Below are 121,896 nucleotides of genomic sequence, written 5' to 3' on the forward strand. Positions count from 1 at the left end.
TTCCTGTTCCGGGAGCTGTTCCTCCGTCAGCTGCCTAACCCGGTACGCCTCGCCCTGGCAAGCACGACGATCACAGATCCCCGGGCCCTTGCCAGAGAAGCCGACAAGATCTCCGCCGCAGGACAGCGCATCGCAGCGGCGACATGGGACCCACCGCCGTCCGACGCAACACCCATGGCGCCCGAGCACCCGGCACGGTCGACGGCCGAACTGCCGACGCAATTGGCGGCCGCTCTACCGAGCCGACCACCTCCAGCACGACGACCGAGGCCTCCACCTGACCAAGTGTGGTGTTACTATCATGCCAGGTTCGGACAGAAGGCCCGGACATGCCGACCCCCGTGCACCTTCGGCAGGCCGGGAAACGGCCGGGCCGGCGTTCATTACCAGCCATGAGCGCCGGCCACACGGGCAACTTACTGTTCATCACGGATAAAGCGTCCGGACGGCGCTTCCTGTGCGACACCGGTGCCCAACTGAGCGTCATACCCGCCTCCGACCAGGACAGGCAATCCGCGGTTTGCGGCCCCTCCTTGGTTGCGGCCAACGGATCGACTATCCGCACCTTCGGCCCGCGCAACGTCACCCTCTGCTTCGGCGGCCAACGCTTTGCTTGGACGTTTGTAACCGCCAACGTGCCCATGGCTCTGCTAGGCGCCGACTTCCTCTGCGCACACGGACTGCTGGTGGACGTCCAACGGCGTCGTTTAATCAACGCTGAAACCTTCAGCTCCCTGGTATGCACATTGAGCAGCTCCGCGCCGACCGAGCTGGCATGCACCGTCCCGGCGGCGAACGAGTTTGCTCGCCTGCTCACGGAGTTCCCGGCCCTCATGCGGCCGACGTTTTCGGCCGTCGCAGTACGGCATGGGATCGAGCACCACATACCAACCACGGGCCCGCCGGTCTACGCCAGGGCCCGCCGCCTCGACCCAGCCAAGCTCGCCGTAGCGAAGGCCGAATTCGACGCGTTGGAGCACCTCGGCATCGTGCGGCGCTCCGATAGCGCGTGGGCCTCGCCACTGCACATCGTGCCAAAGCCGGGGGGTGGATGGCGCCCGTGTGGCGACTACCGCCGTCTCAATGACGCTACCACCCCCGACAGGTACCCGATCCCGCATATCCAAGACTTCTCCGCCCGTCTGGCGGGACGGGTCATTTTTTCGAAAATTGATCTCATACGGGGATATCACCAGGTACCTGACAGGGCGGCCGACGTCCCTAAAACGGCAGTCATCACGCCGTTCGGCTTATTCGAATTCTTGCGGATGCCGTTTGGTCTCAAGAACGCGGCTCAGGCGTTCCAGCGCTTGATGGACGGCGTGCTGCGTGACCTGCCGTTCCTTTTCGTTTACCTGGACGACATCCTCGTCGCCAGCACGTCCCGGGCCGAGCACCTCCTCCACCTCCGAACACTGTTCGGGCGCCTCAGCGAGCACGGCCTCATCGTCAACCCGGCCAAATGCCACTTCGGCACGACGGCCGTTGATTTTTTGGGCCACCACATCACCAAGAACGGGGCCGTGCCGCTGCCAACCAAGGTCGAGGCCATCACCACGTTCCCGCGTCCCCGCACCATAAAGGCCCTGCAGGAATTCCTGGGAATGGTGAATTTTTATCACCGCTTCGTGCCCCGCGCTGCTCAACTCATGCGGCCCCTCTACGAAGCCCTCCGAGGCAAGCCGGCCAAGCACGACATCGCCTGGTCCGCAGCAATGGATGCGGCCTTCCAACGCTCAAAGCGGGCCCTCGCCGACGCAACACTGCTCGCTCACCCGGTGCTCAACGCTCCCATCGCCCTCACCACGGATGCCTCCGACTACGCGGTGGGCGCCGTACATGAGCAATGGGTGAACGGGGTTTGGCAGCCACTCGCTTTTTTCAGCCGGCAGCTCCGGCCGAACGAGCTCAAATACAGCACGTTTGACCGGGAGCTCCTCGGTCTACACCTGGCCGTCCGCCATTTCTGCCACCTCCTGGAGGGCCGACCTTTCACGGCGTTCGTCGACCACAAGCCGTTGGTTTACGCCATGGCCAAGGTCACGGAGCCATGGTCGGCCCGCCAACAGCGCCACCTCTCCGCCGTGTCGGAGTTTACCACGGACATCCGGCACGTCGCCGGCAAAAACAACGCCGTGGCCGACTGTCTTTCCCGGGCCAGCGCGAACGCGGTCCACCTGGGCGTGGATTTTGCGCTTATGGCGGCGGACCAAACCACCGACACCACGGTGCAAGCCCTCCGGGCGGCGGACACGGGCCTCCGCCTGGCCGACATCCCCTGCGCGGACACTGTCCTGCTCTGCGACGTCTCCCAAGGCCAGCCTCGCCCCATCGTGCCCGTCACCTGGCAACGCCGCATCTTCGCCTCCCTCCACGGCCTTTCCCACCCGGGCCGGAAAGCTTCCCAGAAGCTGGTGTCGGCGCGTTTCGTCTGGCACGGCCTTCGTCGGGACGTCCGCGATTGGACCAGCACCTGCACGGCCTGCCAACGGGCCAAGGTCCACCGACACACCCAGGCCCCGCTGGCACCTTTCACCGTGCCCGAACGACGTTTCGACCACGTCAACGTGGATCTGGTGGGCCCCCTCCCCCCGTCACGGGGGTTCACACACCTGCTCACCATGGTGGACAGGACCACCAGGTGGCCGGAGGCCATTCCCCTCGTCTCCACCACCACCGCCGACGTGGCGCAGGCTTTCATCGCCACCTGGGTCGCCCGCTTCGGCGCACCGGCGGACATCTCGTCAGACCGCGGACCACAGTTCACCTCCGAGCTGTGGGGCGCGGTCGCCCGCAACCTGGGGGTCAAGCTCCACCGTACTACGGCCTACCACCCCCAAGCAAACGGGTTGTGCGAGCGATTCCACCGCTCCATGAAGGCCGCGCTCATGGCCGGCCTTCAAGACGGCGGTTGGGCCGACCGGCTGCCGTGGGTCCTTTTGGGCCTTCGCACGGCCCCCAAGGAGGACCTCCAGGCATCCACCGCCGAGCTTGTCTATGGCCAGGCGCTACGCGTCCCGGGCGAATTCGTGCCCGACGCTACCAGTCCCTGGTCCGCAGCTCACCAGCGCTCGGACCTCCAGGAGGCCGCCCGACGGTTTGCCCCCGTGCCAACATCCCGCCACGGTGACCCCCAGTCCTACGTCCCCCCAGCACTCCGCACAGCGGAGTATGTTTTTGTGCGTCACGACGCACATCGGTGGCCACTCCAGCCGCCGTACGACGGGCCCTTCCGGGTGCTGCGACGGGACGACAAGTCGTTCGTCATCGACATCGGCGGCAGGTCGGACCGGATTGCGGTGGACCGCCTCAAGCCGGCGCACGTGGACGTCGACCACCCACCACGGGTGGCCCTTCCGCCGCGGCGAGGCCGCCCCCCGTCCACGGTGCCCCCCACTCGACCGCCCACCACCTCACCGGACCCCCTCCCACGACCCGCCAGGGGTCGCTTCGGCCGGGTCATCAGGACCCCCCTCAAATTGACCCTGCCGGTGCAAGTCGATTCTGGGGGGACGTGTGTAGCGGCTGCCGCTGGGTTTTCACAATCGCCTTGCACCTATCAAGGACGCGGAGCGATCACCATGCCGGGCTCGTCCAGGACGCCCGGGCAGGCTCGCCCTCAACTTGCCAGGCCGCAGCCAGGACGCTGGGCCACGCCCCCTGGCGCCGGGCCTGGGCAAACGCTCCGGGATAATTGGTATATATATTGCTGCCCGATAAACGGGTTTTCAGTGTGCCTGAGTGTTTGATTTCATTAAAGCAACTCGGATGAATTCTAGCTTTTTGTCGAGTCCATTCTTCCGATCGACGTGGGAGCCCCAGCTCCTTCAAGGTGGAATTTAAGGTTCTATACTCGTACATTGAAAGAAGCAAAAGGAATATAGATTGTTTTTGCATTCGGTAAAGTGAGATGGTCTTATTAATATATCAAGGTATTGACATATTATACCATATAAAACACAGTCAGTTTGTGTGTTTGTGCAGATGTCTGCCCCCTTAATAAGGGTAGGTTTTAAAGGCCAATCTTTTAACACGAATGTTTGTTCACGGCAGTCTATTTTTGAGGATAAAACAAACTTGAAAAACATTTTCCATAAAAACATTATGTCTCTTCTTTTAGAATTGTAGACGGTGGCTTGCAAAGCGAGCCTCTAGGGCGGTGCACAGAAGCATTTTTTAAAAATAATAATAAATACAAGGCTCAGGGAAGTGAAATTTGCTGCGCGTGATGCAAAACGGATGCAGAGTAAAACGAGTGTTCATTTACGTCCGTAGGATGTCTAATAAATAACGAAGATGCAAGCACACCTGACACTAGGCCGAGGCTTCAGACTTTGGCTTGCTCATGAGGCTGCACCGTCGAATAAACTGTTCCAATCCGACATTTTTGACGGGCTTTTTACTTGTTATTATATAACAACCATTCAGTTAAACACATGCACTTTGAACATTAAATTCTAAAACACCAAAATGACTATAATCACAATGACAAACCGTACATATATGACCAGCGTATTACACATCTCCTTAACGCTTCGGTATAACTAAAGTACCATTGTATCTCAATGTTAGAATGAACGTTTAAATACAACTGTGTGCACAGGATAGTCGTGAGAAATCCGACATTATTCAGTAATATAAAATACAACCATTCTGGAGACTAAAATATATCCAGATACAATATATGAACAGTTTGCAAATCCCCGCAGGTTGCAAAATGAGCATGAATGTGTCAAAAAAGGAAAAGCGAAGTCGTTTGCTAGTCATCTCTCATCAGTAAAAAGATCTTCCTCCCTGCAGACTTTCTCATTGTTCTCATTCCTCATGTTTTTACATTTCTGTCCAATCATTTAACAACATGGTGATCCGAGTTTGCTGACAACTTGTACCCTAAGCAAAAATAGACAATTTTTAGCATTTTGAGGAAATGACGTCTTTGTGACACTAAGCTGCCCTTCTCACATGTCTATCATACATTTTTGTCATCTAGGTGAGCTATTAAAAGTAAAACGTCATGTTAGAACTTGTCCCCCAAAGCCCCAAGTACCAAAAAGTTGTCCAGCTCATAGACTAATATATATATATATATGTTTACTTTCTTCCTCTTTGCCTTTTTCGAATATCTTATTTCTTGTCTTCTTAATTTTACTTTCTTCTGTTTCCTTTACCTCCTCCTCCTCTTTAATACCTCCTCTTCGTCCTGCTATTCCTATTCCACATCATTTTTTTTTTTCATATTCTTCCCTCTTCTTCCCTCTTTTTCTCTTCTTAATCCCTGCCATTCGTTCTCTTCGCAATGATATGTTTAGCATTCCCATCTCAACTTATGGTTCATAATTCTCAGAACACAGGTTCAAATACCCTATACTACATATATACGATACATATGTGGATATCTGCTATTGTCCTCACAATTAACATGAAAGTATCCTGTCAATTACTAATATCTGTCTTGCATGTGATATATATATTTCAATATATATATTTATTTTATATATATTTAATTTAAAGTAACCTTTAAATATTTTTCACAACTTGTTTATTGCATGTACGTGTGTAGCAACTGTTATTTTTCAACATAATCTCCATTGCGTTCAATGCATTTTTTCCAGCGCTTTACTAAGGCATAGATTCCTCGAGAAAAAAAAACCTTTTGGCTGCTTGTGTAGCCATTCGTGCACCACCTCTTGGACCTCTTCCTCAGATCGAAAAGTGGTTCCACCAAGCGCCTCTTTAAGTGGCCCAAATATGTCGCAATCCGAAGGGGCAAGGCCTGGCGAGTAGGGTGGATGAGGAAAACACTCAAAATGCAGGTCCTCGATTGTTGCAGGTGTAGTGTGGGCAGTATGGAGCCAAGCATTGTCATGCTGCAGCAAAACACCGGTGGTGAGTAGTCCACGACGTTTTGATCTGATTGCTGGTTTCAGATGATTTTTAAGGAGGTCGCAGTATGATGCATTGGTGACTGTGGTCCCTCTGGGCATGTAATGTCTACAAGTGGGCCTCGGCTATCCCAGAAGAGCGTCAGCATCACTTTTCCAGTGGACGGCTGTGTGTGGAATTTTTTGGGCTTTGGTGAAGTTGAATGGCGCCACTCTTTGCTTGCCCTCTTCGTTTCCGGCTGAAAGTAGTGGATCCAACTTTTATCCCCAGCTACAACGTGCTGTAAGAAAGCGTCGCCTTCTGTTTCATAACGTTGCGGAAGTTCTTCACATGCGTCCACTCACTGTTCTTTCAATTCGGATGTGAGTTGTCTAGGCGCCCACCTTGCAGACACTTTGCGGAACCTCAGCATGTTGTGAATGATATGGTGTGCTGAACCATGGCTAATGTTCAATTCGGAGACCACTTCATCCTGCATAATGCGTAACCATTTCTGGTGTGTAGGCTGTGTGAGGCCGGCCCGAGTGAGAAGCGTCTGCTACACTGGACACTCCACTTTTAAACTTCCTGTCCCAGTCGTACACCTGCTGCAGCAATAAACATGCGTCACACTATTGCATTTTCATTCTGCGATGGATTTCACTGGGATTCATACCCTCACTTCCCAACAAACAGATGACAGAACATTGCTCCTCCCTGTTGCATGCTTCTAAGGGAGCCGCCATCTTGGAACTGCTCTACTGATGTCATACGCTCAATGTTGCCAGAGCTAAAACAGGCAAAACATGACTTACCCATAGATATAACATATGTCGTCTACAACTACACACGTTACATTCTCGAATTTATATCGCCATTTTATGGTTACTTATTGACTGGCACTCGTTTATATATATATATATATATATATATCTATATATATATATATATATATATATATATATATATATATATATATATATATATATATATATATATATATATATATATATATATATATATATATACACACACACACAGACTTGGCATTTAATATGGAATATTTCTTTTTTTTCTTGACTTGGGTTTACTTTCTAAACTCAGTATATCAATCTGGTGAGTTTCTTTTACCCTTCGGTGATGTCTTTGTTGAAAGAACCATGTCACTGATTGTCTTTCGCAGCAAGAAGTCAACAACAGGATTATATCACAGGTGGCATGACAAAATGTAAGGACAGGTACATTTGACGATTGGCTTCACAATCGGGTATATAAGGGTTGTTGCGTTCTGTATTAGTGGAAAACAACTGCTGCACGTCTACAAAAGTTATTGACGCTTCCTCTGGAGATGGTCTGTCAACTTGACAATGCTGTTTGTCATGGAGTGGTGACTTTACGAAATTCTGGCATGAAACAGCGTGCTATTGCTCGGCAGTATAGCATCACTCAAGGTCAGGTGTCAAAGATCCTGAAACGAAATGCTCAGAGGGGTGTCTCTACTCCAATACTGAGGCCAGGACGTCCACGCAGAACCACAAGGAGAGATGATCGCCAGCTGCACCGGTTAGTCTGCAATGGCCGTACCAAGTCAGCTAATCGGCTTAGGGCTGAGTGGCAGCAACTGACAAATGTGCCTGTATCCAGAAGGCTAGTCAACCAACGACTGGTTCAAGCAGGCTATCGTGCCATGCGTCCCCTGAGAAAGCCACGCCTGACCAGACAACACAGCCAGCGCCGATTGCAGTGGGCCAGAGAGCACCGTCAATGGCAGCCAGGACACAGGAATCACATGACCTTCAGTGACGAGTCTAGATTTCTGGTCTATCGTCAAGATGGCCACGTCCGAGTGCGCAGACAAGTGCATGAAGCCCACATCGAAGATTGGATAGTGCCAAGAGTCCAAGCTGGAGGTGGTGGGGTGACCATTTGGGCTGCTTTTCATGCAGGGGGCAAAACTGACCTGGTTGTTCTGAATGGAAACCTGAACCATTTCAAGTATAGGGTCATTCTGGAAGAAACATTGCTTCCATTTGCTCGTGCAGCCTTTTGAGGAAACTTTGTCTTCAAAGATGACAATGCACGGCCTCATCGTGCTCGCATGATCCAACGCTTTCTTGCTGACCGTGGTGTGGACCATATGGGGTGGCCTGCCATGTCCCCGGATATGAATCCGATAGAGAACTTGTGGGCAGAATTAACGCGTCAAATCGACAACTTGGACCAGCAGCCTATCTCTGTGCGTGAATTGCAGCAGGCTATTGTCACTGCATGGCAAGCGATTCCTGTCCAAACCTTGGCAAATCTCGTGAACAGCATGCCTCGACGTGTACGTGCTCTCCTGAATGCTTGTGGGGGTTACACGAAGTACTGAACTGTAATTTTACTGTCTGTAATCCCAGCCATAATTTAGCTTTTGTTTTTCTTGAAAAAAAATTTGGCTAATGTGCAAAATAAAGAGATACTTCTGGAAAACGTACAGAAGTTTAACACAGTACTGTCCGTGAATTGAGTTCGATATCAGTTTACATCACTTTCAAGGATCAATTTATTTGCTTTGAAATGTCAAATGTGGTTTTTGTTTCTTTTAAAGGTCACATTAACAAAATCTAGAATAATTTCAACATAATTCCAATGAACTTTTGGTTCTAAGTCATCTTGAAAAGTAAGTTTCACCACTACCCCCGCTAATTACCCCCGCTAATTTCGGTCCCCTTGTGTTTTATACCTCTCCCCCCCTCCCCCCCCCCCCCCCCTTCCCATGCCTCCTCCCCCCAAGCCCTCTCCCTCCCACACTTCTCCCTGCTCTCAAATGTTGTGGTTGTGTGCTTCCCCTTCTCTCCCCATCTTGTCTTCCGCTCCCTCTTTTTGTATATTTTGTTTGTCTGGTTGATTTGTTTGTGAAATAAATGTTAGCTCTTTCACGAGCCTCGATTCAGTATACAAAAAAAAGAAAGAAAAAAAGTTCACCCCCACAAAAAAAATAATTCCATATTAAATGCCAAGTCTGTGTGTATGTATGTATGTATATATATATATATATATATATATATATATATATATATATATATATATACGTATATATATCAAGCAAAGGTACCCGACATTGCCGGGAAATGCGGAGTCGTTTCGTGACGGGAATATTAAGGGGAGAGAGAGAGAGACAGACTGACTGACTGACTGTATAAAATATAAAGGTGGTGGTAGACGACAGAGACCACCAATCTGTCTGTATTGGGAAAGTGATAGGCCACGACATCAAGCTGAGCAAGGTGTGAGGCAGGGGAACCAGCCCTGATGGGAGAGCAGTACTCTATCAAGCTGCAGATGAAGACCTTGTAGGTGGAATTGAGTTCCAATGTGCCAAGGAAGGACATTGCATGATGGAGGATGCCTAGTCGGTGGCTGGCTTTGGAGGCCAACTTAGAAGTGTTGTTTGCCCAAGAAAGATCATGGCTGATGGCGAGGCCCAAAAGTTTGAGCGACTGAACAACTGCAATAACATTGTTAAGAACGTAGATGGGTGGGTGTGCCAGATGGTCCTTTCAGAGAGTGAGAGTGTAAGATTTTCATGATTGATGGTGATATTCTGCTGTTTCATGAGTTCTAAACCATTTACTCTTCGACCATTGCTATGTGTAAGACCTGACCGATTGCATCCTCCAAATGATAAGTGATCTCACATTTTGAAACCAGTGGTAATATTCTGTAAACATTCCAGAGTAAAGATCACAGGATAACTGCCAATGAAATACATAATCAGTAGGATATCTTGGGTATACGCGGCATTAAATTCAATTTTGATGTCAATGATCTTACAGCGTCCAATCCACAACCACGTCAATTACCATTCCGTCATACGTACACAGCACCTGGCTGCCGGTTTGCATTATTTATTATGATGTGGTCCTGCTGCTGATTCAGTGCACCCTGTATGTGATAGTAGGAATTTAGAATTGGGCCAGGCCTATTCTTTGTGTGAAAATTGGAATGGGATTTTTCACTCACACAAGCAAATCCCCAAAGGGTGGCCTGATTAACGTCTCCTCCGCAGCACAACCTACAAATTCATGCAACACCCTGCTTGTGAAAGTCAACAACATGAAAAGATGTTCCTTGTGCAACCCTGCATTTTTTTTTTTTTTTTTTTTGCAACCTGATTTTTGAAAACCTGATTTTTGCATTTTGCAATGTTTGCAACATGCAACTCTGCATGCAAACCCTGCATTTTATGTGAAGAGCAAAGCACAACTAGATATCTGCAACCATAAAGCAATCGCCAAGGGTAATCATCTCCCAGTTTACCCTTTGCGATCGCCCATGACTTACCCCTGGCCAAAGAGCCAATTATGATGGGCATATTTTGTTTGGACCGCCAATCCGCCATGTGACCTTACATAGGGTGTAAATTTAGAAAATGTGTTTCCATCTACTATCTATGCATAAAACTCAACATCTTGAAAATTGGAGGAAAATTATTCAGGTTATGATCAAAAAGGTGTTTTTTGTTAATTAGGTCATAATCCAAAAAATGAGGTCAAGGACACTAATCAAATATCAGGTGCACAACTTCAGTGCAGGACCACTATTATGATGCAAGAACATTTTGGAAGGAAGGCCATGTGGTCTTTGAGGCTCCACATTGGCAAAATTGAGATGACAAAAAACAAGTAATTTTTTTCAGACCACTGTTTGAACTTGACCTTTAACTCGGAGGGGTATGATGTAAATGAAACGTAAATGCGCCATACTCTAGGCTATCTAGAGGAGGCAATTCCATTCCGATCAGCCGAGCCTTTGTGAAGTTATAGTGAAAAATATAAAAATGTCTATAATTGGGTCATTACCTTAAAAATAGGTCAAGATTTTAAAAAATGTCAAACCAGCATACTTTCTTTTCACATGGATACAAAATTTCATTCTGAAAATCTGAGCCGGCTCCGAAGTACAGCTCAGAAATTGGGAAGAAAAAATTCTAAATGGTGGTTTACTCGTCCGACCAGTCTTAGAAACTCTGTGGTACCATTAAAAATTGGCAGCACCAATTGTAGAAACAAACCCTTTCACATGTTTTTTGCCTCCCCCTATCATATAGGGGGAGGTATAATCTATATCTAAATAGCCTAACTGTGTTTTTTTGATTGGACGGACAGACTATGTACGTAAAGTATTAGTAAATTGGTGGGCGGACCATCGAAGAACTGCCTTACACTCATTGGCTGGACAGCTGGCCTCTGCCGCCATGGTCCTGCTCGGGTCGGCCCAAGCCATCTGCGGAAGCAACAACAAACAACAACAGGCATTTTAAGGCCATTTTCCCTGCTAGAGCGGGGGTTAGCCTTGCGGTCCCCATGACAATCTTCTCCATTTTGCCCTATTTTCTGCATCCCCCCCCCCCTTGTTAACCCCCTTGCCCGCATTTCTTCTTCCACCATCTTTAGCCAAGTCTTTCTCGGTCTTCCCCGTCCTCTACTTCCTTCTACATTCATTTCCATCACTCTTCTCAACCAGTCACTTTCATCCTTCCTCAACACGTGACCAAACCATATCAACCTGTTTCTATTCACAGCATCCATCACAGGCTCTATTCCCATCATCTTTCGCAATTCATCATTTGTCTTCCTCTCTCTCAACGATACTCCACACATACACCGAACCATTCGCATTTCCACCCTTTCCAGCCTTCGTTGCTGCTCTACGTTCATTACCCATGTCTCGCTCCCATAAATCATAACACTTCTCACACATGTAGCATACACCTTTCCCTTCAGCTTCAACGACACTCCCCTCCTCATCAGCACGCCACTCAGTTCCCGAAACGTCTTCCATGCACATCTCACTCTAGCAACAATCGCCGAGTCTGATCCACGCGTTATCTGCGGAAGCGTTATACAGTATTCACAATTGTTATGCCTTCCATTTCAGTTTTCCCTTGAGTGTAAAGCAAGGATGATCAAATATATATCGAAAGGTTGCAGCCAATAGCCATCACGAGCCTTGAGAAGGCCATAGCAGGTATGGACCTCAGTCTTTTGGCCTTCAAACCTCAAACGGATTCTTTCTCCAAAGCGGTCGTGTTGTTGTTGTTGCTGTTGTTGTTGTTGTGAAGGTAATATGTGAAGATCATATGTTGAATGCTGCCTAGGTGTTTTTATTCTTTCTTAGAAGCAATCGTGTTGTTCGGGAGCAATCGAGGATTTGCTTTTTGTGCATTTCGCATGAACGTCTGAAGCACATTAAAGAAATCCGCCGAACATTTTGACCAGTTCATGTTTAAAATCCCATCTCGACCCGTTCCCGTTTCCCATTCCCGTTTTGATCGTGGTAACAGTATGTATCTGGCTCGGCTCACTTTCCGCCTATCAACATCATTTATCTTAAATAACTTCTGCTTATAAAGCAACTGATCAAATCTGATCAAGTTGTGTCCTCAAGGAGATATTTTGGTAATGGAAGTTTATTTTCAAGTCATGCTTTATTGGTGGAGGGTGATGAAAACACTCATGTCATCCTTAGACGGAAAACTGCTCATCATGTATGCAGATTTTGGGACCCGTCTCATTGTTTTTCTCAGGGATTGTTGTGGGGATGTTTGATCCATGTGGCTCATAAGAAGGACTACCACTGTGTAAATTTACAAGGGTTCAATATCTGTTTTCTATCCCTATTAATCCTCCTCAAGCCCACCTCTTTGTGGGTTTCCCGTTTTTCCTTACACTTCTGTGATTAAGAGTTTGTGGCTGTATCCATCTTGTTCACCTCCTGTGTCCTCCCCTTGCCCTCATTCTTCCCCACTTCCGTTGTTTCTCCAAGACTCCCTCTAGTTTTACCTTCACCACCTAAGGTGGATGGAGGTTATGTTTTCATCCGTCTGTTTGTTTGTCTGTGAGCAGGATATCTCAAAACGTCGTGAACGGACTCGAACGAAATTTGGTGGACAGGTTTGGTGTGTGACAAGGACGAATTGTTTAGATGTTGGTGAAGATCGGGATCCAGATATGATAATTTTTAAGTGATTCTTCACCATTGAGGGAGAGGGCCAAAAACGTCGATAAATAGGACTATATCCCAAATAGTTATGGACGAGTTGTAACAAAACTTGGTGTCTTCAACAGGTATTTCAATAAGAACTGCTTGTAATCCACGTAGAGGGAAGTCCAAAAAATTCACTTCCGCTTTTAACCTTTCAATCACACCACCAGTTTAGACTGTTTTCGCTGCTCAATGTGAGAAATATCTCTTCTTTTTGACCGCGTACTGAAATACCGAGTGCAAGGTGTAAACTTCAAGGTGGTCTCCCTAGAGTCTAGACATATCAAACACTTTCTCTACACAGCTCTAACAATCTGTCTTATTTGGCTTCACGATGTCAATATGGCAACCTTTAGTGACTCTGGCTTTCTTGAGCCTCAATTTCTCCATCAGAAATATATAGAAACTGTTTGACATGAAAGTAATTTCTTTATACAGTCATCGAGAAATCTAGGATGAGAAATGTAGGATGAGAAATCTAGGATGCATAAAGACCTAAAAATACCAAAGGTTCCTCCATTGGCCTCTCGCGTCCAGCCTCCACTCCACCACTTCCTCCTCTACGTCCTCTTCCTCCTTCCAACCCACCAACAATAATGGAGATTGTACGTTATGGTCATTGCCAAACATGATGTTAGCAGTTCTATTGTTACTAATTATTTTACTTGAGTGTATTTTCTGCTGAAATCTTCCTAGAGTTCAAAAGGTCGTTGTGAAGACCTCTTTTAAACCACCTAAAATATTACGATGATCCCAACTTACTTCTTTTCAATCTACTTTCATTTTGGGCCATATATATTTTTAAAGCCCATAGCATTTTGGCATCTCCCACTATATGGCCGAAGTACATGGCCTGGTGCTCTTACATCGTACAAGAGTCTCGTGGCCTGTTTTTTAAAAATAACTTTTCCACTGGTTTAGCTCTATAAACCCTCAGACCCTTCCTGGATCTTCCAGGATGTATATGTTTTTCCAGTAACTCACTCCCACCCTGGTGAAAATCCAGTCTTTCCCCACACCTATGCATTTTTCCCCTTTTTTTTTTTTAACAGGATCTACTCATAGTGGATTCCTTTTTTTCTAGTTTGTGGAATTGTCTTGCAGAGACTGTTTAATCGTATTCTTCCCGCCAAGGCTTCAACCAGACAATGAACTACCATCTCGTGTCATCCGACCCCAGTCTTTTCTACCTCCGTTAACCCTACCTAACCAAACCCGCCCCTCTATTGCCCCCCCCCCCTTACCCCCTTCCATGCTTGAGATCCTACGTCTTCTCGTGACGGACGGACACATTTCCTTTTAGTAATCGTAACATCCGTTCCCTCTGGGAGCAAAAAAAGGTGTCGGTAAACCATTTTCTTCCGGTTAAACCATTTGCACTATTCTCCACAAATCGCAAGTTGTCTCCCCATTCTTACCGGAGGGGCAGATTATTTTGTACCCATGATCTGACCCTGTCTACCATGAGGACGTATGCAAAATTTGATGGAGATTGGCCGAGCCATTTTTGATTATATAACAATCATACATCCATACATACAGTGCATTCAAAAAGTATTCAGACCCCTTCACTTTTTTCACATTTTGTTATATTGCAGCCTTATGCTGAAATCGTTTAAATTCATTTTTTCCCTCATTAATCTCCACTCAATACCCCATAATGACAAAGAGAAAACAGGATTTTAGAAAGTTTTGCAAATTTATTAAAAAGAAAAAACTGAAATATCACATTGACATAAGTATTCATACCCTTTGCTATGGCACTTGAAATTTAGCTCAGGTGCCTCCCATTTATCTTGATCATCTTTGAGATGTTTCTACACCTTGATTGGAGTCCACCTGTGGTAAATTCAATTGATTGGACAGCCCGCGTGGAGTTTGCAAAAAAGCAGTGGCCATATGGAAGACAAACAGTTCAATCTTGGTTTCATCAGACCACAGAATCTTGTTTCTCACAGTCTGAGAGTCCTTTAGGTGCTTTTTGCAAACTCCAAGCAGGCTTTCATGTGTCTTTCACAGAGGAGAGGCTTCCGTCTGGCCACTCCGCCATAAAGCCCAGATCGGTGGAGTGTTGCAGTGATGGTTGTCCTTTTGGAAGTTTCTCCCATCTCCACACAGGATCTCTGCAGCTCAGCCAGAGTGGCCATCAGGTTCTTGGTCACCTCTCTTACCAAGGCCCTTCTCCCCCGATTGCTCAGTTTGGCTGGGCGGCCAGCTCTAAGAAGAGTCCTGGTTGTTCCAAACTTCTTCCATTTAAGAATTATGGAGGCCACTGTGCTCTTGGGAACCTTCAATGCAACAGAAATGTTTTTGTAGGCTTCCCCAGATCTGTGCCTCGACACAATCCTGTCTCTGAGCTCTGCAGGCAGTTCCTTCGACCTCATGGCTTGGTTTTTGCTCTGATATGCATTGTCAGCCGTGAGACCTTATATGGACAGGTGTGTGCCTTTCCAAATCATGTCCAATCAATTGAATTTACCACAGGTGGACTCCAATCAAGGTGTAGAAACATCTCAACGATGATCAAGAGACATGGGAGGCACCTGAGCTAAATTTCAAGTGTCATAGCAAAGGGTATGAATACTTATGTCAATGTGATATTTCAGTTTTTTCTTTTTAATAAATTTGCAAAACTTTCTAAAATCCTGTTTTCTCTTTGTCATTATGGGGTATTGAGTGGAGATTAATGAGGGAAAAAATGAATTTAAACGATTTCAGCATAAGGCTGCAACATAACAAAATGTGAAAAAAGTGAAGGGGTCTGAATACTTTCTGAATGCACTGTACATACTACATATGCACACATAACAGAGAATTGCTTTATTTTATAGAAGACTAGCTGAATGCACCTGGCGTTGCCCGGGTTCTTTTTTGAATGAATTTAATCTTCTGTACATAGGTCTGACGCGAGCCCCGTATCAGTTAGTGCTCAACGATTCCTTGTTCTTTCTTCTGTCGAGCCCCGCGAGAGAGAATTTTGAAAGCATCTGTTGCAATCAGTCAGATATTCCTATCAAGTGCATAAGTTGTACTTCAAGATAATTTTGAAAGAAGAAGAAGATTTATTGCGAAATGGGCCCAGCCCGGCCGAGGCCACCTAGCCTATAACCTTCCCGGGGCCCGTCCCGACATTTTTTGTTTCAGAGGTTTCCTCCTATCTTTCACCGTTCAGGAGATTAGAGCATACAGACAAACAAACAAACAAAAACTTTCTTTTATACATACTAGGGCATTGCCCGTACTATATCTATATCTAAAATTATATCCCCCCCCCTCTATTTACATGAAATGGTTTGGTCCAAAGCGAACGGCTTGCGAGTACGGTGACAATCCCCCCCCTCTATTTACATGCAATGGTTTGGTCCAAAGCGAACGGCTTCCGGAGTTTGGTAAAGAAATCGCCATCGCGTGCACAAACGCGCAGGAAAGCGAATGAATCGCAAATTCGGTTTTATTAGTTTTAAAACATAGTTTAACGCCAACATAGTTTGCAAACGTGAAATAAATGAATACGCTCTCAAATGTGCCATCCGAGGCAGAGTGTGTCCTCCACGTTCGGCACACGCGATCGTTCGCTGCTCTCTGATTGGTTGAATAGTTTTTTGGACATAGCTCGGTAAGTAATTGTCCGATTAATATGAAACCTTGAAAAGGCACATCCTCGGGTCCCCAGCAATATACCTGGCAAGTTAAAAGTATATCGGACCCGTGGTTGTCGAGAAACAGCGGTCACAGACAAACAAACGTACAGACGTACAAACGTACAGACAGAGATTACTGGAATTATAGATAGATAGAGAAGAGAAGATAGAACAATACTACATAGAATGCTCAAATTCAATTAATGTGCCCCTCTAATGTAAGGCTTGTTTTCCTGGAGAAATTGAAAGAAGCCATTGCCATTTGACAGATAAGTTTAACATACAGGGTGTCTCAGAAGTCTGGACTCGAAGGGTAAAATACACAATTTGCACCTAATTAATTGTTCAAATTTGTTGCCATTAACAGCCATACACACATCAATTATTGGACATTCATTCCCATCAATTATTGGACATTGGACTTTCCCCACAATCGTTGAGTTGGCTTTGGCTTCTCGGGGTGTTTTTCCTGAAATAACCCACATGCCTTCCTCTGGCTTGTTCCGGAAACACGTAACAAACACCTGTTCCACCTTCTCTCGGTATGGTGAGCCATCAGGGCATGTTAATTCCTAAAATAAGTAAAACCGACATTAGAAATGTGTTTGTTAAACGTTAAGAATATAAAGCCGATATTTCCCTGCGAGTCCAGACTTTTGAGACACCCTGCATACTGAGGCTCGAATACATCCCATTGCCTGGCAGCACAGGGCAAGTGCCCTTAGGTTGCCGGGTAATCTTACACCCACCGCCGACCGACTGCTCGCCGGACAACCATGAAACACGAATTACAAAATGGTCTTTTCATAAGAGCACGGAAACCTCTGTAGCACCGACTATTTGCTAAACCCTTTTGCCAGATTCCCATCGCCTGTCCGATTTCATGCCAGACATGCAACAAGAAAACTTTTAGTTCCTCTTGTCAGGTATAAACAAAACTGCAGTCCACAATCTACCTCTGATAAAGGTGAGACAAACACCTGTTTGCTATTTGGCACCCAGCATCTCTCACATTATATTTGACCAATATACTATGACGTTATAATAACAAGTTCAGGTGTCAGAAAAAAAATGTCAATAAAGATAACATAATTCGAATAACTTGGAAGAGGTGGGAGGAGATCACTAAATAATTGTTTACAAATGAACTCGATGATTCCTGAACAAAACCTGTGGGAAGAGAGAGGGTGATGGTGGTGACGGTAGGGAAGGCGTGGTGCTACTCTTCCAACTACTTGGCATTGTGCATAGGTCTGGGCTGTGATAAAGGCACCTGAACTTTTATACCGGACACAGCATTCGACGTGTAAGCTTCTCAAGACAACATTGAGACGAGTTCCGTGTCGGTTTTCAATTCAAATGGGATGCTGGGCCAGAGGAAATGTTTTCAATCACTCACTCTCGCTCTCACAATTCAATCACTCTCACTCATTCACCGCACGCAGGTTGGTGGTCTTTGTCTTCTACCGACTCCTCTCCAGCCTTGCTCCCCCAGCTCTCTCTGGGCTCTGTCCCCCAAATATTCATACAGGTCGCACAAGATCTGCCAGCAACTAGTCAGGTTCACTATGTTAACAAATATAATTTCTTTCAAAATTTTGGGATTAGCAAAACTATACATTTTTGGAATCTTCAGAGCATGGAGAATCTGAAAATCAATGTTGGCATTTGCACAGACACTGCATGGCCGCCATTTTGGATTTTGAAAATGGCCACCATAAAATACATATTTTGCGCGATCTCGGCTTCTAGTCAACCTAGAGACTTCATTAAATATGCTAATCCTATGTTTTCTGGGTCAAGGAATCCAATAAAGGCCTCAAAATAGTGCTCAGGATTATAGAAAAGCAACAAACAAAGGTAATTGAAAACCATCGTCTTTATATTTGTGATATAACTGTATTACATAATACATGATATTGCAAGTCCTTTGAAGTTATAGGTTGTTATAGGAAGTTATAGGTAGTATCAGATTGAACTATAAGTCCTATACACAGGATCTACGAGGTCTATACCGTTCAGGAATATGCTTTTACAGATCTTCATCACTGTCCTGAGTGTCATTTTCGCAAAGGTGTCTACGCAAATCCCAACATTAATTTTTGGATTCCTCGTGCTCTGAATATTCCAAAAATGTATAGTTTTGCTAATCTACCAAAATTTTGAACGAAAAAACATAGTGAACCTGACTAAACCCTCTGATGGTTAAACTGCCAAAATCAAGACTCTCTGCTCACCTTCACTCTTTCATTCCCCTTTTCTCCCGCCTGTGGAATAAACTCCCTCACTCTCTTCAATCCCACTCCTCCCTCCAGGTCTTTAAAACAGCTGTTCACCACCATCTCTTATCTTCCCCCTTCCAAAACCTTGATCTTTTCTACCCGCGTTAAATCACCACAGATCTACTTTTTTGAAATACCGACTTCATTTCTGGAAGTCCTAGCAGTGTCCATGTGTTTTATACCTCTCCCATCCCCCCCCCCTCTCCCACAGATCTCCCAATATACCTGCTCTCAAATGTTGTACTTGTGTGCTTCCCCCTCTCTCCCCATCTTGTGGGCTCCCTTTATTTCGTCTTATGTGTCCGTTTGTTTTTTTGACATTAATGTTAACTCTTACACGAGCCTCGATCTTGTATTTAAAAAAAAAAGAAGTCAAATTTTAGTAGCTATTTGGGGTTGTCCGTACCTCCGTAATTTCAGAGGGGGAACATGGTGGATTAACCAAAAAATTGAGAATTCATTTATCTTCCCGGTATTGGCTACACTACAATCCTACGGAGATATTGGGGGCTGAAGCTCTGTTAAAGTCATACCTAATAGGCGGAGCCGATGCAAAGGTTTAGCCAGAAGAGTCTTTTTACAATTTTAGTTGTTCCTGGCTGCTCCCAGAACTGTTTTGTGTGCACAGACAGGTTAACATGTGGCAGACATTTCCTGTTAGTCAGGATGTTTGCACAAATAGCTGGTGTGGCACTTGCTTCCTGGTACCCTTGACAGTGATGGGGTCTGAAATGAAACTGGGATGGGTAGATGCAGAACGGAAGTTTGGTATGATTTCGTAAAAGTTTGAGGGAGTAGTGAATGACATGACAGACACTGCATAGATGTACACTGTACTGTACTGTATATATAAAAAAATACCTCAGCGCCACGTAACGCCACTTAATTAAAATTGCCACACCACTGTACAATTCAAAATACCTCACCACACGTCGCTATAGAGATAGGCTTGTTTTAACTGAGGATAATTACGCGAGTTGGTGTTTTGTCATGATTTACACCAATCTTAATACAAGCATTTCCTATGCACAAATGTATTTGTAATAATTGTGATGTTACATTTTTATAAGCAATTTAAGCAAAAAATTGTTTTTTTGTTTTTTTTTAAACAACAACATACACATGGGAGAGGTCGGTGCAGACCGGAAGTTTGGTACGATTTCACAAAAGTTTGAGGGAGTAGTTCAGTGACAATAAAGGACAGACACTACACAGGTATATAAAGATACAAGCGTAGATCAGCTCGCTGCGCTCGCCTCACCGCATGTCGCTACAGAGGAATGAGCTTGTTATAACTGAGGATAATGACTGTACCTGAGTTGCTGTGTTGTCATGATTTACACCAATCATAAGGCAAACGTTTCTTTTGCACAAATTTGCTTATAATATTTGTGATATTACATTTTTATAAGCAATTTAAACTGAATAGTTAAATTTAAGAACGAAAAAAAAATTCAAAAAGGAACCCCATAGCAAATACACATGGGAGGGGTAGGTGCAGACTGGAAGTTTGAGACAATTTCACAAAAGTTTGTGCGAGCAGTTCAGTGAGGTGCGGACAGACACTGCACATTTTATTTAATATGTACCGTATAATAAATACTTGGCCTCACCACCATGCAATTCAAAACACTTCACCAACACGTACACGCCACGTTATCAAAAACACCTCACCACCACTTTATTAAAATTTCCTCTCCTCCACGTAATTACCAACTCCCGCTGTGCAATTCAAAACGCCTAATCACAAGTCACTATAGAGACAGGCTTCTTTTAACTGAGGATAATAAATGTATGTGAGTTGCTGCGTTGTTGTGATTTACACCAATATTATACTCCTTGTTTTTCCATATATCAATAGAGAAATGGTCTATAATTGGATGAATTCCAGATGCCAATCCATGCATTTACATTAGAGATGTGCTTCTCCTGTTACATGACCAGGATGGACTTCATTTAATAGATTTTTGATTGGTTGAGCTGTTATCATCCAACTTTGTCAGGGTGAAGTCCGTATGCTTGGTATTGGTTATAAGATCTGGGGAGGATGGCAGGTCAAACAGCCCATTCGAGTAGCTGGCCCTTATTAGCAAAACCATAACAATTCGGTGTTAATTAAATTTCACACTGTAATCTTAATTATGGGTAGATTACAGTGTGAAATTTAAATTAACACCGAAATCTTAATTAATCTTAATTATGGGTAGCCTGGTGTTGGCTTAGTGGTTAGGGTGCCGGCTTGGGATCCTAGAATCCTGGGTTCGAATCCCGGTCGATCGCTGAATTAACACCAGGGGGGTTGACTCAGCCTGTCATCCTTCCGAGGTCGGCAAATTGAGTACCAGCTTGCTGGGATGAATGATCACGGTGTGTACCCCGATTTAGAATAGGTACACCGTATCCCTGCGCATCAAAGAGCATGACCAAGGGTTGGCGTCAGGAAGGGCATCCGGCCATAAAAACATTGCCTCAAACAGGGAACCATGATTGTCATGGGGGCCCACAAGGCTAACCCCCGCTTTAGTGGGGAAAATGGCCTTAAAACGATCATTCATTCATTCATTCATTCAATCTTAATTATGGGTCTAGCCTCGATCACTGTTCACAATGTACTCTAAAAATATAGGTATTGCCTCAATCACTGACTGAATTTTCTTAATTGTCACCGTGGTAGGGTGGATGCATTAATTAACTTCTTAACTTGATCATTCTTGGTTTGTCTATTTACAGTGGCCTATAAAAGTATTCACCCCCCTCCAAAGTTTTCACATTTTGATGCCAACTGAGATTAGTTAATGATGGTTTCAAATTAAACTTAATATATAGAGTCTTCACAAACATCTCCAAACTGATAAAGCTTAAAAACGCAGATAAAACGTGAATACGTTCGATTAACAGAGAGAACAAGATGTTTCTCAGACCTTTTGCCTAATTAACCCTAAATCAATTCAGGAGAAATTTATTTGTTTGAAAGGTTACAAAATAAGTGCAATAGGTTTCACCTGTATGTAATTAGTGGTTTGACTTAAAAATTAAACTCCCCCCACTTATCTCAGGGGCTTTAAAGTGCAACTCACCAAACTCTCCTCCTATGGTATCCATGGAAATCTCCATGCATGGCTTGCGGACTTCCTCTCTGGTCGTAGTCAACGTGTGGCCCTGAATGGATTTCTCTCATCTCCCCTTCCCGTTCAGGCTGGAGTTCCCCAAGGCAGTGTGCTGGGCCCTGTGCTTTTTCTGGTCTTTATCAATGATCTCTCCGACTCTCTGGAAAATCCTCTGTATCTCTTTGCTGATGACTCCACTCTCTGCCGCTCCATTCCTCTTCCCTCAGATCGGCAGTCTGCAGCCTCCTCACTCTCTGAAGACCTGGACAAAATCACAGACTGGTCAAACATGTGGAACATGTCTTTCAATCCTGACAAATCTCACTCTCTTACTATGTCTCTCCGAAAAGATCGACTGGACAACCCTCCCATCTACTTTCTCAACAATCCTCTCCAAGAAGTTCTGTCGCTCAAGCTTTTGGGTCTCACCATCTGCCATGATCTTTCTTGGGAAAACCACATTTCCAAGCTGGCCTCCAAAGCCAGTCGCCGACTGGGCATCCTCCGTCGTGCGAAGTCCTTCCTAGGCACACCTGAGCTCCTCACCACATACAAGGCTTTCATCCGCAGCTCAATGGAATACTGTTCTCCCCTATGGGCTGGTGCTCCTGCCTCACACCTGGCTCGGCTTCACGCTGTTGAATCCAAAGCTTTCAGAATCATTGGAATCTCCCGCGATGAAGCTATCTCTGAGGGCCTTTCACTCACTCACCACAGGCAGGTAGGTGGTCTTTCTGTCTTCTACCGACTCCTCTCCGGCCTTGCTCCCCCAGCTCTCTCTGTGCTCTGTCCCCCAAATATTCCTACAGGTCGCACAAGATCTGCCAGCCACCCTCTGATGGTTAAACTGCCGAAATCTCGGCTCTCTGCTCACCTTCACTCTTTCATTCCTCTTTTCTCCCGCCTCTGGAACAAACTCCCACACTCACTTCAATCACACTCCTCCCTCCAGGTCTTCAAAACAGCTGTTCACCACCATCTCTTATCTTCCCCCATCCAAAACCTTGATCTTTTCTACCCCCACTAATTCACCCCAGATCCACCTTGTTTGAAATTCCAACTTCTTTCCTGGAAGTCTTGGCAGTGTCCATATGTTTTATACCTCTCCCACCCCCCCCCCCCCTTCCCATGCCTCCCCCCCAAAGCCCTCTCCCTCCCACAGTTCTCTCGATGTCTCCATGTCTCTCGGTCCCTGCTCTCAAATGTTGTGTTTGTGTCCTTCCCCCTCTCTCCCCATCTTGTCTACCGCTCCCGATGTTATTTGTTTTGTGTGTCTGTCTTTCTGTGTGATTAATGTTCGCTCTTTCACGAGCCTCGATGTTGTATACAAAAAAAAAAAAAATACAAAAAAAAAATAAACCTCATTTGGTCAACCAACAAGGCAAACATGAAGACCAAGGAGCTTTCCAAAGAAGTCAAACATAAAGTGGTGGAGAAGCACCATCCAGGAGAGGGTTATAAGAAGATTTCAAAGTCACTCATTAACCCTTTGAGTACAGTGAAATCCATTATTAAGAAGTGGAAGACGTATCATACCACCCAGACTGTACCAAGACAAGGTCCTCCATCCAAACTCAGCAGCCGGAAAAGCAGGAAACTGGTTCGGGATGTCACTAAATTCAACAATGACTTTGTAAGATCTGCATGGCTCTACGTCCGTGATGTGGGTCAGCATTCATCAATCAACCCATTCCCTTCACAAAGTCGAACTATATGGACAGGTATCAAGAAAGAAGTCATTACTAAAAAAGATGCATCTAAAAACTCGTATGGAGTTTGTGAAAAATCATTTTAATGATACTGCAATCTTGTGGAGTAACGTTTTAAGGTCAGATGAGACAAAAATTGAACGTTTTCGTCTAAATTCAAAGTGTTACATCTGGCACAAGCCTAACACTGCACATCACCAATCAACACCATTCCTACTGTCAAGCATGGTAGTGGCAGCATCATGTTATGGGGCTAATTTTCATCAGCAGGGACTGGCAAGCTTGTCGTGATAGAAGGGACAATGGATGGTGCAAAGTACAGGAAAATCATTGATGAAAATCTGCTTGAGTCAACCATGACAAACTGGGTAGGAGATTCACATCTCAGCGGGACAATGATCGAAGTACAAAGCTAAAGCCACATTGAAATGGCTGAATGAGAAGAAAATAAATATTCTTGAGTGGCCCAGTTTGTCCTGACCAGAACCCAACTAAACATCATTTATATATTTTATTTTTTTTGTATACAGAATCGAGGCTCGTGTATGAGTTAACACATTGAACATGAAAACATGCATAGGCACATAAAACATACAAGGAATGGAGCGGGAAACAAGAGGGGGAGAGAGGGAAGCACACAAGCACAAAAACAGTAGAGAACAGGGATGGCGGTAGATCTGTGGAAGGGGGAGGGATGCGTACACGGTATAAAGCAAATTAACACAACCAGGCATTTCACCACTAGGAATTTCAGGAAAGAAGTTGGGGATTGAAAGAGGCGGATTTGGGGTGTTTAAACAGGGGTAGAAAAGATCAAGGTTTTGGATGTGGGAAGATAGATGGTGGTGAACAGCCTGGAGGTCAGAGAGGGATTGAAGAGAGTGTGGGCGTTTGTTTCAGAGGCAGGAGAAAAGAGGAATGAAAGAGTAAAGGTGAGCAGGGAGTCTTGATTTTGGCAGTTTCACCAGAAGAGGCTTGCTGGCAGATCTTGTGCGTCCTGCAGGAATATTTGGGGGACATAGCACAGACAGAGCAGGGGGAGCAATGTCGGAGAGGAGTCGGTATAAGACAGAAAATGGCGAGAATGGCGAGATTTATGGCGAGACTTGAGGATTGTAATCCATCAACAATCCCCATTAAACTTGGCAGAACTGGAGCAATTTTCATATGAAGAATGGGCAAAAATTTCAGTCTCACTGTGCAAAATTGGTAGAGACCTACCCAAAAAGACTCATAGCAGTCATTCCTGCAAAAGGTGCTTCCACCAAGTACTGACCTAAGGGGCTGAATACTTTTGCAACCAGTGAATTTTAATTCATACATGTTTTTGCAGGTATTTGTGACATGTAACCTCCTTCAACTATAACGGTGTTTCGTTTTATCTCAGCAGCTATGAATACAAAAGTTAATTTGAAAAATTTGTTTCGACATAATTCATAATTCATCTAATTTGTGGCATTATTGGTAGGGGGTGAATACTTTTGCAGACCAGTGTACTTTGTCAGTAGAAGGTAGGCTCCACCCACATAGGTCATCATGACATGCTGCTCCTGTATGCCTGATCTCAAAGGTTGGTGCCCTAACTATTACAATTCACACTCCCAATTGCTTGGCATGTTGCACAATATGTTCTGCACTGTGAAGTGTATAATGCGTTCTATTACATCATTCCAACAAGCCTAAATCTAAAAGCAAAAAGGAGAATCTTTCATGGTTGTTTTCACAAGAATATTTGTATTTGATTAGAAGAGTTTACATAAACAAGTGTAAAAGGCCAGAGACTACACACTAAAGGGGAAAATAAAAACATTTTATATGAAAGGACAAGATGATCTGATGGATGTTTTAGGTTTTTGGATGCTTGGATGTTTTAGGTTTTTTTTTTTTTTTATATCAATATCTTTATCAACTTCGGGATAGCTTTGGAACGATTAAATAACACAACAACGTGTTTGGTTCTTCTTCATATTAATCACATATTTTCTAATTCTGCAAACGTTTCGTTAATCATTCTTTACCTTTTGTACCATCGCTCTCTGTAAAATGAACTACCACAGTATTCACAGCACTATTGCAGTTCTTTCACCTTCCTCCATGGCTTCTCTCCTTCCTAGGCTGTGTACAATCTTGCTGATGTGTCCTGCAAGTGCCACGGTGTGTCGGGGTCCTGTTCCCTCAAGACCTGCTGGCTTCAACTCGCGGACTTCCGCAAGGTTGGAGATCATCTGAAGGAATGCTACGACGGTGCAGTTGCCATGCGGCTTGGCCGGCGCCGGACTCTGGAACTGCGTAACTCGCGCCTCAATCCACCGTCGGCCGACGACCTGGTCTACCTTCAGGCGAGCCCAGACTACTGCACTCACAACGTGCGCACTGGCTCCCTGGGCACTGTGGGACGTGCATGCAACAAGACTTCGGCGGGAATGGACGGATGCGAACTGATGTGCTGTGGACGTGGATATGATCAGTTCAAGGCCACAGTGGTGGAGAGATGCCATTGCAAATTCCATTGGTGCTGCTACGTCAAGTGTAAGAAATGCTCCCAGGTGGTTGACCAATTCATTTGCAAGTAGATCCGGGTGCATATGTAGCCAGAGAGATAAGGGCCACAGAGAAAGACCTGGTCTTTGGTGGAGATCTGATAGTGTTGAAGAGCTCTTGGAAGTCACAAGGCAAATGCACTCGACCTGATTTTAAGATTCCGTCGCACTCTTCATTGCAATCACCTTCAGACTGACCAACAGCTGCACCCTTACATCGGCCCTGTTATTTCGAACCATCATTTGCAGCAAAGCGAGTTCATTACTCTATGACGAGTTTGGCGAATATCTTGCAAATAGTGTACGTTATATTTGTATGAGAATTTATTTTGCTAACTCTTGTTTGAGCATTTAGCCTATTTAAAAGCGTATCAAACCTGAAGGTGTATATTAACTTTTTGGAGTTTAGAAACGGAGGATTTAGCAAAGGGCTGCTAAGAAAATTTTCTTTTTAGAGGTAAGGCAGAGAAAACCTGCAGAGAAATGGTTCTTTTATTCACGTAGGCAATATTATTTAGGTGTTGGGTGTGTAAGCTCAGGGTTACGCCTTAATTCTGTGTATAATTATCTAAGGTTTGGTTATAAGTCTGAATCAAAGTTTATCCTATATCCATGATCAATAAATGATTATGAGATCTCTGAGCTGTGAGCCACACAGTAGGAAAGATTAATTAATGAAACTTAAGAAAATAAAACACTTTGCAGGAAACTTTCAGCAGCAGAGAATCTAGTCGTAAAAGGAGAAGCGTCCATCCTTCCGTGTCATGCTTCATTCTAAAGTGTAGCTGCTGTCGTAGATTAATTTTAAAAATTGATGCCGTTGGAAAGCTAAAAATCTATTTACTTGCAACTAAGATTTGTGCCCGTTTAATCACAAAGATGCCTGTTTTAAAAGCCCTCTTGTCCAGAATTGAAGAAGGGGGAATTAGAGTTTAATGCAGTGGCCCCAGGGTGAATTATAGCTTGAAGAAGGGGGAATGAGAGCTTAATGCAGTGGCCCCAGGGTGAATTATAGCTTGAAGAAGGGGGAATTAGAGCTTAATGCAGTGGCCCCAGGGTGAATTATAGCTTGAAGAAGGGGGAATTAGAGCTTAATGCAGTGGCCCCAGGGTGAATTATAGCTTGAAGAAGGGGGAATGAGAGCTTAATGCAGTGGTCCCAGGGTGAATTATAGCTTGAAGAAGGGGGAATTAGAGCTTAATGCAGTGGCCCCAGGGTGAATTATAGCTTGAAGAAGGGGGAATTAGAGCTTAATGCAGTGGCCCCAGGGTGAATTATAGCTTGAAGAAGGGGGAATGAGAGCTTAATGCAGTGGCCCCAGGGTGAATTATAGCTTGAAGAAGGGGGAATTAGAGCTTAATGCAGTGCCCCCAGGGTGAATTATAGCTTGAAGAAGGGGGAATGAGAGCTTAATGCAGTGGCCCCAGGGTGAATTATAGCTTGAAGAAGGGGGAATTAGAGCTTAATGCAGTGGCCCCAGGGTGAATTATAGCTTGAAGAAGGGGGAATTAGAGCTTAATGCAGTGGCCCCAGGGTGAATTATAGCTTGAAGAAGGGGGAATTAGAGCTTAATGCAGTGGCCCCAGGGTGAATTATAGCTTGAAGAAGGGGGAATGAGAGCTTAATGCAGTGGCCCCAGGGTGAATTATAGCTTGAAGAAGGGGGAATTAGAGCTTAATGCAGTGGCCCCAGGGTGAATTATAGCTTGAAGAAGGGGGAATGAGAGCTTAATGCAGTGGCCCCAGGGTGAATTATAGCTTGAAGAAGGGGGAATTAGAGCTTAATGCAGTGGCCCCAGGGTGAATTATAGCTTGAAGAAGGGGGAATTAGAGCTTAATGCAGTGGCCCCAGCACGAATTATAACTTGAAGAAGGGGGAATTAGAGCTTAATGCAGTGGCCCCAGGGTGAATTATAGCTTGAAGAAGGGGGAATTAGAGCTTAATGCAGTGGCCCCAGCACGAATTATAACTTGAAGAAGGGGGAATTAGAGCTTAATGCAGTGGCCCCAGGGTGAATTATAACTTGAAGAAGGGGAATTAGAGCTTAATGCAGTGGCCCCAGGGTGAATTATAACTTGAAGAAGGGGGAATTAGAGCTTAATGCAGTGGCCCCAGGGTGAATTATAGCTTGAAGAAGGGGGAATTAGAGCTTAATGCAGTGGCCCCAGGGTGAATTATAGCTTGAAGAAGGGGGGAATTAGAGCTTAATGCAGTGGCCCCAGCACGAATTATAACTTGAAGAAGGGGGAATTAGAGCTTAATGCAGTGGCCCCAGGGTGAATTATAACTTGAAGAAGGGGAATTAGAGCTTAATGCAGTGGCCCCATGGTGAATTATAGCTTGAAGAAGGGGGAATTAGAGCTTAATGCAGTGGCCCCAGCACGAATTATAACTTGAAGAAGGGGGAATTAGAGCTTAATGCAGTGGCCCCAGGGTGAATTATAACTTGAAGAAGGGGAATTAGAGCTTAATACAGTGGCCCCAGGGTGAATTATAGCTTGAAGAAGAAGGGGAATTAGAGCTTGATACAGTGGCCCCAGGGCGAATTATAGCTTGAAGAAGGGGGAATTAGAGCTCAATGCAGAGGCCCCAGGGCGAATTATAGCTTTTTTTTCTTTTTTTTCTTCTTCTTTTTTTTTTTTTTTTTTTTTTTTTTGTATACAAGATCGAGGCTCGTGAAAGAGCGAACATTAATCACACAGAAAGACAAACAGACACACAAAACAAATAACATCGGGAGCGGTAGACAAGATGGGGAGAGAGGGGGAAGGACACAAACACAACATTTGAGAGCAGGGACCGAGAGACATGGAGACATCGAGAGAACTGTGGGAGGGAGAGGGCTTTGGGGGGGAGGCATGGGAAGGGGGGGGGTGGGAGAGGTATAAAACATATGGACACTGCCAAGACTTCCAGGAAAGAATTTGGAATTTCAAACAAGGTGGATCTGGGGTGAATTAGTGGGGGTAGAAAAGATCAAGGTTTTGGATGGGGGAAGATAAGAGATGGTGGTGAACAGCTGTTTTGAAGACCTGGAGGGAGGAGTGTGATTGAAGTGAGTGTGGGAGTTTGTTCCAGAGGCGGGAGAAAAGAGGAATGAAAGAGTGAAGGTGAGCAGAGAGCCGAGATTTCGGCAGTTTAACCATCAGAGGGTGGCTGGCAGATCTTGTGCGACCTGTAGGAATATTTGGGGGACAGAGCACAGAGAGAGCTGGGGGAGCAAGGCCGGAGAGGAGTCGGTAGAAGACAGAAAGACCACCTACCTGCCTGCAGTGAGTGAGTGAAAGGCCCTCAGAGATAGCTTCATCGCGGGAGATTCCAATGATTCTGCTTGAAGCTTGAAGAAGAAGGGGAATTAGAGCTTAATGCAGTGGCCCCAGGGCAAATTATAGCTTGAAGAAGGGGAATTCGAGCTTAATGCAGTGGCCCCAGGGCAAATTATAGCTTGAAGAAGAAGGGGAATTAGAGCTTGATACAGTGGCCCCAGGGCGAATTATAGCTTGAAGAAGGGGGAATTAGAGCTTAATGCAGTGGCCCCAGGGTGAATTATAGCTTGAAGAAGAAGGGGAATTAGAGCTTGATACAGTGGCCCCAGGGCAAATTATAGCTTGAAGAAGGGGGAATTAGAGCTTAATGCAGGGGCCCCAGGGTGAATTATAGCTTGAAGAAGAAGGGAATTGGAGCTTGATACACTGGCCCCAGGGCAAATTATAACTTGAAGAAGGGGGAATTAGAGCTTAATGCAGTGGCCCAGGGTGAATTATAGCTTGAAGAAGGGAGAATTAGAGCTTGATACAGTGGCCCCAGGGCAAATTATAGCTTGAAGAAGGGGAATTAGAGCTTGATACAGTGGCCCCAGGGCGAATTATAACTTGAAGAAGGGGAATTAGAGCTTAATGCAGTGGCCCAGGGTGAATTATAGCTTGAAGAAGGGGAATTAGAGCTTGATACAGTGGCCCCAGGGCAAATTATAGCTTTAAGAAGGGGGAATTAGAGCTTGATACAGTGGCCCCAGGGTGAATTATAGCTTGAAGAAGGGGGAATTAGAGCTTGATACAGTGGCCCCAGGGCAAATTATAGCTTGAAGAAGGGGGAATTAGAGCTTAATGCAGTGGCCCCAGGGTGAATTATAGCTTGAAGAAGAAAGGGGAATTAGAGCTTAATGCAGTGGCCCCAGGGCGAATTATAACTTGAAGAAGGGGGAATGAGAGCTTAATGCAGTGGCCCCAGGGTGAATTATAGCTTGAAGAAGAAGGGGAATTAGAGCTTAATGCAGTGGCCCCAGGGCGAATTATAACTTAAAAAGGGGAATTAGAGCTTGATACAGTGGCCCCAGGGCGAATTATAGCTTGAAGAAGGGGAATTAGAGCTTAATGCAGTGGCCCCAGGGCGAATTATAACTTGAAGAAGAAGGGGAATTAGAGCTTAATGCAGTGGCCCCAGGGTGAAATATAACTTGAAGAAGGGGAATTAGAGCTTGATACAGTGGCCCCAGGGCGAATTATAGCTTGAAGAAGGGGAATTAGAGCTTAATGCAGTGGCCCCAGGGTGAAATATAGCTTGAAGAAGAAGGGGAATTAGAGCTTAATGCAGTGGCCCCAGGGCGAATTATAACTTGAAGAAGGGGAATTAGAGCTTGATACAGTGGCCCCAGGGTGAATTATAACTTGAAGAAGGGGAATTAGAGCTTAATGCAGTGGCCCCAGGGCGAATTATAACTTGAAGAAGGGGAATTAGAGCTTAATGCAGTGGCCCCAGGGCGAATTATAACTTGAAGAAGGGGAATTAGAGCTTAATGCACTGGCCCCAAGGCGAATTATAACTTGAAGAAGGGGAATTAGAGCTTGATACAGTGGCCCCAGGGCGAATTATAACTTGAAGAAGGGGAATTAGAGCTTAATGCAGTGGCCCCAGGGCGAATTATAACTTGAAGAAGGGGAATTAGAGCTTAATGCAGTGGCCCCAGGGCGAATTATAACTTGAAGAAGGGGAATTAGAGCTTAATGCAGTGGCCCCAGGGTGAATTATAACTTGAAGAAGGGGGAATTAGAGCTTAATGCAGTGGCCCCAGGGCGAATTATAACTTGAAGAAGAAGGGGGAATTAGAGCTTGATACAGTGGCCCCAGGGCGAATTATAACTTGAAGAAGAAGGGGGAATTAGAGCTTGATACAGTGGCCCCAGGGCGAATTATAACTTGAAGAAGGGGAATTAGAGCTTAATGCAGTGGCCCCAGGGTGAATTATAACTTGAAGAAGGGGGAATTAGAGCTTAATGCAGTGGCCCCAGGGCGAATTATAACTTGAAGAAGGGGAATTAGAGCTTAATGCAGTGGCCCCAGGGTGAATTATAACTTGAAGAAGGGGGAATTAGAGCTTAATGCAGTGGCCCCAGGGCGAATTATAACTTGAAGAAGAAGGGGGAATTAGAGCTTGATACAGTGGCCCCAGGGCGAATTATAACTTGAAGAAGAAGGGGAATTAGAGCTTGATACAGTGGCCCCAGGGCGAATTATAACTTGAAGAAGAAGGGGAATTAGAGCCTGATACAGTGGCCCCAGGGCGAATTATAACTTGAAGAAGAAGGGGAATTAGAGCTTGATACAGTGGCCCCAGGGCGAATTATAACTTGAAGAAGAAGGGGAATTAGAGCTTAATGCAGTGGCCCCAGGGCGAATTATAGCTTGAAGAAGAAGGGGAATTAGAGCTTAATGCAGTGGCCCCAGGGCGAATTATAACTTGAAGAAGAAGGGGGAATTAGAGCTTGATACAGTGGCCCCAGGGCGAATTATAACTTGAAGAAGAAGGGGAATTAGAGCTTGATACAGTGGCCCCAGGGCGAATTATAACTTGAAGAAGAAGGGGAATTAGAGCCTGATACAGTGGCCCCAGGGCGAATTATAACTTGAAGAAGAAGGGGAATTAGAGCTTGATACAGTGGCCCCAGGGCGAATTATAACTTGAAGAAGAAGGGGAATTAGAGCTTAATGCAGTGGCCCCAGCACGAATTATAACTTGAAGAAGAAGGGGAATTAGAGCTTAATGCAGTGGCCCCAGGGCGAATTATAGCTTGAAGAAGACGGGGAATTAGAGCTTAATGCAGTGGTCCCAACGGTAAAATTTACTATTCTACGACAGCACAAACCCTTTAGAAGGACATGGAAGGAGCACAAAATTGTATACAGTAATAGCAAAATATAAAAATGTACACCGTGGGAGAACACAAACAAAAACAACCGCAGCCACCATGGCAGCAGAAACATCAATAACAACAACAACAACAGCGTGTTATTAAATATAATTTTTTCCTTTATGTTTCACTTAATTTGACATCCTCATTGAGACTCACATGCAATATGTTTGTGCAGTACAACATGCTGTCCTTTGATTAAGCCCGTCAATGAAGCGAATGTCTAGGCACACCAAGTATAGACAAAGAGAAACAAAACAATTACCTTGTGGAAGCTGCAGGATCAGGATACGTTTTGATTGGGAAACATCATTTCGTGATGGTGGTGGCCTCGTGCATCAGGCGTCAACCCAATTGTATTTTGTGTTCGATTCATTGATTTCTCCACCACCCAACGCAATTAACCTCGGATCGACGACGGCGTCTCTGCTGGTACTCCATTGCGGATGTTGAAAATCCTACTGCCAGTATGGTTCAAGGACGAGGCCGGGCCTCTAAACCAGGTACCCTTACGCCCAAATTCCCTGTACCTTTGACGGCATCCATTGCGAGGGCCGCCGCGCTTCATGATGATGCAACCAGCAGGATGGAATGAAAACATATATGCATTTGCAAACTAATGATGACGGCGCTTAAAATTTTTTAACCTCTTCAACTTAAAAGATCGATATCATTTTCATCATTACAAGTCGTTTGTGATCCCATCTCCATGGGTGACCTCTTCAAGCTGAGACGTGCCACTGGGGCCGACCGCTCCTGTGATGATTTTGATGGCTCTTTATGATTTGATAACCACGGGTTTTTGGTACCTAAGCCACTTGACACAACGATGTGTGAGCAATGGAGGCGAACGAGTCGCCTCTGGGCCGGATGCTGCGCTCGCCTTAAACACTGCAGGAAAGCAATTGGTCACCGACGTGACCTTTAAACACCGGTGTGTGCAGTTTGCTCAAACTCATTACATTGTATGTCTGTATTTGTGAGAAAGAGAAAGAAAAAAAAAACTACTGACAGCCCTATATTAAGTGTGGGATCTGCAGTTCTACACTTCATTTCGTGATGTTGAGCACAGCAAACGTGAACTGGGAATAAAGAAATGTTCTTTCGAGGAGTTATAGTTCTCTTGCAACCTCTTTCCTCTGACTGTGACGGGCACGTCAGGTGACCTTTCCGCACTCCATGCCTCCCACAATTAGGTGGGTATTCCGCACGATTATCAACGGTTGATCTGCACTGCCTGTGATGTAATATCGACGGGATGTCACAATCGTGAGAACCTATTGAGGACTTTGAGGTTGCCGTTTAGTCTTCTGGGTCCAGCATGGCAGGCTCGGTCGGCAATGGATACTTTTTTTTTTTTGTATACAAGGTCGAGGCTCCTGTAAGAGCTAACATTAATCACACAGAAAGACAAACCGACACATAAAACATATAACATGGGGAGCGGTAGACGAGATGGGGCGAGAGGGGGAGGAAGACAAACACAACATCTGAGAGCAGGGACATCGAGAGATCTGTGGGAGGGAGAGGGCTTTGGGGGGGGAGGCATGGGAAGGGGCGGTGGGAGAGGTATAAAACATATGGACACTGCCAGGACTTCCAGGAAAGAAGTTGGAATTTCAAACAAGGTGGATCTGGGGTGAATTAGTTGCGGTAGAAAAGATCAAGGTTTTGGGTGGGGAAAGATAAGAGATGGTGGTGAACAGCTGTTTTAAAGACCTGGAAGGAGGAGGGGGATTAAAGGGAGTGGGGAAGTTTGTTCCTGACGCGGGAGAAAAGAGGAATGAAGGAGTGAAGGTGAGCAGAGAGCCGAGATTTAGGCAGTTTAACCATCAGAGGGTTGCTGGCAGATCTGGTGCGACCTGTAGGAATATTTGGGGGACAGAGCACAGAGAGAGCTGGGGGAGCAAGGCCGGAGAGGAGTCGGTAGAAGACGGAAAGACCATCTACCATTCTACCTGTCTGCGGTAAGTGAGTGAAAGGCCCTCGGAGATAGCTTCATCGCGGGAGATTCCAATGATTCTGAAATGCACTAACATTAATGCGCTAATGAGCTAACATTAATCACAAAAAAACAAACTGACACATAAAACATAAGATAAAGGGAGCGGGAGACAAGATGGTGAGAGAGAGGGAAGCACACAAGTACAACATTAGAGAGCAGGGACATCGGGAGATCCGTGGGAGGGAGAGGGCTAGGGGGGAGGAGGCGTGGGAAGGGGGGTGAGGTATAAAACACATGGACCTTAATACCTTAAGCATACCTTAAACCTAGCTTTGAGCTCCTGGTAAGACCTGTCCCATGGGGTCTTAATGTTATGTGGTCCAGCATGGTTAACTTGGCACATTTACCAAATTTAGGGCTCCCTCTGCTGTTGGATATTTGTCAAGCATTGAACTTAAAGTAAAACAAGTCAGGAGACGACGATGGTTCACGAGCGAGCGGTATTCAATGACAAAGGGCGGACTATAACCGAAACAGGCCCGGAAATGTCAAAACGAAGGTTACTGACCTTGAAATGAGATAGAAAATAATGTATAATCAGTTATGAGGTTAGTTAGCTACACAACACCGAAAATTCGGTGAAAAATGAAATGAAAAAAATGAAAAATCGAGCTCCGTGGGGCTAGACACGTGACATTGGCCTAGCCAAATATCGAAACCCCTGTCAGATTTCACCAACTCCCTCGGAGAAGATGTAGTTTGAACTCGATTACCCCCTAAAAAGACATCTTTTTCGGGCGTGGCTCCGCCCACAATGGGCGCGATACGCCCACTCTGGGCATGACACAACCAGATCATGATATCAACCTCCCACCCAAGTTTCATCAAGATCGGATGATATCATCGGGTAGTTATGCTGCGGACACACACACACACACACACACACACACACACACACACAGACAGACGCACACACATGACGAATATAGTGGTCACTTGATAACTCGTGAACCAATAAAGTTTTGATTCAATTAAAATCAATAACACCAACACTCTCCAGATCATACATCTACTTATGTAGCTTACCTTAGGAAGAGGAATTATGGGAGAGATGGGGATTGGGAAGAGTTTAAAACAAAAGGAGCACCCTTTTCACTCGCTGCCATTGCTGTTCATGATGACGTTTTCCTCCTTCATCCACCATCGTGGGCAAATAATGGTTCAGCTGTTGAGATAATTCGGACATTTCTGGTTAATAATGACGATAAGTTGGAGTTTGGTGTATCGTCAATGAGACAGGTGACGTTACATGCACATCGACCCGCCCAAAGCTTACACAAGACCATTTAGACGGTACGATATATCCAGGCCGACATAAGGTGACATCAATGTTCCAACATATTAAAATACGACAACGACGAGGACATTAACGACGGACCAAAAATACCCCCAAAACGTACGTCTCACTCAAACATGGTGTGTGCGACGCACACCATTTATCGAGATTACGCACACCATTTATCGAGATTACATGAGGATTAGCACAAAGGAAAAGCTTCCTTTTAAAGGTAAATGTACAAAACTGTAGTTTATACCAACGATTATATATTTGACACCGTTTTAACCGGATGGTACAGAAATAGCAAATTTACCTTTGATATGTCGAGCCTGGGTTCAATATTCCATCATGTCTATAAACCAGTGGATTGGTGCTTCGCATGCACGGCGTGTCGCATCAGTGAGTGTTTCCTGGTCCTTGTGATGGATATTAAGCCGGGTGTCCCATCTGCTAACATTAGCTCATTGACGTCGAAATCCTATGGTGTCTTTCGTAAATAGTAGGTGAGTTATCACCGGCACGCTGAACAAATTACTAATTTCTGCATGGACAACCGCTGGGAAGGAAAAGGCAAACTACCCAGTATAATTCCTGCGACTGACCCTGCCTTTGAGCACAACACCTGAGAGGAAAGAGACACCTCGTTGGTGCATTTCTGTATTACACACTATGTCTGTCAGCCATGTTCAATGCATTCACAGCATTCGTTGTCTTTTAGTAAAATTAACAATCAAGGTTGTGCCAGTGCAATGGCTCAGCATTTGAAAAAACATTCGTGTGTGTGTGTGTGTGTGTGTGTGTGTGTGTGTGTGTGTGTGTGTGTGTGTGTGTGAGATGTGTGTGTGTGTGTGAGATGTGTGTGTGTGTGTGTGTGTGTGTGTGTGTGTGTGTGTGTGTGTGTGTGTGTGTGTGTGTGTGTGTGTGTGTGTGTGTGTGTGTGTGTGTGTGTGTGTGTGTGTGTGTGTGTGTGTGTGTGTGTATATACACGAACAATAAGTTAGGGATATTGTGGGAGTGAGTTAATTTTTTTATGGGGGTTAGGGTTAGGGTATTGAAATCAAGAATGCTGTGTTTTTTCACACATTAATAACCATAGAATTAGGACCAACAACTTTTTTCAACATAATTAATACAAAAAATCAACCACACCGAAGAACCTCCCAACATCCATAACTTATTGTGAGTAGTGTGAATGAATGAATGAATGAATGATCGTTTTAAGGCCATTTTCCCCGCTCGAGCGGGGGTTAGCCTTGCGGTCCCCATGCCAATCATGGTTCCCTGTTTGAGGCAATGTTTTTATGGCCGGATGCCCTTCCTGACGCCAGCCCTTGGTCGCCTCTTACGATGCGCAGGGATACGGTGTACCTATTCTAAACCGGGGTACACACCGGGATCATTCATCCCAGCAAGCTGGTACTCAATTTGCCGACCTCGGAAGGATGACAGGCTGAGTCAACCCCCCTGGCGTTAATTTAGCGATCGACCGGAATTCGAACCCAGGATCCTCGGATCCCAAGCCGGCACCCTAATATATATATATATAACAGAGTAGTTTGATAAAACTCTGTAGAAGAACCAGGATTAAAACACGATGACCTCTCTTCAGTATTTCGTGCAATCTGGTTGTAAACGTAGAAGTGGGTATGCATCTGTTCAAAAACAAAACGTTTGGACACAAACGAGGCCAAAGGACCTCAAAACAGTCATTAACCTCGCCTCAAAGGGGTTATGAGACCATTGTTGTGTGTGTGTGTGTGTGTGTGTGTGTGTGTGTGTGTGTGTGTGTGTGTGTGTGTGTGTGTGTGTGTGTGTGTGTGTGTGTGTGTGTGTGTGTGTGTGTCTACGTCTACTGATGTGGATCTGTGACCGGGGTTGTGGACCCACGTTTGGAGAGCTTCTGGGTTGAAAATATCACAACCGAGTAAGAACGGTGCCCACCTGCTGATCCATGCAGTAGGGAAACCAGTCAATTGCTTGTAGGTTAAGGTTCTTTCTTACTTTAGGTAACATGTTTTGTTTTGAGGTTTACAATTTAAACAAGCATTCTGAGCATTGCGCTGCAATACATGTCCCCTACCGGCAGTCTGTCGTCCGGAAAACTGTTGGGGAAATTACCAAGGGTTATTTACCCACAGATTCCGAATCGTTCCCAATCGCTAATTACCTCAGGACTGGCTCACCTGTGATTCGCACTCGGGACTTCGATTTATACACCTTGCAGACAGGTCAGCAGAAGCACGACAAAATAAGTTGTTGATAAAGAACCTTTCGAGTCGCTAAATATCAGTAATTTATTATATTTTCCGGTTCACGATCAATGATCGATGTGTATATATATATGTTGCTCGGCTTGGCTCTGCCCCTCCGGAAAGCGCGCGCTATGTCACGCTGTTGACGTTCACGCGACGAGGCTGAGGGCGCACGGTGCGGCTTAAGGAGAACTCTAGAATAAACAAGATATCCATTAAAAAAAAAAAATTTTCATTTAATTAACGATATCTGCCAAACCACGTGCCCCATCGCAAATTCCAAAAGGACATAGTAGACGGACATGCTGAACAGATCTGTGAAGTTTCCCCTCGATTGGATCAAAAATGGAGGAGCTCGGTTTTAAAGGTTCATGCTTAAAAACGTCATAACTCTGAAACCATGTGATGCATGACGTCATGCTCACTGACTTTTTTTGTTCGTCATGGGTATGCGATTCTGCCTGCAAAGTTTGGCCTCGATCTGTTCAGCCGTTGCAGAGAAAAAGGGGTTTTCATGTTTTCACGAAAAGCAATATGGCGGCCGAACCACGTGACCTGTGACGTCATAATTTCCATTAAAATATTCTACAGACCGAGTCCATCATATGGTGAAAATTTGATCTCAATCGGTCCAATTATTGCAGAGAAAATCTTTTTTAAAGGAAATGAAAACTTAAAATGGCACTGAGTTAAGGATCATCAGAATTATCAGAATTACCAAAGTTCAAAGTGCCATAACTTTGTCAAAAATGATCGAAACGTCGTGAAGTTCGAACTTGACCTGTAACTTATCATGAGGAAACCATGTGCCAAGTTTGAAATCTTTAGCGTTAAGAGTTTAGAAAAGAAGTCCGGAAACTGTTCTTTGCGTGACGGACTGACGGACTGACAGACTGACGAACGGAGGGACGGGGTGCAAACCTGTAGTCCCCTCCGGTGTACACCGGTAGGGGACTAATAAAGGTGAATCTACGATGTTGTGAATTAACATACCGGTAATTCCTTTAAATTCTATCATATTTTAGGAATAGCTGACACTATACAATTAATTAAAAAGTGTGTGCACATGTGCGTGTGTTCACGTCGGATATACTTTATATTTTGCTTTAAAATTTGTTTTTCTCTGCAACCGCTTGTCCAATCGATGCAAAACTTTAAATATAGGAGGGAGTCCACATCGAGAATACTTCATTGATAACTTTGACGTCTAGGTCACATGGTATGGCAGCCATATTTACCCTGCGCTCGCGAACCGAAAAGCAGGGTTAGGCATTCGGTTGCGTATGTGTGGCATAAGTACGTGTGTATCTGCATTTTAAAAATCCATATTCTCAGCAACGGTTGGTCCGATCGACACGAAATTTTACCATATCAGCGCCTCCGCCTGTAAAAAAAATTTATTCATAATTATGACGTCATATGTCACGTACAGACGCTATCTTGGAAAAACGTTACACCTCTATATCTCCAAAAACGCTTCATGGAAAAAAATTGAAACAAGGCTCATTGTGAAGTACTCTCCATGGGGAATAAAATGTATTAATGATGGTCATCAGTGCCTTCATTATGACGTCATATTTCGACAAGTACTATGCTTGATCTGATCAGTATGAAAAAAAAAAATTCTCTGCAACTGTTAGTCCGATGGACACAAAATTTTGACCATAGGAGCGCCTCCTCCGGTAGAATTATAAATTATGACGTCATAGGTCACGTGGTACAGGCGCCATCTTGAAAAAAAAATCGAAAAACGTTGCACCTCTCTCTCCAAAGCTGCTCCTTGGAAAAAAATTGAAACGTGGCTCATTGTAAAGAACTCCGTATGGGGAATAAGTGTTGTTAACGATGACGTCATTGGTGCCTTAATTATGCCGTCATAATTTGACAGGGACAACGCTTTGTCTGATCAGTTTGAAATTTATTGAGCGTGATCTACACACCAATTATATTAGAGAATATAAATGTATGATGTCATCGCTCACGGTCTGGCAGCCATATTGGATCAAAGAAAAACAAAAAAAACCTTCAAAAACACAAGAGTTGGTTCGCACCAAGTTGACTGCCCAGGGTAAGTATTGCGTGAATACTATCTAGTGGATTAAAGGAAAAATTTTGAACATCTCTAAAACCTCAACGACAAAAAAAATTGAAACTTGCCATATGTCATCAACTCCCCATGAGGCATATTAGGGTGATAACCATGACATCAGTGAAGTGGTATTCCAGCCATAATTGGTCAAAATGAAAAATCTTAAACTTCATATATCTGATCTACGACCCGGTGTGTGAGTAATTAAATTTGACATCATTACCTCCGTCACCAAAGGTGGATGGAGGTTATGTTTTCACCCCTGTCTGTTTGTTTGTGAACAAAATATCTCAAAAAGTTGTGGACAGATTCGGACGAAATTTGGCAGAGATGTAGTGTGTCACAAGGACGAAATGATTAGATTTTGGTGAAGATCCAGATTCGGATCCGGCTCAGAGAATTTTTAAGTGATTCTTCACCATTGGGAGACGGGGCCAAAAACTATACATTGCAGGATATCTCCAAAAGTTATGGATGGATTTGGAGGAAACTTGTTGGTCAGGTTATGTGTGTGACAAGGAAGAATCGATTTGATTTTGGTGAAGATGGATTCAGATATGAGAATTATTTAATTTTTTTCAAGTGATTCTTCCCCATTGAGTGATATGGCCAACCAGGCAGAGGTATGCTCACTACTGAGTGCCGTTCTAGTTGGTCATGTAGTCTGGTGACCATATTGGATTATATATATATATATATATATTTTTTTTTTTAACGTAAAAAAAACCATCTTCTCCAGAACCGCATCACAGATCGATGCAACATTTCAAACCACGTGATCTACGAGCCATGGGAAATAGTTTTTATCTTCATTGAGGCAATTTAGCCTTATTGTGCACAAAATTGGTCGTTACATATCCTGATCAAATCAATAAAGCTATGGTTAATGGCAATGTATGTGACATAATAAGGTGCATGGACGATTTGGGTAAAAGGGCCATAATAACAGCAGTGTTCAGTCAACGATGGTATTTATGTTCACAATGAGCACGCGAGGTGAGACTATGTGCTCTGAGTGCAGTTCTACTTTGACGGTTGGCATCTATCTTGAATCAGTGCATTTTCACAGTCCTGAACTTTGGAAAGTTCTCTGCAACTGTTAGTCCGATGTGCTCTGACCTCTGCTCTGACCTCTGCCAGCAAGATTGTGTTGAAGGATTTTGGACCAACTTTTGCTGTAATGTATGCATTCTTACTTACAAAATTCCTTTTTATGCCTTTATTACTGACTTGAATGTAAACCGCAGCACCATAACACCTAACATTTTCTAATGAAAAAAAAGGATCACATTTTACCTACATCTCACACCAGGTAGGATCATAAAAAGGGGGGAGAAAAAAAAACCAAAAAAAAAAACCCTCTAAGAAGACATCCACATATTACATTCGCAACGGAGAATAAATTTGAGAAAACAATTGGATAGTGACGAGGGATATTTAGGAGAGGTGTTTATAAATATAGAGATGGTCTCCAAAATAAATATCATTTTAAAAAAACCACCTTTAGAGGCCATTTTTCCCCGCAAAGCGGGGGTTGGCCTTTTTCGGGAGCCGTGGTTGTTGTTGTTTTTCGGTCCCCTTTTTGAAGCAATGTTTTACGGCCGGATGCCCTTCCTGACGCCAACCCTTTTTGTCGCCTTTAACGACAAACAGGGAATTACCAGTGAGCTGGTACTCAATTAGCCGACCTCGGAAGGATGACAGGCTGAGTCAACCCCCCTGGCGTTAATTCAGCGATCGACCAAATCCAAAATCCAAAATAAATCGATCCAAAATAAATATCATTGATGAATGTAATTGAAAAAATATTGTTCAATCTCGAGTACATTAAACACAACTCGATATAATATTAGCTCTATCATAATTGTGTTGCAAGAACATTCAGCCGGAACTCCTGCTCTCAAAGCACGCACACATTAAATTGCATGAAACATCCTTCATTGCCAGTCTTGCGACCGATGTGAGCAAAGTAAACTCACTTATATCGTGAGCATGTTAACACAAAAAAAAATAAAGAGCAAAGCAACGACCATCCAGACTTCAAAACAGACGATTGTAAAACGTACCATAGTGCAAGGTAAAGTTCAAACCAATGGTAACTTAACACAAGTCTCCAAAAGTGGAAGGGGATGTCACAAATTGAAGGATTGAGCTATGAGGCTGAAGCCGGAAATAAAATGGCACATTTATTGAGGGAGTGAGCAGAAAGTGCAGAAATCCAGTGCCACGGCTACTGTCCCGTGCACTCCGTGTGCGTAGTGACCATGTTTCCAACCCGCCTGGTCACTGTCCGACACTCTTGGTGTGTCTCCCGCCTACTGTATGCGGTTCTTTGATGTGGATCTGAAAAACTCCAGAAATCATCGCCATCCGCCTCCATGAACATGTCGTCGAAAATTCCACTAAACAGGTTGCTGTCACCAAAAGAAAAGTCTCCAAAGTGACCATCGTGCCTGTGCTGTTCCCCATGATGATCAAAAGTTTTCCAAGGACTCTCAAAGGTCCGTTTGTGCTTTTGCTCTGACCTCTGCCAATTATTAAAACCGAAGTCTGGGAATCGCCCAAAATCTTCGTCAAAGTCGAAAGCCTGCGACTGGCTTCCATATTGATCGTAACTCGTCCAATGAGGATTGAGGCTAATCTGGTCATATTCCCAACGCTTCTTCTCATCCGAAAGCACCTCATATGCTTGAATAGGGAACAAATAAAGAAGAGTGGAAACAAAGTCAAAAAGCATGATTTACCAACAGTTGGTAAATAATCAAAATCATGAAATACCAAAAAGCATACTACCATCACGATCAAAAGCAAACCATATCAACAAGCAGGTCACCGTGTGCAATCTCTTGAAACTTGGCCTCAGCATCAGGGCTCTTGTTCCTGTCCGGGTGGAACTTCATGGCTAGGCGGTGGAAAGCTTTCTTCACCTGATGCTGGCCAGCGGAGCGTGTCACACCAAGTACTTCGTAGAGATCACGTGCCGCCAAGACACACTCTGTTAAGAAGAGTGTGTACATGGCTGCCAGGAGGACATACTGCATGCATGACATACCCACCCTAAGGTAGACAACGTGCGTCAGTCTACACAAGGGGTACATCTAATTCCTTCTAAAGCTGGGCCGAGGAGTTTACAGGTTATCGACTTATCTTGTTAAAACACACCATGCAGATTATCATCCACTATAAATGGCCAAGATGTGTGTGTGTGTGTGTGTGTGTGTGTGTGTGTGTGTGTGTGTGTGTGTGTGTGTGTGTGTGTGTGTGTGTGTGTGTGTGTGTGTGTGTGTTTCTACTGGAGCTCTGATGTGGAATGTGATACACCAAAATGATTGTCATGATCTGAGTTAATTAGGCTAATTAACTACAAAATATCCAGAAGAATTCCCATGTTTTAAACACATGACCATGTTAAGGTGTATAGAGCAGCTTAATAAGTCCTTCCACAGAATGGCATTCCAATTACAAAATAAATAACAAAAACAATGATAACATTGTAACAAAGCATATAGTAATCAATAATAATAATAATATCAACAACCAAAATAGCTCTGAGTGGGCCAATGGTCATCTCTTGAGATTGTAGGACAGAGCATTGCTGATTTGGGGGGGGGGGGGGGGGGGAACTCCCCTGATCGAAAATTGAAACATCTAAGGCCGGACGATCCTGCGGACCATCGAGTAGAATGTCTGTATTGGGTTTCAGAGCAATCGGCTGGTAAATAAGAAATAAATAGGCATCCAAATTTTTAGGACGGAACACTTCCCCCCCTCCGGGAGCCCCCCATGATCAGAATTGTGAAAAATGTGAAACCAGAGAATGCAAGACCAAGAGATCTTGTTGACTATCAACTGGAAGGGCTGTATCGGGTTTAATTGATTGGTAAATAAGGGACGAGTAGGAATCTGAAGTTTGGGGGTTGACCGCCCCCTCCCCCTCCCCTCTTCTCTTCTCCCCTCCTGGAGCCCCATGATACAAATTTGAAAAAATGCAAGACCGAACAATCCTGTGGACCATAGAGTAGAGGGGGAGGGTGGGGGGAGGTCAAGTTTCAGAGCAATCAGTTGGTAAATAAGGAAATAAGGGCTGAGTATGGATCCAAAATTTCAGGGGTTAAACCCCCACGGCAGCAGCATGGCAAAAAGTTAATGGACAGACGGACATCACGACGCATTTTATAAGTTCATCATCTCTTCGAGAATCGAGATGTCCTAATAATAATAATGGTAGTATAATTTGGCAATAATAATAATAATGTTCGTGCAATCCCTCTCCCCCTCCCCGTCCTTGTTCAAGCACATCTGGACATGGTGAAAGGTAGGTGAATGCTCAATCAGTACAGCAACACAGTGAAGAACAATGAAAATGTGGCCCAATGGTACAACTAGTATATATATCAACAAGAATGACCACTCTGGTCACAATCTGTGACAAATGATTGGGAAACATTTATTGTGCTATTAAATGATCAATTTGACACCTCTAATCCATGCCAGCCTCTCCACAGTTATAGCAGAACGAGCTGATTCATGACACAGTCACTTCACGGATTGGTTAACCCCAATATCAATACCAGGCCGTTCAAAAATTCTACGTTTTTTGTAATTTGCATGACGTAGCGGTTGATAACGCAACATAACGCTTGATTACCATGCGTTCTGACTTGCTTGATGAAACCTTATTATTTGGCATACGATTAGATTTTTCGGGGTTCTTCATCGTGAATAATATTCGCCCCAAACAAAGCCAATGGAAATCTGAAGCACCAAACCTGAGCAGTGTATTATGTGTATAATCAGCAAAGGCCTACAGGCCTGACATGTTCGGCCCACCAGAAAACCAAGATGGCGCCTACATAATTTCGTCTCGGTGTTATGGTGGGCGGAGTCAATCAGGAGATGTGGGTGTGGTCCGGCAGCTGTGCGATCGATGGCAACTTTGGATTTGTTCCACATAGTGAGTAACTAAAGTTCGATTCTACTTAATATGACGAACCGAACTGCCAAATTAAGCTTTTTCAATATCTGTAGAAAGTGTGTTAAAGATAATATCTGCTCAAACATATTAAACAGTTACAAGATTCCAACCTGGGGAAGAGACATGTTTAATAACGCACGACATCGAAGATTCGCAATTATACAATAATCGATTTACAATAACGCTGTCACTCATTGCGTGACGAAAGAGTTGGGGGGGGGGGGGGCTACCCGGGTAGTTGGGGGCTACTAACTTCAACACGACTACCCATAATTCCCTGCGATAGAACATTCGGTGAGTAATGATTGTCCGAGAAAAAAAAAAAACTTTTAAAATCGCAGATTAGCATCAATTAACATCGAAACGTCATAACAACAAGGACATATTCCTTACAACGCGGAATACCATGCGAAAACTCCAGATTCCTTACAACGAGGACATATTCCTTACAACGAGGACACAATCATACCTCTTGTTGTTGGACGTCATCCTCTCACGTCATTGGAACGTTGGGAAAGTCAGCCCGAAGTCCCGAAACCCGACGTGTCACTCGCTGACCGGCTGTGCTTGAAACGTTCCTCAAAGAGGCGGTTGAAACCTTCCTCAACGTGGTGCTCATCATTTAACCGGATGCTAATAATATTTAACGTCTAACGATCCTCCTCAACGCTAAATGAGCAAGTGTGACAATTTTAGCCACACTTTCCTTATTCGTTCCTTATTCATTGGTTAATTCTTTCAAAAAAATTTTTTTTCCCCCTCGAAATTCAGTTTTTTCCTCATCATTTGATCAGTTTACCATTTTCTTTTTCGTACTTTCTGCCCTTTCCATTAATCGTTTGCATCTATTCGTCAAACAACTCTCGTTTCCCTTTTTATTACCGTATTTCTTCATGATTTCAGTCCAGTCATTCACGCGTAGTTATTTATTCAACAATCAGTGCATTCCAGACATGTTATTTAAAATCTCTATGTTCTAAAGTGTTTAAACACGCGTATAAGTTTGTATGGGCAAGTAAACACCTAATTATATAAATACCATAGAGTGGTCAACATAGAGTCTCCATTGTGCCAACAGGTGATTTTAAATAAAATCGTTTTTCCCCATTGATTTTAAAGACACACTCAGGGGTGTGTTCCAATCACTAATCTTGCTATCGCTTGCCAAGCCAGCCGTTCGTAATCAACTGTTTCGTTGGAGTGCTTGACTGAGTGCTTAAGTCACTTGGCGAGCGCTCTACAACTACAAGCTGATTAGTAACGGAACTCACCCTTGATGTTTTTTGTCAAAATATAGTAAATAAATAATCTCTCCAGGATGTTTTTTAAAATCTCGTTATATATTTAGGTCTCCAATTTAAAATAAATAAAAATCTTACTGTACTGTATTCTTCTTCCTAATGACTAAAAAAAACAACAATAACAACAAACTCTCTGAGCTGCCTTGGGGGTATCTTTACAATGTAAAGTTACACGGCTAGTCCCTTTACAGTTCATTCCCAGCAATAAGAAAGATGCGTTTCGTGCGACGCAATGGCGGACCTGAATTGTTAAACTTTGAAGAATATTCATCAGACGGTGAATAAGGAAATTAAATCCGTGTGCTTTGGAAGGAAGGCAGGAAGCGGGAACGATTCCTGGGCTGACATGTCTGCTTCCGCGATCCTGAGAGACACATCGACGCTTGCCTCTTACAATGTGATACTGCAGGTAAAACTTAAACCCTTTTGTGCGTCTTTTCGTCAAAATTTTATACGGATATCAGTTTTTTCTGTTTCCTTATATATTTTCTTGTTTTTATTTGTAATACAATGCTCCAGGTTTTACTGTTTTGAGAAGCGAGTGTTTGACGGTCTACTCGTCATATTGAATCAGCTTGGCTGGTTTCCTTCGTTCAAAATAATAAACTTCAGCAAGCAGATTTAACGTCCCAGAATAAAACGAAGCAACCGCAACGTCACCGGTACCGGCTAAATATACACAACCAACTCAAAAGTAGGTTGTGTGTACTTAGCCGGTACCGGTGACGTTTACCATAATGCAATATTACCGGCAAATGTATTTAATTGGTTATTTCAGTGACGTCACTATTACTGGCAAAAATTACCTGAAACTTTCTCCTGAAAAATCTATTCAGCTTGTTCTTGTCACCGAACCAAGTAATCCACCACGTTTTGTCATAACTCGTCCACAACCTTTTAAGATAGATACCATGCTACATGTCTTTTTTATCCCCATCTCAATGGTGAAGAATCACGTAAAATAAATTCTAGTATTCGGATCTTCACCAAAATCTCATCATTTCGTCCTTGTCACACTCCCAACCTGTCCACTAAGTTTCGTCCGAATCCGGCCGTAACATTTTGAGATATTCTGTTCACAGACGGGTGTGGTGAAAACGGATTCCCTTTAACTACAGACTGATCAGCTTATTTCCAATCATCAGCAAGGTCTTGGAACCCATCATCACAGTTTATATAAAATATTTCCTTTTCTCAAACAGCCTCATTTCAGATCACCAATTCGGATTAATACCAGGCCACTCTACCCTGGACGTGCTGCTTCTACTCGCCCAACAATGGATGGAGGCCGTCAATGTAAGACATGAGATCAGGGCCATCTCTCGGGACATATCCTGTACTTTTGATAGTCTGGCATCCTGCCTTGCTCCACCAAACTCCATGCTTATGGCACCCAAAGCCAACTCCACACAAGGATTACTGACTTCCTCTACTCTCGTAACCACCGTGTGGCTCTCAGCAGAGTCCTTTCATCTCCTGTCCCTGTCGAAGCTGGTGTGCCCTAAGGTAGTGTTCTTGGCCCAGTCCTATTCCTGCTCTTCATCAATGATCTCTCTCACTCTCTGGAAAATGCTCTATGTATTTGCTGATTACTCTACCCTATGACATGACATCCCTGATCCTTCATACAGACAGGCTTTCCCTATCTTCAGACTTTAAAAAAATATATCACAAGATTGCCAAACACTTGGGAATATGCCTTTCATCAATCCTGACAAATCTCACACTCTCACTATCTCTCTCCGAAAGGACCGTCTGGCAAACCCTCCTATCTACTTTCTTAATAATCTTCTTGAAGTGCAGTCATTCAAACTCCTGGGTCTCACTATCACCTATGATCTTCTCTTGGGCAAACCACATTTCAGAGTTGGCCTCCAAAGCCAGCCGCCGACTGGGCATCTTCTGTCGTACAAATTCCTTCTTTGGCACACCTGAACTCCTCTTCACTTGCAAGGCCTTCATCCACAACTTGATAAGAGTTATGCTCTCCCTTCTGGATTGGCTCCCCTGTCTCGCAACTAGTCCAGCTTGACACCATGGAAACCAAACCAAGGCCTTTAAGATCATTGGAATCTCCCACGATGGAGCTGAATCTATGGGCCGAACACTTCTTCGCCGCAGACAAGTCGGTGATCTCTCTGTCTTCCATGCTTTGTCCCCCCCCCCCCCTCCCCCACCCTAACCTCCCCCCCCCCCCCCCCCCCCCATGTCTGCAAGGTGCACAGGTTCACCATCAACCCCCTTCTGGTGAAACTACCTAAATGCAGGATCACTGCTCACCACTCATTTGTTCCTCATTTTTCCTGCCTGTGAAATCATCTTCCACATTCTCTTCAATCTCATTCTTCCCTCCATGTCTTCAAGACAGATCCACACAGCCATCTCAGGTCATCCCTAATCCAAAACCATGAGCTTTTCTACCCTCGTTGACCCCACCCCAAATCCCTCCTGCTTCCAAATTTCCAGTCTTTCCTCCTGAGATTCCTTCTGTATCCATCCTGTACACCTTATGCATCCTCTTCTCCCCCTCCTCCCACCATTGCTTTCCACACCCATTGTTTGTCTAATTATCTGTCTATCTTCACCTTTAAATCTGTTGTTGGTGTTTGCCCCTTCTCTACTGCTCCTTTTGCGTGCATCACCTGCAAAAAGGTGGTGTAAATGACATTGTGCATTGTCGTCGGTAAACTTTGAGAAAATAATTATACAGCCTTTAAAACTTTCATTTTATTTAAACTTGATGATATACCTGAACACTGTAGAACACAAACGGCCTTGTTTACACTTCCTAAAACCCACAGTTTAGCAGTACTTGGGCAAATTTTTACATCATCTCAACCAATCAAATTTGCAACTTTCGCTCTCAGAATGGCGAAATATTGAGAATCAGACACAATGACAGCGCATGCTCAAAAACTCAAAGAACTTTGAAAAGACCCTTCCCATGTCTTTTTCTCAAGGCTGCATGGGGTAAGGTGTTCTATGAACTCTCTCATTCCGAAATGTCAATGAGGGAGTCACTCTCTTGTTCTGTCACTCCATGGTCCCCCAGTACTGTGGTAAAAGGGGCCTAGAGTTTTGATACATTGAGCAACATCCCATTCGTCATTAGCATTGCTACTGTATCGTGATTTGGTTCACTTTTTGGCAATCTTGCTGGGGCGCAATGGATGTTTTGATGTACCTGCAAAATAATAAAATAAAATAAAAAACATACACAAATACACTGAGAAGAGTGTCATATTGACTTCCCATTTCAACAAGTGCGTCTGAGAAGGGGATCATCACTTTTGGTTGTGTCATGGCTGTTGTGGCCAACGCCCTGTATGATTGCCATTTGACATGTACTCGTATATCTGTATCGGCAATCCCATAATTATACAACATTTGCCGTTTTGCATTTTGGGAATGATGCGAATGTGATTCGCTGTTTTTTTTTATTCTTTATTTTTTAAATTAATTTACAAAATGTAGGCTCATTGAATAGAGTGATTAAATTTAGTGTAAGAAAGGGATTAGTACATACTACATATTGTTACAGACGCGGTTTTAGATGTTAGTTTACCGAGCGGTTTGGTATTACCGTGTCCGCACAGTTACTCCCCGATTAGAACCCTATCCCGCCCGATTCCACTCGACGTTGACCAAGTCGCGCTATGCTAAATCAATGAAGGAAAGGACACAACGGCTGGGATAAATGCAACGACACAAGGGGTACAGTTCTCAAGACCTCCGGAGGAGGATATAATATTGGTGATGCAGAAACGGGTAGATTACACGGTAAGAGGTAAAGCACAGAAAGATGGGCACTTAGACACAGTCTTATCTTATCCCCGACAGACCACAGACAAACGGGACAAGACTGACTTACACAGGGATTGATGGCAAGGAAGGGCAGGCAGTCGATAGCACAAGGTGCACCTTGGCTCAGGGGCAGAATCGACCCGGTCCGGTCCAGAGATGCGGGGAGGTATTGTCGCGCTCGGAGGTGGCGTCCTTTTCTCTCCAAGCTGAGGCGCATCTGACGTCCCCTCCCTCTCCCTGCGCATGCCCAGCGGGGAGTGACACGCCCTCGGCCCGTTGTCTCCGCCCCAGATGGAATCGGTCCGCCACCTCCATTGGGTGCGGGGGGTTACCGGGCTCCGCCCTTGACGAGGAGCTGACAGCGAGCCCCTGCGTGGTAACCCCGTCGGAGCACATGTTCAATGGCGGCTCACCAAGCCGGAGTGAGGACGCACACTCCCCGCGCCGCCGCCGCTGTTGTTGTTGTTGTTGTTGTTGTTGTTGTTGTACCATGAGGAAGAGCTGCGGGGAGGTATTGGGAGGTCCTAAACTTTCTAACGGTGCCATACAATCACATTCTGGTGCAATGAAGAGTCAGAATTAATGGAAACGAGTCCTTAACTGACATAGACTAAGAATAACTAGCAAGATGTCCTATAGTTGTCTACGTGAGATGCGGTGAACCTGGATGCGACATTTAATGGGGGAAAAAGGGGGAGGTCGGGGCTACAGAGTGTTTACAGAAAATGGGACTAGGGAATGGGAGATTGGGGATAGTGGGGAAGTATTGGGGAAATAGGGGAATATTTACAAGCGGATATGGATGGAGGCCAAATCCCATATCCGCAACATTGCACCCTTCTCTACCTCGAGGTGTCCCGACCCGATAAATTTTTACTTACGTTAGTGTGGCACTCAGATGTAGTTCCCTCTACTATTAACTCTACCCTGAGTGCGACAGTTTTACAGATGTTCACAAATGAGTAAATATGTCCCCCTGCGACATTGCACCCTTCTCCTCACAGAAACACGCCCACAGGATAACCGAATCGCGGAAAGAATCCTCAAACTAAACATACAGCCGGTAGGGAGCATCATTTATACAAGACTACACTGATATTTACACTACGATCCAGGACCTGTTCTTTGAGGAACACATGCAGATGTTATGCATAGAGAGAGCACGCATGCCAGCATCGATACACCAACCCACGAGTGCTCTGTGGCCTTACGACCTTTAATAATGTGCAGAGCACCCCATCCAAGCACCAAAAGCACCACCCCAATATGTACAGTCAGCACCATCCGGTGCACCAATAAAGTGTTCAATAATCACCGGTGGTGTCGCAGCCGGCCGATGTTCTGCCGCTGGTCTTGCCTTGGAGCCCACTTGGTGTTCTGGCTTCCTTCGAAAATAAAGAAAGGCGCCAACCGTGTCCATTTCTGAATGGTGGCCGTCAGGGGGGCCAACTATAAGTGGTTCACCTGTATGGCATAGGTGCCACGTTGACCCAGAGGTCCATCAACGGGTGGTGCCTGGCCGCAAAAGAACTGCGGTCCATGGTGGGCGGCCACAAAAATTGTGGTCCATATGGTGTATCAATCCAGGCAGCAAGCAGCGAAAGTACAGGCCCACAACTGCGGAGCCAGCACCTCTCTCTCCTCTCTCTCTGCCCTAAAGCCAGATCCTCGGAGGTGGGAGACAAAAGAAGAAGACAAGTGAGTAAGGTGGCAAGGGCGCAACAGTGCACGCAATACAAGGTGATGCACACTGGGCCACATGGGAACCAGGTGAGACAGGTACATTCCTACCGTACGCCCCCCCCCCCCCCCCACCAGGTAACCTACATTGCCCCTCCCTTACCCCTTACTGTATCCACAAAACACAACACTACCCATAAACATCTACTTTACAAATCAACAAACGTCCCTACTGTCTTCCCCGTTCCTCCCATAAACCAAATTCGTCTTCTCTCCCTCCTAACCAATCAAATTTGCCATTTCCAACTCTCATCACAATTTGCCATCTCCAACTCAACAGCAAAATTTGCCATCACCAATTCATCATCAGTCCCTCCTAAGGAGGGAGAGATGGAATCACCCCAATGTCTCATCCCCGTCGTGATGCGTCTCACAAATCCACACAGCAATTCTCCTTCCTGCAACACAAAACAAAGAAACACAGGTGTGGAGTCATCATCACCACAGGTAAGTGGCTGCGTATGGTGCGACAGGTTCATCAATCCTAACTATTTCCTAAATGACTTTAACAACTTTACATTACCCGGGGTCTTTCCCTGCCAATCCATTGGCCAACTTACACTATGGGTTCTAAAAACCAATTCCCATTGACCAAACTGTGGTGCCTCTCAATTTGGGGTCTCACTCCCCCGATTCAACACTCGGTGCTCTCGCACAATTTCTGGGCTGTGACGTGTAGCTCTCCCAGCAGGTCTACCCACCTGCACACCTCCACCACTGTAGTTGCCACCCGAGCTTACCTGCTCCTCACCCTAACCTAACTAACTGGGGAAGGCCCTCTCCTGGCTCTGTCACCCCTCTCGGTGCCCTCTGGCACTGGGCTACCCGGGTCCGTCCTCCGGATCCTCGGGCCCCATCCACAACTACCGGCTCCCAGAGCCCACCTGCGGCCTCACCTGGCCGACATCCTCACAGTGGTGGAGTGCCCAACCAACTACACACACTAACAGGCTACACGCCCAGCCATTTCCACAACACTAATGCACCCATCCACAATACCATTCTGCAACCGCACCACAAATGCCAATATCCAGCCACAATTTACCTATACCCTCTACCTAACACTTACACTACCCGCCCCGGGTATCCGTGATGGGGGTCCACTCTTCCCCCATTCACACCTTCGCACCATGCACACCACTCCGTACCACTTACTCCAACTCTCTCCACACCACTCATTCTCTGCTCCATATATTCCACACACCTGTACTTGCACACCTGTGCTCTCACACCTGGTGCCACCTGCACCCTTCTCTCCCCAAGCGCATTCGCGCTGATCCACAACACTCACTACTCATACACTGCTCCACACACCTGTCCAGTTCTCACACAGCATCATCTCATCTAACTACTCCCCTCTGAAACTTGCGCTTCCCAGTCGTCCCTTTAAACTATTGCGCTCCCTCGTCATTATCATCCACACTAATCTACCTGCGGCCCCACTACAGGTATCCTTGTCACTAACTAATCTTAACGTCACCTAATGTCATCTTCGCTAGATCCCTACACACCATATCGTAACCCACCCGGGCTAGTTTTCACTGCCATACACCCCATAATCTATAGCGCATTTGCCCCCCCCATGAGAAGGGTGGCAGGGATGCCACCCTTACCCACCGTCATACGGCGCCAGTGGGACTTTGTGGGACCACCTCGGATGTGAGTCGCTGCCCGCCTGCCGGACCCCGTGCGTCGCCCCTTGCGGGGTCAGCGCGGGGCCGAACCGGCCGGGCCCCCACAGTACATTACCCCCAAGGGGCTCTCGTGCCTCCCCTGTCCCTCTAACAACTACCCCTGTTGGTGTCGATGCATGGGTCACACTTCCGCAACCCGCTACCCATTCCATACCACCACAACCTTGCTCACCCACACCTCGCACCTCTCGTTCCATACCCTCCAGACCAGCCATACACCTCACTCTTGGCCTCTCACGAACATCCGGGTCTATCTCGACCCCCAAGCTTATTAAATCACCTGGCGCATCATACGCACGACCATATTGGTCACCACTTACACCGGGTCCTCTTTCTCTTCGCTTCTCCTCCATCACCTGCGAATCCCTCATCCGGTTAATGAGCACATCATCACGATCCGAACACAGACTTTGGACCAATTCTTTTACTTCCTCCTTTATCTCTTTCTTATCCTCTCTCCGTCGCTTCTTAATTTCGCTCACCCCTTCTTCCACTTCTTCTAATTTCTGCTTCACCTCTTTTATTTCCCGGTACGTCTCCTCAAGCTTGTCCTCCAAAGCTACCTTGACCGCTTCTATGTGCGTCCTCACCTGCCGGTCCTTCGTCTCCATTACCTCTGTCACCTCGTCCAACCTCGTTGTCAGTCCCTCACGTACCATCTGACATTGCCTCTGTGTCGCTATCAAGTCATTTTTTATGTCGTTTTGTGTCGCTTTTAACCCTCCTAATACCGCAGTGTTCCTTTGAACCTGCTCCGTTAGTCCTTTTTGTCCCTCCGTCAGCTGTTCCACCTCCTGCGTCAGGTCCTCTATGCCCCCTTGTAACTTTACAGTCCCCTTTCTCACCTCCTTCTCCATGCGCTCCTTACAGTGCCTCACCTCCTCGCGCACTCCTCCGACCTCCTCACTCACACCTCTTCTGATCTCTTCTCCCATCACTTGCATCTCCTGCCCAGATGCCACCCTCATCTGCTCCATTTCCTCCCTGTGAGCATCCAATTTAGTTTCTACCCCCATTCTGACCCCCTCTATCTGCTGCCCCATTTTTTTAACTTCCCTTTCCGCTTGGTCCCTCATGTCCCTCAATTTGCCTTCCATACTGTTTTCTAACCCCTCTAACCCCTTTTGCATCCCTTCCATTTGATTCTCTTGAGCGGCCATTCTGTTTTCTACCCCCATTAACCCATTATTTACCTCTTTTATCCCATTGTCTAACGCCTCACCGGTACCCCTCGCTTCGTACCTCATTACCCCCAATTGCTCACTCTGAGCCCTCGCTTCGTCCCTCATTACCCCCATTTGGCCCTCCAATCGCTCACCCAATCGCTCCCTATCAGCCCTCATTTGCTCACTATTCTGGGCCATAAGGGCCTTCATTTGTATTAAAAAAAGGTCCAAATCTACCAGCGGCGCTACTACGGCCGCGGGCGCGGTCGCCGTGGCCATGTGCGAGGCGCCATTTTGCGCGCCCGTAACCTCGTGCGCGAGGACGCCATTTTGCGACCCTGCCACCCTCACTGCTTCGCTCTCCTCATGTCTCTCAATTTGGTCCTGGATCGACCCTGGCTCACTCTCCTCTACCGGAACCCAGCCGTCTTGATCCGCCATAGCGCGACTTTCAAAATTCGGGTTTTTATTTTTTTGTAAAACAAAATCAAATTTCGCCGTTAATAATTTCGAGCGCGTGAAGCGCGCTTCGGGTCCGATCTCACTCCTCGACACCAATTGTTACAGACGCGGTTTTAGATGTTAGTTTACCGAGCGGTTTGGTATTACCGCGTCCGCACAGTTACTCCCCGATTAGAACCCTATCCCGCCCGATTCCACTCGAGGTTGACCAAGTCGCGCTATGCTAAATCAATGAAGGAAAGGACACAACGGCTGGGATAAATGCAACGACACAAGGGGTACAGTTCTCAAGACCTCCGGAGGAGGATATAATATTGGTGATGCAGAAACGGGTAGATTACACGGTAAGAGGTAAAGCACAGAAAGATGGGCACTTAGACACAGTCTTATCTTATCCCCGACAGACCACAGACAAACGGGACAAGACTGACTTACACAGGGATTGATGGCAAGGAAGGGCAGGCAGTCGATAGCACAAGGTGCACCTTGGCTCAGGGGCAGAATCGACCCGGTCCGGTCCAGAGATGCGGGGAGGTATTGTCGCGCTCGGAGGTGGCGTCCTTTTCTCTCCAAGCTGAGGCGCATCTGACGTCACCTCCCTCTCCCTGCGCATGCCCAGCGGGGAGACACGCCCTCGGCCCGTTGTCTCCGCCCCAGATGGAATCGGTCCGCCGCCTCCATTGGGTGCGGGGGGTTACCGGGCTCCGCCCTTGACGAGGAGCTGACAGCGAGCCCCTGCGTGGTAACCCCGTCGGAGCACATGTTCAATGGCGGCTCACCAAGCCGGAGTGAGGACGCACACTCCCCGCGCCGCCGCCGCTGTTGTTGTTGTACCATGAGGAAGAGCTGCGGGGAGGTATTGGGAGGTCCTAAACTTTCTAACGCTGCCATACAATCACATTCTGGTGCAACGAAGAGTCAGAATTAATGGAAACGAGTCCTTAACTGACATAGACTAAGAATAACTAGCAAGATGTCCTATAGTTGTCTACGTGAGATGCGGTGAACCTGGATGCGACATTTAATGGGGGAAAAAGGGGGAGGTCGGGGCTACAGAGTGTTGTTTACAGAAAATGGGACTAGGGAATGGGGGATTGGGGATAGTGGGGAAGTATTGGGGAAATAGGGGAATATTTACAAGCGGATATGGATGGAGGCCAAATCCCATATCCGCAACAATATAATATAGTCAGTTTCAGGTCAGGTCAGTCTTTTGGGACTGCCACTAGTAACATACAACCCAGTGCTACCTGCCGCATGGTCAGGTTGTCGGAGACTAAACCGACACAACTCACTGGCTCAATACTGGGGAGGGTGACTGTGACATCCTGCCAGGACCAAAAACAACACCTGGCAAAGGGCAGATGAGCTCCCATAGGGAGCCAATAGCCATCCAGTAAGGAGATGGTGTCTCCTAAAAAACACCCATCCTGTTTGGACCGGTTCAAGTCATACCAAAGTCTTTTAAAATGGTACGTGCTGCTTCCTTGCTTGAAAAGGATAGAGCATGGACAATCCTCATCTGTTGGCATCCATTGGGAGGAGGAAATTCCTCTTGAGGAAATGCCCTGCTGAGTTCAGTGAGAAAAGCGGCGCCATTGTTATGACGGTGCTGGTACCCAGAGTATCCCAGGTAAAAAAAAAAAAGGTGAATTTAATTTTGACAATTTGTTGTGAAATCAGGTATCCAATCATATCTACCTTGAACATTTGTGTTCCCTCTCATGCCCCCCATTTCCATGATTGTTACGGTGAAACTCCAGGTGACCTTCCGTTTGCTCACTTTCTTCCTCAACGCTTTCATCCTTCGCCATGTCTCTCAAGAAATGTTGGGAATCGTGAACGTCAGGTTAGTTGGTGCACTTTGAGTCATTTCGGAAATGGTGATGTTTAACGCATACCATCTACACCTGTATTGAAAGGATTTATGAACTATGTTTTCCTTTATGTTTAAGATGGATGGAAGTTAGGTTTTCACCCCCTTGTCTGTTTGTCTGTGAGCAAGATATCTCAAAAAGTTATGGAAGGATTCAGACGAAACTTGGTGGACAGGTTGGGTGTGTGCCAAGGATTAATCGATAGGGCTAAAAACGATATATAGCACGACATCTCAAAACATTGTCGACAGATTTGATCGAAACTTCGTGGACATGTTGAGTGTGTGCCAAGGACGAATTGATTCGATTTTGATTAAGGTCCAGATGCAGATCCGACCTATCAGTGGGCTATATAACATACACTGCTCGGTCTGGTGGAGGCATGCGCTCCACTGAGTGCCATTTTTGTTTCAGTAAGTACGAGTAAGTGGCTTTCAAATCTCACATATAGTACCAATTCTTCTGAAACAAATTGTTTGTGAAACCCTTCAAGTAATGAACCATTTTCATTTGTTGTAAATAATTTGCAAAAAAAAGCTTGCTAAAAAGTATCCGTTTCCAGAGGAGGTAGGAAGAACCATGTTTCCATTGAGATGTTGTCAAACACCTGACTGTAGCTGTGCAAATGTCGTGTATGTGTGCATCGACCATGCTGGGCCCAGCTAAGACAACGTCAGCACACAAGGTGTCCAGAAAGTATGGATTCCTTTTCTTTATTGCATACTGAATTTTTTTTTCACATAACCAAAGCTAATAGAATAGAGCATAGAGATGTACATCACGATGCAGAGCTTCTATGACCTATGTGATTGGTTAAACCTGCAGCAAGTTGATGTCATTAAGCATGGCATGTAAACTATGTGATGCTGTTCTTATTGTTGGGTGCTTCTCTGACCAAATGGTACCTTAGACTTTCTTAGACCCCTACGAGTACTAAACCACCATTTATGTTTTATATTTTCTTCCTCCTTTTTTTGCCAATGTCCAAGCGGTATCTCAGACAAGTGGGACTTTCGGAATGATATTGTGCATGAATAATGGGAATACAAAGTATGCGGAGTTGACATAATTTTTTGACCTTCATTGAAATTTTAAGGCAACTAAATTTCTATATATAGTCCTTCATAATATATTCATCAGACCTAATTATAGTCATTAACATTTTTCACCATACTTTGACTAAGGTCTGTCCGATCATACTGAAATTACCCTCTCTACATAGCCAAGAGCAAGTGTTACGGATTCATCACTTCTGGTGTGGTGGTTTTCATCCACTGTAAACATTTTTGATTCCATGTACTATAATTGTTTTCAAAAGGTTTATTGTTTATGAACTGTTTTCAAAAGGTGAAAAAGTTAGAGTTAAAAGAAACCGGAAACAGGATCGGGAACCGGACGACGACGAAGAGGAAGAGGAGAGAAAGAAGGCGGAGCGAGTGAGTCGGAGAAGAAGCATAGTTGCTTTGCGGTCTGGAGCGAACGTTGGCGAGCAAGAGTCACGAGTGAACTTTGGGTTTCCCAGGAAAGGGATTCCTGCGACAGAGTTATTATCGCTGTGACAGATCAACCTGCGTGTCAGGTTTTTGGCGGTGGATTCCGAGGAGAATCATCGTCGGGCCGTTACGCCTCGAGAACGGGTCGTCGGCCATTTTGACTCGCGCGCTTTGCGCATCGCGCAAGGTCTTTGCTTCGCTTCAGCCGTTTTCACAGCATTCAGACGTTAATCTGGTGTGTGTTTGTGCAACGTGGCTTTTGAAGGTTAATTTTGCGGTTCGCCGACTGTGAGCTGTGAAACGTCCATACCCGAGGGTGAGATTTCCCAGTCGCCTGGAGGGCGCCTTGTGATTTCCCAGTCGCCTGGAGGGCGCCTTTGCGCAGCTTTGGCAGCAGGACTGTAACTGCCAACCCAACGGGATTCTGGTCTGATTGGACATTGATCTGACGATCGCTGGAGCGGATCGACTTTGGCTTGAAGCCGGAATCAACTTTGGCTTGAAGCCGGGATTAGAGACATTGGGAATCTTCTTTTCGCTCACTTGGAGCACAGTGAGTTATATTGTACGAACCTGATGGTACCATCATAGGATATATATTGATTGTACTTTTGATTACTATTATTGTTGTACTGTTATTCTTGTGTGATCTTAATACAATATTTGTTTGTTGGTAACAATTGGTGTGGCTTCACCATTGATCTTTGACATACAGAATAACACATTTTTCTGCCGTGACTCCTCTCGGGGCTCGGAGGTACACCATGACAAGGGGGTTGGGGAGGAGCACGTAACACAAGGCACATTTATGCTTAAATTACATCATACTCCTTCGAGTTAAGGGTCAAGGTCAAATGGCAGTCTGAAACAAAAAAAGAAACTAGTTTTTATGGCGTAGCCCGTGGGGCAATGCCGTCTAGAACAGCGTTTGTCTGTCCATATGTCCCCACAAAGTTACACCAAACAGAGCTGAGGATCTGGTCACATGACAGGGGGACGCAATTAGTAACCATAACAGTTGCACATTTTGCTAAAAACAAATATAACAACTTTCTGTGGAACGTTTTGGGGTCCAAGTGGGTGTTGTAAGCTTGGTAGGAGGTTTCAGAAATTCCTCAATACAATTATGATTTTGAAATACGATCGACGCGGACCTTGCTCCTGAATACGGAAGTGAACAGATGATGACGTTTTGCTGGTTTGATATTATGTCAATACAATCGTGATTAATACCAGTATTGATTTGTGATTGGAATGATGAATGATGCTGTCTGGAATGAGAATATGGAGAACCTGCTGTCAATGCCTCACGATTGACTGAAGGTGACGCAGGAATGTGGAATCTATTGGTTCATCGTTTGCCATTCGTCGGTTTTTTACCCAGGTCATTCACGAACTAGCTGTCAATGCCTGAAGTCAAAATAATTTAATATTTACATTATTTTCTAACTGCTAACTGGTATCCCCACCCAGGTCATACGATCCTCTTCAACTAAAGTATCAAACAAGCCCGGCTACGCCGTTGTTAGAATATCGGTCTTGGTTTTGCCATCGTTCAATTTTGCCAAGATGTGCAATCTCAAAGACAGCTTGGCCTTCGAAGATGTTCTTGCATCATAATGGTGGACCTGAATTTAGGTTGTGCATCTGATATTTGATTTTTGTCCTTGACATTTTTTCAGATTGTGACCTTATTAAGTAGAAACACCTTTTTAATCATAACTCTAATATTTTTCCTCCGATTTTCATGATATTGAGTTTTGTGCGTTGATTGAAGATTGGGACACATTTTCTTTATTTACACTCTATCCCTAAATGTTGAAGGTCAAGGTCGTATGGTGGTCTGAAAAAAGAAACATGGCCATCATTGCAGTCCATATTAAGTTTGTACAACTAAAATCTGGGGTACTTCTGTACCCTTCATCAGTTCTCTTAAGCTTACTGTTTTGTTTTCAAAGCTCTCTACCCTCCATTTTGCCTCCCATTCACCTTCCTTTTCTCTTTTATTCCCTCAGCCCTCGCGCTCCTTCAATCTAACGTTTTCCCTTCCTTTTCTACATGTGTAATATAACAATGATCCCTAAAATGATCTCTCCTACTTACTTTTCGTATGAAACCATTTAAGACTTGAACCCTGCAAAACCATTGCGTGGAATGATTGGAAATATTTCTGTAGTTTTCAAAAATAGCAACTGGCCTTCACTTGGAGCACTGATTTTGTTTGATCAACCTGCTCTCTAAAGATGTACTTTACCCACAATCTTTGAAATGCTTTTCTGTCTGATTTGCCTTTCAGACTCACGCTGCTGTACTCCACTGCTGTCTTCCTGGCTCGTGAAGCTTTTCGACGAGCGTGTTTGAGCATTGGTGGCACGCATGCCTGGCCACAGACCATCAATCTGCTCTGGATGACGTAAGGATTGCTTCCGAATGACTACATTCTGCAGATTTGCGAGCCCTGTTGTACACCGCACCTTTCCTATGCCATCTCCCCTCTCCTAGGCCTATGCCTCTCCCCTCTGGTCTGGTGCTCCTGCCTCACACCTAGCTCGTCTTCACGCTGTTGAAACCAAAGCGTTCAGAATCATTGGAATCTCCCGCGATGAAGCCAACTCCAAGGGCCTTTCACTCAGTCACCACAGGCAGGTTGGTGGTCTTTCCGTCTTCTACCGACTCCTCTCTGGCCTTGCCCCCCCAGCTCTCTCTGGGCTCTGTCCCCCAAATATTCCTACAGGTCGCACAAGATCTGCCTGCAACCCTCTTATGGTTAAACTGCCAAAATCAAGACTTTCTGCTCACCTTCACTCCTTCATTCCTCTTTTCTCCCGCCTCTGGAACAAACTCCCTCACTCTCTTCAATCCCACTCCACCCTCCAGGTCTTTAAAACAGCTGTTCACCACCATCTCTTATCCTCCCCCATCCAAAACCTTGATCTTTTCTACCCCCGCTAATTTCGGTCCCCTTGTGCTTTATACCTCTCCCCCCCCCCCCCCCTTCCCACGCCTCCTCCCCCCAAGCCCTCTCCCTCCCACACTTCTCCCTGCTCTCAAATGTTGTGGTTGTGTGCTTCCCCTTCTCTCCCCATCTTGTCTTCCGCTCCCTCTTTTTGTATATTTTGTTTGTCTGGTTGATTTGTTTGTGAAATAAATGTTAGCTCTTTAAACGAGCCTCGATTCAGTATACAAAAAAAACAACAAAAAAAAACTGTTTAGCCTGGTGTAGGTATATGCTCTACCGAGTGCTGTTCTAGTTTTGAAGTCTGTTATAAGTGTGGAAACAGCCATTCAACCTCCCTAGAAATTCCATCAGGTTAGGCTAATGTGTACAAATGGATGCTACGTTTGATCAAAAGACCACTTGTGTGGCCATCACAACAGAGCTCTTGGAATACCACCGGATGACGACAGATTATTTATTTGAAGATTGTGATGCGATGCGAGCTGGGTTTCTTTTTTTTCACACCAGAGTCTAAATGCTCAACTTCACATGACAGATGTGACCACCACTACTACTCTAGCAGAGATGTGTTAGTAGGTTCTATATCCCCTCCCCCCAGCTTCCACCCCCCCCCCCTCGGTTTCCCTTTTTAACCCTGTCCCCACCGCTATTCAATCCAGACTTGTCACCTTGTGATGCTTTTCACCTCTTTGGACCAATCAAAGACTATCTGGGTGGAATTGCGTTTCCAAATGATTGACTTCAAAGCATCTGTCCTGAAACCTCCATGCACCTGCGCCACATATTTCTCTGCAGATGGCATCAATAAGTGTGCTGCAGATGGCATCGTATAGCAGAGAAATAACTTGACAAATAAGTGATTTCCTCAACCTCCATGTGTTTTTTTTTATTATTCAGTTTATTTATTTAGTTTTTAAATAGTCCATGCCATGTTTGAACCATCCTTGTAAAAATCACAATGCGGATGTATAGTTGTGCTAAGTACATGTAATTTCACAGAAAATGTCCAAAACTATACTTTTTTAATGTTGAAGGCACGAGGCACGGACTATATAGCCCTCATCGAGGCCGGGCCTTAAAAAAAATAGAGAAGAAAGTGTATGATGAAAAGTGTATGATGTTTTTTTGCGAGAAAGAAAGATTAAAGCTAGCCTGGTAGCTGTATTTTGAGTGAGAGAAACCAAGACCAGCAATCCTGACACAGAGAGTGTAAGATGGTTCTGGGTACCACTTTAATGCCTCTAAGTCAGAACGGTAGTACTACCCTGGGTGGTTGCTGCCTACAGCCGACTACCTAAACTACAACCTACAGTTGTCTACAACCTTACTTCCACCTTATCGCAGCGAGAGATGGGGTTTTGCAATTGTTTGTGTGCATCTGCTTCTGTCTAGTTTGTGTGCATCTGCTTCTGTCTAGTTTGTGTGCATCTCAAATGGTAAAAAACGATAACCTTTTTTTACCATTTGAGATTTTGTCATCAAGTTTTCAACAAACTTTTATTATGAGAACATGGAGAAAATAATGAGTAATTTGTGTCGAAATCTGAAAGGCAAAGTCACGGTGACTATATAAGTGGCCCTTGCTAGCTAGCCCCGTCGCAACATGTCAAGCGTGAGACGCCCCGGTTTATTTATTTGTTTTTTAAATCGCTTCTGTGGTTCTTTATTTATTTACCATTGAGTTTCAGTATGTCTGTCCATGCCATAACTTTTTCACCATTTTAGCTTTTTAATCAAATCTTCAACAAACATTTATTATGACAACATATGGAGAACACAAATTAATACGTTGTACAATTTTTTTTACTGTTGTTTTTGTTATGTTTAGTTTGAGTACAAAGCGGACACAGGCAGGATTTCTATTTTGAAATGCTTTCTAATTTATCCATGTATTTGTTGTTCAATGCCAAACTTCCAAGTCGTTTTCCAGGTTCAGCAGTGGGCGGGATCAGGGGGATAATGTACAATTTGTTATTTGTGCTGATGCCTTCTCTTTTATCCTGTATTATTCAGCTTCCCCATAGGTTTGCTGAGCTCTGCAGGGTTGGCCTACATCTGGATATACTGCCTCCATGTTCCTGACTCCGCGGTGGTACCTGGCTACCGCGTTGCTGTCCTCCTCTTTGCATTTTCCGTATTGCTGGAACTGCTCTCAGAACCACTCTGGGTGGTAGCTCAAGCGCACCTGTTTATACGTCTGCGGGTGAATATTCATTATTACAACAATGGATTACTTTACCGTCGTGGGTAAATGTTGGTGTTAGAATTCAATTTTCATCTTTAACATTTGCTGTCAATTGTTTAATGCTTGGCAGGCATAGAAAAGTCTCTACCTTTTGTGTAGTCTAAACGTGCGAACTTTCTACAGTGCATTCAGAAAGTATTCAGACCCCCTTCACTTTTTTCACATTTTGTTATGTTGCAGCCTTATGCTGAAATCGTTTAAATTCATTTTTCCCCTCATCAATCTACACTCAATACCCCATAATGACAAAGAGAAAACAGCATTTTAGAAAGTTTTGCAAATTTATTAAAAAGAAAAAACTGAAATATCACATTGACATAAGTATTCAGACCTTTTGCTATGACACTTGAAATTTAGCTCAAGTGCCTCCCATTTCTCTTGATCATCTTTGAGATGTTTCTACACCTTGATTGGAGTCCACCTGTGGTAAATTCAATTGATTGGACATGATTTGGAAAGACACACACCTGTCTTTCTCAGGCCTCACAGCTGACGGTGCATATCAGAGCAAAAACCAAGCCATGAGGTCGAAGGAACTGCCTGCAGAGCTCAGACAGGATTGTGTCGAGGCACAGATCTGGGGAAGCCTACAAAAAAATCTCTGCTGCATTGAAGGTTCCCAAGAGCACAGTGGCCTCCATAATTCTTAAATGGAAGAAGTTTGGAACAACCAGGACTCTTCCTAGAGGTGGCCGCCCGGCCAAACTGAGCAATCGGGGGAGAAGGGCCTTGGTAAGAGAGGTGACCAAGAACCCGATGGTCAATCTGGCTGAGCTCCAGAGATCCTGTGTGGAGATGGGAGAAACTTCCAGAAGGACAACCATCACTGCAAAACCCCACCGATCTGGGCTTTATGGCAGAGTGGCCAGACGGAAGCCAAACAGTTCAATCTTGGTTTCATCAGACCACAGAATCTTGTTTCTCACAGTCTGAGAGTCCTTTAGGTGCTTTTTTGCAAACTCCAAGTGGGCTTTCATGTGTATTTCACTGAGGAAAGGCTTCCGCCTCTATTACCTCTCTTGGTCACCTCTTTTCAAGGCCCTTCTCCCCCGATTGCTCAGTTTGGCTGGGGGCCAGCTCTAGGAAGAGTCCTGGTTGTTCCAAACTTCTTCCATTTAAGAATTATGGAGGCCACTGTGCTCTGGGGAACCTTCAATGCAGCAGAGATTTTTTTGAGGGCTTCCCCAAATCTGTGCCTTGACACAATCCTGTCTCTGAGCTCTGCAGGCAGATCCTTCGACCTCATGGCTTGGCTTTTGCTGATATGCATTGTAAGCTGTGAGACCTTATATAGACAGGTGTGTTCCTTTCCAAATCATGTCCAATCAATTGAATTTACCACAGGTGGACTCCAATCAAGGTGTATAAACATCTTAAAGATGATCAAGAGAAATGGGAGGCACCTGAGCTAAATTTCAAGTGTCATAGCAAAGGGTATGAATACTTATGTCAATGTGATATTTCAGTTTAAAAAAAAAAAAAATTTGTAAAACTTTCTAAAATCCTGTTTTCTCTTTGTCATTATGGGGTATTGAGTGTAGATTGATGAGGTAAAAAATGAATTTAAACGATTTCAGCATAAGGCTGCAACATAACAAAATGTGAAAAAAGTGAAGGGGTCTGAATACTTTCTGAATGCACTGTAAATGGGAAATTAGTTCATTCATTTTTTAATTAATCTGCAGTGTATGGTCATGCAAGCAATTTTTGCTTTTGCTTTGGCTTGTTTGCAGGTTGTTGCTGATGGAGTCTCCGTGGCAGCAAAGTGTTTGCTGACAGCTGGCTTAGTTACTTTTGTCCCTCATTGGGGGCTTTGGATATTCTCCCTGGCCCAGGTGAAATTAATATCTGTATTCATTTTGCAGATAAAAGTACAGGAAGTTGTCGATTTATGTTGTCTTTTTTATGTTGAAGGCTATGTCGTCCTAATTGAGGCCAGGCCTTAAATAAAAGAGCTGCATTGATAGAAAAGTGAAGAAAGAGAGAATAGTCTAGGTTTTGAGGAAGTAAAAAATCTGCGTTTTGAAAAGGGAAAGGTCATAAGTATTTGGAAAGACATGAGAAGGTAAAGAGTTCCAAGAGTTTTGACAGTGGAGGGGAAGAAACGAACATCATAATGGCCCACCCTTGAGTTGCCAATGGTCACACAATAATCATGCGATGTAGTGACTTGTCGAGTATTCCGTGGTCTCGCTTATAGTGGGGGTACACAAACAGCAAGTTTTTTGGAGCAGAAACCGAAGTAATATCTGTAGAAAAGAGAAAGAGAGCCAACTTTACGGTCTAATTTGAGCGGGTTGAGTTTTGAGGTCGGATTGGGAGAGTTGATAAGTTGGATTACTGTGGATTCAATTCTGTCCAGTAAGTACGTGTAGCTAGAACATCCCCAGATGTGAGAGCGGTACTCTATACAAGGACGAATCAATCCTTTATATAGTTGAAGCAACTGTTGAGAGGAGAAGATTCTTCGACATCTGAACACGACTCCTAGTTTATTTGAAGCAGACTTAGCTATTTGTGTAATGTGTGGATTCCAAAATAAATTTGATGTTAGGGTAATACCTAGTAAGTTTATTGTATGAGAGAGAGAGAGAGAGACAGAGAGAGAGAGAGAGGGAGGGGGAGAGGGAGGGAGGAAGGAAGGAAGGACGGAGACGGAGAGTTTTAGAATTGAGCATATATTTGCATCATTTAGATAGAACATTGTTAACACATTATGGGACAATAGTCAATTTAAGTCATGGTAATCAGATATAACGTTTTATAAATTTAAGTACAGTACAGTAATGCTCCTTGTAAATTTTTTAAATACATTAGCCTGGTGTTGGCTTCGCGGTAAGGGTGCCGGCTTAGGATCCTATGTTCCTGGGTTCGAATCCCGGTCGATCGCTGAATTAACGCCAGGGGGGTTGACTCAGCCTGTCATCCTTCCGAGGTCGGCTAATTGAGTACCAGCTTGCTGGGATGAATGATCACGGTGTGTACCCTGGTTTAGAATAGGTACACCATATCCCTGCGCATCGTAAGAGGCGACCAAGGGTTGGCGTCAGGAAGGGCATCCGGCCATAAAAACATTGCCTCAAACAGGGAACCACGATTGTCAAGGGGCCCGCAAGCCTAACCCCCGCTCTAGCGGGGAAAATGGCCTTAAAACGATCATTCATTCATTCATTCATTAGCCCCATCTGCCAGAGTAGAAGCGACAACATTGCATCGCCCGCGTGTGGGGAAACAACAACATGGCAAGCGCTCAGTGGATGCTTTGCAGCTCTATCTCCCAGTCTCACGAGTTTCACCCTGTGGTGAAGTGTTCTTACGTATGTCTTATATGTACTTATGTGAAGGTAATATGTACTCTAAATGTACTCTGAAATTTAGGGTGACCAAATTTTTTTCCCTGGCAACGTAACCCCCCTCCTGCTCCAACACCCCATTATAACACCATGTATTTGGGAAAATCGTATACAAATATCATCATTTGCGGCGGTCACATGGTCACTCAAGACCCACCTGTTCAACACTGCATTCAACATTTAACCCACAGCATTTAACCCCTGACTATCTCTTCTCCTTCTCCTTCCTTTTGCTTTGATTATTTACCTATTGATTTTTGTCTTTTTGCACTTGTTTTTTGTACTCTGTCAAAGCGTCTTTGGGCTTCTTGAAAAGAGCTATATAAAATAAAGGTATTATTATTATTATTATTATTATTATTATCATTTCATACAACATTGCAGTTTTTAGTAACACATCCTCAACGTAAATTGGTGAGATGCTGTACTCTGTCAATTGCATGTTGGCAAGAACAATGTTCTAAAAATATAAAAGGTATGACTGAAGTCACCAAAACGTCACAATTGATGTACAGTATGGTGATCGGAATATTTCTATCTTAAGAGGGGTTAAAGGGCTTCCTACAGTGCTGACATCCCGAGATGCAAAGGTGGTGATGACAAATACATGGCAGAAGTCATTGGAGTGTTTATTTAGTTGTCACTCTTTGGGGTATTTGTCGGTTGTCCATGGAGGGGTCTGATAGACAGGTTGTCCATGGAGGGGGTCATCCCTCTATCCAGACAATTAAAATGGTCTTTGCATTTCTCCATCTCTATGGCCTATTTCACCAACATGGTCTTGGGTTTGCACTTGTGCAAGCTACCCGCTATCAGCTACAATTGCATGCCACTGTTGTGAAAAATGTTAGAGTGCAACTGCATTTTCAGCAGCATACAACCACTAGATGTTGGAGGTAAGAGAGAGCGAGTGCTCTTTTGGCTGGTGAGGTAATAAACAAGATACTCATACAACACGGTCATCTTGAGCAATCGGACAGCCGTACACTGCATTGGACGCAAGAAGAGTAAGCAATTTATCTCGGTGTTTGAGATTGTGAACTAGATGTACTTGCCACTACTACAAACCAAAGTGCAATGTATAAACAGGAATTGAGAAAAAGGACAAAAGGAAAAAATATAAACAACAGCGATGAGGCATAAGCGCAAATGCTGTTGCTCTCACATCGCAGGTAGGTCAGAACAGTCAGTTTTCTACCATCTATTCTTCAGCATTGCTCCCCTCCGCTCTTAGTTTTCCAACCCTTCCCAGCAACCCCAGGATGCATGCGTTCTTCCAGTAACCCCCTCATGGTGAAAGTTCCAAAATCCAGACTGACTGCACATCTCAATTCTTTTATTCCTTGCTCCTGTCCATGAAACTACCGTCCAGAGGCCTTTTTCCCATTCCTCTCTCCATGATTTCAAGTTGGAAGTGCACCGCCATCTTTTGTCATCCCCAATTCTGACCCATGATGTTTATCCCCATTAACCTTTCCGAACCCATCCATCTTGTACTTGATGGTTTGTTTCATCACCTTCTCTCTGTTCTTTTCCTGTTCGTTCATTCCCTTGCTGGTTGTGCCCAATTGTTGTCCCGCTACCGCAATGTCAATTTCACCTTGCTATCCCATAAGCCTCACTCTTGTGGATAGGGATAAAAAAAAGCATGCATCTTGTAGAACAAGGATATGGCATGACATTACAAAGAAACATGTGGGTTCATTGGGCCCACATATATTTACTCAATTAAGGAAACATGTGGGTTCTTATTTATGTGTCTTATATGCCCTTCCTGCCATTCTTTCCTGCAGTAAATTCTGCCATTGCTCTTCTCCATGAAGCCAACACGGGAAGCTGGAAAAATGGGGCTTTGGATATTGTGCAGATGATTATTAACTAGTTTGTGTAGTTGAAGGCGATGGATTCCATTTCTCATACGACTCAAGACCACAGCCGGAGTTCTGCTTTTTTGTTGCTGTTGTGAGGAAACGACAAATAGCATCAGTCATCTTTACATTTATGTTAAAGGATTGGTTTCTCATCACCAATCCTTTAACATAAATACAGGTTGAGATGGTTTGGTCATGTGTTGAGGAAGGATGAAAGTGACTGGTTGAGAAGAATGATGGAAATGAATGTAGAAGGAAGTAGAGGATGGGGAAGGCCAATAAAGACTTGGCTAAAGATGGTTGAAGAAGAAATACGAGCAAGGGGGTTAACAAGGAGAGATGCAGAAAATAGGGCAAAATGGAGAAGATTGTCATGGGGACCGCAAGACTAACCCCCGCTCTAGCAGGGAGAATGGCCTTAAAATGGCTGGTTTTGTGTTTTATTGGTTTCTCATCACCAAACACCACGTTAACACAGTCTTTAGGCAGGTAACAAAGAGATGCAGATGTGGAAACTATCGAGTCGATGGCTCTATGAACGTGCCATGGTCTCGTCAATTTGTAGATAGCAGGAGAAGTGTTAAAGGGGAGTTTTTCGATTTACACTTTGATTTCATGGTTCTTTGATCACATGAGTAAATATAATTTTTGTTTCAATATGGTTGCTTATATTGTGTGTCAAGTTTTGCTTCACCCTGCCATTGCAGTTGTTGCACACAGGACTGCTGAGTGCCGTGTACGTTGGCTACTTCTCGTGGTATATTGGCTCACCCGCAGCAAGGGCTGACAATTTCCCACTGAGCACTTGGCGAAGTGTGTTCTTCTGCTGGAAAGGAAAGGTTAATTTGTCAAAACAAAGCGTTACTCGGCTGTAAAGTTCATGTTTCCGACCATTGCAGCTATGTGTATCAACATAAACCAAATTCTTGACTTTAGTCTAGGAATACAACACTTTGTACGTCTTTACCTTGATGGTCTCTCTGCCCGTTCTCTCCCTGACTTTGCAGCCATTCAACAGGAGTCTTGTTCTCCTCATTAAAAGCTTCATGCTCCAGTCTTTCTTGAAGCAGATCCTCACGGAAGGCGAGTATATACAGTTGATGAATCGTCGTGGCAGAACGTCCTGTCATCGGAGGTTATGCCTGTTGATGAATGTGTGGGTGGCTATTGAAGGTTTATTACAGCAGGCTGGGACCAAAGCCTAATTCTATATACCTGCCCAAAGCTATGGGGATCCTTAATCACTAAACTGCTTCACATTTGAGACAGGAAAAATAAAAACCTGTGGAAATCCTTCCCATATATATCCATGATTAACATTTTTTTTGCACTATTTGTCGATTTTAGGTGAGAAGTACATCATGACCTTTCTCAACCTCTTGAACTTTGCTGATCAAGGTACTTGATGTTGGTTATGTCCACCACCAAAGGTGTATGGAGGTTGTTTTCACTGTATGTCTATTGTCTGTTCTATTTGTCTGTCTGTGAGCAGGATGTCTCAAAACATTGTGGACGGATTCGGACGAAACTTGGTGGACATGTTGGGTGTGAGACCAGGAAGAGTTGATTCATTTTGGTGAAGATTTGGATCCGAGAATCTTTAAGTGATTCTTCACCATTGAGTGATAGAGCTAAAATGATATACAACACATTATCTCAAAACGTTATGGATGGATTTGGATGAAATTTGATGGGCAGGTGGGTTTTTGACAAGAACGAAACGATTCGATTTTGGTGAAGAGATGAATATGGATTCGGATACAAGAATTATTTAATTTCTAAGTGATTCTCCATCATTGAGTGATAGGGCTAAAACCGATACATAGCACGATATCGCAAAAGGTTACGGACGGATTTGGACGAAACTTGGACAGGTTGGGTGTGAGACAAGGACTAATCGATTCGATTTTGGTGAAGATTTGAATATGGATTCGGATACGAGAATTATTTAATTTTAAGTGATTCTTCACCATTGAGAGATCGGGCGAAAAGTGATATGTAACATGATATTTTAAAAAGTTAAGGACGAGTTGTGACTAAACTTGGTGGACGAGTTTGTCAGGTGACAAGAACAAGACTATTAGATTTTGGTTCAGGTCCGAATCCAGATCCGGCCTATCAGTGGGATACAAAACAAACTGCTCAGCTTGGCGGAGGTATGCGCTCTACCGAGTGCTGTTCTAGTTTTTAATGATATTCTGTTGTTTTGATCTGTTGTTTCAAAATACATCACGATAAATATTCCATGGTGTTGATTGAGTTTAATTTCACCAAATGATGTTGTCCAATGTATTCAAAACCACTCCATTGTGATTCTGTTCAGGTGTTTATGATGTAGTAAACAACTTGGGCTCACTGGTGGCACGGTTTGTCTTTCTGCCCATCGAGGAAAGCTTTTACATCTTCTTTGTCAAAGTGCTGACACGTGGTGCTGATGTTTCTCAGCAGAACCAGGTATTGCACTCTCTACGTTCTTATATGTTGCGTTTCATGTGTGATCCACCTCTTGGTTGAAGTTTGCTCGTATGAAACATAATCTCCAAATAATGGTTTCTTTCAATTTGAGCGATTGACCTACTCATCTTATTTTTCTCAATCATCAGTTTTAGACCCTACCCTTTTTAAATTGTGCTAAGGCTTGTGTTGGATTTTAAACAGTTATTGAGCGAATCTGTTCCAATTCAAAAGTTTTCTTTGTTTTTTTTTTGTTTGTTTTTAACTCAACTGGACTACCGTCCAGTTGAGTTCATCACATACTGAACCCTCCGGCGTCTGTCGTCTGTCAACTTTTCGACGTTAACACTCCAGCGTCCACAAATATCAACCGATTCTGATCAAACTTGACAAGCAGCATCCTTACCCCAAGGACCAGGTTGATATTACATTTCAGCCCGATCCGTTGAAAAATGGCGGACGTTGGCGACTATTTTGTTTTTGGACATGAAAACGATGTTAACACTCTAGCGTCCACAAATATTAACAGATTTTGATCAAACTTAGAATGTTTAACCCTTACCACACAAGGTAGGTTGCTATTGCATTCCAACCCAATCCGTCACAAAATGGCCGCCATAGGCCGCCATATTGTTTTCAGCTCCGAAACGACGTTAAGACTTTAACGTCCACAAATATTTATGGATTTTGATAAGGTGAAGTTATTCCTACTGTGTTTTCAGATCATGATTTTGTATATATGAAGAGATGAATTGATTTCTGACTTTCGCTCAGATCATGATTATATGTATATGAAAATACATAGACACAGAAGGATACCTTGAAATTACATGTACGTCTATCATGATCCAGCTATTTTCCTGACCATTACCCATTAAACCTTGTATGACACTATTTCTATCGTGAAGAATTGTTAAAAAAAAACAAGGCAACACTTGCGACGTTTTGTGGGCATGTTCACTGGGACAAGATGTGGGGGTGGGTGACTTTGAAAGCGAATTACATCCGTTTCCTTTTATCTACACAACTATATTTCTGCAACATTGTTGCAAAGTGTAACATTGTATCAATTGTAAAACAAGGACAAGTATAAGGATACAAGGACCTTCAAATTATTACACAAGGTTGTTGGCTTTTCATTTAAGTCAAATCTTGTACAGACAACTGACCTACTTTAAAGTTGTCCAGTCAGTTCAGTTGAGTTCTGCTTCCCTGGAAGCTCTAGTTTATTGTAAAGTTCAGGACTCTTGGAAGAGCCAATGTGATGTTGACACTAAGAATGGGTTAGAGCAAAGCATGTTTATTGTGGACAAGCAACAAGTCAAAATTGCCTTGTATACAATACAACATACATGACAAGTAGAAAATAGATAGATCCCAATATTATGTAAATTCTGTATATTGTTTTACAATTTTGAATACAGTATATATGCATATTTATTATATATGCATATGGATATATATGTATATACTAGCAGAAGTACCCGGCGTTGCGTGAGGGCAGGGGAACGGGGGGTGGGGGGGGGGGGGGTAGGGCAACGGGAGAGGGCGGGGAGTTCCAACAACTTCGGCACGATCGAGCGATTATTATTATTTATTTTTTTTAACTCCAAAAAAATGAACTTTTTTTTTTTTTTTTGGGCCGAAAACACTCCCAGGCACTCACTGATGAACCTCTGAAAGTTTGATGAAGATCCGTTCAGCCATCTCTGAATAAAACGCGGACACACACACAGACAACTCGCGTTTATATATATATATTGTTGCGGATCTCCCGAAGCCCGTTCCTGTTACAAAGGGGGCGGGGGGGAGTTAAACCCCTTTTTTTCCCCTGGGTCTTCGGGTCCGTGAGGCCGAAACGCCACTTCCGGAGCAAGCGTGAAAAAGGGTATCGGGACAACTTCGCACCTACCTTTAACCCACGCTGCCACGAAAGCGGGGACCGAACCTCGCACAAGCCACGCTTAATCGAGTACGCCCGAGCGGTATGCGTATCACGTGACTCGTGCTGTTACTTTTATGGAACCCGATTCGAGCGGTTCTATTCGTACCATGCGAAGCCAATTGATGGAAGGGACAGGACGGTCAAATCAGAGGAAGAACACGATTTATTTACACTGTACAATGATTCAGAATGAAGGAAAGGGGACACAGAGCAGAAGCTTAACCAGTTTAACTTATCCCCAGAGACGGACGGGGCCCACTCACGCACACGGGGAGAAGAAGAGAAGAAGGTCGCGCGCCAAACACGCTTTGCCGTCGGTCGCCCTGGGGCAGCTCGCCCGGCATGGCTCGCGGATGTTCATGGCACGTATGCAGGCGAAGGCAGGCAGGAGGAGATCGCGCGTCTGTGGCCCGGCACGGGTCGTCCTCCCGAGCGCGCGATCAATACAGCGCAGAGCGCAGGGCACAGGGAAAGTTCGTGTACAATCTTGATCACCGCAATTCAACGCACTCGTTCTGCGGCGTGGTTCTCGTGCGTGCTCAAGCTCAACTCACTCTCACAGGGAACTGTAACTCAGCACTTGAACTCACGATACTCTCCGGCTCTGACTGACGTGCACACGACTCTGACTGGGAACTCTTCTCACCTCTTCTCTCAACTCCCAACTCAACTCCACTGAGGTGGGGGGGGGGGGGGGGGTTTGGAGCAGGGTTATATGGCCCCGCCCCAGAGTCTCACTCGAATGTTCCAAACCCCGCCTCTGGTCGTCGTGGTTAGCCACTCCCCTCGAGCCCTAATGGGCGGCTTGTTCCTTACCGGCCACTCCTCCTGCAGCGCCTCCCTTTGGCCTCGGTAGACTTGTTCAGGCCTGCCACGTGGCATTTCAGCACCAAAAGAACACCTAAGCTCACTGGCCTACTCAACGCAAAACTAAACACAGGAAAGGACTACGCTTACATTCACTAAGAAATAACAACTATAGCGAGGATTCATGTTGTGGTGCGTCTACCTACGAGGGGGAATTAACCTTTATTCCAAAACCACAACAATATAAATCGGGATTTAAATTTAATTCAAAAATTGATCCAGACGTCTATTCTCTTTCAAACATTCAAACCGACAGAGGTAGTTATTTATCACAGCATCTGTAGAATTTTCACCCTTTTACTCGACTCCGTTTCGCTGTTATAGTCAGGTTCACTATGTCAATAAATTATATTTCGTTCAAAATCATGGTAGATTAGCAAACCTATACATTTTTGGAAAGGTTATAGCATAAGGAAACTAAAAATCAATGTTTACATTTGGAGAGATACCTGTATGGCGGCCATTTTGGATTTTCAAAATGGCCACTGTAAAATACATATTTTGTTCTATTTCTGCCTCTAATTACCCTAAAAACTTTTTAAAATATACTAAACCTATATTTTCAGGGACAAGGAATCCAATGAAAGTATCAAATTAGTGCTATGGGGAATGGTAAGACACGAATCAAAGGTTTTGAATTGCAAAATACTGTCTTTATATTCGCGATAAGTTGCATAATCAAATACATGTTATCATTTTGTACAGGCAGTTAATAACATCAAAATGTGTCACAATAATTCATATCACCAAACATACACAGGCAGTCAGCAAAATCATATATACACATGCAGTCAGTATAACTTCACATCTACACAGGCAGTCAATGACAAAATATACACAGGCAGTCAATGGCATCAAACATACACGATTACAGAATATGCCATTTAGAGTTCGTCATCACTGTCCTGTGTGTCGTATCCGACAATATAGTCCGCATCGTTTTCACAGTCCGTTCCACACAAGCAAAGGTCGGTCAAATTGATTGGCAAATCGAATTGGTCGAATGGTCGATCGAATCGAATTCGATGAATCGAATCGATCGAATTGGTCGAATGGTCGATCGAAGCGATTGGTCGAATGGTCGAATTGGTCGAATGGAATTGGTCGATTGGTCGAATTGGTCGAATCGAATTGGTCGGAATTGGCAAATGTAAACATTGATTTTCAGATTTTCCATGTAATAACGTTTCCAAAAATGTATAGGTTTGCTAATCTACCATGATTTTGAACGAAAAAACATAGTGAACCTGACTATTATTTGGTGGAGCAAAACGTCAACTGAGCTTTATAGATATTTAGATGTTTGTGTATATATATATATATATATGTGTGTGTATATATATATATATATATATGTGTGTGTGTGTGTGTATATATATATATATATGTGTGTGTGTGTACATATATATATATATATATATATATATATATATATATATATATATATATATATATATATATATAAATAATTGAGGTGTGCGTGCGAGCACGTCTCAGTGTGAAGCCTTTTCTGTGATTTATATACAATTCCACACCCCTTGACAAATCTTCACCAAAATTTGCATATGTGCATGGGGTATCCACGTTCAGGTCAATGGCACAATAAAATGCACACCAAAATCTCTCGCAGAAGGAAATGATCTGTACGTATATGTGTGTGTAGGTCTGAAAATCATAGAAAATATATAATTCTCATATCCGACTCAATATTCAGATCTTCACCAAAATCGAATCGATTCATCTTTGTCACACACCCAACCGGTCCACCAGGTTTTGTCCAAATCCGTCCATAACTTTTTTAGATATCGTGCTATGTATCGGTTTTAGCCCTTTCGCTCAACGGGTGAAGAAAGAATCACTTTAAAAATGAATTAATTCCTTTATCCGATTCCATATTCAGATCTTCCCCAAAATCGAATCGTCCTTGTCAGACACCAGACCTGTCCACCAAGTTTCTTCTAAATCCATCCACAACTTTTTGAGATATCCTGCTATGTATCGTTTTTAGCCCTATCTCCCAATGGTGAAGAGTCGCTTAAACAATCCTACTACCCGGATCCGAATCCGAGTCTTCACCAACATCTAATAATTTCATCCTTGTCACATATACACATGCCAAATTTCGTCTGAAGCCGTCCACAACTTTTTGACATATCTTGTTCACAGACAGGCAAACAGACAGACAGGGGTGGAAACATAACCTCCATCCACTTTTGATGGTGGATGTAACAAGAAAGAGCAATTAGAGATTTTTTTTATTTATACAAGATCGAGGCTCGTGAAAGAACTAACATTAATCACACAAAAAGTCAAACCGACACATAAAACATATAATAAGGGCAGCGGTAGACAAGATGGGGAGAGAGGGGGAAGGACACAAACACAACATTTGAGAGCAGGGACATCAAGAGATCTGTGGGAGGGTGAGGGCTTGGGGGGAGGTGGGAGAGGTATAAAACACATGGACACTGCAAGGACTTCCAGGAAAGAAGTTGGAATTTCAAAGAAGTGGATCTGGGGTGAATTAGCAGGGGTAGAAAAGATCAAGGTTTTGGATGGGGGAAGATAAGCGATGGTGGTGAACAGCTGTTTTAAAGACCTGGAGGGAGGAGTGGGATTGAAGAGAGTGGGGGAGTTTGTTCCAGAGGCGGGAGAACAGAGGAATGAAAGAGTGAAGGTGAGCAGAGAGTCTTGATTTTGGCAGTTTAACCATAAGAGGGTTGCTGGCAGATCTTGTGCGACCTGTAGGAATATTTGGGGGACAGAGCACAGAGAGAGCTAGGGGAGCAAGGCCGGAGAGGAGTCGGTAGAAGACAGAAAGACCACCAACCTGCCTGCGGTGAGTAGGTGAAAGGCCCTCGGAGTTAGCTTCATCGCGGAAGATTCCAATGATTCTGAAAGCTTTGGTTTCAACAGCGTGAAGCCGAGCTTGGTGTGAGGCAGGAGCACCGGCCCAGAGGGGGGAACAGTATTCCATTGAGCTGTGGATGAAAGCCTTCTATGTGGTGAGAAGCTCAGGTGTGCCAAGGAAGGACTTCGCACGATGGAGGATGCCCAGTCGGCGACTGGCTTTGGAGGCCAGCTTGGAAATGTGGTTTTCCCAAGAAACATCATGGCAGATAGTGAGACCCAAAAGCTTGAGTGACAGAACTTCTTGGAGAGGATTGTTGAGAAAGTAGATGGGAGGGTTTTCCAGTCGGTCTTTTCGGAGAGACATAAGAGTAAGAGTGTGAGATTTGTCAGGATTGAAAGACATGTTCCACTTGTTTGACCAGTCTGTGATTTTGTCCATGTCTGCAGAGAGTGAGGGGGCTGCAGAAAATGCCGATCTGAGGGATGAGGAATGGAACGGCAGAGAGTGGAGTCATCAGCAAAGAGATAGAGAGGATTTTCCGGAGAGTCAGAGAGATCATTGATGAAGACCAGAAAAAGCACAGGGCCCAGAAGATTGCCTTGAGGAACTTCTTGGGACTTCATCAATTTTCTTGACAGTTGCCTGAGCTTTAAGCATAGTCTGCAGTCGTGAGTGATATGTCAGTCATCATTTGCTGGCAAGAGGAGATGAAATGCTTCCTCAGCAGTTTCATTCTCTTTGAGAAGAGAACTTTCGTCTCTGAAGGGTACGAAGAGAAAAATCAGGGAATATAAGTAGTCTGGTCTCTGATCTTTCCTTTCAGGATCAAATAACATGTGATTTACAAGCCTGGGCTTCGACAGCTTCCTGTAAAATATATCCCCATTGCTGTCTTTGCTGTACCAGTCATAGTTGGCCACATAGTAATGCAGACACACGTCCTCGAGGTCGTCTGGTCTGCCGGGATAGTGGTTACTGTAGAGGTTTTGCTCAAAAATTTCTTCACTGTCTGGGTCAATCTCACGAAGTTGTTTGAGCACCTTGTGGTTTTTGAACCTGCGACTCCTCTTGTGAGGCATCAAAACAGATATCCACTTTACAACATCAGATTTTTCACAGAGATGATCTCCAACAAGATATCAGAGGCTTCGTACAAACCACACTCTCTTGAGCGCAAAACTCTCACACCAAAGCTCCACAGCCGACTTGAGACGCTCTTGGATTCACTGACCTCCTGCCAGATGTCTTGCATGTTTCTCCTTTAAGCTTTTGTGACATAACTAGTCACATAGTGTGCAAGAGCCAAGGAGGATTCAGACACAAATTGTATGTCTACGTTGGCTTTCCACAGATAGAGGAGCAGAGGATTGTAGTCGTTGACCCTAATCTCTGACTCCGCACGTGCAAGCTGGTATATTTTCTGGCGTTTTTCAGCTTTTCCTCCACACACTGCAACTTTGCAGTTTCACACGCTTCACGTGTGAAGTGTTTTGTTTAAAGGCAGTGGAAGAAAGAACATGGTGCCTTTACATGCCTTTAGCGAGTTGTAGGTCGGTACTTTTTTGTGTACGTACCTAACCTAACAACAGTTTGGTATGTCTTAGCATGCTGAATGAACTGTCTGCTCAAGCAGTCCAGCTTGATCAGCTCTGTGGGTATCGGAACGATTTCCAAACCATTGAGCACACAGCACGGTGGGTATTTTGTTTCTTTTTATGGCTGATTTGCAAAAGTTGCATAAAAAGAACGTTTTACCTTCAGTTTATTTGTCATTTTTTGTAATAAATTTCTTTAATTCTTGCCATACTTCAGTACCTTGCTTATCTGAAAGCTGGAGCAGAGAAACACTCTTTCACTGATGCAACTGTTGGCAGCTACAGCAGGGATTCTGGGGAAAGTCTTGTATAGCCCTTTCATACTGTGATATTAGCTTAGCATGAGTACGCTGAAGCTGAAATTCTAAATCTGGCATATTTCGTGCAACAACTTTGTTGGTGCAGAACTCGTATGTTGACTGTAGCTTGTTGCTCAATATAGCATCGTAACTGTCTACCGTAGCTTGTTGCTCAATATAGCATCGTAACTGTCTACCTCACATGCTTTCATTACATGATTGAAGTCTCCACTGTCGAGTGCTTCATCAAGGCTGGCATTACATTTGTGGCTTCTAATTGCAGCATAGACAGCATGCAAGAGAAAACGCAAGATGGGGAAATGGGTTGATGCTGAACTCAGGATTCCAAGCCTACTTTTGCACTCACTATCAGTATAACAAAGCAAGCTGTGCCCCTTAAGTTCAACAGACTTATGATGCACCATTTGAAAGTTCTTGTATGACTCGAGGACACTTTAGTGTGATGATTATTTGGGCAGTTATCATCACAAGTGTGTAAAATTTTTCGTACCTCACGCATGGGGTTTTTAAAGTCAGACTTGAACTCCAATATTGTGCAAACTTCTGACTGTAAGCGGTTTGCACTTGCTAGAGCACTTCCAAATACGAGCCTTTTTCCTTTGTGCCATCTGCAGACTCATATGCTGGCCTACACGAGCCATTCTGATCAATATTGTTCTCATCAACAGTATTACCTTCCACATTAAACAGGTAGGCTGCCTCATAAAAGAATGGCTCATTATGAGCACAGTGCAAACCCTCACCAAAGTCTCCCCTTTCTTTTATCTCAAGGCTGCATATTGACCTGATAGCCTGAAGCAAGATAAGCCTCTCGAGAGGAATTTATGCACGGCCAGACATGAAAGACACTCTCGTGGTTTTCCTGTTTAGCTTACTTGAAGCGTCAATAAAACATTATACACTAGAACTGCAAGTGTCCTTGATAAACTACCATGAGAGTACGAAAAGAAACTTCAATGAAGAACTTTATCAAAATAAGATAAAAGTACTGATTTGTAGTATCCAAATCCTGGTTCTGAGAAATCAGAAGACCTTGGTAATAGTTGTGTTGATTCTCGCCAGACAAATGGTCACTATAAATCATCAGAAAGACGTTAGTCAAACACACTGTACACGTGACACGCTTTCTTATCTGCGCATGCGCATAGCAAGGTTCAGGGTTGAGCGAGTAGGGAAACTAGGATCTTGATATTTAAATATCAATTAACTGACCATTGACCACTGCAGTCGATGCACTATGCCAAAACAAAGATGAAACTGTTCTATACGAAGGTCTCAGTGACGCGCTGACGTCGCGAATCTGCCACCGAGAACCCGTGGCTGGAGGGTTCGTGATCACGTGTCCCGTGTGCGGTGTATAGCACTGGTACCTCACTATTATTTTATTTTCATAAATGGAACGATGAAAAACGAGGCATTTCCCGAGACATTATATTTCTGCTGATATTATTTGATGCCACATAACATTATCACGCATAACGTCGACACTGAGCCAAATGTGTCTAGCATCTCCGCCCCCATCAAGATGATTTACAGTCATAGCCACGCCTACCCCAGTCCTATTCTTTTACATAGGAAAGTAGTTTTATGTACCTTTCGTGGAATCCTTTCAAGCTACCAGAATTATAATACCAAACGATGTTGCAGGAAGTAAAACTCTGTCGAATGGTAGCAGAATCATTGCCATTGATAGAGGCAGCTCGGAAACATGCCGTCTGAAGAAGATTATTATTATTATTAAGAACTAGCCGAAAGCACCCAGCGTTGCCCGGGTTCTTTTTGAATGCATTTACTACTATAATTCAGCTTTTACTCGCAGCCGTAGAAGATTGACTACTATGATTCAGCTCAGCTTTTAATTGCGAAATGGGCCCAGCCTGGCCGAGGTGGCATCGACCGGCCTCGCCACCGAGCCTATAACCTTTCCAGGGCCCGTCCCAACATTTTTAGTTCTTTTTGAATGAATTTACTACTATAATTCAGCTTTTACTCGCGGCCATAGAAGATAGACTACTATAATTCAGCTCAGCTTTTAATTGCGAAATGGGCCCAGCCTGGCCGAGGTGGCATCGACCGGCCTCGCCACCTAGCCTATAACCTTCCCGGGGCCCGTCCCGACATTTTTTGTTTCAGAGGTTTCCTCCTATCTTTCACCGTTCAGGAGATTAGTGCGTGCAGACAAACAAACAAACAAAAAACTTTCTTTTATATTTCTAGAAGAATATAATATAGAGAGAAGAAATGAATTCCCGGCTTTGACGGATCTGGTTATTTTGCTTTAATTTGCTTTTGCCTTGGTCTGGAGAACTGAAAAGTGATCCCGACCTCGACAATCAGCTGAACAGACCAGGTAGGCTCTCATATGTAGCCTAAGCGAGTTTTTATTGAAGATACTCCAACTTTAGTTTTGTATGTACTAGATGGGAGCGACTTTTTTTTCCATGCCATCCCTACATAGAGTACTAGTGTACTCTATCATTTTAGTCACATTTCTCAATGGATTATAGTATCTGAATCACTCAAAAAATTATAGTATCTGGATCCAGACCTGATCTTCATCAGTCTAATACAACCTCTCCACCAAGTTTAATCTGAAACCATCCATAACTTTGAGATATCCTGCTTACAGATATAGGCGTGAAAACATACAAAAATAAATTTCAAAAAAAAAATCTCCAACAACTTTGCATACATGCTGGGGGTACCCAGGTTCAGGTCTCAGGCACAACCTCCCCCACCCTCTCTCTGCCCTTGCGAGGCATTTCTATATATATGTTTGCATGTCGAAAAATCAAGAAATTGACCTCAAACAAGGAAATGAGGCCATTTGGCCCATCATTGCTGTGGTGCCCTCTCGGGTTAATTTTGCTAAAGCTTTATACGTCCATTTTTTTGTGTGGTTTACTGAAGCCTAAGTAACCCAATCTTGCTCAGGTTATCCAGCTTGTATGTATATATTTACCAGTGATTGCAGCTTCAGCTTATCTGCAAATTTTTGTCAACCATGAAGTGCTTTTATAATATGGATGTGTTTTAGGAAGACCTCCAACTTGTTGCCAAAGTTCTCGGTTCCCTGCTCAAGATTGTCCAGTTTATTGGCCTAACCATCCTTTGCTTTGGCTTCTCCTACTCGCACCTGGCACTCCACCTGTATGGTGGGAATGCTCTAAGCCAAGGCATCGGTGAGATGCTGCATTTATTTCGTTATAATTTTTCCTTTTGACCAACTTAGGGTAATCGCAGCTTTTTCATTAACCACTGTTTAACTTTAAAGAATGGTATTAACTGATCTCATTGGATTTTCACTTTCTGGAGCCAAAGATGTGTGTCCTCTACAGTGCTTGTGGGCCTGAAACGATTATAATTTGTCAAAGTGGTCAATTCGAGTCTCTACACATGAGGACATTTGCAATTTGATAAGGATACTGACTCAAAAGGCCTTTTTTTGCAGCCAATGGTTTGCAGCCGGTTTCAAACCCAAACTTTATCAAACTTTCAAACTCAAAAGGTTTGCCGCCGACGACTGTTCAAACTATTTTAAAGAACGCAGACTGCACGGCGTCACACGGAACACAAGACGTGCCGTTCGAGTGACGAGGGCCCGTGCTGCAGGCATGGCCGAAGTGGGCATGACGGCCGTAGTGGTTGACGACAGCGAGAACTCTTCCTGAGGTTATGTGTGGATGCTGTAGACGTAGAGGGTCGCGGCACGGTTGTCGGGTGTCGCGGCACGGGTGTTCGTTTGGCACAAGTGTCTGTGTCGCGGCACGAGTGTGTGTGGTGGCACAAAGACTGGAGCCTGGGTCCATGGGAGAAAACCACGTAGCTTGGTGGGAAAGATAATTTGGAGGGTGAAGGACTGATCGTGTAACAGCAGGTTGCCAGACGATTCGAGTTTAGATATTTTCAAGGTGTAAGACCAACCACTAAATTCTCATTATAAAATAGTTAAAAGTTATGGTAAGCAAGATGCAAATGTGTTTGGGTTTTAAAATTAGTTTAATATATTGTATTTCCATTTTTTGTGTTTCATATGCATTTTTGATTGCTAGGCTTTGATTGTTGTTGTATAAGATGTAAACTAAGTGTTGGAACGCATCCCCCGTTAATTGCACTATTTATTATCGGGCAAATTCCCTGCTATCCGTTGTTTCTTTACAAGTCTAACTTACCTGGAACGCATCTTGGATGTATCGTGAGGACCCCCTGTATATACAATAAGAAAAAGTTTAATAAACGCGTATATTTACACGCCTCAACATACCTATTTTGACAATCCTTGGAGCATTGCGAGTATCTCATTGCGATAACATTTTGAACTCGCCACATATTGGCGCCCATATTGCAGACCGACGTCTTGTCTCCTCTAAAGGATGGTGTGCTCAATCATGCAATACTCCCTGCTGACACCCAACCATATAGAACAGACTTCGGAACCAAGAACTTTTATGGAATCACATCGCACTAAAATATCATTTCACATCAAATCAACATTGTCAGTGTTGCTTTCACATTGAGACGCTTTACATCTGGTATTGCTGTGATACCAGACTTGAACATCTGTTAATGTACTGGTTAAGGTTAATGGTAATTCTGCTCACCTCTGAGCTTCATAATTGTCACCATCACTGCTGCCTAAACATGAGATCCTTGTACTCCATTAATTGTGTATGTCTCGTTCCAGGTTCAACGCTGTTGCGTTGCTACTCGGTGTATGTGCTTCTACTCGCAATCAATGGCATATCCGAGTGCTTTGTCTTTGCTGTCATGAAGCAGCAGGAATTGCAACGGTGAGATGATGGCATTCATTTTACAGTAAGGAAGATGTGCCGTTGTGTGTCGGCCATAAAGCACAATGTTGAATAGAACGGTCTTCTCCCATTGTGAACAAGGTGTGTGTGTGTGTGTGTGTGTGTGTGTGTGTGTGTGTGTGTGTGTGTGTGTGTGTGTGTGTGTGTGTGTGTGTGTGTGTGTGTGTTAAATCAATTATAATTTGCTGTTTTTAAACCTCGTATTATTTTATCCCCACTGGCTTGTCTGCAGAGAGCCATAACCTCAAATGCCTACCTGTGATGAATCTCCACGATATCATTAATTTTGCACCCTGTATGCCATTTGTTTTGCTTGGATATGATGTGGGCAAATCTATGGATTACCAATGTAAAAGGGGATCCACATTTTCTCCCTTCAAATCTTCCTCCACTCATTTCATCTTTCTCTTTTTTTTTTGTCCTTCATCTTAACCTAAAAATATATTTTTACACATGCCCTATTTACAATCTCTCCCCCCCCCCCCCCCCTACACACACACACACACACACACACACACACACACACACACACACACACACACACACACACACACACACGTTGATTGGTGTAAAAGTATTAAATAAATAAAATCGCAATTTAAAATAGTCTTTGGTTAAAGAATCAGCCTGGTGTTGGCTTGGCGTTAGGGTGCTGGCTTGGGATCCGAGGATCCTGAGTTCGAATCCCGGTTGATCGCTGAATTAACGCCAGGGGGGTTGCCTCAGCCTGTCATCCTTCTGGGGTTGGTAAATTGAGTACCAGCTTGCTGGGATGACCCCGATTTAGAATAGGTACACCGCATCCCTGCGCATCGTAAGAGGCGACTAAGGGTTGGCGTCAGGAAGGGCATCCGTCCATAAAACATTGCCTCAAACAGGGAACCATGATTGTCATGGGGCCTGCAAGGCTAACCCCCGCCCTAGTGGGGGAAATGGCCTTAAAACGATAATTCATTCTTTGGTTAAAGAATCATGGAGGAGGATAAAGAATTAACATAAAAGGTAAAGCAAAAATAAAGTAATAAAAACTTCTTTTTTTTAATGCAAAAGAACAACTCTAACTCCGAAGTTAGCCTGAGCTTTTTGGATGTTACTCTTAAAAGTAGAAACAAGGTAGGGATGATCCCAATAAATGATCAAGTGAAACAATCTCGACAACTTTCTTTGAATAATGGTTGTCCCCACACAAGATACTTGTTCTATAGTGTTTTTCCAAGTGTAAGTGACAAGAGCGCCTATTACCTACTGGCAAAGGTACCTGGCGTTGCCTGGCAACACAGGGTTCCTCCCACCCTTCCTCTTCCCTCATCCCACACATACCCTGCCTCCTCCCATCCCACCATGTTCTACTACCGATTTAGAAATGCTGTAGTACAAACATTATAGACGTGCTTACATTGTAATGGTATTGTACATAATTTATAGACAAACATTCTAAATCTCTGATTTCTGATTCCTTAATATCTCTTCCTGGTTACTCCCTCCTCCGGTATGATAGACCTGAGCCTCGGCCTGGTGGTGGGGTGGCTATCTTTGTCAAAAACTCTTCCTCACTCTCCTTGCACTGCTCTCTTTCCTCCTCACCCGCAGGAGTACCTCTGGTTACGGCTTCCTCTCCGCTCCCACCTTTTGTTCATATGTGTTCTGTACCGTCCCCCAAACAGTGATGACTCCATCTACATTTCAATGTCTGACAACATGGACCAACTTTTATCCACTCATCCCAACTCTCTCTTCCTCATATGTGGTGACTTCAACTGTCATCATGCCACCTGGTTGGGTGTGGGTTCCTCTCTCACTAGTCATGGCACCTCAGCAAAGGACTTCTGTGACTCACTGGGATTGACACAATCTGTCAATTTCCCGACCCGGATCTCAGCCAATGGAGTATCTTCTCTTCTAGACTTGGTTATGACAAACTTCCCTGCTAATGTCTGCTGCTCTTCTTCTGCTCCAATCGGTTCTTCTGATCATGTGCTTGTCAAAGTGGACATCTCTCTGGCCATTCTCAGAGAGCCTCCTCAGCGTCGACGAGTCTGGCATTTCACTCAGGCCGACTGGGACGGTCTTCAAGCAGCCATCAATCGTCTGGATTGGTCTCCCATCTCCACTGCCTCTTACATCAATTCTTCCTGGGAATTCTTCCAAAGCAAACTGATCTCTCTCATGCACAGATTTATCCCATCTCGCCTTCAATTGTCTTACCCTTCCTCCCGTCCATGGTACACTGAATCTTGTGGTGAGGCAGTTGCCCTGAAACAACTTGCCTTTGCCTCTTGGAAGGCTAATCCAACTGAAGGAAATCTCAGTTCCTTCCACCAAGCTCGGAACAAGTGTGTGTCTACCCTCAGGAGTGCCAGGAAGCACTATCTCTCCTCACTCAAGAATGAACTCTCAAACCTGTCTCCTTCCTCCAAATCCTGGTGGCGTCTGGTCAAATCCGTTTCTGGTGTTTGTTCCCCCTCCATCCCCTCCCTTACCTCAAATGGCCACACAGTTGACATCGCACGTGACAAAGCCGAATGCCTCAACTCTGTGTTCGCCTCGAAATCCTTAGTCCCAAACCCATCTCTCTCTGTTCCCACCTTTCCCAGTCGAACCCAACTGCTCCTGGACTCTGTGTCCTTCTCTCCTGACAAGGTGGAGGAGTTTTTGTCAAACCTCGACTCTGATTCTGCAACTGGACCAGACGGCATCAGCCCACGGGTCTTAAAATCCTGCTCTGCCGCTCTATCTCACCCTCTCTCTGTTCTTTTCACCCTATCTTTTGCTCAAGGTCATCTGCCAGCATCCTGTAAATCAGCTAACATTACCGCTTTACACAAAAAAGGTGCAAAAACAGATCCTTGCAACTACAGACCAATCAGCCTGCTCCCAATTATCAGCAAAGTCATGGAATCCATCATTGCTTCGGATATGAAATCTTTCCTCTTCTCCAATGGCTTGATCTCTGATCATCAATTTGGTTTCAGACCAGGTCACTCTACTCTGGACATGCTGCTTCTGCTGTCTCAACAATGGATGGAGGTCCTCAATGCCAAACAGGAAATCAGAGCTGTCTCCCTTGACATATCAAGGGCCTTTGATACGGTCTGGCACCCAGCTCTGCTCACCAAACTCTCCTCCTATGGTATCCATGGAAATCTCCATGCATGGCTTGCGGACTTCCTCTCTGGTCATAGTCAACGTGTGGCCCTGAATGGATTTCTCTCATCTCCCCTTCCTGTTCAGGCTGGAGTTCCCCAAGGAAGTGTGCTGGGCCCTGTGCTTTTTCTGGTCTTTATCAATGATCTCTCTGACTCTCTGGAAAATCCTCTCTATCTCTTTGCTGATGACTCCACTCTCTGCCGCTCCATTCCTCTTCCCTCAGATCGGCAGTCTGCAGCCTCCTCACTCTCCGAAGACCTGGACAAAATCACAGACTGGTCAAACAAGTGGAACATGTCTTTCAATCCTGCCAAATCTCACTCTCTTACTATGTCTCTCCGAAAAGATCGACTGGACAACCCTCCCATCTACTTTCTCAACAATCCTCTCCAAGAAGTTCTGTCACTCAAGCTTTTGGGTCTCACTATCTGCCATGATCTTTCTTGGGAAAACCACATTTCCAAGCTGGCCTCCAAAGCCAGTCGCCGACTGGGCATCCTCCGTCGTGCGAAGTCCTTCCTCGGCACACCTGAGCTCCTCACCACTTACAAGGCTTTCATCCGCAGCTCAATGGAATACTGTTCTCCCCTATGGGCTGGTGCTCCTGCCTCACACCTGGCTCGGCTTCACGCTGTTGAATCCAAAGCTTTCAAAATCATTGGAATCTCCCGCGATGAAGCTATCTCTGAGGGCCTTTCACTCACTCACCGCAGGCAGGTAGGTGGTCTTTCTGTCTTCTACCGACTCCTCTCCGGCCTTGCTCCCCCAGCTCTCTCTGTGCTCTGTCCCCCAAATATTCCTACAGGTCGCACAAGATCTGCCAGCAACCCTCTGATGGTTAAACTGCCGAAATCTCGGCTCTCTGCTCACCTTCACTCTTTCATTCCTCTTTTCTCCCGCCTGTGGAACAAACTCCCACACTCCCTTCAATCCCTCTTCTCCCTCCAGGTCTTTAAAACAGCTGTTCACCACCATCTCTTATCTTCCCCCATCCATAACCTTGATCTTTTCTACCCCCACTAATTCACCCCAGATCCACCTTGTTTGAAATTCCAACTTATTTCCTGGAAATCCTGGCAGTGTCCATATGTTTATACCTCTCCCACCCCCCCCCCTTCACATGCCTCCCCCCCTTCACATGCCTCCCCCCCTTCACATGCCTCCCCCCCAAAGCCCTCTCCCTCCCACAGATCTCTCGATGTCTCCATGTCTCTCGGTCCCTGCTCTCAAATGTTGTGTTTGTGTCCTTCCCCCTCTCTCCCCATCTTGTCTACCGCTCCCGATGTTATTTGTTTTATGTGTCTGTTTGTCTTTGTGTGTGATTAATGTTCGCTCTTTCACGAGCCTCGATCTTGTATACAAAATAAAAAATAAAAAATAAAAAATAAAAAAAATAAAAAAAATAGTACGTACTTTGTAGAAATATGTGTGTGTCGTTTCTGTTGATTGGCCTAGTCACGTGTACAGAGTTAAACAAGTGTTCATTCAATTTTATCTTGGTCGATTCTTTTTTTTGAGGATTTATGTTTTCTTTAGCCAACGGAGTGTCTGGGCCATCCAGAGTCTACAAACTTATAATTTTTAAAGATACGTTTATTTCCAAAAATGACACCAAGGAAGTTAACTTTAACAATTCAAATTCTTTCAGGTACAACATGTACTTGGTGGCATTCTCCTGCATCTTCCTCACCCTATCTGTGCTGCTCACCCAAGCTCTCGGCAGTGTGGGATTCATCGCGGCAAATTGTCTGAACATGGCACTGCGAATTGCAGCTAGCGTGAGGTACATTCACCGTTTCTTTGCTCATAGCTCACACCGACCACTGCAGCGCCTGTGGCTATCGCCGAATATGGCGGCTTCCTTTGTGGCTGTATGGGCCCTCACCAGCTTGTCAGAGGCAAGTAACTGTGTTGGATTGTGTGACTTTTTTTTTTTTAGATGTACATTTTGAGCGTGTGGTGGGAAATGCCATCATCAAACACTATCAATCATGTGGAGTGGTTGTTGTTTTCACAGTGTAGTTTTGTTTTGATGTTAATCAGGCAGTTTATATAACCTTGAGATTCTATTTTTCTAGAGCCAAAAGTGCATGTTTCAACGAATCTTACACTTAGTCCAATTGCTAAATGGACCCACCACCCCCCCCCCTCCCCGAGGAGCCTCGCCCCCAACCCCAAATGTAACGACATTTTTATATTCCTTAGGCCTAAGCGTTCCTTAGAGTTGACCAAATAAATTAATGATTTTATTTCTATTTTGCCCCCATAAGCTGCTTTTAATCTCAAAAATGTTGCTTCTAAACATTTTCTCATGTCAAAATTGTATGGAAAAGTGGGTTTATTTGTCTATTATGTTGAAAAAAGTTCAAAAGTTATGGAAATCCTTAGCTTTAGCCATTTGTGCATGACAAAATCCAAGGTGGCCCCGTACGACCCCCGTGGTGCAGTTTCGATGGGGACATCTTAAATTGCTATGTGGACAGTGTCCACTGGACACCCTTAGGAGTATAAAAGTACGAGTGTTGTTAAATTTTCCAGGGGGTTGCACAGAGGACCATCTACCAACCAGACTAACTTATTGTATTATATCAGTCGTTATACAACGCAATTCAATAGTTGCAAGAGCTTTTCAGAATCTTTGTGGGCTGACAGGATGGCCTATAGGTGCGCGTACTCGCCTCGAAGCTGCCTCGCCTGGGTTTGAGTCCCGACCCAGCTAAAAAGTGTTTCCGTAAGGGATGCGTACTTGGAGTTGGGATAGGGGGTGGGTTGCGTGCAACCTGTCTGGGATTGTAACCACAGCCAAGAAATAGCTTCGTCAGGACCGATGCTCTTTATAAAACATGGTGTATGATAATGATGCTTATTATGCTGAAGCTGACGGCCTCGAGTGTAATCTCTTTTTTGAGAAAATGAGAGTAGTCTCTACCCTGGAAAAAATCAGCATAACTTTCAGGGCTGCTACTGAGATTTAAAGGGAGGTTAGTATGTATATTTTATATATATATATATATATATAAATTAATTGTGCCATTTTGTAAAAGCAAAATAGCACAGTATTGAGGTCTCCACTGAATCGGGCAGGAGCGAGGTGAGTCGAAACATTTCATTTTGGCAGATGAAACTGAGGGATGGAGAGTAGTTGAGAGACTGAGTGGAGGGTGGAGGAATGTGGGTAAATGTACGACGAGAAATTGTATATCTTTGTGTTCTGTTAACCGGATTTATTAACCTTTCAGTCATTCGTCATCTGAATTTCGTGGATTTAAATATTTTCTCTTCTGTTATTGAAATTTTTTTTTTTAAACAAACAAATGTCTGAGATGAAAAATGTTGTGTGTACAGATGTACATGTACACAGGTGCTGGAATACAAGGTATGGTGTTACATTTGGCAGTGGGGGCAAACTGCCTGGTGCTGCTACTGATTGTTATGAACAAGTCCGAACCAGAGTTGTTGATTATTGCAAGGCGACACATTCTGCCTGGCCAACAGCAGAGAAAATCTGAATAAAATAAAATCGGGCTTTGGCAGCAGAGATGGTGGAAAGGGGTGGTTTGGAGAAACTCACTTCCATACCCAACCCAGTGGTTTTCTTCAGTATACTGAACATGAACATAAAAACATTGCCTCAAACAGGGAACCATGATTGTCATGGGGCCCGCAAGGCTAACCCCCGCTCTAGAGGGGAAAATGGCCTTAAAACGATCATTCATACTGAACACTTCTCTTTAGAGAGCCCACCGACCAGGCTCACATTCAGGATACTCTTCACAGGCAAAAAGGTTAAACATGAATGGTGGCAGATGTTTATATACGTGCAGTGCCTTCAGAAAGTATTCACACCCCTTGCCTTTTTACATTTTGTTATGTTAGCCTGAATTTAAGATGTTTTTAGTTCAGATTTTTTTTGTCACTGATCTACACCTAATAGCCCATGCCAGTGGAATTTTTTTATATACCCGGTACAAAGTTTTACAACATAATGTGTAGATCGCTGCCAAAAAAAAATCTCAATTTAATCCATTTTAAATTCAGGCTGTAACACAACAAAATGTGAAAAAGTCAAGGTGTGTGAATACTTTCTGAAGGCACTTTGTGTAATCAGTAATTTGCAGATCAAGAACATTTGTCAAGTGTAAATGAGTACACAAATGGACAAAAATGTTTTACTTTGGCCATGTACTCCTACATTCCTGTCGGTCTACCTATCCAATATATAAAACTTAATTCATGGTTTGTTTATACAGTACACTTGAACTGAACCAAATCCAAACAAATTTTGCATGTTGCCCAAGGGTCACCAAAGTATGGTTTCTGTCTGGGTAACATATCTGGGGGAGGGAGTTTAGGGTGGGGTAAACCCCAATTCTCTATGTAAATGTGTGTTGTATAGTGCTGCACCGGTATTACGAATCATCTTGAATAAAAAAGTTTAAACAACTTGATATGCATTACAATGATGAAATCTGAGTGAGAATAATTTGAAATTTTCAATGTTTAATTTCACTCATTTTAAGTGGAACTTCAAATCAGAGCAAACACTGAGATTTTTGCGGAGCGGAAATGACTTGCTTGTGCCATATGTAACCAGCAAGGATGGCTGATGGTGATGGAATATGACCTCGGGCAAATGATGGTGCAAGTAGAGCACAATGTTTGAAGTACTTGGCTTTTGATTAAATCCATCAGAGAAACAATGGGTACTTTTGCTAGTAGAGTACAGTCGGACCCCGCTATTCGCGGTTCTGCAATTCGTGGTTCCGCTATTCACGGTTGATAAAATGCAACCTCTTTCTCTATTCGCGGAAAAGTGTCCCACAAATTCGCAGTTTTTCAGGGAAGCAAATTTTTATTTTTTTTCATGAGCCGCTAGCCTGACATTTATAAAACCAATCTTTCCCCAGCCATTCACAAAGCAGCTGGTATACGCAAAAAAAAACTTCTATGAGCCACGAGCATGACCTGCTTATACATTCACTGCAGTGTTTTGCGTTTTCCTGGTTTTTACGGGCTATCCCGTCATTCATACTGTGAACAGCTTCACATGATATCCCGCTGCAGTTCACAGGTTTTTGCGGGATATCACCATTCACACTGTGAATAGCTTCGTGGGATATTCCACCAGCTGCATCACATGTCATCCCCACTAGTCACTGTACAGTGTACAGAATGAAAACACTCCACAGTATCCATTAGTGCAATTAGCTGTCTCCGTTTTCCCCAATGAAACAATGGCACGGCAAGCATTTGCGGATTTTCAGACAATCGCAGGTTTTGCTTCGCCATTTCCGGGACTTTCATCAACATTCGCGGATTATCGGGCATTCGTGGGATTTCCCTCACCATTTGCGGATTTTGCCTCGCCATTCGTGATTCAGCAACCAATCCCCCCCTTTTTCCATTGAAACAATGTCTCCCACCCCCCTTTCGCGGTTTCGCAATTCACGGCATTTTCCAGGTACGTGTCCCATGCGAATAGCAGGGTCCAACTGTATATTAAGTGTCAAGAATGTGGGTTACTCCAGCACATTGCATTTTCTATTCTATCCTGGAAAAGCAGGTGCTGTCTGCCGTTATTTGTAACCATGTCAAAACGACTAAAATACCAAAATTTCAATGTTATAGTTTGGTTTAATTTGCACATGGATGTCACAGCTGAACATGAACTAAACAATATAAAAAGGAAAAAAAACAGTTCCATAAAGATAGCAAATGCAATAATATCACAGTTGGATTGAAAAGGTATTTGTCAAAAGAAAACTGAGCAACAATGCAATACCTTGACAGTAGACTACAAAGCAGTGCAATAACCACCCAATCAGTACAATCCTTTAGGAAAGCTCGAGAACGAAATAATATTGCTTCATGATGGGACACAAATATCCTTCTCAACCCAACCATTATACCGTCTTCTTCCTGACCAAGGGATCCTGAATCTTGGCAAATGGTAATTCAAGGTGATACCAGATTATCCATTTTTAAATACCTGAAAGTGGAGCAAGGATTAAATGTTAAAGCAATTTAAACCACGATGTCGGAACACAACTTGTAGTTGTAACTTTTCCTGATTGTAAAATAAAAAGGTGAACACAATCGATTCCAGATCCTCACATTCAAACGGTTTCCAATCTGTATACAAAATAAAGGAAAAGTATATCTGTCTTTCACAGTTCGTCCAAAACCATGGGTATGGGTATAGGAGGCAGTGGTGGCAACGAAGGGTTAATTTGCACCATCACTTGTTCACTTTCTGAAAGTATTCTTGGGCCCCGTCCGGGTCTGGTTTGATCTGCCGCACATGGTGAGAAATGGATTGTTACACTGTACACGCAAACCCAAACTAGGCGACATAAATCTCCATAAACCTGGATGTTGTGACATGGAAACATGAGGTACTATCATAAAATGCTTCCGTGTGCTAATGTTCTTGTGCACATTCCTCCTTCCTAGTCCAGAGCCTGCCCGACAGACCTGTATGCATCTGCTACTTAAGATAATTTGAATTTTGATTTGAGTAATACACATATATAGCTTTAAAACTTCACAAGGTGGAATTTTGAAAAACCGGGCATAACTGGGGAACGGCCAAGTTTCAAAATGAACCCCTTTCAATCGGGGAACCCTTTTCAATCAATCAAGCAACCTTTATTGAGTGGGCAAAGACGCCTCATTCATCCCACTATGTCAAATAGTTTCTGAGTTATGACCGTGGGAAATTGGCACCTGGTTGCTATGGTTGGCCATCTTGGATTTCAGTAACTTGGATTCATCAAAAATAATTTTCAACAATGTCATTGTATTCAGCCTACCTGAAAACCCCAATATAGACATCAAAACCATTCTTTTACAATGTTTCCATTAAAACTTATGTGCATTTCTTGGTGATCGACGGCCATTTTGAAACATGTCCGTTCCCTGGTAATGCCCGGTTTTTCTAAATTCCACCTAGTGAAGTTTTAAAGCCATACATGTCTCTTACTCAAATCAACATTCAAATTCTCTTAGTAGCAGATGTATATGTGTCTGCAGAGCAGGGCCAGGATCATCCCTCACTAGTACTCATTCAACATGTAATAGTTTAAGATCAATTGTAGAGTTCTGGGCTTCAGGAGCTGACAATCACGCACGCATCGAGATATTAAAATTATTAATATTCAGACAAACGTTGAGAAAAGTTACCGTTGGAGAATTGGGCTTCCAGTTCGCAGGACAGACCTCCCCGTGGGTTGCAACAAATTGAAAAGCCTTGAGTAAACGCAAGGTCTCGTCCACAGATCGACCGACGGGAAGGTCATTAATCCCCGCATGTCGAACTACGCCCTCTGGATCTATCAGAAACAACCCCCTGTGTGGGTTTGAGGATGGCAGATTAATAACATGTATTTTATAAATGCTTGTGCAGGTTTAAAAAAAAAAAGTTTATTCTTTACAACTTTCGAACCAAACATGGGGCCATCAAACATTACATATACAAAGAGAGAGACCTCCAGATCGACATGACCATGGGACACAACCTGTAATAGTCACATGGCTTTTCACAAGTTTACATTAATTAACACTAGTCCTGGAACATGCAATTACTACATGTCAGTGGCATTGTCATTTAAAAATCAAAGCATTGTCGACAAAACGAACACGCGCACTTCAGCTTGACGAACTAAAGTGCAAGGCCATGCAAAGCTATGACAGAGCGATACTCATTCATTCACTCTTGTCTAAAGGTAATACATCGTCATTTAAGTTCAAGGTGAAACCAAGTGTTTCTGCCTTAAAGGTTCATCAGCATGATCAAATAGGGTCGTGCACCAGCAATGAGACATCACCGCATATGTTTCACCAAGACTCAATCTACCGAGTTGACCATCGATTTATGTCGTTATTCTTTCCCAAGCACGAGCAGTGTGATAGAGCGATTGTGGAAATGTATGCACGTTCAAAACTTACTCATACAGATAGCCAATGAACATCGTTTTTATAAACAAATCACAAGCACATTGCGCTTGCCCTTTGCATCATGGCCTAACTTTTTGGAAAACCATGTTAGTTTAACGAGTGGAAGAGGGGGATAAGGGAAAGATGGGAAGTTAGGAGAGGTCATTGATCAGATTACGATAACACCTCCCTTCCCCTCCATTCCATAATGTTCTGCATCCCCCAAAAAAATCCACAAAACTACAAACTTACGATATGCCCAAAAAGCTTAATATAATGTAGTGAACGTGGATATCACCAAAACTCCAAAATTGACATGTGGTGGTCCAAATATCGCCACCTTTGGTGATAGTTGGTATTACAAATCATCGTCCTTGTATGTTGTGATCAATACAATTTCGTACAAAAATGACAAAATTATAAAGTGCCTTTCCAAGACTGTGCTGCAGCACAATGCCCACCAAAGGTAGACCCAGAAGAGTACTCCTGCCTGGAGGGCTGAAGTACCCGCTAGTATATATAAAAAATAAAAAAAAAGCACAGAAATAGGGAGCGGTTGCTCAAAAGCAATGTTGCTCAAAACGAGGAAAAGCTTCCTGATTTTGTACCTCAGGGCAATTCCTTGTTCCTCTAGAAGTACGCCATAATCCCTGGAGATTTTCTTTGTGATGTCCGACAGCAAAGGGAACTTCAAGTTGCCTAGTCCCCCAGCCTGTAATGAAAATAAATCGATGCATCCCATCATTCAGGTCCATCACCATGTTTCCTCCCCTTCCTATTACTATAAACTAAAGTGGATTACTCCATCTTTACGGTTGAAAATCAAATTTTGTATTTCTCACACAAATATGATTATCAACCAACTCACTTCCTAATGAGTCATTTCTAATCAATGGACAAGTACATTGATCTTGGAGATATTTAAAACATATTGGAACAATGGACAAAATCAACAAACCATTGATCAAGGCAACTAACTGCCCTCTGGACAACACATGGCTGTGAGTAGCATCATTGGCTGAGGGCATGGCTGTGCCAATAACACAGGTGTACTTTGTGCAGGAATAGCTCGCCTACTCCTTGTGAAGGACATCATGGGGTCTTTAAAATCCATCAACTAATGCTGGCAGATGGGACGCCCAGTTTAACGTCCATCCGATGGAAGCACATATATTGATGCCTCGCCCTGCCTGTGAGACACCTGCTTGGCAGTTTGTAGCTGGGCTGAGATTCAAACCCAGGCTTGATGGCTCAGAGGCGAGTTGGCGTACCTCCAGGCTATGCTGCCAGCCCCACAATGACGGAAGCTAACATTTTGGGCATTAACCCTTCCTCTCTGGCTCCAATGAAGGATTAACACCTGAACCGTTAGCTTCTTGCTTCTTCTTGGTTCGCATACCTGTCCTTCATGACCAAGACTAGTTTTTCATTTTATGGCTACAGCTTTGAGTGCCAAATGAAATAAAATGAAGAAATAGCTATTAAAACTAGAACGACACTCAAGAGCGCATACCTCCGCCAGGCTGAACAGTTTATATTTTGCATCCCACTGAGAGGCCGGATCTGGATTCGGACCTGAACCAAAATCTAATCGGCTTGTTCTCGTCACCGAACCAACTCGTCCACCAAGTTTAGTCATAACTCGTCCATAACTTTTTAAATATCATGTTATATATCGCTTTTCGCCCCATCTCTCAATGGTGAAGAATCACTTAAAAATTAAATAATTCTCGTATCCGAATCCATATTCAGATCATCACCAAAATCGAATCGATTAGCCCTTGTCACACAACCAACCGGTCCACTAAGTTTCGTCCAAATCTGTCCATTACTTTGAGATATCCTGCTACATATCGTTTTGGCCCTATCTCCCAATGGTGAAGAATCACTTTAAAAATTATACGAGCCGGATCCGAATCTTCACCAAAATCCAATCAGTTCGTCCTTGTCATATACACGACCTCTCTGCCAAATTTTGTTTGAATCAGTCCACAACTTTGAGACATCTTGTTCACAGACAAGACAGACAGGGGTGAAAACATAATCTACATCCACCAATCTACATTCAAATAAACCATTTCATAGTCTCCAACTGCATCAGTCTTCTTGGTTTCTTCTCTTACACCAATTACTATTTATTTATTTTTCCCATCGAGAACTTTCTCTTCTGCAAGTGTTCCATAAACTGGTCGAAATTCTTGGATTTAGCAAAATCACAAAGCACGAGTGGGACAGACCTTCCGAGGTGTTTTGAGCCAAGCGAGATGAGAGAACTGAGAGTCCACGGACACGCCAACCACCTCGCAGTTGACCTGCTGGAACTCGTTGAGCTTGTCGCTGAATGCGATGATCTCCGTAGGGCAGACAAAGGTACTGACAAAAAAAATAAAAAGATGGTACAAACGGCCTTTATCCCATATGCAATGTATTCGTTTGCACAATGTCACCCAATTAATGTCCTCTTATAATATAGACATATTGTTACGTTTGTAGGGGATAGTGATAACATAGACCAGGTAGAGTGAAAAATTAGCATGCTCCGTATGTCACGATGAAGAAGAACCACCACCATGTAATAAGTAGGGAATTTGTATTACCCCGGATGACGTGTAAGGTGCATCTTCGTCCCCATTACGAGGAGTGGGGTATGTTAATTAGCTCAGGGATTATGGGTAATTTATCCCATGTATGTCGTTACCTCTAATTTATTTCCTATGTCCCTTTTGGAACCACACCATAAACACTGGCCAATCGCGTGCATTTAAACACCCTAATTAAAAACCTACCGGAAGCCAGGACATTGAGCGCTGCCGCTGATGACATCGACTTTGGAAGCGCACAGGACGGGCGGGCCGAGGGCCACGCCCAGAAGGGCAGTGATTGGTCGGGGTTTTGATTGGCACTTGCTGATAGGAGCAGGGAAGGGGGTAGGAAGTGACGGCGAAGCACCCCAGATGGCGTCAGAGCCTGGGTGATAAAAGAACGCGCTAGCGGACATTTCTCTCTTCTTCTTGGTTTTTCGCTCTGGCGGACATTTTGCTCTCTTCTCCTTGGCTCCTCGCTCTGACCGAATTCCCTCTTGCACCTTTTCTTGCCTGGACCTTGTATGAACGGTGGCATTTTTCTCTCGGGCTCAAGGGAGCGATCGTGAATGGCCATGTTTGGAGATCTTGCAGGTGGTAGTGAGGAGGAAGAGCCGCGGCTTTCCAAGCAAGAGCGACGGGTGGACGAGCGCTGCTGGCTTGCTGCAGCGCGACGAGGCCTGGAGTGAGCGCGACACACAGCGAGGCCTGGTTCCCACCAAGGCCCCGGACTATTTCCACAATTACTGACGAGACCCCACCAGTGATCAGAGTTAAATGCACACAGACACACATTTATTTTCAGTTATCCTTCCCTTTCGTCTGTTTTGAAGTCTGTTGTGGGGACGTCCCTATTTAGGAATTTAGTTTATCACGCATTTTCTTTGTACCGGCATTTATTTAAAGAAATCTGTTATTTTGTACATTTTAAAATTCATTTGAGTTATTTTTTTTCAAATGTGGAGACGTTGAGTGGAAGCCATTCAGGTAAGGCTCTGGTTTCTTCCCCTCCCTCTTGCTTCCCCACGCGTAGTCTCCGCCATTTGAACTGAACGCCTCGGAGTAACAGCTCGTTTGGTCATCCGTGCTACCCCAAGGTGTTCACCAAGGGTAGTCATGCGACAATATGTAATATCTACTTGTGTACTAGTGCTGCTACATGTAATACATACATGAATAAGTTTCAAAATCACTGTGTCTTGTCCATTTTAATGGGGAAACCAAAATCTTTGTAACACATTCAAAACATAATAATACAAATGGAACAGTGGGAAACTCACAAATCCAGTGGATAGAAGAAAAGCACCAAATATTTCCCTTTGTAATCATCAAGAGAGATCTCGTTAAAGTTTTCGTTGAGGACGGCAGTGCCTCTGAAAAAGGGCGCCGGGCGTGTGACACCAACCGCAGAACTTTTTTCACCTGCCAAGATTAGGCACTTGTGATTATACCACTTAGGACTCGTTATTTAATTTACCCAAATACAAGTAACCAAACACCTCTCAATGACCCACCGCAGACTGCACTACAGCCTTGCAGAACAATCAAACGGATCATCGATATGGTTTTGTCAGGTTAAACAACCCCACCCCAACCCTCAAACTCTTTTCTCTGCTCATTTCAAAGCATGCTGACAAAAGTTCCATTAACATGGGGAGCCGAGGATGGAAGGTCAACAAATTCTCTATGTAAATGTGCATCATGCAGCGCCGCCTCCAGGTGGGAGAGAGTATTACAAGTCCAAACCCTTTACAGTGCAGTATTCCTGTACCCATGTTTTCCAGTTCAGCGAGGTATTTTGGATTACACGTTTGAAAAAGAGCGGCACTCGGTAGAAAGAATACCTCCGTCAGGCTGAACAGTTTACGTTTTGTATCCCACTGATGGGTCAGATTTCGATCCAGACATGAACCAAAAGCTAATCGGCTTGCTCGTCACCGAACAAACTCATTCACCAAGTTTTGTCACAAGTCGCCCGAAACTTTATGAAACAAGTACAGATACATTCAAAGTACACCGCCCCCATGCCAAATAATTAAATATCCAACAGTGCGGCATTGCCGGGGTGCCTCCGGCACCCGGAAATACTGCAGTGCAGCTCATAGGGGCTGCATTGGGAGGGAGAGGTGTACACTAATTGATTGATTAATTGTAGAATTAAAATCAATAAAAGATTATCACAAAATATTTTCTTAATCAATTGGCTAATAGCATAACTAAACCACCAGTGCTTCATCCGAAGGTGTATCTTTTAGAAATGTAATTAAATAAGTCATTAATAAAAAATTAAATAATTAATTGATTCATCAATAAATAATTAATCAATTAATCAATAAATAATTAATCGATTAAATGATTAATCAATAAATCAAAAATATCCTTGATAGCCACATCACTTGGTCACTGTCATGTCCAAATATTAGCTTCCCAGCTCAAAAGGTGCCTGAGATATTGGCCAAATGAGAAAGAAAATAAATAAATGATTAATAATGAAAATAAATAAATAATAATCATTAAAAAATTTAATTCTTATTCAATTCGGTCACAGAACACGTAAACCACCACCATTTCATCAGAATCTGTAACTGGGATTTTTTTTTTTTTTTAGTAATTAACAACAACAACAAGCATTTTAAGGCCATTTTCCCTGCAAGAGCGGGGGTTAGTAATTAATCGAATAATTAAATAATTAATCGATTAATTGATTAATCAATAAATCAAAAATATCCTTGATAGCCACATCACTTGGTCACTCATGTCCAAATATCAGCTTCCTAACTCAAAAGGTGCCTGAGTTAATGGTCAGAAGAGAAAGGAAATTTGATTAATTAAATAAGTACTTAATTAATCGCTAATAATTAAATAACTCAATTAATTGATTAATCAAAAAACAAAAAATACCGTTTTTGACAAAGGACTTGCTCACTATTGTGCCGAAATTTCAGCTTCCTCGCTCAAAGGATGGCTGAGATATCGCCCGGACAAACAAACAAGAAAGCAAGAAAACGAGTGAAAACTGAGTACTCCCTTTCAGCATGCGTCACTGCCGAGCCCCCTTCGGTGCCCAGCAATGACGATTTGCAATGCCTGGAGATGGCATAGGAAAGGTGCGGTGTACAATATCGTGCTATATATCATTTTTGACCCTAACTCAATAGCGAAGAATAACTTTAAAATTCTCAGATCCAGATTCAGATCTTTACCAAAATGGAATCGATTCGTTCTTATCACATACACAACCTCGACACCAAATTTCGTCCGAATCCGTCCACAACTTTTGGAGATATCCTGTTCACAGACAGACAGTGAAAACATAACTGCCATCCACCTTTGGTGGCGTAAGAAATTAGGATAATAACATCAACGCTGGAAGCTGGAAGAAATTCGAACTCGCTACGCCTTCTAAATCCAAACCTTGAAAATATGCCATGGCTGTCTGAACCTGGATGGTTCCTTGCTTCATTTGTTAATTAGTTTAACAATTTTGTAATGGTGTGAATGATGAAAGTTTTTGCTGTTTTTCAGCAGGAGATTAATAGCTGGTCTTTTATAGAAAAAGTGACCACAATTAGTGAAATACTTTTGTTTTGTAATTAGCCATTGTATATATTTGCTGTTTGGTATGACTTCATTACATGGTCATGTACAAGAAGATAATTTTTTTTTAAATATTCAAATACATAAACTGATAGGAAATTGATTCATTTTAACATCTTTGTCTTTAAGAAAGACAGGCTGTCTTTCCCTCACGGTCCCCCTGTGCTGTCTTTCCCTCGTGGTCCCCCTGTGCTGTCTTTCCCTCGCGGTCCCCCTGTGCTGTCTTTCCCTCGCGGTCCCCCTGTGCTGTCTTTCCCTCGCGGTCCCCCTGTGCTGTCTTTCCCTCGCGGTCCCCCTGTGCTGTCTTTCCCTCGCGGTCCCCCTGTGCTGTCTTTCCCTCGTGGTCCCCCTGTGCTGTCTTTCCCTCGCGGTTCGGTTCCCCTGTGCTGTCTTTCCCTCGCGGTTCCCCTGTGCTGTCTTTCCCTCGCGGTTCCCCTGTGCTGTCTTTCCCTCGCGGTTCCCCTGTGCTGTCTTTCCCTCGCGGTCCCCCTGTGCTGTCTTTCCCTCGCGGTCCCCCTGTGCTGTCTTTCCCTCGCGGTCCCCCTGTGCTGTCTTTCCCTCGCGGTCCCCCTGTGCTGTCTTTCCCTCACGGTCCCCCTGTGCTGTCTTTCCCTTGCGGTCCCCCTGTGCTGTCTTTCCCTCGCGGTCCCCCTGTGCTGTCTTTCCCTCGCGGTCCCCCTGTGCTGTCTTTCCCTCGCGGTCCCCCTGTGCTGTCTTTCCCTCGCGGTCCCCCTGTGCTGTCTTTCCCTCGCGGTCCCCCTGTGCTGTCTTTCCCTCGCGGTCCCCCTGTGCTGTCTTTCCCTCGCGGTCCCCCTGTGCTGTCTTTCCCTCGCGGTTCCCCTGTGCTGTCTTTCCCTCGCGGTCCCCCTGTGCTGTCTTTCCCTCGCGGTCCCCCTGTGCTGTCTTTCCCTCGCGGTTCCCCTGTGCTGTCTTTCCCTCGCGGTTCCCCTGTGCTGTCTTTCCCTCGCGGTCCCCCTGTGCTGTCTTTCCCTCGCGGTCCCCCTGTGCTGTCTTTCCCTCGCGGTCCCCCTGTGCTGTCTTTCCCTCGCGGTCCCCCTGTGCTGTCTTTCCCTCGCGGTCCCCCTGTGCTGTCTTTCCCTCGCGGTCCCCCTGTGCTGTCTTTCCCTCGCGGTCCCTCTGTGCTGTCTTTCCCTCGCGGTTCCCCTGTGCTGTCTTTCCCTCGCGGTTCCCCTGTGCTGTCTTTCCCTCGCGGTCCCCCTGTGCTGTCTTTCCCTCGCGGTCCCCCTGTGCTGTCTTTCCCTCGCGGTCCCCCTGTGCTGTCTTTCCCTCGCGGTTCCCCTGTGCTGTCTTTCCCTCGTGGTCCCCCTGTGCTGTCTTTCCCTCGCGGTCCCCCTGTGCTGTCTTTCCCTCGCGGCTGTCAGCTCTTTCACGAGCCTCGATTCAGTATACAACAAAAAAAAAAAAAAAAAAAAAAAACACCCTGGCTGCTCCCTTTAGGAAGTGGGAGCTTTTAGTAAGGATTAAATACAAATAAGCATGCAGTGGTGGGTGGTTCGTGGGTGGCCACCCGGCTGCTGGTTGCATCATGTTGCTGATGCAATGCCTCTCGACAACCAGTTATCTGGTACTCATTTTGCCGACCTCGGAAGGGTGACAGGCAGAGTCAACCCCACCTGGTGTTAGTTCAACAGGTTTCGAACTCAGGACCTTAGGATCCCAAGCCCGCCGCCCTAACCATTAGGCCAACACCAGGTAGCATACAGTGAAACACACAATCTTCTCAAACACAAGGTGCAGCAAAAGAGATGGACGTGGTATTTGTTAATCAGCAACTGCAGCAAAGTTCACCCAAAGAGGACATCGATGTTGAGATGACACGAGTTAGCGTAGTGGCTGAGCGAGGAGGGAGAATCAGGTGTGGGTAAAGGAGTCAGGTGTGGGTAGGAGGTGCAGGCGGGATTCCCCAAACCTCTGCTGAAAGCGATTATTTATTGTTGGGGGCAGGGGCAATAACATCATCATCATGCTGTCAGAGAGCGAATTTGGAAAGCTACATGTATTTCCCTTCACCAAACATTGCCGTTTGAATGTGTTTTTGACAACTTCAAGTATAAAAATAAAAATTGTGCAATCAATTTTGGGACATTAATTTGGTGTACGGTATTTATTTTTGGCACAGCGTTGGTCACGGTATCCAGCGTGGATGATAAAAATGAGGAGCGCCCGTCAGACACAGGTCCTCGAGCTTTAATGGAGCGGTTCCGGTTCTCGTAGCATTACAAAAACGGTACCAACGGAAAGCCAATGGTAATAATGGATTTATTTGGACCAAAATTTGTGCCAAGTAAATCTATTACTATTAGCTGGGATGGACGGTATACGGGGCGGGGTGGCCCATCCGCCGGCATTGGGAGACGTTAAATACCCCCACGATGTCCTTCGTGAAGAGTAGGCGAGTTATCGCCGGCACCCTGAACAACTTCCAAATTCCTGCCCTGCTGCTGGGAAGGCAACGGCAAACCGCCCAGCACAACCCTTGCCAAGTGAGACATTGCTGTGGCAGCAGCGGCACTCCGTAAAGAGCTTAATATTGCACATACATAATGATCATGTAAATGAAGAAGCCTCCTAAAGCTTTAAGCGCTGTATTATCACGCACATCCGATCCTGATGGTTCACTGGTTGCTACGAAAAAAAAAAACTATACTGAGGGGAAAAAAACAAACAAAAAAACAACGTACCTGTCGATGTTGTGCAGCTGAAAGATTCTGCAATACGAATGGTCGAAACGGCATCGACTTTCTTGCGACGGAACAAGCTCTGATGCTTTGAACCTTTCACGTGGGATTTCAATGCACTTTCGCCCATGTTCCTGAGGTCGAAGCTCTTCATGCATAATGTGCATCGGGCCCTGTGCACCGACTCGCCCTTGACGAGCCAGTCCCGATAGTCCTTGTGATCGAGCCACAGGGAATTAAAATAGCAAACCTTGGGCATGGCGCGGCACCCGCTCGCACAATGAATCGAGCACACGAGGTCTGCCGGTCGCAGCCGGTCCGAACCGGTCCCGTCCGTGCTCTCGAGTACTCTCGGCACGTTATTTACTTAAACAATGAAAATCACTAAATAAACCAAACATGGCACCGATTTGGAGAATTTACTACGTAGTGGGATGCTGGATTGTTCTGGGATTTGGGACAATTTTCCAGGACAAGGGAGTGGTTTTTGGTTTTCAAGGACTGCACAAACTGTGCGTTTCGGATCACCGACCGTCTTTTGTTATATTTACTTGCCTGGTTTCACCATAACAATGGCAACAATACTTGTGAAAATAAGTTACAAACGGCGATAATAACAAAACATCATTTACGTGGAAACAAACTTTCCTCCAAACAACAAGTTTGAGCTCCATACCCCTGAACCCTTCCTATACCTCCCTCTCCTCACCCCCCCCCCCCCCACCCCTGCCACTGCCTTCTCCCACCCGTTACTTCTCCTCCACCCCCCCCCCCCCCTCCCACTGCCTTCTCCCACCCGTTACTTCTCCTCCCCCTCACCCCCCACCTCCACCACTGCCCCTGCCACCCGTTACTTCTCCTCCACCCCCCCCCCCTCCCACTGCCTTCTCCTCCCCCTCACCCCCCACCTCCACCACTGCCACTGCCTTCTCCCACCCGTTACTTCTCCTCCACCCCCCCTCCCACCCCTGCCACTGCCTTCTCCCACCCATTACTTCTCCTCCACCCAACCCTCCCACCCCTGCCACTGCCTTCTCCCACCCGTTACTTCTCCTCCCCCCCCCACCCCCACCCCTACCACTGCCACCTCCCACCCGTTATGTCTCCTCCCCCCACCCCCACCCCTGCCTTCTCCCACCCGTTACTTCTCCTCCACCCCCCCCCCCCTCCCACTGCCTTCTCCTCCCCCTCACCCCCCACCTCCACCACTGCCACTGCCACTGCCCCTGCCCCTGCCACTGCCTTCTCCCACCCGTTACTTCTCCTCCACCCCCCCCCCCTCCCACCCCTGCCACTGCCTTCTCCCACCCGTTACTTCTCCTCCACCCAACCCTCCCACCCCTGCCACTGCCTTCTCCCACCCGTTACTTCTCCTCCCCCCCCCCCCCACCCCCACCACTGCCACCCGTTACGTCTCCTCCCCCCCCACCCCCACCTTCTCCCACCCGTTACTTCTCCTCCCCCCACCCCCCCCCCCCCTGCCACTGCCTTACCCACCCGTTACTTCATCTCCCCCTACCCCCCCTACCCCCCAACTACCTTCTCCCACCCGTTACTTCTCCTCCCCCCAGCCCTCCCCACTGCCTTCTCCCCCCCCCCCCTCCCTCATAATCAAAGTCATCATTCACAATCATAATCATCTCCCTCTGCCCAAAGTATGCTGACAACAGTTCCATGAACACAAATCAAACATGAATAACTTTTGGATCGTTGCTACGAAAAGGTCATTCGGACCATTACACAGAACACATTTAATTAATGGAGTTCCTAAAATGTTCAATTCATGGTCAACACATTTGAGTACTGTAACTAGCACAAACAAACAAACAAACACACAAACACACGGGCTCCATTCCATTTTCTGAAACCCGCATTTGGAGATCGAACCAACAACACACACCATTTCACATTCTCAATTTGAATCATACATACGATTTATACAATCACTACAATTTTACAAATCATGCATTCCAATACAGATCATCATCAACAGGAAACCATCATTTGTATTTTGCATTGTCCAATCATGGCTGCTTACCAGAGACATGGCAGCAACCTTGGGCCATTTGTGGGAACAGACGTTTGGGTTTCATCAGGGTACGCAGTGCACCCATAGTCTGGGTAGAGTGGGAAGAAAGGAGTTTCAGAACTTTTCTTAACTCAAAAGGGCTATCTACATTTTACATATGTAAACTAGAACGGCACTCGGTAGAGCGCACACCTCCACCAGGCTGAACAGTTTACATGGTGTATCCCACTGATAGGCAGGATCTGGATTCGGACTTGAACCAAAATCGAATCAATTCGTCCTCGTCACCTAGTTTCATCCAAATTGGTCCATAACTGATTTGAGATATCCTGCTCACAGATAAACAAACATTGACAGACACGCACAGGGTTGAAAACGTAACCTCAGTCCACCTTGAGTGAATGAATGAATGATCGTTTTAAGGCCATTTTCCCCGCTAAAGCGGGGGTTGGCCTTGCGGGCCCCATCACAATCATGGTTCCCTGTTTGAGGCAATGTTTTTATGGCCGGATGCCCTTCCTGACGCCAGCCCTTGGTCGCCTCTTACGATGCGCAGGGATAGGGTGTACCTATTCTAAACCGGGCTACACACCGTGATCATTCATCCCAGCAAGCTGGTACTCAATTTGCCGACCTCGGATGGATGACAGGCTGAGTCAACCCTCCTGGCGTTAATTCAGCGATCGACCGGGATTCGAACCCAGGATCGTAGGACCCCAAGCCAGCACACTAACCGCTAAGCACACCAGCCAGCTACACCAGCCACAAGCCAGCACACCTTGAGTGTTGGAGGTAAATAAACGAAATATGAATACAGTACAATGATGTCTGAGGCACAGGAGAAGGCGATTTGGCCCAACATGTGTACCATATCCACACCTCAACATTTCACCAACTGCAAGAAGTGCTGATTTATTTCAGCCACCACAAGCAATGGCCTACAGAAGCCACGCTAGTTGAAAAGAAAAAACGGGGGAATTGGAATCGGCTCCGTCAGTCAGTCAAGCGATCTTCTAAACGGTTGTGCAGAAATTCACCAAATTTGATAGTTATGATCACCACATGACAAGACGCTGCGAGAGCAGCATCATTTTTGACACCACCCCCTGGGACTGGGTCAAATACCAAACATGCAATTACAGGCAGATTTTAAAACATTTTTCAATGAAACTTTGTATATGCAATCAACATTGGGTCCTCTGCCATTAAAATTGTGTAAAATCGTTTTTTTGGTATGGTTATAATGATTTGTAAGTAATATATCAAGAACTGAACATGGTTTTAGTATCAATAATTTTTTAAGGTGTTAAAAGTTACAAAACTCAATCTGGCCGGTCGGTGCCACTCTTAACTCTGGACAGAACCCAAGGCGATTGCACAATCCGTGTGAACGATAGTTTCAGTACTGAGATACATACACGATAGTACAGAGATGTTCACCACCATCTCTTATCTTCCCCCATCCAAAACCTTGATCTTTTCTACCCCCGCTAATTTCACCCAAAATCCTACACTTTTTTTTGAAATACCAACTTCTGTCCTGGAAGTCCTTGGTCTCCTTGTGTTTTATACCTCTCCGCCCCCCCCCCCCCCTTCCCACGCCTCCTCCCCCCAAGCCCTCTCCCTCCCACACTTCTCCCTGCTCTCAAATGTTGTGCTTGTGTGCTTCCCCTTCTCTCCCCATCTTGTCTTCTGCTCCCTCTTTTTATATATTTTGTTTGTCTGGTTGATTTGTTTGTGAAACAAGTGAATCCTCTTGGATTGCGCTGAGGTTCGGGCTTGGTATTTCTAGGAGGAAGTATAATTTGTATGCAATGAAAGTACATGTAATATGGGATCGAGTAAGATCGAGTAAGCTTCACCAGTGCGCGTGCGCGAATTTACGTCACGTCGGCAGCGAGAAGGCGTTCCCCAACACGAACCAATCAGGAACTGCCACGCCCACTTATATGATCTCCGAATTCCTGTGACAGGAATTAGCGTTACACTGGCTGGAAGTCAATCGCTAAAGGCGCTTCCTCAGCGCCAATCACCAGTGCGCGTGCGCGAATTTACGTCACGTCGGCAGCGAGAAGGCGTTCCCCAACACGAACCAATCAGGAACTGCCACGCCCACTTATATGATCTCCGAATTCCTGTGACAGGAATTAGCGTTACACTGGCTGGAAGTCAATCGCTAAAGGCGCTTCCTCAGCGCCAATAAATGTTAGCTCTTTCACGAGCCTCGATTCAGTATACAAAAAAAAAAAAAAACTGGAATGGAGAGACTTTCTGTTGTACTGGAATGGAGAGCTAGGGATAGATCGTGTCCAGAAACAGGAGGGACAGGCCAGAGCAGATGAGGATTTCCTAGATCTAATACAGGATTACTTTTTAACCCAGTTTGTAGATAGGCCCATGAGAGGAGTGTGGTGTTCGACCAACTTTTAAGTAACGATTCCAATATCGTGGAGGTAAGGGAGCATATAGGATGAAGATATCGTGGAGGTAAGGGAGCATATAGGATGAAGTGACCATAACATCATGTGCAAGAATTATTATTTTTTGTATACCAAGTCAAGGCTCGTGTAAGAGCTAACACATGGAACATATAATAAAGGAAGCGGGAGACAAGAGGGGGGGGGGGGGGGGGGGGGGGGGGGGAGAGAGAGGGAAGCACAACAGTAGAGAAGAGGGACATCAGGAGATCTGTGGAAGGGAGAGGGCTGGGGTGGGGTGGGGTACAGGGCATAAACAAGATGGACACTACAAAGAAAACGGAATTTAGAGGAGGTGGATTTGGGGTGGATTAACGGGGGTAGAAAAGATCAAGGTTTAGGATGGGGGAAGATATGAGATGGTGGTGGTTGTTTTTAAGACCTGGCAGGAGGAGTGGAATAGAGGAGAGTGTGGGAATTTGTTCTGTTAATATTTTTTTCTTCTGTTAAATGTTTTAAATTTAATTATTAATTATTTTTATAATTACAATTTATATTTTATAATTATTTTTATAATAAAATATAATTAATATTTTGTTAATTTAATTTTGTTAATTTTTCCTTCTTATTTGTTAATTATGTTAAGAGTTAAGATCAGGATAGTAGAGTAAGGCGATTAGATTTCAGAAAGGCAAACCTTGAAAGTACGAGGAGAGAGTTGGGTGATGTAGATTGGGAGAAGCTAACGTGAAGACAATCAGCACGAGAGAAATTGGAAACCTTGAAGGAGCAAATGTATAGAGTGTAGAGTAGGTATATTCCAGTGAGGGGTAAAACTAGAAGCGCTGTTAAGGAGAAGCTGAAAACATTTATTCGGCATAAAATAACAGGATTGTAATTATATTTATATCAGTATAGGAGTAAAAGAGTGGCTGTAAATGGGAGGAAGTAGTGGGATACTTCAGGGATCAGTATTAGGACCGTTATTATTAACAAATTTACATCAATGATAACAGTAGGGTTAAGAGTAGACTTTCCAAATTTGCAGATGACACAAAGCTTGGGGGTAAGGTAGATATCAGTGAGAGTAGTGATCAGATTCAGGAAGGTATTGATACTTTAACAGATTGGGAAAAATATTGGCAAGTGCAGGTATACCTAAACAAATGTAAGATGCTGGGGATGGGTATGAATAATGAAAATAGGGATTACACGATGCAAGCATAAATTTTTGAGTGCGCCACATAGGGGAAGGCTCTGGTGGTATCAGTAGATCAAGGGGGGGGGGGGGTGGTCAGGCAGAAAGTACAATGTTAGGCAGCTATAGGTAAAGCCAACATGGTTTTGGGTTGTACTCATAGCAGGTGTTGGCTTAGCGGTTAGGGTGCCGGCTTGGGATCTTAGGATCCTGGGTTCGAATCCTGGTCGATCACTGAATTAACGCCAGGGGGGTTGACTCAGCCTGTCATCCTTCCGAGGTTGGCAAATTGAGTACCAGCTTGCTGGGATGAATGATCCCGGTGTGTACCCCGGTTTAGAATAGGTACACCGTATCCCTGCGCATCGTAAGAGGCGACCAAGGGTTGGCGTCAGGAAGAGCATCCGGCCATAAAAACATTGCCTCAAACAGGGAACCATGGTTGTCATGGGGCCCGCAAGGCTAACCCCCGCTCTAGCGGGGAAAATGGCCTTAAAACGATCATTCATTCATTCATTCATTCATTCATAGCAGGGGATAAATAGATAAATCAAAGGAGGTGGTTTTAACATTGTATCGGAATTTAGCAAGGCCTCATCCAGAATAGTGTTCAGTTTTGGTCACCGCATCCGAGGAAGGACATAGCTGACATAGGGAGGGTTCACCATCGGACGAGTATCTCGATTCCTGGCCTATATAGACCGAGTTACGAGGAACTAAAGGAAACCGGTCTTTATACAATCGAAAGGAGGTTGTTTACAAGAGGATATGATAGAGATGTTGATGATAATGGAGGGTTGAAGGTTACAGACAAAATAAGCATTCTGAGTATTGCGCTGTAATACATATACATGTCCCCTACCGGCAGTCTGTTGTCTGGAAAACTGTTGGGGAAATTACCAAAGTTCAAAGTGCCATAACTTTGTCAAAAATGATCGAAACGTCGTGAAGTTCGAACGTGATCTGTAACTTATCATGAGGAAATCATGTGCCAAGTTTTAAATCATTAGCATTAAGAGTTTAGAAAAAAAGTCCGGGAAACGGTTCTTTGCGTGACGGACGGACAGACCGACATACGGAGGGACGGAGTGCAAACCTATAGTCCCCTCCGGTGTACACCGGTAGGGGACTAATAAGTGGAAGTGTTCTTCAGTAAAATTGACAGTGATAGGGCCAGGGGGAAAAGCCTGAGCAGAGAAGGGGAGTTAAGATTGTAACAAAGGTAGGGGTCTTTCATTCATAGTTAATTCAAGGAATGGTCTCCCAGGACTGGTAGTGGCAGCAGAAAGAGTAGTTATGTTTACATTGGAATTAATAAGTACATAGAAGCATTCGAGATAAAGGTGTTCAGGGATATATGGCAGGTAGAGGGTATATTGGCAGGTAGCTTGAGTATGGATGGATGATTGTGTACATCTGATGGTCTCATCATGGGATCGCATGTGGTCGGTGATGTATATTATTCACTCAAAAACCACACCCTCTCCATAAAAAATTTTAAACAAAAGAAAAGATAACACAAAAGGGTGGCAACAACAAAAACCCCACAAATCGCCCAAAATCGAACCCCCTTGCCCCTATCCGTACCGCCCAAACAACCCCCACCCTAACACCGTGCGTACTTAATAAGTATATGGCCCATAAGAACGCGTACGACTAAAAACCACCGGCAATGCCGAGCGTCCTTCAGGTGTCAAAGAGAACGTTAAGCCGGCTGCTCACTCTGCACGTTTCGAAATGGTCGGCTTTTAATCCAATCGCATGGGGGAAATAGATTATATTTATGGACCCCACCTAAAGATCATGCAAACGAGCTGTGCAAGTTCTATAAAAAGGGGGACGTCAAAGCGCCAAAGCAAAGGAAACAGACACAAGAGGTTAATAAACTTACCGTGGCCCCACACGCAGAACGAATAACCGCAGCCATTGCTCAATAACAGCGGACGGAGACGGAGTGGGAGTGCGCCAGTGCGGACACACTGTTAAATATTACCTTCACACTTGTTATTATTATTTTTGTTTGCGTTCACATAGTCATGCACGTATGTCGCACGTTATACCCTTATTAGAAAGACTTTTAAAATCGATTACATTAAACCGAACGTGCATTGAATAGTTAAGATGGCGAAATTACATGTCGAGCTAAACAATATTCCATCAAGCTCCCCTGTACTAACTAACACAGCATTTTAAATCATCATATGACAATCACTAAATACTTACTGTATTACAATTAAAAGGACGATGGGAAAAAATTAAACGGGACGATTAAAAATATTACGTGATGCTAAATTGAGCAAGTAAGGCAATTAAGTAGCTTTGGAAACAATGTACTGTGGCGGACACGAAAGCTCACCGGCGTGAGGGCATCATTCCGCGCACCAAGTGGGCGGCGGCCACGCCCGAGGGGTAGGCGTGGCCGCGGGATATACACCGGGCGCGCAGCCCGGAGCGCTCCAGTGCTACAGTGAGCTCTGATAATAAAGACTCTTAAACTTACCACGTTGTCCGCTTCCTTCTTGTTATACAAGTAAGCGCGCGTAGCACCGCGCTTTATTGGTGACCCTCTGACGTTGGATCAGCCGTCGCTGACCGACCGAATACGCCATCGCAATGGCAAACAACGCGGTTACGATCAAACTCCCCGAGTTCTGGGAGGCGCAAGCTGAAGTATGGTTCCTGCAGGTGGAAGCCCAGTTCCGACTTTGAGGCATCACGGTGGACGAGACCATGTACTGCCACGTGGTCGCCTCCCTCGGGCCCGGCACGACCGCCCGCGTCGTGTCGGTCCTGAGGAACCCACCGGCCGACGGCAGGTACGAGGCGATCAAGCGTCTCCTCCTCGCCATGTTCGGCCTCACGGTGGACGCTCGGGCCGACCGCCTCCTGGACCTCCCCAAGCTCGGTGACACATGACCGTCGGTCCGCATGGACCATATGCTGTCATTGATGGGCGACGAAACCCCGAACGCTCTATTCGGGGCATTGTTTCGACACCAGCTGCCGGCACGAGTCCGCCTCGCGTTAGCCGGTTCTGCGACGACGGAACCCCGAGCTCTCGCTGCCGAGGCCGACAGGTTCTTCGCGGCTTTCGACACCCAGGCGAGTTTTGGCGCGGCCGTCGCGGCTCTCGGGCTGACCCTGATGCTGATGCACCACACCTCGTGGATCTCGAGGCTGGGGTGCATTTCGTGTCCGCCGCCACGCCCCGCCCACCGCCGCCGCCGCGGAGAAAACTGCGGCCTCCGCCGCCTTTGCCGCAAACCTGGTGTTTTTTCCACGCCCAGTTCGGCCACAAGGCTCGGCAATGTCGCCCGCCGTGCTCATTCGGCAGGTCGGGAAACGCCCGGGCCGGCAATCGGTAGTGGCACTGAGCGCCGGCCGTGCAAACAGCCTACTGTTCATCACGGACACCTTATCCGGGCGCCGTTACCTGTGCGACACGGGAGCGCAGGTGAGTGTCGTTCCCGCCGGTACGTCCGACAAGCAGTCCGCGGGCCGGGGCCCCACGCTGTTTGCTGCCAACGGTACGTACATTCGCACAGATGGAAAACGCTGCCTTTCTCTGCGGTTCGGAGGGCAGGTTTTCCGGTGGGCGTTCGTCACTGCCGACGTGCCTATGGCACTGCTCGGCGTGGACTTCCTGTGTGCCAATGGTCTACTGGTGGACGTCAAGCACAGAAGGCTTGTCCAGGCTGAGACGTTCAGCTCGCTCGCTTGTGTGCTGCCCGCCTCGTTGAGCAGCTCCCGGAGCGGCTCATCGAGCGGCTCGCCGAGCGGCTTGCTGAGCGGTTCGGTTCCGGCCAGGTTCATCTGTACGCTTCCGGCAGCGAACGAATTCACCCGCCTCCTCGCGGGTTTCCCGGCCCTCACGCGGCAAACCTTCTCGGCGGGGGCCGTCACGCACGGGGTGGAACACCACATCCCAACCGCTGGGCCACCGGTCTACGCCCGGGCACGCCGCCTCGAGCCGACAAAGCTCGCGGTAGCTAAAGCGGAGTTCGCGACGCTGGAGCGGCTCGGCATCGTGCGGCGCTCTGAGAGTGCTTGGGCGTCGCCGCTTCACATCGTGCCAAAGCCCGGCGGGGGATGGCGACCGTGCGGGGACTACCGGCGCCTCAACGATGCCACCACCCCCGACCGCTACCCCGTCCCCCACATCCAGGACTTCTCCGCCCGGTTGGCGGGCATGTCCTTCTTTTCGAAGGTGGACCTCATACGCGGCTACCATCAGGTCCCCGTCAGGCCGGAGGACATCCCGAAGACGGCGGTCATCACGCCATTCGTCCTTTTCGAATTTCTTCGGATGCCCTTCGGTTTGAAAAATGCGGCTCAGGCGTTCCAGCGCCTAATGGACAGCGTCTTGCGCGACTTGGATTTCGTCTACGTGTACCTGGACGACATCCTCGTCGCCAGCGCGTCTCGCGAAGAGCACCTACACCATCTCCGCACGCTCTTCGAATGTCTGGGCCAGCATGGCCTCATCGTGAACCCCGCCAAGTGCTGGTTCGGCGTCGCCGACATCGACTTTTTGGGGCACCGCGTCACCAGGCACGGGGCCATCCCCCTACCGGCCAAGGTGGAGGCGGTGAAGGGGTTTCCGCGCCCCCGCACGATCAAGGGGCTCCAGGAGTTCCTGGGCATGGTAAACTTTTACCATCGGTTCCTGCCCCGCATCGTCCAGCTCCTGCGCCCCTTGCACGAGGCCCTCCGGGGCAAGCCGGGCAAAGGTGATGTTACTTGGACCGAGCAGATGGACGGGGCGTTCGCGGGCGCGAAGCTTGCCTTGGCTAACGCCACCATGCTTGCGCACCCGGCGCCCGATGCACCGATCGCCCTCACCACCGACGCCTCGGACTACGCGGTGGGCGCGGTGCACGAGCAATGGGTGCGTGGTGCCTGGCAACCGTTGGCGTTCTTCAGCCGGCAGCTTCGCCCGCCCGAACGCCGTTATAGTACCTTCGACCGCGAGTTGCTCGGGCTTCACCTGGCGGTCAGGCACTTCCGCCATCTGCTCGAGGGCCGTGCGTTCACGGCCTTCGTCGACCACAAGCCACTGGTCTTCGCGATGGGCAAGGTCGCCGAGCCGTGGTCGGCCCGGCAGCAGCGTCACCTCTCGGCCGTGTCCCCGAGTACACGACGGACATCCGGCACGTCACGGGGAAGGACAACCCGGTGGAGGATTGCCTTTCCCGGTCCGTCGCCCACGCAGTCCACCTTGGCATCGACTATGCCCGGATGGCGGTGGACCAGGCCGCCGACCCCGGCGTCGAGGCCTTGCGGACCGCCGTCACGGGCCTCCGCGTCACCGAGGTGCCGTTCGACGGCGCGGCCCTCTTGTGCGACGTCTCCCTCGGGCGGCCTCGCCCCATCGTGCCCGCGGGCTGGCAGCGCCAGGTTTTTGACGCCATCCACGGCCTGTCCCACCCGGGCACGAAGGCCTCCCAGAGGTTGGTCGCCGACAAGTTTGTCTGGCATGGCCTCCGGAAGGCCGTCCGCGGCTGGACCAGGACGTGCCTCGCGTGCCAGCGCGCGAAGGTGCACCGGCACACCCAGGCCCCATTGGCCCCGTTTACGGTGCCGGCACGTAGGTTCGACCACGTGCACGTGGACCTGGTGGGACCTCTGGCCCCCTCGCGGGGTTTCACCCATGTCCTGACGATGGTGGACCGCACCACCGGTGGCCGGAGGCCGTGCCTTTGGCGGCGACGACGGCGGCGGACGTCGCGCAGGCGTTCATCGCCACCTGGGTCGCCCGGTTCGGCGCCCCCTCGGACATCTCGTCTGACCGCGGCCCCCAGTTCACCTCGGAGCTCTGGGGGGCGGTCGCGCGGGGGCTCGGGGTCCAGCTGCACCGAACCACGGCCTACCACCCCCAGGCCAACGGCCTGTGCGAGCGGTTCCACCGCTCGTTGAAGGCCGCGCTCCGGGCCACCCTCCGCGACGGCGGCTGGGTCGACAGGCTCCCCTGGGTCCTGCTGGGCCTCCGGATGGCGCCCAAGGACGACCTGCGCACATCCGCGGCGGAGTTGGCCTTCGGACAACCGCTGCGGGTGCCGGGCGAGTTCCTCCCCGACCCCACGGCACCATGGTCCGCGGCGCAGGAGCGCTCCGCGCTGCAGGAGACCGCCCGGAGGTTCGCGCCGATGCCGACGGCGCACCTTGGACACCCGCCTACGCACGTCGCCCCGGAGCTTCGCACCGCGGAGTACGTCTTCGTCCGGCACGACGCCCACCGGACACCACTGCGGCCCCCGTACGACGGGCCTTTCCGCATGCTGGAGACCGGGGTGAAACATTTCACCTTGGACATCGGCGGTACTCCCGACCGCATCTCAGTGGATCGCCTCAAGCCGGCCCACCTCGACGTGGACCACCCACCGCCGGTGGCTCGGCCCCCGCGTCGGGGCCGCCCCCCTGCGGGCGGACCCCCGGCACCGCCCAGGCCCGCCGGCACGCCGCCCCCCGGTCCTGCACCCATCCCGGGTGCAGCCGGAGGCATCCCAGCTGGCATCCCTGCACCCCGGACGCCGCCAGTCGCCAGAGGGCGCTTCGGCCGGGTCATCCGTTTGCCCCGCAAACTGGCCCTCCAGGTGCGCGGGAATTCTGGGGTGGGCGCGTGTGGCGGACACGAAAGCTCACTGGCGTGATGGCATCATTCCGCGCAACAAGTGGGTGGCGGCCACGCCCGAGGGGTAGGCGTGGCCGCGGGATATACACCGGGCGCGCAGCCCGGAGCGCTCCAGTGCTACAGTGGAGCTCTTGAAATAAAGACTTTTAACCTACCGCGTTGTCCGCTTCCTCCTTGCTAAGCAAGTAGCGCGCGTAGCACCGCGCCTCAATATCATGTTATATGTTGGTTTTAGCCCTATCACTCATTGGTGAAGAAGCATTAAAAAAATTAAATAATTCTCATGTTCGAATCCATATTCAGATCTTCACCAAAATCTAATCGAATCGTCCTTGTCACACACCCAACCTGTCCACAAAGTTTCACACCTATCAGTCCATAACCTTTTGAGATATCCTGCTATGTATCGTTTTTGGCCCTATCTCCCAATGTTGATGAATCACTTAAAAAATTCTAGTAGCCAGATCCGAATCCGGATCTTCCCCAAAATATAATGTTTTGGTCTTTGACACATATGCTACCTCTCTGCCAAATTTCATCCGAATCCGTCCTTGTTCACATACCTTGTTCCTGTTGTTTGAGATACCTTGTTCACAAACAAACAAACAATAAATATGTCGTGCGTAACACGATACTTGCGAAATCCCTAAAATAAGTTGATGGCCTATGATGACCTCAAAAATAATTGGTGGTTGAATTAAGTGACCTGGTATGCAAATCCTCTTAAAATTTCAAGTCAATCGAATGAAAATTGAGAATTTTAGAAATTTGGCCTATGTTGACCTTTTGGCCTATGTTGACCTCAAAAATAGTAGGGCATTGAATTCATTGACCAGATATGCAAATCCTCTTAAGATTTCAAGTCAATCGGATGGAAATTGAGGATTTAATAAATCTGGCCTATGTTGACCTCAAAAATAGTTGGGGTTGAATTCAGTGACCTCTGCTTGGGGGTAAAATGCAAATCCTCTTAAGATTTCAAGTCAATCAGATGGAAATTGAGGATTTAATAAATCTGGCCTATGTTGACCTCAAAAATAGTTGGGGTTGAATTCAGTGACCTCTGCTTGGGGGTAAAATGCAATTCCTCTTAAGATTTCATTCAAGTCAATCGGATGGAAATTGAGGATTTAATAAATCTGGCCTATGTTGACCTCAAAAATAGTTGGGGTTGAATTCAGTGACCTCTGCTTGGGGGTAAAATGCAAATCCTCTTAAGATTTCAATTCAATCGGATGAAAATTGAGGATTTTAGAAATGCGGCCTATGTTGACCCAATATATAATTGGCAGTTGAATTCAGTGACCAGATATGCAAATCCTCTTCAAATTCCAAGTCAATCGGATGAAAATTGAGGATTTTAGAAATGCAGCCTATGTTGACCTCAAAACTACTTGGTGGTTGAATTGTGTCGAGATATGCAAATGCTCTTCAAATTTCAAGTTTAATTGGATGAAAATTGAGGATTTTAGAAACTTGGCCTATGTTGACCCAATATATAATTGGCAGTTGAATTCAGTGACCAGATATGCAAATCCTCTTCAAATTCCAAGTCAATCGGATGAAAATTGAGGATTTTAGAAATTTGACAAATTTGGTGACCTTTTGCCTATGTTGACCTATTGACCTTTTGACCCCAAAAACAATAGGCTTCTTGCTTATGACCAACTCTACCATTTGGTGAAGTTTCTTGAAGATCGGTTGAAAATTGTGACCTGTAGGTGACTGACATACAGACAAACAGACAGACAGACAGACAGAATAATGCACAAGACCAACCAATATACTTGAAAAATCTTCGATTTTCGCAAGTGAAAAACAAACAAGAAACCGGAGTGAAAACCGAGTACTCACTTTCAACGCGCGTCATCGCTGGGGCCCCTTCGGTGCCCTGTGATGACGCCATGCAGCGCCTGGAGATGGAAGAGGAAAGGAGCGGTGCAGAACAAAATAGTAGCCGGCAAAGCCGGTGTTGTGAATGAACGCGTACGTATTATGTTGAAAAGCCAGATTTTGCTGGATCCCTTGAGAATTTCGAAGCTTTGACGCACCAAATCGCTCAACGGAGGCCGCCATCTTGCAGATGCGGAAGTATGCATAACAAATTGAGAAAAGTTCAATAGGAGTTTGTTTCACCCGTCTTTTTTTGATTCACCATCTTATGCACCTCTAATTTGTAATTAAAATACTTTAAGACCAACCTCGTTCCCCGGGCCCGCACAGGCTATGGTTATCTTCAACGAAAATCGTCACCAAACACCGGAACCAATGAGATTCGAGCATTTGAAAAAATATTTCAAAAACCAAATCACTCAATGGAGGCCGCCATCTTCCGGATGCGGAAGTATGCATAAAAAACATTGCGAAAAAGTTCAATAGGAGTTTGTTTCACCCGTCTTTGTTTGATTCACAATCTTATGCACCTCTAATTTGTAATTAAAATACTTTAAGACCAACCTCGTTCCCCGGGCCCGCACGGGCCCTGGTTATCTTCAACGAAAATCGTCACCAAACACCGGAACCAATGAGATTCGAGCATTTGAAAAAATATTTTAAAAAAGCTTATTACCGCGTTTCGGAGGCTGAAAACGGCGTCAAATATTCTAAAATTGACGAAGAATTATTTTTTTAGAAATCTCGCGGCCGTAGGGGATAGTTTTTCACGGCCGGAAATATCCGAAGTTGAGACGGAATTCACCGAATGAATCAAGAAGGAAATTTTATATATTTTAATCTCATCCAGAATGCAAATGGTGCCATTTTGAACGAGGTACGGTACCTACTACACCTACCTACTACCAACTACCTAACCTACTGATGCCATAGTGATGGGTAAAATAGTGACAAGAGGCTTTGGCTTCGCCGGCTCATTGCGGCTTTGCAGTCGGGTACTAGTAATGAAATACAGTTCATACTGAAATACAGTTCATATTCTCCCAGAATGGTCCTCGATCTTTCATGTGTATACTGCACTGTATATTGGAGCATGGACACTCTCGCTCGGAGGCGTCACGTGGCTGTGGCACCGTGCCCCTCCCCCGTGACGCCCTCCCACCTCCTCCCCCCCCTTCCTGCCACCAACCACTAAAGTTTTTCACTGAAATACTTAATAGAACAATTTTTTTAAACCTTAATTTGACTAAAGTTTAGACTGTCAACGAATTCTGTCTGCTTTGCTGTAAAACTTCATTTTTTAAACGTCTTATGGAGAAGAAAAACACACATAATACCATCCTTTACAATTTTCACGACTTTCCTAGTCTGGAAGCAGCACGTTTCCCAAAAAAGGCTGGAACTGGAAGTGCATCTCACAAAGTTTGCTTATAAAATGAGAATGAGAACACATGGCATCAAAAAGGTAAATACCCAGCAGCAAACTTTGTTTATAATGTTGATGAATCATTATCCTTACCTTGTCTGTCTCTGAAGAACCTTTTATGGTGAGCAATGTTTTAATCCCCTGTCCTTTTGTGCTTGCTAAGACTTTAGCCTTGTGCGCGCTTCCTGCAGCATGCTGCCTGATATCGGATAATCCGCCATGTGAGACGGAGAAACTCCGAGAGCATAACGTGCAGTAAGCTCCATGACGATTGTTAGCGTCTTTAACCAACCAGTTAAGACTGGTGGAGAGCAGCCATTCCTTACGAAAGACGCACTTCCTTTTTGGGGTCCTCTTCCTATTTTTCGGTGAACTTTGCTCATACACGGTTACACACCTCCCATGCGACGAATCCGATGACGCCATTGCCGAGATTCCGAATGCCACTTGGCCTCATTTAACGTGTGCTGTCGCCATGATGGAGGCGTACGCAGCTGCGCTGTGTGCTGTGTTTCCTTTCCTTTTTCAAATGTCATTTGTAATCATGAAGATAACGCAAAATGACGTTTCTCGAGGGTATGGAACTGTATTCGGGACATTTGCTATAAAACGGGACGATCCCGTAAAATACGGGACACTCGATGTGTCTGGCTACCAAGCAGCTTGCTATCGCTCGCCAAGCCTGCCGTTCCTTATTAACCGTTTCGTCGGAGCGCTTTGCTTGAGTGCTGAAGCCACCGAAAGTGAATCGAGGTTTTTGCTTTCACCCCTGTCTTTTTTGTTTGTATGTCGATCACCTACAGGTCACGTTTTGACTCTGATCTTCACGAAACTCCACCACCTTATAAAGTCGGTCATAAGTAAGAAGCCCATTGATTTTGAGGTCAAAAGGTCAACAGGCCAAGGCCAACAACTTAGTTCGAATTTCTAATATATTAATTTTACATCTGATGGACTTGAAATTTGAAGAGGATTTTCATATCAAGTCATGGAATTCAACCACCAATTATTTTTAAGGTCAAAAATGGTTTAGGCATTTCGCAAGTATCGTGCTCTGCATAACATCTGTCTTGGTACTTGGGAGAATCGAAGATTTTTCAAGTATATTGCTTGGTCGCGTGCGTTACTGTCTATGTTTGTTTTGTTACTTGCGAAATCAAAGATACGCAAGTATTTTGATTGGTCTGGTCTGGAAGTCTGTTTGTATGTCTCATGTATGTCAATCGCCTAAAGGTCACGTTTTTACTCCAATTTTCATGAAACGCCACCACTTGGTAGAGGTAGTGCCAAGCTGGAAGCCTATTGTTTTTGAGGTTAATAGGTCAAAAGGTCAAGGTCACATAAATCGCCAATTTTCATCCGATTCACTTGATATATATATATATCTTACTATAATTCACCAAATGTCTGCCTGTCCGTTCGAAGGTACCGCAAAAACGGCTCAACCGATCGCAACGATATTTTGGGTGGGTATTCCTGGGACCCCTTGGAGTAAAATACGCTATATTGTTTTTCCAATTTTTTTCCCCAATTTTCCAAGTTTTCCAGTTTTTCCAAACACGATGGAATAATATTTACCGATATGAACAGTGATGTGGCTTTTGTTGAAATTCTATGTACCAGGAGAGAGTACATTGACTCCTGACGAACTCTTCCTATATAAACGTGCGGCTCCGAAGTAACACGGCACCGTGTGCAAAGGGACTGAGAAACAGGTGTAGCGGCCGCTTCCGTGTTACAGATTCGGCGCGCACCCTTCACACATAAACGTGCGACTGAGAAAGACGTGTAGGTGTAGCGGCCGCTTCCGTTTTGCAGAATTCAATCTTTTTTCAAAATGGGCGCCATGTACTGTTTAGATTTTGATGATTTGCGTGTGATATGATTTAACGGATGTTTATATAAATCGTTTAAAATTTGAAAATAAAACCTTCAATTTCTGATATTTTGCCTTTTCATTTGGGCTTCCCAATTGAAGCCCCGCCCATAGGGCGGGTACTGTTGCTAGTATATATAACCGAAAAACATGATCGATGAAGCCAACCATCCGTGAAGCATCGTCTCTCCGTGAAGCCGTATGACGACATGTCTATTAATTACGTACTGTTCGAATGTCGGTTGCATCTTGGCTGCATGCACATCTATTAATTACGTATTATTGGAATGTACCTTTTGACCCTTTAGACTGCTGAGACCCCTTTGACCTTTGAAGATCATTTAAGACCACAAAGACCTCTAAGATCCTGAAGACCCTTAAGACCCAAAATACCCCAAAGACCGTACGAGGACCCCTGAAGACCCCAAATATCCCGAAGACCTGTAATACCCTTTAGACCCATTAGACCCCAAGATCTTTAAGACCCCCGCCCCCCAAAACCCATTTTACCTTTAAGACCATTTCAATACTTTAAACACCTTTAGATCTCTGCACCCTTTAAACCTTTTATACCCTTTAGACCTTTACACCCCTTAAGTCCCTTTCAGACACCATAGACCTTAACATAACTTAGACCCCTTACACCATTCAGGTAGATTGGAGCATGACAAAACTTGGTGGATGAGTGGATTTGGCG

The 121,896-nt window shown here is 45.2% G+C and overlaps 4 protein-coding genes across 10 annotated transcripts in view; 2 read left to right on the forward strand and 2 right to left on the reverse strand.

Moving 5' to 3' along the window:
* The window catches only part of LOC137429737 (protein Wnt-5b-like), a 67,132-nt gene extending 39,991 nt beyond the window's left edge, over nucleotides 1-27,141 (forward strand). For all 5 annotated transcript variants that reach the window (XM_068119940.2, XM_068119941.2, XM_068119942.2 and 2 more), the window contains one exon: nucleotides 25,745-27,141. In XM_068119940.2, the coding sequence (XP_067976041.1) occupies nucleotides 25,745-26,203 (459 nt within the window). In that variant the 3' untranslated portion in view covers nucleotides 26,204-27,141. The remainder of the gene's footprint in view (nucleotides 1-25,744) is intronic.
* Nucleotides 27,142-41,196: 14,055 nt separating this feature from the next.
* LOC137429738 (dnaJ homolog subfamily B member 9) lies at nucleotides 41,197-45,685 on the reverse strand. Its single transcript, XM_068119945.2, has 3 exons — nucleotides 45,428-45,685; nucleotides 42,817-43,040; nucleotides 41,197-42,671 (listed from the first exon to the last, which is right to left on the reverse strand). The coding sequence occupies exons 1-3, from the start codon at nucleotides 45,445-45,447 to the stop codon at nucleotides 42,214-42,216; spliced, it is 702 nt and encodes a 233-aa protein (XP_067976046.2). The 5' UTR covers nucleotides 45,448-45,685; the 3' UTR covers nucleotides 41,197-42,213.
* Nucleotides 45,686-46,394: 709 nt separating this feature from the next.
* On the forward strand, nucleotides 46,395-91,359 carry RFT1 (RFT1 glycolipid translocator homolog). Of its 2 annotated transcripts, XR_013623795.1 has the most exons (14): nucleotides 46,395-46,668; nucleotides 56,889-56,974; nucleotides 60,792-60,908; nucleotides 63,468-63,657; nucleotides 65,433-65,534; nucleotides 69,631-69,762; nucleotides 69,931-70,006; nucleotides 70,271-70,321; nucleotides 71,247-71,377; nucleotides 81,996-82,140; nucleotides 83,643-83,748; nucleotides 88,565-88,814; nucleotides 90,262-90,693; nucleotides 91,008-91,359. XR_013623795.1 is itself a non-coding variant. In XM_068119946.2 (13 exons), exons 1-13 carry the CDS (start codon nucleotides 46,606-46,608, stop codon nucleotides 90,427-90,429), a joined length of 1,617 nt encoding a protein of 538 aa, XP_067976047.2. In that variant the 5' UTR covers nucleotides 46,395-46,605; the 3' UTR covers nucleotides 90,430-91,359. The 2 variants fall into 2 exon arrangements, 1 of the variants encoding a protein (XP_067976047.2); XM_068119946.2 differs by having other exon boundaries at nucleotides 90,262-91,359.
* Nucleotides 91,360-92,530: 1,171 nt separating this feature from the next.
* On the reverse strand, nucleotides 92,531-119,800 carry PRDX3 (peroxiredoxin 3). 2 transcript variants are annotated; one of them, XM_068119948.2, is made up of 7 exons: nucleotides 119,417-119,800; nucleotides 105,768-105,846; nucleotides 98,714-98,855; nucleotides 97,089-97,224; nucleotides 95,460-95,563; nucleotides 94,099-94,264; nucleotides 92,531-93,208 (listed from the first exon to the last, which is right to left on the reverse strand). In XM_068119948.2, the coding sequence occupies exons 1-7, from the start codon at nucleotides 119,747-119,749 to the stop codon at nucleotides 93,155-93,157; spliced, it is 1,014 nt and encodes a 337-aa protein (XP_067976049.2). In that variant the 5' UTR covers nucleotides 119,750-119,800; the 3' UTR covers nucleotides 92,531-93,154. The 2 variants fall into 2 exon arrangements, with proteins under 2 accessions (XP_067976049.2, XP_067976050.2); XM_068119949.2 differs by lacking the exon at nucleotides 119,417-119,800 and adding an exon at nucleotides 111,265-111,376.
* Between the last annotated feature and the right edge of the window lie 2,096 nt (nucleotides 119,801-121,896).

This window comes from Myxine glutinosa, chromosome 6 (assembly GCF_964187855.1).
Source record: "Myxine glutinosa chromosome 6, kmMyxGlut1.1, whole genome shotgun sequence".
In the NCBI taxonomy this organism is placed as follows: Eukaryota; Metazoa; Chordata; class Myxini; order Myxiniformes; family Myxinidae; genus Myxine; species Myxine glutinosa.

Coding starts and splice junctions, on each gene's coding strand:
- RFT1 (XM_068119946.2), top strand. CDS start 46,606: ATGTCTGCTTCCGCGATCCTGAGAGACACATCGACGCTTGCCTCTTAC. Junction 69,763..69,930: donor TCTTCTGCTGGAAAGGAAAG/GTTAATTTGTCA, acceptor CTGACTTTGCAG/CCATTCAACAGGAGTCTTGT. Junction 88,815..90,261: donor CCCTCACCAGCTTGTCAGAG/GCAAGTAACTGT, acceptor TTGTGTGTACAG/ATGTACATGTACACAGGTGC.
- LOC137429738 (XM_068119945.2), bottom strand. CDS start 45,447: ATGACGTCCAACAACAAGAG. Junction 43,041..45,427: donor ATGACGTCCAACAACAAGAG/GTATGATTGTGT, acceptor TGTCTACCTTAG/GGTGGGTATGTCATGCATGC. Junction 42,672..42,816: donor GTTTCAAGAGATTGCACACG/GTGACCTGCTTG, acceptor TCCCTATTCAAG/CATATGAGGTGCTTTCGGAT.
- PRDX3 (XM_068119948.2), bottom strand. CDS start 119,749: ATGGCGTCATCGGATTCGTCGCATGGGAGGTGTGTAACCGTGTATGAG. Junction 98,856..105,767: donor AGGTTGCTGCCATGTCTCTG/GTAAGCAGCCAT, acceptor TAATCTTGGCAG/GTGAAAAAAGTTCTGCGGTT. Junction 94,265..95,459: donor GAACAAGGAATTGCCCTGAG/GTACAAAATCAG, acceptor AAACCCACACAG/GGGGTTGTTTCTGATAGATC.